The sequence below is a fragment of the Zalophus californianus genome, chromosome 8 (assembly GCF_009762305.2).
Source record: "Zalophus californianus isolate mZalCal1 chromosome 8, mZalCal1.pri.v2, whole genome shotgun sequence".
Taxonomy (NCBI): Eukaryota; Metazoa; Chordata; class Mammalia; order Carnivora; family Otariidae; genus Zalophus; species Zalophus californianus.
Window position 1 is genome coordinate 126,153,050 of NC_045602.1, and position 142,004 is coordinate 126,295,053.

The 142,004-nt window shown below is 49.6% G+C and overlaps 4 protein-coding genes across 8 annotated transcripts; 1 reads left to right on the forward strand and 3 right to left on the reverse strand.

The window, feature by feature from the left end:
* Positions 1 to 1,372: 1,372 nt before the first annotated feature.
* On the reverse strand, positions 1,373 to 11,931 carry LOC113938515 (osteoclast stimulatory transmembrane protein). The gene is given in 7 exon segments (XM_027623898.2): positions 1,373 to 1,773; positions 1,775 to 1,905; positions 1,908 to 2,262; positions 3,555 to 4,557; positions 10,639 to 10,648; positions 11,687 to 11,751; positions 11,870 to 11,931. Coding segments are annotated over 7 exon segments (1,776 nt in total). The 3' UTR covers positions 1,373 to 1,623.
* A 2,094-nt stretch (positions 11,932 to 14,025) lies between these two features.
* SLC13A3 (solute carrier family 13 member 3) lies at positions 14,026 to 94,022 on the reverse strand. 4 transcript variants are annotated; one of them, XM_027621511.2, is made up of 13 exons: positions 93,771 to 94,022; positions 58,053 to 58,318; positions 55,544 to 55,707; positions 49,348 to 49,414; positions 46,365 to 46,547; positions 44,040 to 44,165; positions 39,717 to 39,812; positions 38,643 to 38,747; positions 34,268 to 34,365; positions 29,278 to 29,390; positions 21,347 to 21,508; positions 18,801 to 18,938; positions 14,026 to 15,781 (listed from the first exon to the last, which is right to left on the reverse strand). In XM_027621511.2, the coding sequence occupies exons 2-13, from the start codon at positions 58,286 to 58,288 to the stop codon at positions 15,605 to 15,607; spliced, it is 1,665 nt and encodes a 554-aa protein (XP_027477312.2). In that variant the 5' UTR covers positions 58,289 to 58,318; positions 93,771 to 94,022; the 3' UTR covers positions 14,026 to 15,604. The 4 variants fall into 4 exon arrangements, with proteins under 4 accessions (XP_027477312.2, XP_027477311.2, XP_027477313.2 ...); XM_027621510.2 differs by lacking the exon at positions 93,771 to 94,022 and adding an exon at positions 82,895 to 83,032; XM_027621512.2 differs by lacking the exon at positions 93,771 to 94,022 and adding an exon at positions 82,895 to 83,020 and having other exon boundaries at positions 58,053 to 58,145.
* A 135-nt stretch (positions 94,023 to 94,157) lies between these two features.
* On the reverse strand, positions 94,158 to 96,843 carry TP53RK (TP53 regulating kinase). The gene is made up of 2 exons (XM_027621514.2): positions 96,488 to 96,843; positions 94,158 to 94,756 (listed from the first exon to the last, which is right to left on the reverse strand). Exons 1-2 carry the CDS (start codon positions 96,771 to 96,773, stop codon positions 94,278 to 94,280), a joined length of 765 nt encoding a protein of 254 aa, XP_027477315.2. The 5' UTR covers positions 96,774 to 96,843; the 3' UTR covers positions 94,158 to 94,277.
* A 6,218-nt stretch (positions 96,844 to 103,061) lies between these two features.
* SLC2A10 (solute carrier family 2 member 10) lies at positions 103,062 to 117,959 on the forward strand. 2 transcript variants are annotated; one of them, XR_003524908.2, is made up of 6 exons: positions 103,062 to 103,172; positions 110,845 to 112,122; positions 112,753 to 112,875; positions 114,216 to 114,351; positions 114,522 to 114,629; positions 116,413 to 117,959. XR_003524908.2 is itself a non-coding variant. In XM_027624097.2 (5 exons), the coding sequence occupies exons 1-5, from the start codon at positions 103,169 to 103,171 to the stop codon at positions 116,489 to 116,491; spliced, it is 1,620 nt and encodes a 539-aa protein (XP_027479898.1). In that variant the 5' UTR covers positions 103,062 to 103,168; the 3' UTR covers positions 116,492 to 117,959. The 2 variants fall into 2 exon arrangements, 1 of the variants encoding a protein (XP_027479898.1); XM_027624097.2 differs by lacking the exon at positions 114,522 to 114,629.
* Positions 117,960 to 142,004: the final 24,045 nt, after the last annotated feature.

A 142,004-nucleotide genomic window follows, 5' to 3' on the forward strand; every position in this document is an offset into this window, starting at 1 on the left:
ACTTAGTATGGAGTTTACATTCTTGCGGGGACCATATGAAACACACAGCAAGTAACAAAGAGACAGCTAAATCTATAAATGCATACGTAAGCTGATAAAGGATATTGATAAGTGTATTTACAGAGGCTAGGTAACAACTTGATATGATAGATCAGGGGTCAGCAAACATTTTAGTTAAAGAGCCAGATAGTAAATATTTCAGATTTTTGTGGGCCACGCAGTCCCTTGTCTCAACTACTCAAATCTGCCATCAGAGACAATACTTTAATGGGCGTGACAATGTTCCAGTAAAATTCTGCTCATAAAACCAGGCAGCAGGCCAGACTTGGCTCACAGATTGAAGCTTGTCCACTCCTGAGATGGAGTGAAACTGGCTGGGATGGGACAATATGAGGTAGGGTGGTCAGAGAAGGCTTCTCTGAGGAGGTGACATTTGAGCTAATCCCTAAGGGATGCAAAGAAGCTCTCCATGCCAAGACTTGAAGGAAGTGTGTTCCAGGATGTGGGAACAGCAAGAGCATTGCCCCAAGGGGCAAACCAGCCTGGTGCTTCTGAGCACGTTAAGCCCATGCAGCCTGGGCGTAGTGAGTGAGGGAGAGGTTGGCTTGAGCAGGGCTTTGCGACCCAGGGCACATCATCAGTCAGGGTCCTGGCAGGAAAGAGATGGTAGTCTTAAAGGGGAAACGAGAGTTTAATGAAGGTACAGAGATGGGGACTTGGTAAAGGGAAGGATGGTGAGGCTCTCAGAAACTAGCACCCTTGGAAGCTGTACCGTTCTAGAACCCAGGGACATCTACAGCCACCATCAGGGGACCACCCAGCCAGACAGGTGCTGTGGCTGCTGGTAATGGAATGTGGCCTCTGCCAAGTAGCCCAGAGGGCTGCAGGAACAAATATCCTGACATCTCTCTCCTCTCCCACTTTGGCTCGCCTGCCAGTGCCTCCCACTGGCTGAGCCCGACTAGAAGTCAGAGGCCAGGGGGGCCAGGGTGATACAATTCACGGAGGTACAAATTCCTGGGAAAGAGAAGGGCAGAGAATGATCTGGAGGGGACAACAGGGAATACCAAGCCCACAGGGGAGAGAGCTGGGGTTTTACTAGAACTTCGATGGGGACGCAGTCGCCAGATAAGATATGGATTACTCAGTTCCATTTGACTTTCAGATAAGCAACAAATATAGGTTTAGGGTAAGTATGTTTAGTATAAGAATGTCCCAAGGACGTACTTAGACTAAACCCGTGCTTGTTATCTATCTGAAATTCAAATGGAACCGGGTGTCGTGTATTTTTATTTGCTAAACCCTGGTGACCCTGGATGGGAGATCCCCAGAGGACTTGGAAACAAAAGAGTAACATAATCTAATTCAGGATTTAATACATACTTCGCTTATAAAATCAAGAAAATTTTAGATGGCTAAATGTAAGAGGATTCAGGGCACATATTTTATAAGTTCCGGGAGCATTTAGACACATTCACCACGTGGAGTTTCCATCCACCAGGCAAAGCAGTGGATGCAGATGAGAGCCCGGGCTGACCCCCAACTGGCCAGGAGGAACCTCCAGTTGTCTCTGCACTTGCTTGTCTTCACTGTGCCGAGGCCTTTCCTGCTTCTGGAAGCCTCTTATGCCCAATATCGGCATGCCTTCCTTTCCACACCCCCACGTGGAAAGGAGGTCACATGGGTTGTTATGACGCAGTCATTATGCAGGTGTGGAAACTGAGGCTCAGAGAGGTGAAGCAATCTACCCAAGGTCACACAGCAAGGCAGCAGGAGGACCACGGTGTGTGCGGCTCCCAAGCTCTTCCCCCTCCGCCCTACTGCTCTCTGTTCTTCCCAGTGACCAGCATGCCGGAGGCCTGTCTATCCGCGCTGGGTGGGTGCTGACAGACCCGGGTCTCGGGAGCAGGACGGGGCCTCCAGGGGCAGCCGCCGGCCTCCGTGCCTGCTGTATCTGCGCTGGAGCCGGGCGTGCAGGTGGCGGACCCTCCTAGCCTCCTGGGCGGAGAAGAAGGAGGCGGCGATGGTGTGCCGCAGGCGCCGGGCGTAGGTTTCCAGCAGGATGGTGGCGCCAGCCGCCAGCTGCAGGGCCCCAGCGGCCAGGGGCGCGGCCGTGTGGGGGCGCCGGGCGGGCAGCAGTGGGCAGCCCGGGGAGGTGAAGCGGAGCTCCCACTGGAAGGACTTGTGAGCAGACAGGAAAGGGCTCTCCGGAGGCGGCTGGTTGAAGAGGAAGGGGATGAAGCCCAGGACCGTGTATGTGGCCTTCAAAGGGGGGAAAAAGGCCAAGTGAACAGAGAGACGCTGCCTCCATTCCCCGCCCCCCAGCACTCGCGGCCGCTTGCCCCTTTCTGTAAGATGGGCACAGAAGTAACCCAGCCTCCTGCCTCCTGGGCACCGAGGAGTAGCAAATGACATCAGGAGTCTGAAGCAGGCTTTGTGACAAACAAAAAGCACCGTACTATTACGTTCGGAACAGAACGCTTTAGAGAAAACAAACGGGTGCTACGGGCATTTACTCTTTGCTAAGCCCTTAGTGAATACTTTAGATGTCTTTTTCATCAAATGCACACGATCCTCTGAGGTTGAGCCCAGAATGAGCCTCACTGAAAAGATGGGAAGCCTAAGGTCACACAATGATGTGGCCCGCCCCGGGGGTCAGTCCCAGCCAAGGTGGGTCCCAACATCCTGCTCCTAAGAATTAGGCTCTACAATTCCCTTGGGGTATATAGGAGCAGGTGTAGGGAGGCAGGGAGGTCAGAGGTTAACAATTCAAACTTTGGAGCCAGACTTCTTGGGTTGGATCCTTGGTTCTGCCCAGGGCGCACTTCTCCGCCAGGCTCAGGGCAGGGGGCTCACAGAAGTATTTTATTCTCTTTTAAAATCAGAATAAAAACAAACTTTTAAGTTCACTTCATAGATCACACTGTCCCTCATGCAACTATCAAGAGCAGCCAGGGGCCAATACCTAAACAAATGACACGGCTATGTTCTAATAAAACTTAATTTACAAAACCAGGAAGCCCGAAGGGTTTGGCCCCGGGGAACATAGTTGGTAGACTCCTGATCTAGATCATTCGTAAGCCCTCCGCCAGTCTGATACATACAGCTGTGAGCTGTTCATGATAGCCACCACTGATTGGACGTCGCCTGTGTGGCATGGAGCTCCCTGCATACTTTTACAGAGGACTACATGTTAAGACTCACAATAACCCGGCAGGGTGAGGAGGATGGATCCAGTTTGTACAAGTGACGAAAATGAAGCTAGGACACCTTGCCACTTAGGAAAAGAGTGACCTGGGGGGGGGGGGGTGTCAAATTATTTTCAAGTTGTTGGGTATCTGGATCCTCATCTGCCACAGGGGTGAGAATAGAACCCACTACATTGGGCTGTGCTGGGAATCAATGGAGCGAGTCTGTCTGCAAATGCCCCAGGGTCTCCTAGCTTCTCCAAAGGCAGGGTCTTGAAGCGAATAAAATTCAATTGCAAATCAAGTGGTTAACACACCCCACCCCTTCCTACAAGGAAATGACTCTAGTCCCGTCACCGCACTTACATCATACTTGACCGTGAGCGTGATAGGCACCGCCGGCAGCTTCTGAGCCCAGTCCACAGCCGCCTGAGCCAGCAGAAAGGCCACGTGGTCTGTGGCCACCATCACAGCTGTGGTCATCAGGAACAGGGTGAGCAGCCCCAGCCTCAGGAGGCAACTCAGCAGCTCCCCCTGGGACAGCCTCGGCCGGGCGGCCCAGAGCAGCCAGGCCGGTGGGAAGGCCACCAGATGTGTGGCCTGGGTCTCCGCCAGCTGCCAAGCCAGCTGCCGGGTCACGTAGATATTGTCAAACCGCAGGTCAGTCAGGTAGCGATGGAGGTACCAGCCCGAGTCCACCAGGAGGCCCAGCATAAAGAGCCCTGCGACCACCTGCTGGGTCCCCAGCACGGCCGCCCGGGCCAGGGACTCCAGGCCAGAGAAGTCCTCCAGCACCTGCTGGGTGACCCTGAGCATGTGAAGCTGGAACACAGAGCCATTGCCCTGGGCCTGCAGTGTCAAGCCCTGGCTGCCCGCTGGGCCAGCAGCGCCCAGAGCCCGGGACGCCGCGTGCAGCCAGTGAGTGGTGTTGAGCAGACTCTCCAGGGAGCCCTCTGTGACACATCTCAGCACCTGCCCCGCTGCGCCCATGTTGGCCAAGACGTTGGGCAGCACGGTGACGCCCAGGGTGGCAGTGCTCCAGGAGAGGAGCAGGCAGCGGCCCTGCTCCGTGCCCAGGGTAGGGACGCTGAGTGCAAACAGGCAGCGGGCAGGGGGCACCAAGCCCAGCACCAGGAAGACCAGGAGGCCCCAGACAGTGGCCACCGTGGCCGAGGGTCCCAGAGGATAAAGCAGCGAGGACACGAGCCAGTGGTGTGTCAGACCTGCAGCAGCGACAGCCAAGCAACCGCACAGGAAGAGCTGGGTCAGCAGCTGGCCACAGCTGGTTGGGACCGGCTGAGAGAAAGTGGCCCAGGCGGCCTGCAGGGGGCCGAGGGCCTTGCAGAGCCCTAAGTGCCAGAACCTCCACCTGCACACAAGGAAATGGAGGGGGGGCTCTTTCAGGAGGATGAAGGGTTGGATGTCGGCCCAATACCCCTGATCCACAAACCCTTCAATCGCCAACAGGCTCCACCCCCTGAGCCACAGGAGTTGGCACTCTTCCCCTGTAGGCCCATCCCACTAACTCACCCCAAAGCCACAGGACCCAAGCAGAACTAGTCAGAGGCTGCCCTAGGATTATCCTCCCTGGACTTGTCAGGGAAGAGCCCAGTTCCTGGGGATGTGAGGATGGATGTCTGGGCTGCCTGCGTCCGTAATTCCAGGTTTGGGAGGGTGCCTTTCCCCAGGGAATGAAAGAGTCATGGAGAGAGAAGCACAGATGAGAGAGAGTAAGAAAGAGACAAACTCTGGAAGAGAGAGAGAGAGAGAGAGAGACACTGTTTCCCCTGAATTCAGTCTTGGTTGGCTTCCTGTGTCATTCTGGACATTCCTTCTCTGTGGACCTCAGGGTCTCCTCTATGATTTGGAGGCATGGGGAGTGGATAGGTTGACCACTCGGGAGCTTGTCTACTCTGTTGTCCTTATATTTATTAAGCAACTACTATATGCTCACTATTAGAGAAACAGGAATGAATGAAACGGACAAGAATCCCTGCCCTCCTAGAGCCTGCGTTAAAAAGTGATGGCAGAGGAATTCGTGAGAAGAGGCTGGGTTCTGGATACATTCTGTTGGAGGAGCCAACACAACAGGCAGTCTGAGAGGAAGAGGGAGGTCAAGGATGACCTTGAGGTTTGGTGCCTGAGCAACTGAAAGCACCCAGGTGTCGTCCGAGATGGGAAATAAATGACACGTAAAATCATTGATTTATAGATGACATTTAAAGCCATGGGGCAGGACAGAAGGAGACTCCCCGGGAGGGTGTGCTGGTGGGGAGGAGGACACTCGAGGACAGAGCCCTCGCCCCAGGCTGGGAGGTGAGAGGAGGCTGGGGAAGCCGGCCAGTACAATGTTCCAAGAGGGGGGTCGCCACGTATGTCAAGTGCCGCTGATGGGTCAACGAGGCTGAGGACCAAGCAATGACCGTTGGCCTGGTAACTGTCTAAAGGGAGAGCTTCGTGGCATCTTGGGCCAAAGCCTAACTAGAGGGGGCCTGGGAGGGACTGGAAGGAGTAGAACGTGAGACAGGAGCGTGCTGAATCATGTTTGCAGTAAAAGTGCACAGACAGGGTGCCGCGGCCGCTGGGCGGGGGGGGGGGGGGGGGGGGCAAGATGGGAGAGACTCTAACAGGTTTGCAGATGGGAGAACCAGTCAAGAGGGGGGCTTGGATGAAGGGGAGGCCCCCTGGGGCGATCTTTTCGGTGGTGGTGGCAGCGGGTAAGATGGACAGTACAAAAGGAGGGGCGGGTGATGGGCAAAGCGTGGGCGCCAAATCTCAGTTCCTCTGATGCACAACAGAGAGGTGGTTAAGGGCATGGCCTCCAGACTGCCTGGATTCAAATCCCCGCTTCACCACTCACCGTCTGTGTGACCTTGGTCAAGTTTCTTAATCTCTCTGTGCCTCAGTTTTCTTATTTCTGTAAGACATGTAATTCATGTCTGTGACGTGGGGGAATAGAAGTAGCATCTCGTAGGGTCACTCTGTGTCTGGGACAGAGTAAGGAGCAGGTGACCTGTTATCTGTCACGAGAGCATCAATACCACCAGGGGAGGGGCTTGGTCTCTTGTGCTCACTGATGTAGCCCAAGTGCCTGGAATAGCGTCTGGCATGTAGCTCCCTAAATATTTGAAGGCTGTCCTAGGATTGCTTCTGTTTGCTCAGGGTGGCAGGAAAGTGAGGTCAGCATTGATGGAGAACATGCTGGAGGAGGCAGTGGGAGCTTGAAGGGGAAAGAGAGGGTAGAAAATAGTTGGGCAGGAGGTTGGGAGAGTTAATGAACCAGGGCAATGCTATCCAAGCTGGGCAGCACCAAAGACCCACTTGCGTCAGAGATGATGAATTAGGGCCTTTCTGGCCCCTGAGGGCATTTTCATTTAGGACTAAACCTCCTGCTATTGTAATAATGAGTATTCGGGACATGGTAGCCGTTAAAAGAATAGCGAATAATACAAATGATAGGGGAAGGGAAAACAGCTCTAAGTCATGCTGGAGGCCGAGGCGTGGGGGAGTGTCGGGAATGACGTGGAAAGCGGCTGCCATCTGCTGAGGGCTCACTCCAAGCCGAGCACGATGGCAAGCCCTGCGTGTGCATTTTCTCATTCAATTCTTTTTTTATTTTTTATTTTTTTAAGATTTTATTTATTTGTTAGAGAGAGATAGAGAGCACAAGCAGGGGGAGTGGGAGACGGGGGAGCCCGATGCGGGGCTCGATCCCAGGACCCCGGGATCATGACCTGAGCCGAAGGCAGATGCCTAACGACTGAGCCACCCAGGCGCCCCTCAATTCTTACAGCTATCTTGTAGACATTATTACTACTCTCCTTCACAGATGGGGAAACTGAGGCTCAAAGGGGTGGAGTTTACCCAAGGTCACGCAGCTAGGGAATGGCAGAGCCTGAGGCTAAGCTCATACTCATCATGCCCGACCACCGAGTGTTTTCTTGCCTGTGGTCCCAGTGTCCAGGGTCTCCAGACCTACCGGGTCCTGGCGCGGTGCTCGGCGGTCCCGCATGGAGCCCTCATGCTTCCCGAATAGCCGTGGGTCTGGATCAGGGCAGGCAGGCTGAGGCAGTGCTGGCAGGTGGGCAGGAAATGGGGAGAACTGTATTCTCTAGAACTTGGGAAAAACCCTCTTGCTTCTGCTTTCTGGCTCTTAACTAAGCCCTCCTGCTGGCTTTGTCCCGCCCCCCGCCTGGGCCCACCTCCCAGGGGGTTGGGCAAGCTGCCTCATCCTCCTCCGGCAAGCAGGGGTGGGTGCAAGTGGGTGCAAGGTGTCGGAGGAAAGAGCGTTTTCCAAGCAGTTATCGGTGATCCTGAGAGCAGGAAGGTAGAACTGCTCCCATTTCACAGAGGAAGAAACTGAGGTTCAGAAAAGCCATACCGCTCATTAGTGGTAGTGCCAGGACTAGAACTCTGCTTGGCTTCCCCTTGCCCTCCCCCTCCACAGTTGTGGGCCCCTAGAGGAGCCTGATCCCCAGCTCTGAGCGGTGGGAACCCACAGGAAACAGCTGGACCTCCGCTGAGACTCTCTTTCAAGTGTAGTGGCCCCAGTCCCCTCTCTAGCTGGCTTTCTGTCTTTAGCTCTGTTCCGCCCTACCTGTGTGACCTTGAGCAGGTGACCCCATCAGTTTCCTCCTTTTAAAAGAGAGAAATGATAGGAACAGTTAACATTTAACTGAGCACTTGCTAAGTATCAGACACACTTCTTGTTCTTTTTTTTAAGATTTTATTTATTTATTTATTTATTTATTTGAGAGCGAGACAGCAGGAGTGGGGAGGAGTGGGAGAAGTAGGAGCCCGATGCAGGGCTCGATCCCAGGACCCTGGGATCATGACCTGGGCCAAAGGCAGTGGCTTAACCGACTGAGCCACCCAGGTGCCCCACGCTTCTCAATTGCCTGGATGCTTATTTCCAACAACCCTTTGTGGTAGGTACTATTATTTCCATTCTTCAGTTCAGAAAACTGAGACCCAGAGAATTAAGCCCCTTGACCAAGCCACTCAGCTAGTAAGAGGTAGAGCCATGACTTACAGCCAACGGTCCTGCTCCAGAGTCGACTGGTCAGCCACTGGGCTCTACTGGTGTGGAGGGAAGGGTTCACAAGCCTTGTGTTACCTTCAGATGCATCTGGCACTGCAAACAGTAGGCACTTAATAAGTGTGAGGTCCCTGTGTGCACACCCTGCTGCAGTATTGCAGTATGTGCCTGGCAGGTACACTTCCAGGCTGATTGGAAAGCCATTCCCTATCTGGAAGCAGACACTCCCCCCGCCCCACCTCTCTGTGCTCTATCTCTGCCAGTAGGCTGCCTCCTCCAGGAGCCCTCTGCTGTGCCCGCAGGCCTCCACCCTGCGGGATGGAGGGGCCAGTGAGGAAGGGCACATCTAGGTGGTATTCCAGACTCTCCAACCTTTTCCATTATAAGGACATGTTGCCTGGGTCACTTGCTCAGGCCTGAAGGAGGGTGTTCTGTGGCTCAGATAGGGGAAGTGGCATTCTCATGGTCACACAATCCAATGAGACACTTGTGGCCCTCAGAGGACCTGACACCCTTCCCAGATCTCAGGCCCCTCCAGGAAGCCAGGCCAGGCACAGAGAGTCTGCGCAGAACTGAGCCCAGAGTAGATGCGGAGCAGGAAAGCCGGGCGCCTGCAGAGGCGGGCCAGCTAAGGCGAGGAGCAGAGCGGACCTGGATGGAAACAGCATGAGCTGCGGCATGTAGACCTTCTCGGAAAGGACAGCTTCGGCCCTGCTCCAGTTGAGGGTTGAAGTCCCTTGAAAAGCGGTCCAACATTACCAGATTTTCCAATCTTTCCAAAGATGCCAGTCATTCCCTTTTTTATGTAAAAGTCTCCAAGTTTTTTAAAGCCAGCATTAAAAAAAAAAAAAAAAAAAAAAGACCTCTGGGCCGGCCAATCTTACCAAGTCTGTGGGCCAAAGCCAGCATGAGGGCCGCCGACTTCCAGCCTCTGCAGGAAGCCTCAGTAGGGCTGGTGCGGGAGCTGCCTAGCTGTCCCTCCACACCGCGGGGGCTCTGGGCCGGGGATCGAAGATCCACACGTGAAAGCCAGCTTTGCCACTTACGGACAAGACACTGTCCTTCTCTGAACTTGTGTGGGCTTTGCTATCATGAGACTACTAGTATCTCCTTCTTAGGATTGCTTGAGCATTCAGTGGAATAATGTATGTAGAGCATCCAGTAAATAGATACATGCTCCTGCCCTCTCCCACCTGGGCTGACAACTCTGCCTAAGTGAGCCCCAGGCTGTTTAGACCTGATTATACAGGCTTCTGTGACGCCCACTGGGCCAGATCCCTGGCGAGGGCCCCCCATCACATAGGGAACTTTAGAGCATCGTGCCGGTCAGAGGGGAGCAGGGCCTGGCAGGCACCAACCAGGCTTTGCCTAATTTCTGCACTGGCCCCAAGACTGGCTAAAGGACCATGTTGGTCATTTCCTGAAGACCTCTGGTGAATGTGTAGGATTTGGGAGTTTGGTGGTATAGGGAAGGAAAGGGCAGAAGATATTTTTGGCTTTTCTCAGCACATGTAGGCAGTCACTTCTGCCTACATAAAGCTGGCCTGGCTCCAAATCCCACAACATCCGGAAGGGTCTTCTGAATCATCCAAAATAGAATTAGCTTTTTGAGGGGAATTTCTGGGTGGAGGATTCAGAACCATAAGACAGTACAGGAAGAGGAAGTGGTAAGCCTTCAGATCTAGGATCAGCAACAGAGGTCCAAAGAATTTTGGAGTCATTGAATTTTATAGCCCGTGGGCATAGAATATTGCCACCATCCACTCAGCCTGAGAATATGGAGAGGTGGCTAAAATCTTACCAAATAGACGATGCTACCCAATAGAAACAGAATGCGAGCCATGTATATAATTAAAAATTTTCTAGTAGCCACATAAAAAAGTGAAATTTATTTTAATAAAATTTTTATTCAACTTTTAATAAAAGTTTTATTCAACCTAATATATCCCAAACCTTATCTTCTCAAAATGTAATCAATATAAAATTTACTAGGGGGATATTTTATCTTTATTTTTTGTACTCAGTTTTAAAAATCTGGTGTTTTTAAAATGAAGAGAGTCAGTTTAAGGCATTAAGGAAGGTGGGGACTGTGGCAAACAAGAGAGTTCACCTATCAGTTTGAGTTTTCCCTTCACCACTACTCAACTCCAAACAATTGTTGCCAGGTAACGATAGGGCCCCATGTTGCCAGAACTTCTGGTCTTTTCTTTTCCAAGAGAAGCACAAATCAGGGTTTTAATGTGAAATTTTCTGAGTTTAAGAATATTAGCAATCAATTAATAGTTTAAAACATGAAAGGTGTCCCAAAACACCTGATTGTGAGATGGATGCCGACCTGGGGACCACTAGATTACAAGCTCCGATTTGGTCTAAACCTTCCCTGCTATGTTTTCTCAGTTTGCCCCTCCAGACCCTGTCTCCACTCTTCTCCTCCCTGCCCTGAGCCCTGGGGTTAGACCTGGATGGGCAGCCTCAAAGAACTCTCCTACATTCTGGCTTCTGTGGGTGCGATGGTTAGCTTTCCGTGTCAACATGGCTGGGCCGCAGCCTCCAGCTATTTGGTCAAACATTATTCTGGATGTTTCTGTGAGGGTGTTTTTGGATGAGATTTACATTTAGATTAATGGAGTTTAAATGAATCAGATTGCTGCCTCAGAATGTGGTGGGCCTCATCCAATCAGTTGAAGGTCCGAATAGAGCAAAAGACTGACTTTCCCTGAGCAAGAGGGATGCCGGCAGATTGCCTTTGGACTCTTGCCCGAATATATTCCATCCTGTTGGTTCTGTTTCTCTGGAGAACACTGGCCGATAAGGTTGGGTTTGGTCACGGAGAGTGCCGGCAGGTGAGCTGAGGGAGGATGTAGAGAAAGATCCAGGGCAGCTTTCCCCTTTCAGAGTCATCAGGGGCTGTCTTGTAAGGAATAAAAGTGCCAGCCCCACTTGGGCCTCTGTCCCTCAGAGCCTCGGCTGGGAGGTGCTCCTCCCTCCCTCCACAGAGGACTCGCATTTTCCCTCGTGGTTTCCCTTACCATCTGCCCACACCTTGGAACTAGACCCACTACTAAGCTGTCCTCAAATAACTAGTCTGTGTGCTTACTATTGCCTTCTGAGACCGGGACCCTGACTCTATGCACCCTTATCTCTCCAAAGTCTAAGACATAAAGGACCTGCCTAAGGTGACACAGCATGTTACGGGCAGAGCCAGGGGTCCAAAGAGGCTCACTGAACCCCTCGTTCAGTGGCATTTATTCATCTTGTTTTCATCTGCCATCACTGCCTCCATCCCTCTGCCCCCTTGACTCTGTAAGTTCTTGATCTATGTGCCAGAATATGTATGTGTGTATCCAAATCTTCCGTGTACCTATTGTTCATCACTTCTGTGTGTTGCTGTGTTTTCCATAGTGAGCTTCCCCATGTTTCACTTAAATGCCATCACTCCCCCAACCCCCATGAAGGTCACCTAGCTGGTCTCCAGCTCCTGGGTACCTCCAACAGCAGTGGCCCGAATATCCTCCTACATCGTCTCTGGAGGGACCATGGGACAATTTTGCTGGGATATGAACCCAGAAGTAGGAAAAGTGGGCCACAGGGAAAGCAGGTAATGAATTCCCCTAATTACTGCCACATTGCTTGCCAGGCTGACCGTCGGAAGTAACAGTCACCCCAGCAGCACAAGAGGGTGTCTGTCTTCTCCTGCTCCAACATCACTTCTTGTCCGCTTGTCTAGTTTCCGTCGGTCGGGTTGGTGTGTTGTTGCATCTTGGTTGAACTTGCATTTATCTGATTACGAGTGGATTGGAGCATGTCTTTATCGAGCTCTGGCCATTTTGACAGCCTGCTTCAAAATGGCACAGCCGTATCTTGCCCTCATCCTGCTCGCAGGTGTTACGGTAGGAGCCTTCCAAAGAGAGTGACCAAGGCTCCTCCCGTCTCTGCATGAGGATGTCACTTTTCCCACGAAGGAGTGGAACCTAGTTCCCTCCCTTTGAACCAGGCCAACTTTTGACTTGCTTTAATCAATAGAATGTGGCAGAGTTGAATTCTTAAACTCTCAAGCCCAGACCTTAAGCTTCTGCTTTTGCCTTCTGTGAAGCCCACTGTTGGGTTCAGAGGTTTGGGTTAGACTCCCTGGAGGCTCCACAGTCATCGTGGATGTTCAAGCTCCAGCTAAACTCCCCGCTGAGTGACCCCGGCCACACCATGTAGAGCAGAGACAAAACCATCTCTGCAGAGCTCTATCTAAATGCAGAAACATGGCGTGCCTGGGTGGCTCAGTGGGTAAAGCGTCTGACTCTCGATTTCAGCTCAGGTCATGATCTCAGGGTCGTGAGATCGAGCCTCGAGTCAGGCTCTGTGCTGGGCGTGGAGCCTGCTAAAGATTCTCTCTCCCCATCCTCCCTCTCCCTCTGCACCCCCTCCCCTGCTCAAAGTCTCTCTCTCTCTCTCTCCACAAAAAACTTAAAATGCAGAGACATAAGCCAGTAAGTTGCTGTGTTCTAGGGCCTGAGTTTTGGCTGGTTTGTTATATAACCACAGTAACTAAAACAGGTGTTTTCTTTTGTGTTTGTTCTTTCTGACTTCTGGATGTTCCTCTTGTATTCCAGACATGAGTCTCATATATATTTCCAATGATCCTGTACCACCCATACCGCCCACCTTCCTCCCATGCCACCATGAGCACGTGACTGACTCCTTCTGGTGTCAGTCTAATGCCACCTCCTCAGAGAAGTCCTCCCTGACCATCCTGGTTGAAGTAGCTTCTGAGTCAGTTTGTCACATTGTCCAGTTTCATCTTCTTCTTAGCTCATACCATGACCCGGAGTCATCTCATTTACTTGTTTACCTGCCCACTGCGTATCTCCTCAGCTAGCATGTAAGTTCCATGTGGATGGGGACAGTGAATGAGCACATAGTCAGGTTTTAAATAAATATCGTTGAATGAATAAATGGAAGAAGGAGTGAGCAAAGAAATGAATAGGACAGACCATGGACCAGAGGGCGAGATTGCCTTCTCATAAATTCTGGTATAGATTCATTAATCAAATATTTACTGAGCACTTGTTATGTGTCAGAAACCATTCTAGGTACCAGAGTTATGGCACTCAACAAAATAAAGTTTATATTCTGATAAGTTGGTATTCTAGAGGGAGAGAAAGTTAATACACAAGAAAATACATAATCCAGTGGCCTAGCTAAACACTAAGAAGGAAAATATAGCAGAGTAAGGAGACGGAGAGTAATGAGAGCAAGATTTTACACCAGATGGTCAGGGAAGAGTCTCTGGGGAGGTGACGTTTGAGCAGAGAACTGAATAAAGTGAGGAAATAAGCTCATAATTGGAAGCTAAGTGTTCTTGGCAAAGGGAACAGCATGTGCAAAGGCCCTGAGGCAGGGCAGTATAAGCATGTGGTTGGAGTGGACAGGGGAGAGCAGTAGGGAAGTGAAGTCAGGGAGGTCAATTCCGTGGAACCCCCAGCTCAGGAATTCGGCACCTTAAAGCTCTCTTATGCCAGCGCGCCTGGGGCGCCTGCGTGGCTCAGTCGTTAAGCATCTAGCCGAAGCATCTGCCTTCGGCTCAGGTCATGATCCCCAGGTCCTGGGACTGAGCCCTGCATCGGGCTCCCTGCTCCACGGGAAGCCTGCTTCTCCCTCTCCTACTTCCCGGGCTTGTGTTCCCTCTCTCGCTGTGTCTCTCTCTTGGCAAATAAATAAAATCTTAAAAAAAAAAAAAAAAAAAAAAAAAAAGGAAAGCTCTCTTATGCCCAGAAAGCAAATAATCTGTAGGCCCAGTATTGATGAACACTTTTTATTTTATAGCATTTTCAATCAGAACTATTTGAAATCACGAATCATCTGGTTACAAGTACCATGGGTTTCTCTGCGGATGGACTTCTCCCATCCCTGTTCTCCAGGAGTGCTGCTCCCAACCGCCATGGGCTGCAACTCTGATTGAATTCTAAAGTATTCACGTGGGAAGAGGTGAAGCCCATTCTCCAACTTGGGGGTCCCTCCTCTCTCCTCCCCGCTGCCCCCAGGGAAACATCCATGACTCACTCGTGCCGTACTGAGGACGAGTCCAGTCTCTGGGTGCCGCCGTCCCAGCCCGTACTGCTCAGGGAACTTCATCCCTCAGATGTGTAGGAAGGGCAGACATGAGGCTTCCAGATCCCCCACGGGCACCTTGACTAATGCTGGGTCACTCATTCCACATCCTGAGCTCCTGCTGGGCCTTATACTGTGCTGTTTACTGGGGATGCCCAGATGCTTCTGCTGGAAACAAGGAGGGATCAGATCTTCTAGGACAGCCCCCACCAGCCACTGGCTCAGGGGAAGTCTCCGTTGGCCCCCTCTGCAGAAGAAGGTTACGATATTTTGTCTGCCTGAGAAATTTTACCCTGGCCTTTTATGAGGCCCCAATGTATCTTCTGACTTTTTTTTTCCCCCTCATTCCTGAAAAATGTGGCTTTGCTAATTAAACATGCTTACCCCTCGGGGTACAGGTAGGGAGGTAAAGACCAGCTGCTGGAATAAGGAGTAGCGGGCAACCACAAAGGCCCCTGCGGGCCACATGTAGGAGAGTCCTCGCTGAAAGGACGGTAGGGCTGGGGCTTGGCCTGACCCCAGAATTCTGGTCAAACTGAATCAGATTAAACAGGAAAATCCTAAAAAGCTTAGGTAGAGATGTCAGCTGGGGGTTTCTAGAACTCCCCTGGTGTACTCAGGCCCCCAGAAGCGCAGCAAGGAGGATTTGCACAGCCTCCCTGTCCTCAGGAGGTTATCTGTCCCTCCCCTGTCTCCAGCGATTGAAAGTAACCCCGGCTGCGGTGTACCAGCAGGGGTCATATTCAAACAATGGGCACAGAATGGGCACCGACCGAGCAGGACACACCGTGGTTGCAAATAGCTGGTATACTGCAGCCCCAAAAGCCTCTCCGAGGAAGGTGACATCTAAAGGCAAGATGATCTCTCCAGAGTGTAACCTACAGTAGGTCATGCGGGATGTTAGCGGTGCCCATAGGAATTGATGCCCCCACCCCCATTCCAACGGTTTAAGTCAAATGCCATATTCCAGTGTGCTTCCTGTTGCTGAAATAGGGCTCTCTTGCATCCTAGCCATAGAACAGCTCAGAGATAAAGGAGCTTGTTTCTCTGGCAGCAGATCTGGGAGATATCTGGGCCCTGACCTCCATGAAAGAGAAGGAGAAGGTGTCCTAGATAATGAGCCTGTGGGCCCAAGTGGACCACTGGAGGTCACTCTTGCTTGCTGCATACTGGATCACAGAAAAGAACTGCTCGATTGTCGTATAGAGTCCTAGCAGCAGGTGATGGCAGAAGCCTTCTGGGAGGGCCCAGCCCAGAGAGAGTCCCGGAGGGGGACTCAAAGGGTCAGAAATGTGTCATTGGCCAAGGTGGATGGCAGTGCTGTGATGTTGGCTGAGTGGATGTCGGCCCAGTCCGGGAAGGTGCCCAGCTGGAAGATGGTCTGTGCCCAAGTATTCATGGCCAAGCTGAGCAGCAGGACACCCATCAGGTTCATCAGGAGGCCTGTCCGCACCTGAAATGGAGCCCAGTTGAAGGGAGGAATCAGCTCAGGGCCCATCGTACAGATGGGAAAACCCACGCCCAGAGTCAGGAACTCACTCACTCAAGATCTCCCAGCTGGGAAGTGATGGTTCCAGGACACAAATCCAGGCTGGTGGATGCCCAAGACCCTTCCACCTTTATGCTACCCTAGGCTGCCCCTCGGAGAGCTGCAAATGTCCCCATCCGCCGAGTGGTTTCTAGGGGCCAGGCACTGTGCGGTGTGGGTGTCATAGAGACGTGCCATCCCTATGACACCCTCAAAGGGTGCTTATTATTACTTCCCCTTTACGGAAGAGGAAAACGAGGCTCAGAGAAGTGCGCTTACCCAGGTCGCACAGCTTGAAAATAATCTGGTTTGATCGATAACACATGTACACACACACACACACTCATACACACTCACACCTATCCACACTCACTACATGTCTACTTAAGGCCATGCTTTTTTGTTGTGAGGAATTTGTCTTATGGGAATTCTGACCTTTTTAAGTAGCTAGAACAAGTCTGCCTGTTTGGTTTTTTCCCAGGCTGACCTCTTGCGCCATTAAGTCCAAACTTGGGCTGAACATCTCTGTTTCTCATCCGGGTTTTCTGGTTGTTTGACCTTAGCATTGCTCAGCTGCGAACTGCATGGTGAGAGAGTCACTCTCTTTTCAATGCCCTTAACACTTCTCTCTTCCTTGCCAATTGTCCTCCTGAGCAAGCAGGGCTTCAGAACCTTCTCCAGGTCATCGGTTTCAGGGCAAATGTAGTTATTTTGCTTTTTTGGTCTGTGCCTTTTTTTTTAGACTTACCTTCAATGGCGTACAATACCAGTTTTCCATGCCCAGATGCATCAGAAACTCTTCTCTTTAAATACTCTTGTTTAAAGTGTTTTAAAAAATGTAAGTTGAGGGGCGCCTGGGTGGCTCAGTCGGTTAAGCATCTGCCTTCGGCTCAGGTCATGGTCCCAGGGTCCTGGGATCGAGCCCCGCATCCGGCTCCCTGCTCAGCAAGGAGCCTGCTTCTCCCTCCACCCCTCCCCCTGCTTGTGTTCTCTCTCTGTCATATAAATAAATAAAAATCTTTTTAAAAAAAATATCTGTTGATTTAGGAGAATTGTTACGTCAATATTACCACGGATGGCTCGTGGAAAGGGCGTCAGTCGTGAAGGGAGTACGCCCAGTGACAAGGTCCAACCGCCTTATGCTGACCTGCCTCTGCAGAAGAGCCCTGGCAACTTCGGAGGATCGGAAGGGGACTGGCCAAAGCTTTGGGGTGTCTGGGAGGAGGGCTGGGCTCCTGGGAGCCTGGCTCCAAATGCCTGCTTTGTCCCACATTCGTCATGTCAACGACCTCCACCATCACTCTCCGGAGCAGAGCCTGCAGGTGGGCACGCGGATCCAGACTGGCTCCGACACGTCTGCCCCTCTGTTGCCCCCTTGTTCCCCTCGGCCTCTTCCATCCCTCACAATGTCTCTCCATTTCTCTCGCTGTCCCCTTGTTCTCAGGACAGGCCTTAGGTCGCATCTCTGCCCTCCTGCTGCCCTCCCTAAGTGGCCTCCCTGTTCCACACTCAGCCCCAGTCCCCAAAGATCCACTCCACCCTGCAGCCAGAGTGATCTCGGAAAGGCAGGAGTCAAACCACGTCACTGTGAATTAGGGAAGCTGAAGGGACTCCATTTTAGAAAGGCTCCGCCTCGCCTGTTTTCCTGCCAGGCCCCGTTTACTCCTGTTCCATACTTTGCCTCTGAATAAGCCAAAGAAGCTGTGTTCCCATTTCGAGGGAGAAGCAAGAAAGTGAATTATTCTCTGAGTTCTGTCCTAGCCCCTAAACACCTGATAACATCTAAGAAGAGCCAGACCCCAAACACATTCCAGGACATCAGCTTCCAACCAACCCTGGCTGACGGTGGCATCCGTACACCGACCTCCAGTGATTTCTGGAATAGCCTATGGTTCACCTGACTCTCCCTTTGATGGGACCCTACCGTGGATTCCTGAAGGCACACGGATGTTCCCTAGACCCCTTCCCAGTGTGAACCCCTAACCCCAAGCAAGGATCAGACTCATTCTCTCCTCTCCGAGTCTCCCAGACACTCCCTCTACTACTCTGTCTGTCACTCACGATATTCAATAAACTCTGTTTTCACTTTCTCTGGCTCACGTTTGATTTCTGTCCTGGGCGAAGCCAAGGACCCTCTTGGTGGGTCCTGTGGGACCTTCCCCTGGGTTCTTGGACCCAGCCTACCTGCATGGATGGCCCTGCTCAAATACCTTTTAAGCCCTCCCACTGTGAGCTGCATAAGATCCCAAATCTGTGCCCTGCAGTGCTCTGTACCCTTCCCCTCCCCCAGGCCTCTGGCCTCACCCTCCCAACTCTGCTCCAGGCACACCAGCCTCCTGCTTCTCTCTCTGTTTGCTCTGTGACCTCTTTCTGTCTCTCACTCTTGCCCACCGCCTCCCTCCCTTCCCCTCCCGGTTTATCCTGCCTGAGCCTCTGCCTGGAGAGACTGGACCGGGAAATGGTTTACACCAGCTTAGGATTTGCATTCCCTGAGTGCCCCCAGGCAGCCAGTGGAGGGGAAGTGGCAGGGAAGGCAGGAGGAGGGAGGGAGGAGCGGGTTCAGCAGGGGAGTGAGGGGAGAGGGAGCTCTCCAGGCCCCCCAGGGTGCGACCTGCTGCTCATCTCTCCTACAGATTCCAGGCACGAAGCCGTTGGCTGAACAAGAAAAGAGAACAGTGCCCAGAGAGAGAAGGAAGTTCCTTGTCCCTGAAGCAGACTCTGGAAAATCATCGCTAAGGCAGTGTTTCCCGAAATTGTCTAAGCATAAGAATCATCCCAGAGTGTTTGCTAAAACAAACCTAGATATTCCTGGTCCCACTCCAAATGACTTATTCAGAGACTGCAGGGGTGGGGGGTAGAGGAGTGGGGGCCCCGCCCAGGTGTCTTGCCCAGCACCTGCTGGCCGCCCCCTCTCAGGCCTCTGCTGGGTCGAGCCCCGACTCACCATGTCTTTGACCAGCAAGTGTCCGGAGGCGAAGGCAATGGAGTTGGGTGGTGTTGAGACCGGGAGCATGAAGGCATAGGAGCAGCCGACTGTGCCGGGGATCATCAGGTACAGGGGGTGCACTCTCAGGCGGATGGCCTGGTCCGGGTGCGGGAGAGACCACGACAGGGAAACAGAGAGAAGCCACCGCAACAGATGGAGATGGTTGAAAGCCACAACCACAAGACAGAGACAGAAAGAGACGCAATGATAGAGACGTACGACAGAGATGGGCAGAGCGGCAGAGAAGAATCGCAGCGGCCGAGGAGACAGGTTTAGAGACACAGAGACATGCAGCCAGAAACGCAGATCCACAGGCAAAAGCAGAGACAGACGAGAAAAGAACCCAAACCAAGGGACACACGGAGAAGACATTCCCAAGGTTAGTGACATTCCGGGGCCGCAAGCTTGGGCTGGGGAGATTTTTCTAGAACACACCTTCTCCAGCCTGAGAGTGTATCCTCAGACCTGGACGACTCACTGAAACACAGCTTGCTGGCCCCACTTCCCCCAGAGTTTCTGACTCAGCAGGTCTGGGGTCACCCCAGGAGCCTGCATTCCTCACAAGTTCCCAGCTGAGGCTCTAACATACCGAGTCCCCTGCCTGGTCCTTCCCTCAGCCAAACAGTCCCCATAGCCAGTCCCCGGGCACCGTTAGTTGGGGTGTCACCAGATTTCGGAGACACAGAGAGTTCGAGATTGCATCTGCTGAGAAGCTTTTCCCAATTTCTAAGACTGTGTGAATCAAACGCATCTGTGTGTTGGCCTCATTCAGTGGGCTGGTTTGTCACCTCTCCCAAATGACATATTCATCTACAATTCATTTTGGTCTCCTCTCTACTACTGTATTTAAGATGGGACATTTTTTTGGCCCCTCGAGGGAATTTTGATAACCCAAAGCATACACATTTTCTCAAAAAGTGCTAAATTCACTCCCTGACATGTAAAGCATTTTGGTTTTGATAATAAGCACCATTTAGAACACTGTGTCATTCACTAGTGTCTTCTCCAGCAAAAGTTGCTCCAACAGACCTGGCTGGGTCCACGCTTCTCCTCCCCGACACCCCACAGCGCCCCCATCTCTCTCAATCATCTGCTCCCTCAGATCCCGGGGAAGGGTGTGATTCAATCAAATCACACTTGGCAAGGTTTGGAGACCCCCACCCCACACTACTGGTGGGGGTGTAAAATGGCGTGCCCACTTTAGGACAATTTGCCCACATCTAGCAAAATTATAAATGCACATGCTCTTCAATCCAGGGATCTCATCCAGGCATGTAAGCAAAGGTGCACAGACAAGGAGGGTCCAGGAGGCTTTGCTGGATCACAGCAAAGGTTGGAAGCGACCTACGTGTCCCTCAGTAGAGATCTTAAATAGACCCACCGCTATCCACTCGTAACAGAATATCCCCTAGCCACTGAAAAAGGATAAAGTACATCTCTGTATGCTAACACAGTGTGATCTCCATTACAAATTCATGCAAAAATAAGCCAACTAAAACCAAAAAAAGTGGCTCGGGTAAGTGTGCCTGGTATATCACCTTTGACATACAAAGCGTGTAGTTGCCACACTGATTTAATGTGATGAGTTCTGGATTCTATTAAGATAATCATATGGCTTGGTCTTCTTTAATCTATTTAAATATAGAACTCTGCTGATTGCTTCTAGTGTTAATCGGTTTTGAAATTCTGAACACAAACTCATTTGATCACGATATATTGTTCTTTTTGCATGATTCTAGATTTATTTTGCATTTTATTTATTTGCATCTTTGTTCATGTGCGAGATGGAGTTGTGACTTTTTTTTTCCCCTTTGCTGTCCTTCTTTGGTTTTGGTGTCTGGCTTTTGTTCACCTTATTCCTGGATTGGATGGCTTTCTCCATTATTCTGCGCTCTGAAACAGTGTAAGTAAGGTGGGAGCTAGCTGTTCTTTGCGGGTTTGCTAGGTCTCACCTAGCCGACCCTCCGAGGACTGGCTAGTGATTTTTAGGGTGGTGGCTCTCAACGGGGGATGGTTTTGTCTCCCCAACCAGGGGACATTTGCCAATGTCTGGAGACATTTTTGATTGTCACGATTTAGGGCAGTGCTACTGGTACCTAGTGGATGGAGGTCAGGGATGCTGAGGAACATCCTACAACGTACAGGACAGCCCTCCAGATAATTCTTTGGCCCCAAATGCCAATAGTGCTGAGAAACCCTTCTTTAGAGGGAGCTTAGAACTTCGTCTACCATTAGAATTTCTCCTGTGGTTATTTGTCTACTTAGATTTCCTACTTTGTCTTAATCCACATTTGAAAATTTATATTTTCCTAGAAAAGTCTCCAAAGGAAGAAAATTTGGTACACTTTGAAAGTATTTACCCTGCGTATTTCTTAAAGAAAAACAATCAGGGTCTGACACTTGCATGCATTTTGGAAGAGAGCAAAGGCACCTGTAGCCAGGATGGAGCTCCTCGTGGCAGGGGAGAGATTTCTGAAGCCTCCCACCGCCCCCCCGACTCTCACCAGCTCTGCTAGGACGGGCAGGAAGATGATGATGGTGGCCGTGTTGCTGGCAAACTCGGTGAAGAAGGCGACGACAACAGTGATGAGCAGCACAGCCAGAGCAGGGGGCACGTTCTCCAGGGGGTGCAGCTGCCCACCGATCCACACCGACAGCCCCGACTCCTGCGGGGGGTGGGGGGCATCTGTTCACACCCCCGCCCGGCCCCAGCCACCATCCCCAAGGGCTGGGTCTAGGAGGGAGGCTAGGATGGACCACCATGATGACAACAGTGACAATCATACTCCTTCACAGATGGGGAGACTGAGGCTCAGAGAGGGTCAGTGACAGGTCCAAGGCCACACCTTCAGCCAACGGGCATCAGCTTCTCTGCTTCTTGAACTGCTCTCTACTCCAACTCTGTAGGCCCAGGACCCAAACCCCTTTGTTCCCCAAATAATCCAATTGGCTCTAGCACCCCTAAGCTCCAACGTGAGTGAGAGAGGAAAACTGGACCCTCCGTGGGTGGTGATGAATGACAAAAATATTGACACAATTATGTATACAAAATATTCATTAGTAATCTGATCATTATTATATGATATATACAAGATATACTATATATCATCTATAAAACCTGTATCAGATATAAGTTAAATACAGCACTATCAAAATGATTAACAATAAAGATATTTGTGAGTAATGATAAGGATGATTATTATAATGATAACACAACATTGTATTATTACTTATTTTATCATAAGAATCATCAACCCTGAGGCTTTACAGGTTGCTTGGCACTGCATGCATTACCTCCTACACCCTTCCCAGCCTTTCTGGAAGGCAGACATTTGTCTCTGTGTTACAGAGAAGGAAACTGAGGCTGGCAAAGTTTTTGTGACTTGCCTATGGTCCCCAAAAGTAATAACTTGAGATATATTTCACACTCAGGGCCATGTACTTCTTTTTTTTAGATTGTATTTATTTATTTGAGAGAGAAAAAGCATGGGCGGGGAGAGGCAGAGGGAGAAGCAGATGCCCTGCTGAGTCCAACACGGGGCTCAATCCCAGGACCCCGGGATCATGACCTGAGCCGAAGGCAGACGCTTAACCAACTGAGCCACCCAGGGCGCCCCAGTGCCATGAACTTCTGTAAGCAAACATGGGCCTACAAAGCTCCCTATCACTTGGGCACCATCCTCTGGATGCACCAGTATGTCACTGGGCGATGCCCAGAGCCGACGACAGCCCTCCAGGACAGAGAAAGACAGGTTAGATTGTCCCCTCCCTGGCTCTGGACTCCACCCCACCATCAGTGTTGCAGAATTATCTCCATGCTCTCTCTGCTGACTTCTCCAGGAGTTACTCTATGTAGGAGTATTTAAATACTTAATCAAGTGTGTGCTTACCATAGCCCTTTTAGCAACCCAGTATCCTTTGATCCTGATACACTTGGGTTTTTCAAAGAAACTTTATACATTTCCTTTAAGTTTGATAGAAAAGTTACTGCTTATCTAGAATTTAAAATTTCATAATGGATTCTAGAACACAGCATACTGTTTTTACATAAATAAAATACTATGCCTGTCCCCAGAATTTGACTTAAAAGTTACCTTCAAGGAATGAATAATAAATGCTTAAAGATATTTTTCCCTAGAAGAGTCTTTGTAAAATTTAGATGCTTCTTTGTTTGTCTGATAGCCTAGAAATGATGGCGCATGGCAGAGTCAAGGCCTCAGCCCTTCCCCGGCCAGGGAACCTTTCAAGGGGAAAATGGGGCCACTGTTTTTTCCCAGAGGCCACAGCTCTGGCTAAGAGACTGATGGCAGTTGTGTGCTGTTTAAGGGAGAGGGGCTGGAGAGAGGGAATATTAATGACTTGGATGAATGAGAAGCCAAGAGCTCTCCTGTGGCCAGGCCTCTGGGTGGCGGGCTTCCAACCAACGTCCCAGCACACTCGGGTCCTTGGCTCAGCTTCCGCAACCGCAACCAGAGGGAAGTCTGGCAGCGTCAGGGGAGAGAACCCCCTGCTGCCTGGGGTTCTCTTGGGGACTCCCAAGGCCTTCACCTGCCCTTTCCCATTCCCTTAGGTATTGGAAGCTCCGTTTCCTTGGAAACACACCGCCCCACAGTGTTCAGGGACTCTAGAACCAGCAACAGGCAAGGTTGGACGCTGTGTGGCCAGAGGATGAGGAGAAAGGGCCCCAGAGTCAGCATAAGCTTGTTTCCCACCTTAATCCTTCCTAGCTGTGTCATCCTGGGCAAGTAACTTAACCTCTCTGTGCCTCAGTTGTCTCATTTGTAAACCCGGATATAACAGTGCCTATCCCTGAAGGTTATTACTGGGAGCAAAGGAGCAAATCTACAAAGCAGGTGGAAAATGCCCCGGTACCTGGTGAGCACCCCAACATGCCAGCTGTCATTATTAGCTTCAAGTCACAAGAAGCCAGAGGTGGCAAAACACTCAGAAATTGCCCAGTGCAGTGGTTGTCAAACTGTGTTCCTTACAGCCCCCAAAGACATCAAGAGGTGCCTGAGGCCACATTGCAGGATGGGAGGGGAGAGGCTTGACAATCTTTAAGAGCCTCATAAAACACAGTAGGCTCAGTTGCATGTATACAACTCTGTATAATAATTCCTAGGGAGAGAGAGCCAGTGAATTTGGTTCAAGGAAAGCAAAAAGAGAGGACTTCATGCACATGTGTGAGCGTTCAGACCACCACACTGCTTATAAGCTGTGTGACTTCAGGCAAATTGATGAACATCTCCGTTCCTTGATTTCTTCAAGGAGTTGTGGTAAGGATTAAACAAACGCATGCAAAACACAGTCCCTCTACATAGCACGGAATAGGATTCATTACTATTTATCTGGCAAGCACTTCATGTAGAGTTTACTCTGTGCTGGGCACTCTTCTAAAGACTTGGCTAATATTAACATATTTAATCCTTGTAACAACTCCATGAGGTAAGTTGTATAATTACCTCCATTTTATGGCTGAAGACACTGAGGCACAAAGAGGTGGTGATTTGCCTGAATAAGTGAAATGACTTGCCCTAGGGTTGGAATTTTGAGCTTAGAATCTAGCTCTTACTTCATTAGGCTATCTCTCCAATAAAATAATGCCAATCATCATCATCATCATCGCCATCATCATCATCACCATCATCACCACCACCACCATCACCATCATCACCATCATTACCATCATCACTGCCACCACCATCATCATCATCACCATCGTCACCATCACCACCATCATCATCACCACCATCACCATCATCACCATCACCACCACCACCATCATCACCACCACCACCATCACCATCATCACCGTCATCACCATCATCACCATCATCACCATCACCATCATCACCATCATCACTACCACCATTATCATCATCACCATCATCACCACCACCACCATCACCATCATCACCATCACCACCATCACTACCACCATCATCATCATCACCATCATCACCACCGCCATCATCGCCATCATCACTACCACCATCATCATCATCACCACCACCATCACCATCATCACCATCATCACCACCACCATCATCACTACCACCACCATCACCATCATCACCATCATCACCACCACCATCATCACTACCACCACCATCACCATCATCACCATCACCACCATCATCATCACCATCATCACCACCACCATCATCGCCACCATCACTACCACCATCATCATCGCCATCATCACTACCACCATCATCACCATCACCACCACCATCATCACTACCACCACCATCACCATCATCACCATCATCACCACTACCACCATCATCATCACCATCATCACCACCACCATCACCATCACCATCATCATCACCACCACCACCACCACCACCACCAACCTCATCGAGGTGACTCTCCAGCAGGAAATGAGGAATGGGGAAAATACACAGGTTTCTACTTGCCTACAGGATTTGCTCCCTTCTGACTTACTCTCAAGCTCCTATAACCCCGATATATTTGTAGATAAGTTTACTTTGGTGGAGATTAAATAAAATATACATGAAGGTGCCAGAAGAAGACCAATTTTTCAATCCATGAGATAGTAAAACTATAGTAAAAAAAACAGTAGTGAGGTTGAAGGTGGCTCTGGTTTTAGCGCCTGGTATGATCAGCCCCATGCTGAGCACTTTCCATGCCTCATGACATCAACCCTCAAAACAGCCCGTCTCATGGGTCATGTCCAACAAATGTTTATTGAACATGTTATGTACCAGGACTCTTCTTGATGCCGGAACAGTAGAGAATAAGACAGATACTACCCCTGCCCTCATGGAGCTTATACTCCAGTAAGAGAGACACCAACAAGCAAACAAATGAGCAGGACATTTGGGGGAAGGAAACAGGAAGGAAATAGTGGGGTGTTATAGGGAGAGTGGCTGGAGGGGAGGCTACTTTAGATATGGTACTAGGGAGGGCCCCTGAGTTGGTGACCTTGGAGCTGACCTGAAGGGCCAGGACTCAAGATCTCAGGGAAGAGCCTTAGGCAGAAAGAAAGCAGATAAAAGGTCCAGGGGTGCAAATGAGTCTAGTGTGGCTGACATTAAGGGGCCAGTGGGATTGGAGGGCAGCCAATGAGGGGAGAGAGGTAGGAGCTGACACCAGGGAGGTAGGCAGGGGCCAGGTCACGCCGGGCCCTGTGAGTAGGCCAAGGAAGCCTTCAGGCTAGAGTCTAAATATATGGGGAGTCATGGATAGTTTTACAGCAGGAGAAAAATGCACTGAGGACACTAAGCAGTAAAGTTTAAGTGAGTTGCCAAGCTCCGAGCAAGGCCTGGGATCTGCTTCCAGCTCTCCCAAACCAGCACTAGGGAGTCCACACATCCAGGCTCACCCTGGACCCCATCCGAGGACCTGTAAGCCCCAGGAGGCCTGGTGGTGGCCTGATGAGGGCACTGGGCGGGGGCCATGAAGCAGGATGTGCCATGAGTGTTCTGGTCCCTCCTGGGGCAGGCTGTGCTGGTCTGGGGAGGAGCAGGGGTGGGGGGAAGGGGGCAGCTGCCAGACAAAGCCCTTGTTAAACAGAAACTCCAGCGGCGGCCCAGGGCTGGGCCAGGAGCCAGACCAGCCTCCCAGCATGCCCAGTGGTCCTGCAGCCCAGCCCCCACTGAGAGCTGAGACTTTTCCCAACACATGCTGAACTCCGAGAAGCCTCTAGGGTATGGGGCCATCTCCTCTACCCCCTGCCTCAGGGTCAGGCAAGGTTCGTACCATCTGGATAAGTGGCACCCTTTCCACTGAGTTGCTCAGGCAAGAACCTCCATGTCATCCCTGATTCTGATTTCCCTCTTTCCCCTGCATTCAATTATAATAACCAACCATGTCGGCTGTGTTCCAAGTTCCCCACATGCATCGGCTTCTTTCATAACTGTAATAAGTCTATGACTTGGCACCATTATTATTCCCATTTTACAGATGAGGAAACCAAACCACACAGTGAAGAGGTACAAGACCCACAACTCCAACCCAGACAGTCTGGGTTTGACAGCCCATGCTTTTTACCATTGCGTGGCATGGCCATTTCAGGACCTGGATAACATGTCACTTCCTTTGGGAAGCCTTCCCAGATACATCCCCAATAGGACGCAGTAGTGAGAAAAGTCAGACAGAAGTTCAATTCCCAGCTCTGCTACCTATGAGCTCTGTTACCTAGGATCAGTCAATTAAGCTCTCTGGTCCTTGAGATTCCTAAAATGGAGACAAAAATAGTACTGTTGCTCATGAGCACTCTGGTCCCTCCTGGGGCAGGCTGCCTTTTGCTCATTTTGAAGTCTATAGTATTGTATTTGTATGTGTTATTTGTTGGGGGAAAATGAGCAAAATAAAAATATATGTCAGAAAAAGGAGTCGTTGGGTCGAGACCCTGAATGTGCCACCCAGATCACCTTCAGTGAAGGCCTTGTGAGTAACCTGGTGTAATGGCTTAGCACTCCGGACTCTGAAGGCCTGCATGTCCCAGTGCAGGGAACCAAGGCCTTCACTGTCAGCCCCTGAGGGGCTGTCTCAGACCTGAGAGTCTTCATGCCCGATGTCACACTCACTCTTGGGGTGGCTCACACGTGCAGACTGGTATAGGGAGGCCGAGGTATGGCCTGGCCGTCTCAGACCAGTCGGGACATTTCTGAAGGGCCAGCTCAGCCCCATGCTCCCTGTGGGGTTGGTGGAGGCATCGTGGGGTCTGCTCACGATTGTGCTTCTCCCCCTGCCCTCTCCTGCTTCCTCCCCGCACCCCCCCCCGCCCCCCCCGCCCCCCCCCCCCCCCCCCCCCCCCCCCCCGTCCACAGAGAGGAACCTCAGGGCACAACCTAACACACCTGCTCACTCGCCTGCATCTCAGAGTCTGCTCCCTGGAAGCAGAACCCACAAGACCACAGAATGAGGATTTAGAGAGTAAACAGGGAGTTCCTCATGCTCCCCATTTGCTATGTATTGCACCGGCTATTACGTTCTCTAATTACTTCCAACAACCCTGAAGAGTAGGAACTTTGATCCAATTCATAGATGAGAAAACTGGCACCCAGGGAGGTTTAGAAACTTGCCCAAAGTGCCCCAGCGAGGAGTGGTAGAGCTGGGATTTGAATCCAGATACTCTGATTCTCAAGCCTGGGCTTCTTACTCATATACACTTTAGGGATGTCTTATATCGTATCATTGTTGGAACCTGAAAATTAGAACTGAATTAAAGAAAGAAAGCAATCTGAGAAGCAATTTCAGGTTTCCTTCACCTTAATTTCAGATTAACGCTTAACTGGTTGTGGTTTTAAATGCCTCGGCTTACACGGAGAGATTTAGAGGTGAGGTGGAGCCCAGCATCAAGAACTGGGGGTTCAAATCCTGGCTCCAACAAGCTCCTGGATGCACAAACATAGGCAAGCTATTTAGCCTCGAGTTACCTCCGTTCCCTCATCTTTGAAGTGTGGACAGCAATCGCATCTACTTCAGTGGTGTTGATGAAGACGAACCGAGTCCCTGTTTGCAAAGTGCTCCACATGATGCCGGCACTTGGGAAGTTCTTGCAAGTGAGCCGTTAGGAGGCTGGACTCTGAAAACAGTCTGACCGGAGTTGGAACCCCAGCTCCTGAGCAGAGTGCAACTGTACAACCTTCAGAGAGTTGCTTAACTAACTTCTCTGTGCCTCAGTTTTCCTATCTATAAAATGGGGATACAAATATTACCCAGCCCCTAGGGTCAGCATGAGTGTTTGAAGGGTAACACTGAGGCTGCACCTGTTCTGAGCAGGGCCTGCTGACACTGCACCTGCGGAGTGCTGAGAGCCAGAGCCCCCCGAAATTCTGTGCCCCACTTCCCTCACTCTAGTCCCAGTCTTGCCTCTGAGCTCAAACAGCCCTCTAAAACAATATTCATAATAATACTAACTGATTAATATTAATTCTCTCTAATATTTATATCATGATGGCTGAGAGTATAGGCCGTGGCGTCAAACTACCTGGATTCTAATCCTGAGTACATAGCTGTGTGACCTTGGGCAAATCACTTTACTTCTCTGTGCCTCAGTTTCTTAATCCGGAGAATGGGGATAATAATGGCATCTACCTCATGGGCTTGTTGGGAAGTTTAAATGAGTTAATGTGTGTAAAGCACTCAGAACAGTGCCCGACCTGGGGGTGGGGGCGAGCGTAGGGTTATTCCTCTGTGCCCACGGGACCCCTCGAGCCATGATAGTAGTATTTAGTGGTAGTGTGCTCATCGTGAGCTCCTTGAGAGTCTGGATCAGACCTTACTCCTTTCCTTCACGGCACCGGGTGCTGAGGATGGAGCCATGATGATCCCAATCTGGCAACTAGGGAATCTGGTGGTGGCTGGGGTGCCCATGCTGCCCGTGTGCTCTGACCCTGAGCAGCCAGGACTGGAACCTGCACCCCCCTCCCCAGTCCTGCCGCCCGCTTGCGGCTCTTACCTCACAGCCTTTGGCCATGGCGAAGCCCCCGCCCAGGAGAAGGATGATGTTCCAAGGCACCGTGTCCTGGACCTTCTTCCACGTCAGCAAGGGCTCTGTCTCTGCATTGGAAGCTGGGTGGAGAGAAGACACTTAGCCTGACGAGGGGATACGGGTCCCCCTGGGGCAGAGGGGGACCTGACACACACCCAGGACACTCAGCCTGAGGAAGGGTCATCAGCCCCTGCAGCTCCATCTTTGTGGGGACACTTGAGGGGGGGGTCTCCTGGAAGCCACAATCTGGCTCCAGCATCTGATTTTGGAGCTTCAGAGAAAAACCCTGCAAGCATCATGAGGGGCATCTGCTCTACTCAGAACGAAAATAATTGTCATGGCTCCCAGAGCGTGAGAACCTCCTGGAACTGGGCACCCCACCTCCATGCAGGACATCCTTTCAATTTCCCAAAACCCCTTCTGGGCAGTGCTGCTTTCACCCTCATTTACAAGAGAAAAGGCTCTCTTTGTAATTGAATGTGTACAGAGAGGGAAAAAGTGGAAGGAAATTCAGGAAAAGAGAAGCGAAGAGTATCTTTGGTTCACGGAATTATGGGAGGATTTTTATGTCCTAAAAGGCAGCAGTGTCTGCGCGCAGTGGTTAGAACGGGAACAAGCAAACTTCTGGAAAGGGTTAGGGAGTGGATACTCCAGGCTCTGCAAGCCTCTGGGGAACCAGGCCGCCACTGTAGCGTGTGAGCAGCCAGAGAAAGGACATACGTGAGTGGGCGTGGCTCCCAGGGAACCCTACTGACCAAGGAGGGGTGCATTTGGACCACGGGCTGAAGTTTGCCACCCCCGGGTTGGGAGCATAGGCCTGGAGACAGACCCTCCTGGGTGTTGGCTCACCGCACACCCTTGAACGTGACCTGGCCTGCCTGAGCCCCCATTTCCTCGGCTGGCCTGTGGCACAGAAACAGTCCCTGGAGGGTCCTCGTGAACACTGACGAGGCAATGAGGGAGCTGCTGGTGGAGAGAGACACGGTCCTGTTCAGCTCACAGCCGCATCCCTGCGTCGCTGCCTAGCACCTGGTGTGTACTCCAAAACACTTGTCGGCTAGTGGGATGCGAGATGCATCGCCCGATGCCTGGTGCAGAGTGAACGCTCTTGAAGTGGAACTGTCCCTGCAGGCGGCCACCAGGGAGGTGGGGAGGACAGGTCTGGCTCATGCATGGCGGTGCCCTACTTCCCAGGACAATTCCTGGTCACACAACCACTGACATTTTGTTTCTCCCTCTCAGCTTTTTCCATATTTCGTTATCTGAAATGAAAGCTGGAGATGTTGGGTGGCTCGGCCCTCTGCCTTTAGGCAACGAAGTATTATTTCACTAAAGAGGCAGGCAAGGTCTGAAAAAGGAAAGGGACTTGCCCCACATAGGAGAAGGCCCTGACCATGGGTTTAACATCCCGCAGATTAAATGAGTGACACGGTAAGTGCTAATGAGGCCCATATGCGCCACGATAGGCACACAGCCTGCGCTCAGATTGTCTTCATTATGGTCCCATCCGACCATGCCCTTGCTGCTGTTTCTTCAAAGCACAGCCTCGGGGCCCCTGGGGGGCTCAGTCTTTGAGCGTCTGCCTTCGGCTCAGGTCATGATCCCAGGGTCCTGGGATCGAGCCCCGCATCGGGCTCCCTGCTTGGCGGGAAGCCTGCTTCTCCCTCTCCCACTCCCCCTGCTTGTGTTCCCTCTCTCGCTGTGTCTCTCTCTGTCAAATAAATACAATCTTAAAAAAAAAAAAAAAGCTCAGCCTCTAACCATGGGCCTCTCACAGTCCAGCCCCATGTTATGCCAGCGAGCTGTCTGCAGCAGAGGCTAAGAGTACAGGCTCTGAAGTTGAACTAGATTTGAATCCTAGCTCTGCCCTTCGGCTGTGTGATTTGAGCTAGTGACTCTACTTCTCTGAGCCTCAGCGTGCTCATCTACAAAAGGGAGCAATTGTAGCTCCTCAAAGACCCACTGGGGAGATGACATGGGCCCATGGGGACAAAGGGTTCAGCTCTGGGTGTGGCCCAGAGCAAGTCCTTGGTTATTCAATTTCACAAATATATACTGAGGACCTACCACTCCTCTCGACACTGGGGATTCAGAAGAGGCCAAAACCAGAGAAAATCCCTCCCCTTGGAGAACTTACATTTCCAGCAAGGGAGGCAGGTGAGAACCAATAAATATATAATGTCAGGAAATTTAATGTGTTAGGAAGGAAAGAAAATAGGGTAGAGGGGTGGAGAGTGACAAGGGAGGGATGCTTTTCTGGATAGTGTAGTCAGGGAAGGCTTCTCTGGGGAGGTAACGTTTGGACAGAGTCTGAGTATAGTGATGGGAGTGAGCCACACGATATCTGGAGGGAGAGCTTGGTGGACAGAGAGGAAATGGAAGTCATCATTATCATCCCCATCATCATCCATGGGCACAGTGCCCAACATATAGTGGGCACCGTGTCGATACTTGCTGAGTGACATAAAGGGACAGAAATGCAAGTGTGACTCCCACCCAAGGAAGAATGGAAGGCAGCAGGTACAATAAGAAAATCAAGGTTGGCTTGGACGCCTGGGTTCTACCCCCTGTCTCTGTTTAGCTAGCTGTGTGACCCTGATCAGGTCACTTTCTCTCCGTGGAAACTGGCCACTCTCTCAGGCTTCATGTAAGTCCTGGGTGCTGAGTGCGAGAACACATCCTTTCAGCCCAGTCTGCGCAGGCCCGCTGGTGGCCAAAGGACAGGTGGTGCTCACGGAGGCCCCTGTCTCCCCATCCACCAGGCAACCCCCGAAACCCCAGCCCAAAAAGCCCTCCGCGGAAGTAGCATGCTGTACCCCGTGGGCAGGCCAGACCCAGCCGCCAGACGTGTTCTCACACGGCTGTTGCTGTGGCCCACACGGTGTTTCTCAATTCAGATTAGTGGCTAACGTTTAAAATCTGGGAGATTGCATACAATTTTTTTTGCTTCTCTTGAAAAACCAGCAAATCTGGCAAGACGAGTCCCGGTTTCCTGCATGGTGACACTTGGTGGAAACTGAGTCACGGCTGCCCTTTTATTTAAAGGCTATTGGCTTGCCAGTTTTCCACAGACCCCACAACGCGGCGGGGGGGGGGGTGCCCTGACGCAAGCGGTCTTGCCACTCACGAGCATCCTCGGCAGCTGTTTTCCTCATATAGACATTGTTCTGTTTCAACAATGTAGAAGGAAAGCCGGGCGAGGAGGGCCGTGTGTCACGAAAGACATTTTCCTGCACCCAGTCTGCTGCACCCAACACTGTTCCCTCCCTGTGGGCATTTGAGTTTGCAACCTCTGTTCTATAAAACTACTAAGGCCAGGGGTGAAGAGTATCTAAGGGACATGTTCATTCTCGTTCAGTGGGAAAGCAAGGCCCAGACAACCTAGGAACTTACTCAGGGTCACCCAGCAAATCGGTAACACGGCTGTGATACCGGACTTGGACATCACAGGCCCTCCCCACAGCCCGGGCTGAGAGGAAGCTCTGGGCTTTTGGAGCCCGCCCACAGGTAATGGAACCACAGATGGGGTCCGATCAAGGGCAGCCGATCCCCAGGCTGGCTGGGAATCTACAAGACTACAAGGTGGCCTGGTGGGAGAGCTGCCCAAATATCAAGCCAGACCAAGCAGATTCTTACTCTTGGCAGTACCCATGGGAGGTAGAGGGACAGCAGGTGCACAGACGTGTAGCTGAAGAGGAAAGGACAGAGAGCAAGGGAGGCCGTGTGCTACGGGGGGGGGGGGGGGGGGGGGGGGTGAGCCGGCCTGCTGTGAGAATGTGGGCATTACAACGGAGAAGATACGCTTAGGGAACCTAAGTTCTAAAAAAAAAAGCAGGAACTATACAGCAGCAGAAGTGATAAAGAGGCCAGAGCTTAGAAGCAGTAGAAACTACAGAGAGGCCAGGACATGGTCCCCAGAGTGCGTGATGAAGAAAGCCAGCTGGAAGCCAGCCCGAGGAGCAGAGACAAATCCTGCCCAGATTGCAGAGTCTTTGCCCACAGCTCCTGGGACCCAGTGTTCGCTCAGCAGCAATAACTGTTTCTGGGGCCCTGTGATATCGTCTCCCTGCTGATCCCTCCGTTATGCCCCACGCTCAGACCCCCTCCTCCACAATGGCGCTAACCTGCCTGTGACTCTAGGTGACAACCCCACTTCTGACTCCCAGTGCAGAGCTCATCCCACTGCCCCAGCTGGATTAAGCTTGTCACTGGTGCTAGGCGGCGGCGCCTTGTTCTGACAGACACCAGCTGGGAACCCATCTAAAGGCCACCCTGCAGAGGTTTTGGTTTGGGTGGCTCAGTGATCCTTTAAGATGGACCTGGGACGCTGCTAGGCTGTTGTGCCTCGGTCCCCACCACTTCCTATCCGGTTCAACCTAGCTTGAGATTTGCACGTCTGGCCCCTTAGGCACCGGAGTGAGGGTCCCAACTCCAGCCTTAGACCCAGAGGCGGCAGAGTTTTTCTGTAAAAGGGTCAGCAAGTAAATATTTGGGTTTTGTGAGCCAGGAGGCAAAATTGAGGCTACTGTGCAGGTATTTGTGTAACTAACTAAATAAACGTCCGCAATTTCTTACTGAAGAAATAAACTTGATTTATGGACACTGAAATCTGAATTTCGTGTGATGTTCCTGTGTCATGAGATATTTTTCTTCTGATTCTTTTCAACAATTACAAAAGCGTAAAAGCTATTCTTCGCTCCTGGGCTGTACAAAGCAGACCGCCGGCTGGATCTGGCCAACTCTAGTTGCTAACTCCTGCCCTGGGCCGTCACCTCTGGCAGCCCCGAGTGCCCGGACCAGCTAAGACCTCAGATGGAGAAAAGGGAAGAAGCGGGACCACACAGTTGGTACAGTGGGGTTCAGGTCCCAGGCGTGGGCCCTGCCTCGAGGCCGTGATTACCACGCTCTGAGTCACAGCCTCACTGAGCCCACTGAGACCCCAGCCCTGACACCTTACCTTTAAAGTCAAACCACCACTTGAAAGAGGGCCTTTGGGATGGGAAGAAGAACAAGATGGTGACAATGGCCACTCCGGTGACAGCATCAGAAAGAAACCTACAATGACAAGGCCCCAAAGCATGTGACCCTGGGCATCGCAGCGGGCCCGCCAGTTTGGCGGATTTGCAAATGAGGATTTGTGGGAGGGAATTAGGCGCTTGCTGTGAAGGGGGTTATTGTTGGAGGCCACTGGATACCGTCCTGCCTGCACTCAGCGTGGATGCAACTGCCCGGGATGCTGAAGCCCTCTCTCTGCTCATGGCTCCCTGGGGCCTTTGAGGCCACAGGAGACAAACGCTTATCCTCCTAGGAAGACAGACTTGACCAAAGAGGAGGGAAGAATCTGAGCACCATCAAATATGGGATCTGTGGAACTCCCGCAAATCACCAGAACCAGGGCTTCTCTAAGGGCTTGTATGCATTTGTTCAGCTTCTGCTTGCTTTCCTCCTGGGACGGGCAGCTTACACTCAGAGATGCAGCCCATTCGCACCAGCAGAAAGCAGATGGAAGCAGCCTCACAGCCCCTCACAATCTAATTACTGCCTTTCAAGGATCCACTGTGTGTCTTGTGGAGGCGTTAGGCTCACAGAAATCTGAGAAACAGCCCTCTGGGGCAGGCAGCTTCCATCTCAGATGAGGAATCTGAGGCTCAGCGAGCAGAAGCAACTTGCTCAAGGCCAGGCTATGGTCCATGCAGGAGATGGGCACTGAACCCAGATTTGCCTGGCTCCCAGCTCAATGAAGCATAGAGCCAAATGTCCACAAAAGCCCTTTGATCCCACTCATTTGGGAAGAAGAGTATTCAAATGGCCAAGAACCTGGAAAAGATGGTTAATATCACTGTATTAGAGAAATAGAAACCCCACGCTAATGGAGTGTCATTCATCAGCTAACAGGCAAAACTTGAAAGGGTGATGATAGTACCTAATGGGGACGTTGGAAAACACACGGGCAGTGTGAAAAGAAACTGGTTTAACCTTCTGGAGGGCAGCTGACAACATGTTTTAATCCTTCACATGTGCGTGCCCCTTGATCCAGTTATCGTACTTCTAGGAAGTTATCAGGAAAACTGGGCTCTTGTACACAGATTATGTATAGGGATGTTCAATATGGATAAGAGGGAAAAAAATGGAAGATTTTTAGTACAGACATGTGTAAATAACTTGTGTATATGATATATATGTATATATATAAATATATGTATATTACATATACATGTAATATGTATATTATTATATGTAATAAATATGTATATTATAAATGTATATATAATAGTATATCTATAATGAAATACCCTGCATCTGTTTTTTAAAGATAAAAGATAACATCAATGTTTATGCATTGACATAGAAGTGCGACCAAGATATTTTGTAAATCAAAAGAGAAGTTTTTATTCGCAGTATGAGACACAATCCAAAAGGAATTGATTAAATAGATTAAGGTGCTATCATTCTGTAGAATACTATGGAGGGTGTAAAAAGAATGAAGTAGGTCAGAAATAGTAAGTTGCCCGTGATTATATTATTGTACTTTCTAATTTTTTGTAACATGTATACACATATATATGTCCATGTGTATGTATTATTAGGCATGCCTGTGTATATCAGATCTGTTAGACACCAGACTTTTAATTGGACAATCTCTTCATTTACCAAAGGTAAATTCAGCATTATTTGAAGTTTTTTATAATGAGTATATGTAACTTTTATAATTAAACAAAAAAGGAAAAAGCAGATCACAAATAATATGTCCACTGTGCTCACATTTCTGTTAAAAAATCTTCTGTTTAGATAGGTTTCTTTTTAGCTAGTTTGCATGTATTTTTACAGTTAGATCTATCGAAATATAATTAACATGCAATAAAATGCACCCATTTAAAGGATATAGTTTACATTTTGGCTAATGTATATTCTTGTAACCCCCATGGGATTAAGATAGAACAGTTCCTGGATAGGCATTTTTAAGTCAGGAAAGATGTGTATCAGAATTGGAGACTGAGTTTCTAGGTGATTTTCACTGTCTTTGTATTGTTGGAATGTTTGCAACACCCACTTTTCATCTAAAAAAAATGACAAAGCATCTACATTTTGGAAAAATAAGACAATGGTAGTAAGAGCCACTCTTCTTGGCTCCATGAAATGACATTGCTTCTTCCTCATAATAACCCGCATGAGATCAGAACCTTATATCACCCATTTTACCACGGGGCATTTGAGGCTCGGAGAGTCACTACACTCCGAGAGTATAGAGCTGCTCTATCCAATATGGCAGCCACCAGCCACACGTAGCTAGTGGACACTTGAATTCTGGCAATACCAAACCTAGGTGTGCTGCCTTATAAAATGCACACCAGACTTTGAAGATTGAGTATGAACAAAAGTAAAATATCTCAATAATTTTCATATCGATTACATGTTAAAATAATATACTGGGTTAAATGAAATATATTACTAAAATTAATTTCATTGTTTCTTTTGACTTTTTAAATGTGGCCACTACAACTTGGAAATTACGTGTGTATCTCACGTTGTATTTCTACCGGATGGTGCTGATGGAAATCATCAGATCTCACTGAAGCTAGAGGACATATTTCCTATCTAATCATGTTTTGACACACCAGAATTTGACATGGTTGCCTACTTGCTCTTCTTAAAATGCTCCCCAATCTTGGCCTTTGCTTCTTTGTTGCTCCTGGTTTTCTGCCTACCTCACAGCCTGCTTCTTCCATTTCTCTCCTCTACCCTCTTCCATTTCAGCTCCCACATGTTTGGGGTCCTCAGAGTCTTCTACACTCTCCCTTGCAGGATTTGAAAGACATATTTGACTTGACAAGTCTAACCCAAGTCCAAATTCGAATTGTTGATAAGCCACCCACAACCCAGCCTCCTAAGGAATGTTCTTCTCCAACTAACCACCATCCACGCTGGTGCTCCAACCCTCGTGGCCCCAAATCCTACCAGGTGGCAGGTACTATCATTTCTAACTTTCAAACAGATCTTGACGGCTGCCTATCCAATGTTACCACTTGGACACACGCCAGCGAGGCCTTTCCCCTAGACCAAGCCTCAGTGAGCGTCTTCTGTAAAGGGCCACATAGTAAACACTCTTGACTTTGCTGGCCATATGGTCTCTGTCCCGACTCATCTTTGATGTTGCAGTATGAAAGCAGCTGAGGACGATACATAAGTGAACAGGTGTGGCTGAGTTCCATGAAACTATTTGTAGACACGGACCTTTGAATTTCATATAATTTTCATGTGTCACAAATATTATTTGTCTTTTGATTTTTTAGCCATTTAAAAAGGTAAAAGCCATTCAAAAACAAGTGCCGGGGACAGATTTGGCCCAGGAGCCTTAGTTTGCCGGCCCTGTCCTAGAAGACAGGGGCTCATCTAGATGGTGTTAGAGCTCCTACCTGTTTCCGCCTATCCATCCCCTAATAAGTAGAGCTAATACTTTCCTGAGTTCTTTCCACATGCCCTTCTAATCACTTGACATGAACTAACTCACTGATCCTTGGAACAATCCAGTGAGAACGGTACTATGACAATACCATTTCATAGATGAGAAAACAGAGGCACAGAGCCTCCCACATGGAAAAGACACAAATGTTTTATGTGTCCAACAAGACTCTCCAGGATCTGGCTCTCGCCTACCCTTTCAGCCACGTCGTGCTGACTTTTCTCCCTTCCTGCCGGGCCTCCTTGGTCACACTGGGCTTCTTTCAATTTGCCAAATGTGCTAAAGTAAGGTCCTGCCTGTGGCTCTCAGTAGACCTTCCCAGCAGCTCTCCAGTGCTCATCGCTCCTCTTCCGATCTTTACTTCTTCCCAGAACCACCCAAAGTCAATGCCCCCGCCCGTTCTTTCATAATATAGCCCCCTCGCGCTTTCTTTCTTCGCACTCATTACAATCTGCAGGGTTTTGTTGTCGAGCTACTTGCTTTGGTCTGCGTCCCCAGCAACTAGCACAATGTGGAGCACATAATAGGCGCTCGATAGATGTTGACCGATCGAACGAACAAACTAATGAGTGCATGAATGAATGAATGATGTGCTCAGGGTTGCACCACCATTTACAAGGGGCAGAGCTGACGTTTGAACCTAGTTTTGCCTGATTCCAAAGGCAAAGCTCCTAACACATGAGAACCCAAAATGTTCTATCGTCTGAACCTAAGCTTTTTTGAGTGTAAAGGAAGGAGCTGTTTATAGTCACACGAGACCAAGGGTGTACACCTAGCCCGGCCCCTCCAGGTGCGCTGCCTCTCCAGCTCCAGGTGGCCCATCCCAGAATCTTCCCTGTGGGGTTCCACCCCCGCGTCTCCCGAGTCTCACCCAGGGGTGAAGAGGCTGGCCCAGCCAGGGATGAACTTCGGATCCCGGGAGAAGAGGAGGATGGCGAACATGCAGAAAAGGGTGAACACGGCCTGTTCGGCAAACCTGTGGCACAGATAGGCAGGCGCCATGCTGATGGTGGGCTTTGGGTGGACCGCAGCGTGAGAAGGCCTGGGGCGGGTGCCTGCTGGCTGTCACCCGGCCCAGGGCCCTGCCTATGAGAAGCTGCGAGAAGTAATCCACTCCTCGGAGTGAGGGGAAGGGTATCTTGGGGTGTAAGGGATTCCTGTCCAGGGGCCCCCACACTCCCCCAGGATCCTTCCGGAGCATTCAGGCACCACCTTCCCCCCAAGTTATTTATATCATGCCCACTGGGAATTCCCCAAGGTCCTAAGGAGAATCACCAGAGAGAAAGAAAAAGCAAAGCAGAGGCGGAGTCAGAAAAGCAGAGAAAAAAAGGAAACAGCTAGAAACAGAGGTAGGTAAGAGAGAGAGGGACAGTCATACATGCAGAGGAAGACGGATGCACCAAGGGGGCAGACAGACGGGGAGAGGGGCAGACACACAGAGTCCCCAAATGTTGGAGTAAATATCTACCCAATGTGCCCATTCCACAGACTGGAGCAGAGCCCAGAGAGGGTAAGTGCTTTGCCCTTGGCTACGTAGGAGTTAGTGGCAGAGCCAGCTCCTGGGTGCAGACCTCCTGACTCCTAGGTATTTTCCCCGAATGGGAACTGTGCATTGAAAAAGGTCCCGGAAGCTGCCCGAGGGAGTGTTGGGGATCCCATGCGCCAGGAGGGAAAGAGTGCATTAGCTGGAAGGGCAGGAGGTCCCCACCGCAACTGCACCCTGAGGGGCTTCCTGGTCCTCAGGGTATTTACCCCAGCACCAGGGCAAGAGGCTGACTGTATAAGCCACCCCCCTACCCTCCATCTCCAGGCTTCTAGGCCATCGTCCTGAAATTCCCCCGGAACTCAGCCCGCAGGGGTCCAGAGGTCAGGCTAGGAGGTAGGTTTCCTGAAAGTCTATGCTGGGCTCTCTCCCCACCCCAGGAACCCCCGTAGTACCACGCACTTGATGGGCCCCAGGTTCTGGAATTCCTCCCGAATCACGGCGCGAGCCCTGTCTTCTGCATCAGTTTTGATCTCAGATTTCTTCTTCTTCCAGCCCCTGAAACAGAGTAGGGAGGTGAGGAGTGGCCACTGCAAGTATGACTAACTCCTCAACTCCCCCCGCCCCCCCCCCCCCCCCCCCCCCCCAGCGGGCCAAGCCTCATTATCTCTATTCTGGAGACTGCAACAGTCTGCTGAGTAGCCTGCTTGCCTGTGTTCCCTTCTGAAAATCTGTTCTCCCCCACCTATAGCTTTGGTGGTCTTTTAAAAATGTGAGTCTGATCATAAGACTCCCAGGCTTACAATTCTTTAGGGGTCAAACAGGCACCTGAATAAATTAATGGAACAAAATAGGAAGTCCAGAAATAGACTGGGGATTTAGTCTATGATCAAGCTGGTGTAGAAAAAGAGCTATTCAGTCAGTCGTGTTGAACATGTAGATCAATGGGATGGAGTTGGGAGTTGGGAGTCCAGAAATAACCCATACTTCCATGCTCAACTGGGTTTTGGCAAGGATACCAAGACCATTCAGTGGGGAAAGAATAGCCTTTTAACATATGATGCTAGGACAACTGGATAGCTACATGCAAAAGAATGAACGTGGACCCCTACCTCAAACCATATAAAAAAATTTAACTCAAAAACGGGTCAGACCTAGGTCGCCTGGGTGGCTCAGTTGGTTAAGCAACTGCCTTCGGCTCAGGTCATGATCCTGGAGTCCCGGGATCGAGTCCCACATCGGGCTCCCTGTTCAGCAGGGACTCTGCTTCTCCCTCTGACCCTCCCCCCTCTCATGCTGTCTCTATCTCATCCTCTCTCTCAAATAAATAAATAAAATCTTTAAAAAAAATGGGTCAGACCTAAATATAAGGGCTAGATGTATAAAATTCTTAGAAGAAAACATAGGGGTAAATTTTTCTGGCCTTGCGTTAGGCAACTATTTCTTAAGCTATAACACCAAAAACTCAAGCAACCAAAGAGAGAGAAATCAGACTTTGTCAAAGTTAAAAACTTTTGTGTGTCCATAAATATCACTGGACAGCTGGGTGGCCATCTGGAACAAAAAGTGAAGTTGGATCCAAACCTCACATTGCATCCTAAGGACAAACTCCAAACAGGTAAAAGATTTCAGTGTAAAAACAAACAAACAGATGAGAAAAAAGAAAACCTAGATAAAAACATGAGATTATTTTTTTTACAACTCCCTTAATAGGAAAATCTAACTATAATTGAAAATTCAGAAGCCACATGAGAAGGGTTAAGAGTAAACACTAATCTTTCAATATATAAAGAGTACTAGAAATCAATAAGACCAAGATCAATAATCCATTTGAAAAATGTACAAAGAATAGAAACACAGTTTAACAAGCCACAAGAAAGAAAATACCCGTGGTTTTTATGAAGATAGGAAAGTTTTTCATGTTGCCCTCAATATGAAAAGTTGCTCCAAAAGCTCTTAAAATGAATGCAAATTATTTTTCTCTTATCAGATTGGCAAAAATCCACTGCTGCAGGGAAGCAGACACTCTCATACATTATAAATGGGAGAACAAATTCGTACGAGTCCTATGGAGAATGACTTGATAATCTATTAAAAGGAAAAGGTGTTTAGCCTCTGACTCCAAAATCTCACCTATGGAAATTTACCTTACAAAAATACCCGTGAATATACAAAATCATATCTGTCAGGGAGACGAGTCACCAGAAAATATACTATATCTGCCTGTATTTGTTTAAGGAAACCCTGGAAGATTACTCAGGAAACCTGTTTTGGGGGGAATTATTGGGTGAATGGGTGAATGAAGGCATGGTTGGGAAGAACAATTCTCACTGCATACCTCTTTGCATTGTTTTGATTTTTGAACCATGTGTATGTGTTGTTTATCCAAATTAAAACAACAACAACAAATGACTATATATATATTTTTTTTAAAGATTTTTTTATTTATTTGACAGAGAGAAAGACAGCGAGAGAGGGAACACAAGCAGGGGGAGTGGGAGAGGGAGAAGCAGGCTCCCCGCTGAGCGGGGAGCCCGATGCGGGGCTCGATCCCAGGACCCTGGGATCATGACCTGAGCCGAAGGCAGACGCTTAACGACTGAGCCACCCAGGTGCCCACAAATGAATATATTTTTAAAAAAATCCTCACAATGGCTCTTTTGTATGAAGATCAAACTTCCCCAAGACCCTCAATGATCTAGTCCAGAGTTTCTCAACATTGGAACTATTAACATATTGGGGCAGGATCTTTTTCTGTTGTGGGGTGGGATCAATTCCCTGCTGCAGGAGGAGGCTGACTTGTGTATTGCAGAATGTTTAGAAGCATCCCTGGCCTCTACTCACTAGGTTCCGGTAGTAATTCCTCAGTTGTGACAAACAAAATGTCTAAAGATATTGCTAAACGTCCCCTGGGACAAAATCATTCCCAGGTGAAAACTCCTGCCTCATTCCCTGGCCTCATCTCCCACAAATTTCCCTTATCCCCTGAACTCAGTCACTTTAACCTTTCAGTTCCAGAACATCCCTTGCTACCTCCAGCCTCAGGACCTTTGCACTTACTGTTCTAGCTGCTTAGAATGCTCTTCATCGTGCCCATTCCTCCCCTCCCTTTACTGAGTGAGGTCTATGCATTCTTCAGATCCCAGTTCAAAAGTCCCTTCCCCAAGGAAGCTTTCCCGACCTCCCATTTAGGTGGGAGCCCTCCAGGGCACAGCATTGTATCTCACAGTCTTTTCCTTCACAGCACTTACGACTGGCATTCCTGCTGCACTTGGCTGCTCCCTGTCTGTCTTCCCCACCTTGAGTGTAAGCTCCGCAAGGGCAGGGAGGGTCTCCGCCTTGCCCTCTGCTATGTGCTCAGTACCTGTAACAGTGGCAGGCACACAGTGGGTGCTCAGAGGACATTTGCTGAGTGAAGATGGTGCCATGGCATTGGCCTGAAACTTCTCTGTTACCCAGAAACACGTCTGTCACTGAAATTCCCTCTACCTGCATTTCCTCCATCCTCTCGTGGCCGAGTTCTCCAGATACCTATTAGATTGAAACAGGTCGACTGGAAAAATAGGCTCTATCTCCAGCATGGTCCTGGGCAGTTTACACACCCTGCCTTGTTCAGCCTTTACTTTAGCTGTAGCTAATTTTTAGCCCCAATCTACATGTGAAGACATTAAACCTCAGGGAGGTTACCAAATTGCTCAAGATCACATGGGAGCGTGATTAGAATTCTGGTCCATCTGAGTCCAAGGTCAGGACTTGCCTCTTTGGGCTAACGCGGGCTTTGAACCCTGAGTTTCTCCTCTGAGGAGGTCTGGAAGGCACGTGAGTCAAGGAACATCATGATCGGAGCCTTTCTAGTCTCAAACATTTTCACATCTCTTTAATCCAGAGTAACTTTTACTGGTGTCATTTTACAGATGAGCAAATTAAGGCCCAGAGAGGTGAGGGGATGGAGTCAGAGAACAACTCTATGACATGCCTGCTACCCCCAGCCCTGAGCTGTCCCTCCTATGTTAGGATGTCCCCAACTCCAGGCGTTTGTAACCTACCTTCAAAATGTTCCCATATCCACATACCACCTGGCTCATATTTGCTTAATATTTTCCTCCAAATAGACTCATCAATTCAATTAAAGAAATGTATGTAAATAGAAAACTTTATCGCTCCCGCAAATGGAAAACAAGAATCACTTGCCATAAAGAAAAAATCATAAAAATGAAAACACAAAAGCAAAGCAATTATTACACTCTGGCTAGACACCGTTGCTGGCTTAGGTCTCTGGAACTGACGCTTGCTCTTTGTTTAAAAAGCTGATTTGGGAATGTTGGAGAAGTATTACGGTTTCTCCTCCACCCAAGGGAGACTTGCTCCATTCTATGAGAGTTGATAAAAGGATTCTTTTTCTCACCCTATGAGTCGATGTTATTTAATACCTTGTCTTCATGCCACCCCAAGTTATCTCCTGTACCAGCGCCCCATGAAATGGGAGAGAGTGCACGTCCCTCTCCTCTGGTAGGAGTGTTTGTCTTACTTAGAAGGCAGTGCTATCCGTGATTACCGATGATGGGTGACATTAACTGAGGGCCTGGGCGTCACACCACATAACCCTCACATCCCTGGGAGGTGAGGTCTACTATAGTCACCGCATGAGACGGTAACATGAGATTATAGGGATGATCCTCGGTTTCCGTAGGAGGAAACTCAACTTGAGAAGACCACTCTCTACCCAACGAGAAGGAAGTCGGAACTCCAGTTGGGCTCAAAGCTCGAAGTAAGCATGAGGGGTACCTCAGGGTCATTCCACCGTACAGGAAGGAGATCCACAGCCAGCCCACCAACAGGAACAGCACCATGAGAGGGAAGGCGAAAATGAACCAGGAGCCGAAATTCACCACATCGCACTGTGGGAAGAAACTGGAAGAAGTGGGGGGAGAGGGATGAGATCCAGCCAAGGTCAGCCACGCCGATGTATACTGCATACATAGAGGCAGCTCTTTCTTAGCTAGAACACCGAGGTTTATATATAGACACTAGAGTATGCTTAATATTAGCAGTGGGATCGAAGGTATTTCAAGTTTTTTCCCTACATTTTCTGAATGTTCTATAATGTACCTACATAATCGGAGTAAAGTAATAAAATGTATTTGGGGAGCAAAGGCCAAGGGGGACACTCAGGGCAGGCATTTCCCCACCTCCCCACGCTCCTGGCTAGAGAATCAGAACCCCATATTACTTGGCATTCATTTCAAATCCCCTCCTCCCAGACCAGGAGGTCCAAGCTCATGCAATTAAATGTTGTGTGTGATTTGCATGTAATTGACTCAAATTCCTTCACATTTGATATTTTTACTTATACCTCCAGTATTTTTTCCTTAATTTCTTTTCAAGTTGGAACAAAGTCCTGCTTGCATCAGGGTGGGCAGGCAGCCCGAAAACCCGCTGCCAGCACCTGCCCCCTTCTCTGCCCCGTTCCTCCCTAACCCCTAACCCGGTACCTGCCCCAGAAGGCCCCAGAGCCCACATCTTTCCTGTCCAACCCCAGGGATGTGCTCCACCTTCGTCCTCCTGGCCGACTGGCTCTTTGCTGGCACTTCCTTCTAACTGAGGACACTAAGGGGCCAAACCCAGATTGTCCTCACGTCTCAAGCAGGACCATCTTGGCTTCTGGTTTTTCAGTCCTTAAGCAAAAAACACAAGGCACAGCCAGGCCTTGCTCAAAGATGAAAAGACACCAAATGCGTGAGGTGGGCTTCAGTCAATTGGGGGGGAATACTGATGCCTGGCCCCCATCCACATCTCCTGAATCAGAATCTCTGCAACGGAGACCCAGGCATATTTTTCTCACCCTGCCGGCTGACTCTAATATGCACCCGTGGCTGAGGATCATTGGCTTCTATCATCAACTTGGAAAACCCAAAGATTTTAGAACCTGAGAATATAGTGGAGGATTAAGGTTTTAAAATCGGCTCAAGAGGTGAAACACGAGTGTACTTAGAATTTCTTATGAAGATCACTTTGATTAAAAGTGAGAGCAAACCTGCTCTCAGGAAGACCAGCTTTCCCCCATCCTCCTAGGAAGTCCTTGTTTCTTTGGTTGACTATCAGGTAGAGAAGTTGGCCAGCACCTGGGGCCATGTTGCATAGTAAATGCCTCTGTTGTGTTTGTTTGCCAAATGCTTAACACTAGCGTTCCTGTGGATTAAGTGAACATGGGATGCATCTGCACTGCAGAAGAATCTTAGATTCCCCACCTCTCAGAAAATCTTAGGAACAGAATCTCGAAATACTGGAATCGTTTACATCTTCAAACTAAGAGGGCTTGGGATAAGGGAGTTGACAAGTCATGCCATCTGACTTTCTTCAAAAGAACCTTTCTCTTTTATTCTCCCACCCTGATGGACGCATTCCCAGACACTGTTTGAGCAGCTTCAACAATGGGGAGACTTCAGCTCCCGGCAGAGCCCATTCCACGGCTGGCCTGTGTGCCTGGTTGCAAAGCTTCTCCCGGGACCTCACAGCCACAGACCAAAGCTTCCAGCTGGGGTTCATTTTTAGAGCAGATGTCACATCATGTCATTCCTTTGCTCCCAGCTTTCCACTGATGCCCCATCTCACTGGCAGGAAAAGCTGGGGTCCTAACAACTTACCTTAGCTCCTCCCACACTTCCCTTTGCCCCCCACACCCCAGCCTCTCTGTGTTTGTGCTGCTCGCCTTTGGACAGACTATTCCCTATCTGGAATGTTCTTCCCTGCTGTGCTCACATAGCTTCTAGGTCTCAGATGTCACTCTGTTAGAGGTCCCATATCCCTGGCCAATCTATATAAAATGGCACCCACTCCTGTCCCTTCCATAGCTTTCCGCTGTTTTATTTTATTTCGTAACTTATCACACCGACATATTATATATCCATTTCCCTTTTCCTTTATTGCTTGTCTCCCCCACCAAAATGGAACTTCCTCAGGGCAGGGACTTTGCTGAGTTTGTACCCTGCTAGGTCCCCAGAGGCTGGCCAAGAGAAGACATCCAGCACAGATTTCCCCAAGTGGAATGGAGAAGGAGAGGGGTGGGAGGAGAAGAAACTCCAGGGCTGGGTGGGGCGCACCTGCATTTACCTTTTGAGCTGGCCAAGCAGGATGAGGTTGGGGGCCGTGCCCGTGAGGGTGGCAGTGCCCCCAATGCTGGCCGAGTAGGGGATGGAGATGAGAAAGCCCTTCCAGATGTTTCTGCGATATTCCTCCTCCTTCTTGCAGTCTGCCAGAAGGTCCAATGGAGCGTTGGCCTCAGGGCAGTCTTTGCTTTAAACAAACGCAAAGAGAAGCCATTCAGAACACACTCAGAATTTCTGGCCTCGTGGGGGAAACACACCAGGTGGGTTGGGAAAACTAAGTGGTCTTCCTGGAAGGCAGCTCAGCACCAGCATCAAACACCTCTAAAGATGTGCAACCTTTCAGCTCAAGTGTTCTGGGCAGGTGCCCCAGGTGTGGGTATAAGAGTTTGCTGTGGCACTAACTATGGTTTGTATTGAAGACAACCTAAATCTCCATCAAAAAGGGGTTGGCTAGATAAAAATGATCCTCTTTCTGGATTGAACACCAACACGGCTATTAAAAATGATGATCCAGATGGATGTTTATTAAGATGAAAGATATCCATTATGTAAAGGGAAACAGGGTCGGTAACCGCACTACTCAATTTTTTTAATTTTTAAAATATTCACATAACTTATGAATATATGAGTAGTTAGAAAAACTTAGAATGGTATACACAAAGTTGTTTTGGTGCCTTTCTTGGGGGTGGAAATATGGATTTTTTTTTCCCTTCTTTTTTCTTTCTTTGTATTTTCTGGGTCTTTCTGGTGCAGTTAAAAGAATACTGGGAAAGAATGAAATTAAGAATTGTTAATTACATAATTAAAAGATAATTACATTGCTGTAAATTTATTAAGGTGAAAAGATGTTCCCTACATTCCATTAAGAGAGACAGCAGGTTACAGAAGAGCATATACAGCATTATCAATGTTTTTATTTTACAAATGCATTTATATACATAGAGAGGTATCCAGAAATAATCTAGAATAGTATTCACTTAACCGTTTTGGGAGTGAGATGCTGGGTACATTTTTCTTTTTGTTTAAGAGTATTCTTTTAAATTGTGCAATTATAAAATTTTTGTAAGTGAATGAAATTAAGAATTGTCCCTGTATAACAAATTAACTTTTTTAAGAGAATCAGAGATACTTCAAATATCTTCTGGCCTTACTTACTACATGAGAGGCCCCTTATCTGGAAGGCAATTGGGATATGACTTGGGTTCTAGAAGGAAGACAAGGACTGAAAGCATCTGGAGACCGATGTCACGGCCTGACTTCTCAGGGGGAAAGTTCTGGCAGGAACTGTGGGCACCCCCCCCTCAGACCTGGGAACCCAATCAGACTGAGCCTCGCAATGAGAATGAGAGAACGGAAGGGGCCTGAGGGCTCATCCAGTGCAAGCCCTTTTGTTCAGTTGGGGAAACTGAGGCCCAGAGAGGGGACTCTCGTTCCAATGGACGTAGAGTCTCCATCCAATGAATGGGGTTTGCATTCAGTTGACATGGAGTTCTAGAGAATGAGGGCTGGGTCTTTTCCACTAGATTCAGCACAAGCTCTGCGTGGGCAGGTGGTCCAAATAGATTCCTAGGTTGTGCGATAGTGAGTGGCTGGGCCCATCACAGACACCGTATCTCAAAGCTGGACTAAAAGCCCCCAGATACAGTGCCAGGAAAGAGCAGAGACAATGGAATAAGACAATCAGACATAAGATCATGTCCCTCCTCTGCTAAAAGCGTCCACTGGATCCCATGTCATTAATAGTCAAGGCTACATCATTGGCCTATAAGGTTCCTCATGCTCTGTCCCTCCACCACCACCCCTCACCACACAAGCAATTTCACTGACCCCAATTCCTACCATACACTCACCCAACTCCAGCCCTACTGGCTTCCTGGCTGCTCTGGACTCTCAGGACCTCTGCACGGGCTGGCTCCTCTGCTGGGAACACTCTTCCCAAAGATCCCCCCTGACCCTTACCTCCTATAGGTGCTTGCTTAAGCCTGACCTTCTTAGAGAGGCCTTTCCTGACCACTCATTTTAAAACTGCCTTTTCACACCCTACAGGCCCCTTCCTTAGCCTTCTTTCCTGCATTGTTCTCCCACATGGCTCTCACCAACCATCTGACATACTGTGAATTTTACTCGTGTGTTTGTTTCTTGTCACTGAGACGTAAACTCCACAAGGGCTGGACTTTTGTCCGTTGCTGCATCCCTGGCAGTACCTGGCTCATTGTAAGCTATCTATAAATATTTGTTGAATGAGTAAAACAGACCTGACTGGTGCCCAGCAATGCCTTGAGCAGGTGACTTTACTTCTGCTGTTTTATCACCCAAGGTAACAAAGCCATGAATAACAAGCACCTCATCTGTGCATGTAGGGCCCAGCAATGATCCAAGCTTGCTCAACATTATCTCATTTAATCTCAAAATAACCCTCTACGGTGGGTTCCAATATCTGAGCAGAGGCTCAGAGAGATTAAGTGACTTGTCCAAATTACACAGCCGGTAAGTGGCAGAGCCAGGTTCAAAGTCAGGTCTGCAGGGCTCCAAACCCCAAGATCTTAACCACGCTGCCAAATACAAAGGACATCAGCCACTAAATGTGCCGCCAATGTGAAAGTTTCTTCCTAAGTCACACAAGTGTGAAGGATTGTGATTGTCTCTTAGGATGCTTTTGTCTTTAGAGGCTCTGGATGCCTGTCTGCATGTCTCTCCTCCTTGACTGTCACCTAGTTTGAGCATTCCTGCTCCTCTGGGGCCTCCTCTCAGGTCCTCCACCTCACCAGAGGGACTTAATGTGCTCCTTTGCCCTTGCTATCCACATGTGTGTTTTTTTAAGGAGGCTGGGTACGTCCATGCCCAAGCCAAAGGGATGGATGGTAGACACCTGGGCGTTAGGTCATTTGGAGAAAAATCTGGGGGTGGGGGAGGATTGCTTGCAGCACTGAATTCTGGCTTGTCATCTCCTTGGGTCAAGCACTGGCTCCTCGGTACCAGGAACTCACTCTTCCGGGCTGGCCAGAAATTGCATCTCCGTGGGCGTGGGGCGCGGGCCGTTCCTCCACACAGCAGCTAGGAGGAAAGAGCATGGTGTCTTTAGTGTAACGTACCAAGTGGATAGGAGTGTTCCTATTCTCAGGTTTAGATAACTCCCTTAATCTCACTGTACCTCAGTTCTTTAATTCATAAAATGGAAGTAAGAATTCTCCTAGGGTTGTCAAGAGGATTAAGGAGTTGACCCATTTGCTATTGGCGGAATGCTTGGGTCCCCCCAAAATTCATATGTGGAAACCTAATCCCCAATGTGATGGTATTAGGAGGTGGGGACTTCGGGAGGTGTGCCTTTATAAAAGATGCCTCACAAAGCTCCTTTACCCTTCCTCCCACCACGTGTGCACACAGCAAGAAGATGGCCATCTATGAACCGAGAAACAGTCCCTCACCAGATGGCAAATTTGCCGGCACCTTGATCTTGGACTTCCCAGCCTCCAGAACTATGAAAAATAAATGCTCGATCTATGCTGTTTTTGTTAGAGCAGACTGAATGGATTAAGACACCATTTAAAGCAGGGACTGGCAAATTTCTTCTGTAAGAGACCAGATAGTAAATATCTTAGTCCTTGGGGCCCTATGGCCTCTGTCGTACTCAACTCTGCCATGAAACCAGCCATAGACAATACAGAAATGAATACGTGTGGCTAAACCTTTATTTTTGCACACCGAAATTTGAATATCATGTACTTTTCACATGTCACAACATATCCTTCTTTTGACTTATTCAGCCATTTAAAAATATAAAAACTATGCTTAGCTCACAGGTTGCACAAAAAGCAGGCAGCAGGCTAGATTTGGTGGGCCAACATTTGCCAGACTCGCCATTGAAAGAATTTAACAGGCATATGAACACTGGCAAGGATTTAGTCAATGTGGGTTCCTCTTGAGAAAGAAGAAAGCGGCCCCCTACGTCTGGAACTGGCCGGACCCAGATATGCCGTGTTGTTCTCTTGCTGGACCTAAATGATCTTACACGTCACCGACATCAGACAGAGTTGCTCTACGAGCGACTGACAAAATGAGACACAGCAAGGGCACTTCATAATCTTGTCTTAGCCCAAAGCCACTTGCCACCCACAAAATGCCAAATGTCCTCCTCTCTTGCCAATTGAATGGCTGCTACTTCTTTACTCGTAGAATTGCCCCCGATTTCTGGCATCATTCAATCTAGAGCAAGGTTCCTTAGACCCCCACAAATGCCTCAGCCACAGCCCAAAGCCCGTGAGAGGTCCTTTCTAACACCTGACTGAGGTCATCATGGCCACCGGTGGCGCGCGCGCTTTCTGCGCAGCAATAATACACCCCACCTCTGTAACCGCAGGTGTGTGTTTGGGAGGAAGGGTCGGGACTCCAGCCACAGCTCTTTCCCTGTCTCAGCAGGTGGCCTGGGGAGGAAGTCCTGTCTCCTCTCCACTCTGGGCTGCTCCTTCCCTCTTGGTACCTAGAGGGAGTGGGAGCCATGGTAGCCTACTGTCACTTTACCATGGCTGGTCCTGCTGACCACCTGCAGAGGTCAGAAGGCTAAATGCAGATCAGTTCACCCTGGTGATAAGACCCTACACGTTGGTGTAGCTTAAGTTTCCTTCAAGCCCTAGTTGAGAGGGATTTATTTGTTGATTACCTGTCTCCCCCATGGACTCCCAGCTCCACGCGGGTTTGTATCAGTCATTCCCGTTGCCTTGAACAACCTCCACTGGTGGGAGTCTTGTTCACCCAGAACACTGTTTGGCACATAGTAGGGGTTCAATAAATGTGTGGAATCAATGAATCAATGGATGAATGGATCAGTTATGCCACTGTTCTAAACCTCAGCTTCCTCACACATAAAATGGGGGGGGGGCGCCTGCGCAGCTCAGTTTCCTCATCTGTAAAATGGGCACGATGACAAAGCCACCCCTGCAGAGTTGTAGTAGGAGGATCTAATGAGAACACACGTGGGGCGCTGGAGAAGACACCACCCATGTGGCCCCTCAGTCCCTCAGGCAGTGCAGGGAGGCGAGCTGGGTGAAGAAACTGAAGGGAAACATCAGGGCTGCTTTCCAAGATTGAGGACCCTCCCCTCCAGGTCTTGTCCAGTGAGCCCTGCCCTGCCCCAGGCTCCGTCCTGCTCTGGCATGGTGCTTACAAGCACAGATTCTAGATTCAGACAGAGCTCAGCAACTAACTAACCACGTTGCTTTGGGCAAATCCTTTTGCCTCCCTGAGCTTCAGTGTCCTCATCTGTAAAATGGGGAGCACCTACTTCCTAGCTCCATTATGAAGATTAAATGAGCTGACGGGTATGAAAAATAAGAGCACCGTGTCTGGCATACGGTGGGCTCTCAGGACTGAGAGCTCACATTGTCATCACTGTTGCTGCAATGGGTGTCCCTCACGGACCTAGAGCCCCCAGGAGCCTCCCCACCCCTGTCCTGGCCCACTAACAGTTCCCACTCCCCCGACGCCTGTCTTCACATCCTGCCACCAGGACGGAGCACAGAGACTGCGTGAAAGGGAACATCTCTCTTTTGCACTGGAACTAGCCTTGTTTTAGGTCTTAGGGCGGATCATTAATCAACCCTTGCTCTCTGATCCCACCACTTGTGAAAGCAGGTGTCTGCCCCAGCTTCCTAGGCGCTCCTTCCTCCTGACATCCTGCAGCATTCAGGAGAAGACTCTGGATTTCACCTTGCACCCAACACTGAGTGTGACCGTAAGCAAGTCCCTTCCCCTTCCCGGGTCTCAGATTTTTCATTTTTATAATGAGGGAAATGGCTTCGAACTTTTTTTTTTTTTTTTTTTTTGTGGCCACTAGACTCTTTGAAAAAAACTCTTGCATATGAGGCAGAATACCAGAGGTTAAGAGTTCAGGCTCTGAAGTCAGCCAGCCTAGATTCAAAATACCAGAGCCGCTGTTTTGAAACTGTGACCTTGGAAGCTACTTTATCTTCTTTTTTTTTTTTTTTTAAACTTCTTCCTCAGTTTCCAATCTTCTAAATGAGGTCAATGCCCGCTCCACCTTCTGCGGATGTAAGGCCCTACAAAGAGCCCCAGCACGATGTACGTGCTCAGTAAACATCTGTGATTGCCACGTGGAAGCCCAGTGGATAAAATAGGTAAAGTGGGGAAGCTGAGGTAGACATGGGAGAAGGCGCAGAACCTTCACTGCTTCTTACCACTCCAGGGGGATGGTGACACGGTTCTCTGGAAGCCCCAAGAGTCCCGGGAAACTGTCTGAAAACGAACGAAGCCAACTCTGGCCTGTGGGCTGAATCTGGCCCACAGCCTACTGACTGAGAATGGTTTTTACATTTTTAAACGGCTGGAGAAAATCAGTAGAGGCACAATATTTCATGGTGTAAAAATTACGTGCAATTTTAATTTCAGCACCTGCAAATTACATTTCACTGGCACCCAGCCACGCCCACTTACTTACGTCTCACCTGTGGATGCTTTCTCTCCACAAGGGCACAGTTTGAGCAGTGGTGATGGTGTGGCCAGCAAAGCCTAAAATATTTCCTGTCTGGTCACTTACAGAAACAGTTTTCTGACCCCTGCTATAGAACATCTCTTCCTTCCCACGTGGACGACTTTGACCTTTCGTAGGTCCTGGCTCTGCTACTTTACCAACAATGCAATTGATTCTCGTCATATCAATTTATGTACTCATCATCATTTCTAGCTTGCAGGGCTGATGTGAAAATAAAGTAAGCAAAACAGCTGACTGCATGGTAGGCAAATACCCATACCACAGTAAACGAGATTAACTTGGACGGTATGTGGATCAATATTTAGATTTTAACATATATATTAATTTTAACACATATTCAAAAAAGGATAACTAGCACTCAAAGCCTGTGGTTTCATGAATCATGTTTGTTCTGTTATTTGGGATAAATGATCCAGAGCTCCCGGAGCAGATCTGCCATCTATCCCTCAACATGTGGCTTCCCAGGTAGCATCTCTGGTCCCCCCATCATGTTCACGTTCCAGCCAGCAGGAGTAGAGGGTGGGTAGGGCAGGACCCGGAAGTTGCGCGCTCCATTCCCACTCATATACCACTGGCCACACTTAGTCACAGGACCACATCTAATTGCAAGGGAAGCAGGGAAAGTCAGCTTTTTCTCTCCAAAGCCATGTGCCCACGTGGGGCTTCTGTTACTAGAAGAACAAAGAAAGACTCAATATTGGGGATAAACTAGAGATTTCTGCCCACATAGGAACCAATCGAAAGCTTCCTTTTATTTTTACTTTTTTAAAAGATTTTATTTGTTTATTTGACAGAGAGAAACACAGCAAGAGAGGGAACACAAGCAGGGGGAGTGGGAGAGGGAGAAGCAGGCTTCCCACTTAGCAGGGAGCCCTGCGTGGGGCTCGATCCTAGGACCCTGGGATCATGACCTGAGCCAAAGGCAGACGCTTACTGAGCCACCCAGGTGCCCCGAAAGCTTCCTTTTAAAATACATTTATGTAAGTAGGGGCACCTGGGTGGCTCAGTCGGTTAAGCGTCGGACTCTTGGTTTCAGCTCAGGTGGTGATCCTCAGGGTCATGAGACTGAGCCCCGCTTGGGCTCCGTGTTGAACATAGAGCCTGCTTGAGATTCTCTCTCCCTCTCTCTCTCTGCCCCTTTCCCTGTTCGCATTTGTGCACGTTCTTTCTCTCTCAAACATAAATAAATACATACATACATAAAATACGTTTATGTAAATAAAAAGATGTTTTAAAGCAGACAGGATGTGGCAGACCTCTGCCACCATGAGGGAAAGACTTGGGGAATCACAGAGATGCCAGTGATAAGTCCTGATATCTTCGTGCTGCTGAATCAATCCTGGAACTGCCTTTCTCTGCCTTCTTGATGTTTGAGGAAAACAAACCCTTATTTTTCAAGCCACCTGCAGACAGACCTTCCTTCTTTGCCTACATTCCCACGGACGCAGCTGGTTCCATGGGTAAGAGAGCACGCTGCAAAGTTGGGCTCAGCCATTCGTCTGCTGTGTGACCTGGGGAAGTCCCTTCCCCTCTCTGAGCCCTTGCTTCGTCATGTAAGAACGCAGCGGCTACTTGTATTTTGGTTTGTTTAGAACATAGTTTCTGAGGTTCGAGAGAATCAACTCCTTCCATTGGTGGCACATTCTCACTATCCTTGTACAACGAAGGCCCCTGTTTTGTTTTCTTTCTTTCTTTCTTTAGTCCCTTCGATTCCCATTTCCCACTCCCATCCTTTGCAGAGCAACCATGCTGGTGCCTCTAATCTGTAGGTTTTTGTTTGCTTACGTTCTTGCAAAATGGTCACTTGCGTGAATTTTTAATTTACATCATGGTATTGTCTTCTAGATCTCATTCTGGTTTTTTTTTCCAGTCATGACTGTGTTTTGTGAGATCCATTTCTAGAACTGTGGTCCTCTAATTCTTTGCTTCTAAAAGCAGCAAGATGCTCAACAGTACACACTTGACCTTCCCCTTTACTGGTGGTGCCGCTCACATGGCTACTTACTCACCACACCACAGAGAAGGCTGCAGTGAACAGTGTCACACCCGTCCCCTCGTGGACCTCTGTCAGAATTCTTTGGCGTTTGTATCCAGGAGTCAAACTGTCAGGTTACAGGGTATGTGCACATTTTTTTTTTTTTTTAGGGGATGTGCACATTTAATTTGATTAAATATTTGCAGAATTCCCTTAAGAAAGCCTGACCCAGTGCATACGCTCTCTGGCAGAACACAAGGGTTCCCATGGCCCCACGCTTGCCGACACAGGGCAGTGTCCAGCTTTCTTATCTTTGCCAATCTCACTGAAGTAAATCTCGTTGTTTCGGTTGGCATTTCTCTGGCATTAGTGATTTTGAGCATCTCTTCAAGTGCTCTAAAACCCAGGGGAAGTATAGTATCTACTTCATAAGGCTGTTTTTGAGAGGTGAAAGAGATGATACAAAGTGTTGAACTCTTCACTCTTCAGTATGCAGTCAGCACTCAATGAGTGCAAATCTTTTAAAAAACCAAGGTATCAAGGTTTGACTTAGCTAATTCTCCGTTATTATTATTATTATTTAAACACTTGGCACATAGGAGATGCTCAACAAGTATATTCCCTTCACCCTCCTCTGCAGGACGTCCCCGCTCCCCCTCCTCCACGTTGGTGGGGCTGCCCCAGTCCCTTTCCACAGCCTCACCTGTGTTCTCGTCACTCGGCCAGTTGAGGTCCTTCTGAGCCTCCTTCTGGCTGAAGAGACTTTTCAGGATGGCGCTGGCAATGGGCAGCATCATGGCGGTGGAGGCCGTATTGCTCAGCCACATGGACAGGAAGGAGGTGGTCACCATCATCCCCAGGATGAGCCTGGGAACAGAGGCAGTTAGAGGCACACCCAGAACGGGGGCCCAGGAGGCCCTCTGGTCCCACTTTGCCACCCCTGGGGAACCCAGCCCACTGGTTTTACAGACGGGAAGGCAAGGCCCAGAGAGAACAAGCCAGGGACCAAGTGGGGACCAGATTCACTCACCAGCCTTATTTCAGGTCTAAGGAAACTGACTCCACACGTTTAAGTGAACTGGCCACAGGTACCCAAGGTAAAATAGCCCAAAGATAGCCCAACCCTGACGTTTTCTCTCCCTTGCTCCCCAGTCCTCGATGGTTTCCATTACAGAATAAAGGTCACCTTGGGTTGGCACCAACGCTGTCCACCGTACGCCCCCAAACCATCTTCCCAGCCTCTTCTCCCACTTGCCTTCGCACTTCTACCAGCCACCTGCTCAGACTCCCCTGAACTCAACCACACACCCCAACAGGCCCCGATCTCCCGCCTGCCCGCCATGGCTTGGCCCCTCCCACCAGTAGGAATCCAAACTCCATGATCTTTTTTCTTTACATTAAATTCTTAGCCCACCTGGATTTACCTAGATGGATAGTATGAAGATCTAAGTGGATTTTTTTTTTTTTTAAAGAATAAGCCAATTATTCCAACCCTCGCCATTTACTGAATAATCCTTTCCTTTCCTACTGATTTAGATTTCTTCTAGAATATGTATCCAGCATTGAAAATTCTATTTCTGGACTAGTGTCATGCTGTTTTCATTGTTCTAACTTTATCGTATGTTTGAATAGCAGCCCACCCAGGCTTCAAGGTCAAATGTAACCTGCTCCATGAAGAAGTCTACCTCTTACCTCTCCTTTGGGCTCCCACACCACAGGTGCCCCTTGGGTTGGAATTCCACTTTGCACTGGAATCAGTGCTATAGATACAATCTCTCCCACAGGACTGACAGTCCCTCCAGAGCCTAGCAGAGTGCTCGACACAGAGCCAATCCTAGAACTCTAGGAGTTCTCTAGAACCTTCTTCTCCCCAACCACTACTCCCACTGATTTTATCAACCAAAGAGCTCTCAGAGCTATCCATTCTGTTCCTCTCCACTGCCACTACCCCAGGCCAAGCTGTCACCACAGCTGCTTCTGCACACCCAGAACAGTCTCCTAACTGGGCTGCGTCCAGAGTCTCACTCCGCATCTGCTCTCCACCTGGCAGCCTAGAGGAATTTTTAAAAAAAAATGCAAATTTGGTCATGTTGTTTCCCAGCTTAGAACTCTTTAAAGCAGAGATTCATAAGCAGTGGGGCTGTGGATATAATTTAGGATGGAAACGAGAGGGTAAAAAAATGCATCTTTATTTGACTAACCTCTAATGGAAATTAAGTATTTCCTTTGGTGATAAACAAAGGCAACAAAGTTCAGTAGTATTAGAAGTGCCCAGGACTCTGTCACCAATTAAGCTCACGGATATTTTCAGATCGTGTTATAATAGATGCAAACATCTTGGAATCCCACTGACACTCAAAATGTCCTCAAAATGTAGTTGTTATTAGGCCAGTCGAGGGATCTTACCATTTACCGTAAAGGAGTACATACGGTACTATGTCACAAGTTTGTTTTTAAAAAATTTATTTGGATCCCTGCATTTTCTTGTGGTGGTTGTTGTTTTAAATCCTATGTGCTGTGTGATTTATACATTTAAAGATACTATTCTAGCAAGGGATCCTTAAGATGCAACAAATTGCAAACAAACAAACAAAAAGACTAAAAGAACAGTGAAACCCTATTTTAAAGGCCATTTAATCCTCTTGGAATGAAAGTTCAAATCCTAGCTAGGGAGCCCAAGGCCCTGCAGGAATGGCCTCTGTCTCCCTATCTCTCCGGGGCCATCTTGCCACCCATTCCCCACCCGCCTGGGCTATGAAATAGCAAACTAGGATGATAATGACCAGGATTTATCACACTTTATAGGTCTAAGCTATTATAGTTTCATTCTACAGGCAAAGAGAGAGAAGTTAAGTCATTTCCCAGAGCAGGAAAGGTGGGGTTCAGCCCCAGCCGTCTGAGTCACCTTGCTAAGATGGCCCTCTCTAGAACTACGGGACAGGAATCCCTGGGGGTGAGGCCTGGGATAAGCATTTCGACTGGCTCCCCAGGGGATTCTTCTGCACTTTTGAGAACTGCCCAAGAGCCTGGCACTGCATCTGGCACACAGATGGGGCTCACAACGTATCCAGGGAATGAATGAGTAAAGGGAAGGTGGGACGTGATGAGCTTGTGGGCCTGGATGACCAGACCAGGAAGAGTGAGTCTGGGCTCCAAGAGATGCGGTCCTCCTGCCTCCCCACCTTTGGGCTAGACCCATTATCTGGCCTTACCTGGCTGGCTGGACCCCGACGAGCATGAGGACCTTGAGGGCGATCCTTCGGTGCAGATTCCACTCCTCAATGGCGCTGGCCATGATCAGCCCACTGAGGAAGAGGAAGTTGGTGTCCAGGAAGTACTGGGGGCAGACCTTGCTGGAGGGCAGGATGCCCAAGAAGGGGAAGAGGATGATGGGCAGCAGGGCTGTCACCGAGAGGGGCAGGGCCTCTGTGCACCAGTACACCGCCATGAGCAGGATGACAAACAGGCAGCGGCCTTCCTGCAGGGGGTAGCAGGGGAGATGCAGCTCAGAAGGGTCAGTGGAGCCCTGGGTGGCAGGGGGAGAAGAGATCCTGGGGCAGCACCCATCAAGGCACATTCCGCAGGGAAGCTGTGGAGAGGGTGAGTGCCCAAAGCTTTGACCTTGAGCAGATGACATCACTTGTCTGAGCCTCATTTTGCTCAACTATACAATGGGGAAGAAACATGTGTCCATTTTATAGGACTGTTTGAGGATTACATGAAATGCCCCATTGCCTTAGAAGTGGACCCTGAGATGAGCATGAGAGTGCAAATGGTTTGACAGAGGATCCCAGAAAGTTCTGGAAGGGCAATAGGGAAGCGAAATGGAAGTCAATACAGACAGTGTATTCATGAGAAGATTATCCCTGTGGGCAGCTGGGGCTCACCCCTAATGGGGGACCCTGGGAGAGGGTGTAGAGCATGCTTCAGGGTTGTCCTCCTGGGAGACAAGGAAGCTGGCTTTTTACCTGCCAACTCCTGGCCATCACTGGTTGAAGGCTGGTCCTTGGAGCATTAACTCCCCACTCTTCCGGCCTGCCCGGCATACAGTGAGAGAACACACTGGTGCAGAGCATCTCAGTTTCAGTAGGAAGCTACTGGCAGATGCAGGATGGTGAGTGCCAATGGAGATGTGGAGAGAGCACCAGCAGCGGCCGCCACCTCCATACACAGCCCTCAACACAATGTCTAACACAGAGTGCACGCTCTGTAAGTAGTAATAATAATAAGCAATATGTATGGGGCTATTAAGTACCAGGAACTGTGTAATCCTCACAAAATCCCAGAGGAGTGAGTATCCCCATTTTATGGAGTAGGAAGCTGAGATGTAAGGTCACTAGCAAGACAATGATTGTGCAGAACAAGTCAATCTCCCTCCAGAGCCATCGCTCTTGATCAAATACCCCCCAGCTGTTACCAGCAGAATACTAGAACCTATGACAAGTTGACAATCCAATGTTAAAGATTCAGAACAAAACAGCTCAGTGGTTGCCCAGGCTTAGGCAGGAGGTGTGTATGCTGTGGAAGAGGAGCTGCAAAGGAGTTCAAAGGAACGTTTTGGGGTGATGGAATGTTCTAGAAGCAAGAGTGCAGTAATGACAATGCCTTCACTTCTGATACATCAGTGTCTCATAGGATCCATCATCAATAGTGTCCTATTATTATTCACATGGTCACTGAATAAAATTACTCATAGTCCTGACTTTCTTTCTTATGTTCTCTCAAGGCAATGTCCTTGCATGTTCCAGGAAACACAGACTATTTCTTGAATTTGATGCTGTCTGGTGCCATTTTATGCTTCTTACTTCTTACTCACAGTAGGTTTGGTTGACTTCATTCAGTGTCCACAGGACATTGGACTGAATTCCATCCTAACAAGCACCATCCTAATAGAACATACCCTCAGCTACACAGTCAGGCATCAGCTACATGCAGACACTAGGACTAGTTAATCCATCTGACAGAGGGGCAAGGGCAGGATCCAAGGGACCAATGGCTTTGGCAATAATCCAAGCAAAGATTACCAGCGACTAGGGTCTGGGGGAGTGGTGGAGGTAGTGAGAAGTGGTCAAATTCGGGGTCTAGTTCCAAGGGAGAGCCTGACAGCTTTGCCGAGGATCTGTTAGGATGTGTAAGGCAAAAAGAGCAACCAGGAGGAATTCCAGTTGTTGGCCTCAGCAGGGGGAAGAATGAGGTTGCCATTTACTGAGCCAGGGAAGACTGGGATATACCCGCACCCATTTGTATACCTTGAAAACACATCCTGTTTTCTCAACAACCTGGCTGGGAGTTGAGACCAGGAAAATGAGTGAGACACAGTCACTGCCCTTTAGCCAGCAAATCTGACCATGCCGATAATAGAAGAGTCCTCTGTGACTAGCTCTTCTCAAACTCGAGTGACCCTCGCAGACTCTGCCTACTAAGTATCCCTCAAGCAGAGGTATATTGGTAAATGTTTAACAACTGGAAAGCTTGTGTCTGTGTGTGTGTGTGTGTGTGTGTGTGTGTGTGTGTGTAGAAATTCTTTTTTTTTTTAAGATTTTATTTATTTGTCAGAGAGAGAGAGAGAGAGCACAAGCAGGGGGAGGGGCAGAGGGAGAAACAGACTCCCCGCTGAGCAGGGAGCCCAATGCGGGGCTCAATCCCAGGACCCCAGGATCATGACCTGAGCCGAAGGCAGATGCTTAATCGACTGAGCCACCCAGGCGCCCCTGTGAGTAGAAATTCTTGATTACTATTTCGTTTAACCAAGTCACTCATGTCATTGACGAGTGAATTTAGTTTTACTATGAATGTCAGCTTATATTTTTATTTACATTAATGACTAAGACAAGAGGGAAACAAAGAAGTATGTCAGAAACTCACTTGTTCACCAATGATGTGAGCCACTTCTTTACTGAATTAAATGATAGTTTTCAAATACTGGAAGAATAAGTCCTCATTTTGGGGGGCTATTCACAATGTAACTGCTGTAGACACAACGCATTTTACGTTTCATCTGTACTATTAACATTTTCCATTCCTTTCTTAAATTTAGTCAAGCAGGGGCTCCGGGGTGGCTTAGTCGCTTAAGTGTCCGACTCTTGATTTTGGCTCAGGTCATGATCTCAGGGTCGATCCCAGGAGCCCCACGTTGGGATCGCATTGGGCATGGAGCCTGCTTAAAATTGTCCCCCTCCCTCTGCTCCTCCCTCACCCCTCTCTCTCTCTCAAAAAAAAAAAAACAACAAAAACAAAACTAGACAAGCAACACAACAATAACTTAAGCCCTGATTTGCAGTGTTTGCCAATTTCTAGGTGTAAATGCCCGCACATGGTTGATTTCAAGCTATCAAGTGACATCACTGAACACAGGGTTGGCACGAGAGGGGCAGTTTCGCTCCCCTACACGGCATTTCCTCCATACATATTGGTGTCAATAGAGAGACACAGATAATCTTCAAGAGCTTAGATAATCGTAAACCAATCAACAAGCGGTGAACTTTGAGTAACTATTACTTTTGTTTTAATATATTGAATCACAAGTTTGTATAATTTCATTTTAAATATCTCTGTGTACAGCTGGCTAGCAAAATTTCAAAAACTCGGCAATCGGGTCTCAAGAGCTGGGGTAGACACTCCAGGACACTGTTGCAAGCTTCCAGACAGAACATCCATGTAAAACCACCCCCCCAAAAAAAGAATCTGGGTCACCTTCTGTTGCAAACTTGACATTTTCAACCCATGCTTGGTATCATGTTCCATAATGCAGCTATCTTTTAAAAATATACAATTATTTTCTACCGGATCTTGCTGCTGGCTCAGGAAGACATGCCACATCTATCTTGTTTTTTATATACCACCTGCCAGACCAACAGTTATCCTGGTTTAGAAGATAGAGGTCTGTCTTAGCTCAGGTTGCTATCACCGAATACCAGGGGCTTAGAGGCTGGAAAGACAGACATTTACTTCCCACCAATCCCGGAAGCTGGAAAATCTAAGATCAAGGTACTAGCAGATTTGGGTTCTGGGATCTGTCTTCTCATCATGTCCTCCTCACCTGGTCCTTACCCGGTGTGTGCATGTGGAAAGCTCGCTTTCTCCAAAGGCTATGATCCCATGCTGGGGTCCCACCCTCATAAACTGACCTAATCTTACAGTGTCAAAAGGACAATAAAGGGGTTAGTATGAACAACTTGATACCAGTAAATTTGATGACCTAGAGGAAATAGAAATACTCCTCGAAAAACATAACTTACTCAACTATCAGAGAAAGGAAGAGAAAAGCTGAATATTTCAGTATCTGTTAAAAAAAAAAAAAACAGAATCAATCATCAAAAACCTTCCTGCAACAAAACCTCCAAGGCCTGCTAACTTCAATGGCAATTCTACCAAACATTTAAGGAATAAATAATACACATCATACACAAGCTCTTCCAGAGAACGGGGAAAGAAGGAACCCTTCCCAATTCATTCATGAGGCCAGGGTAACCCTGTGACTGGCTTATCCTGACCAGGGCATTAAAAGGACTAATAATGTTTGAGCATCGCTGGGACATGCAAAGTCATCTGGAAAACCAGTTTCCTTGTCTCTCCCGCCTCTCATCCTTATGCAAAAGAAATACAGGAACAATGAAAACCAAAATCACCAACATTTTCATGTATTAACTCCTCCAATGACAGGTATTATCAGTACCCTCTACTTCATCCAAGTTATAGGGGAAGGACATCCCCCATTAAATACATTTTAGAACACAGCAGGAGAAAAAAATAAACATGACCTTTCAAAAATTAGCTTTATGAGCTATAATTTACATACAATCAACTGCATCCATGGTTAAGTACATAGTTTGAGGTTTAACAAATGTACACACCTACATCACATCCCGATCAAGAAAATGTTTCTGTCACCCCAGAAAGTTCCCTTTTGCCCCTTCCAGATCAATCCTCGGGCCCCTTCTAAAACACTGCTGTGATTTCCATCACTAGAGACTGGTTTTGCCTGCCCTCCGACTTAAATGGATTCATACAGAATGTACTTTTGTACTTTTTGTTCAGTACAGGGCCTGAGAGATTCACGCACATGGTTGTGTATATCAGCGTTTCGTTCTTTGTTAGTGCTGAATAGTATTCCATCCTGTGAATATACCACCGTTTGTGCCTGTCCTGCTGATGGACACTGGATTGTTTCCAGTTTGGAGCAATTATGAGTAAAGCTGCTGTGAACATTCAAATGCATCTGCTTTGGGGGTGACATCCTGTAAGTCCTTTTGTGCCTCGTATGACACATTATATAATGGGGGCGGGGGAGGGGCATTACTGATAAATTCTGGCTGTAAGGGGCTACCTTTCAAAGGCTCCGAGTCCCAGGCCTGTTTTCTCCCTCTCCCTCTTCCTTTCCTTCCCTTCCCTGTTCTCTCTCTGTTTCACTCTCCCTCTACTCGCTCCCACTCTCTCTCTCCTCCCTCCCTTGGTGCTCTTGCCAAGATGTCAACATCAGTCCTTTGCGGAGGAACAACTCCAGATACAGCGCATGTCAGCTCGGGAGGTGACCCTCGGGTCACCCTCCCACATTCCTGCAAATGGCAGGAATTGGGAAGTTGATCCTTGGCCGGCATGGGTGCTTTACCAGTAAGTGGGTCAAGCGTGTGTTTCATTACCTTGCTGGTTAGTTAGGGATTGGAGCAGGGCCAAGGTGACCCCAAATAGCTTCCCTGCCCCAGCTGGGCTTCCTGTGGGCAAATGGATCCAGAATTGTCAGCTGGATGCCAGACATCTGGTGGGGAATTAATAAGTACTACTGCCCCTCCCTCCCCCACCCCTGTGAGGCCTTGAGGACAGAAGTGACCCCCAGAGAGCCAAAATCTCCCAGGAGGCTTGGAGGCAAGGCCTGGTGAGCTGGGGCCTATGTGCACTGAGTGGGGAGCTCTCAGAGATCGAGAAGGCTGAGCCAGTTCCTACCTCCAGGCCTTTGCACCTGCTGTCCTTTCAGCCTGGCCCCCTTGACCCTGATCTCGGTCTAGCTGGCTCCTGCTTGCTGTTTGGCCCTCATCTCAAAGGTCACCTTTTCAGGGAGTGACCTGACCATGTGATCTGACCATACGTTCGATTGTGGTGTGATTTCCATTGTCTGGCCTTGTTTTTGTCGAGCACTTCTCAACAGCCCAGGTATTTCTTGTTTGTTGCCTTATTATTTCCTCCCCCCCACCAGACCATAAGCTCCATACAAACATGACCCTTGTCTTTATTTGTTCACCTCTGTCTCCAGGGCCTCAGTGGATATTTACTGAATGAATAAATACATGGTCTAAATCAGGTGGCACAGACTCAAGTGCAGGGCACCCTTTCATGAGAGAATCAGGTTGGTGGAAGAAAAAAGTCATATCGCTTTCTCAAGTCTGATTTGCATTTCTGGCAGTTCCATTATTTCAGTAGCAGGGGAGGATGCCCACGCTTGACGATAAATCACAGCTGCCACTGGGCCTCAGAACAAGGAAAGCAATAAGGAGGAGTGGGGACTGTGGTGAATGGGGGGGTATTGGCCCCTCTAAGAACATCAACTGCTGCTCAGCTTCTGGTTGTTGTCATGCGAACACGAGCCCCACGATGCTGGATCTCCTGATTTTTCAAAAGAAGCTTGAAACTGTGCTCTTAGTGGGACATCTCACAATTTTAAAAGATTTGCTTATTAAGAAGAAAGTGTAGGCAAAAAAACCCCACATCTGCAAGCACCATCAAATCCATGGTCACCCAGTTATGATCTTTAGTCTAAATGGTTTTAATTGGCGTAAAATTCCAGAAAAGCGCTCACACATAGACAATTCTGAATCTAAGTCAAGTTGTTCACAGATTACTAGGGATCATGGGATGCTATATTTAAAATCTCTGCTCCATTTTTAAAATTCCTAATTTCCAGGTGTAGAAACTGAGATCTGCTGAGGAGCAGTGATCTCTTGAGGACCATGCAGAACACAAAAGCAGATCTCACCACATGCAGGACTGGTTACCATTCAAACGTGGGCCAGGGAGTGGGGTCCAGGTGGATCCACGATTTTACCCCAGCCCACAGCACATCCATCCCACCTCTGCCTCTGGGCCCCCCTGTTTCATGAACCCAGCCCCCTGGCCGTGTGGAGGTTTGGTCTGCATGTCTGCAAATGGAAACTTCCCTTGATCCCTCAAGGGCAGATTCAGGTAGAAGCATAGAGTCACATGATCCCAGGGTCCCTGTTCCTTTGAATTTTAACTTCTGGAGTTTAGAGGTTGGGGCAGGTGTCTGATCCTGCAGAGACTCATTTTCTAGGTCATATCAGAGTCAGCAATTTGCCTCTTTGTCACTTTGTTCTGTCTCGAGGCTCTGCTTCAGGAGACGGAATCTTGCTGAGGTGGCCCGGGGTAGATGGACTCATGGCTTCCGGTGACATATTTCTCAGCTACCCAGCCCCTCCCCTCTGCCAGTAGAGGCTGGGACCATTTGGCTGAAACCTCCAGGGGTGGATGAGCCTAAAGGAAGGGGCTGCCCGAGGAGACAGGTGTCAGAAGCTCTTGCTGGTCCTGATTATCAAGGTTGACGCAGAGGCCAGATTTTGGATGAACTTGATATGGAGGGAGATGCTGAAATGGAAAGGAAAAAAGCTAAGGAAGTCTCTAGGGCTGGACTGTCCGCATACAGACCTCCTGGTCACACGCAGCTGTATACGTGTGAAGTTATTAAAATTGAATGAAATTTGGAATTCCAGGTTCTTGGTCACGGGGGCCACATTTCAAGTGCTCAGTAGCTACTTGAGTAGTGTCTACCCCTCTGGATAGAGCAGATAGAACATTTCCATCATCACAGAACGTTCTGGTGGACGGAGCTGCTCATTTGGCTTGAGGGCCAAGAAGTCTGGGTGTGGTGGCTCTGCTACAGAATCTGAAGGCAAACCACTGAACGCTCTGAGTGTGAATTCTTTCACTTGCAAACTGAGAAGAAGAATGACCCTAGCATGTTACCTCACCGAGGACCCCCATTAGAATGAATGTGTGCAAGAACACTTGGAATATGCACTTGACAGGCAGGCTGTTTCAGGAGTGAGATTATGAATACATTTCTATTTCTTCGGTATATGCCCTACTTTCCCAAATTTCAACCCCAAGTATTTTTTTTTTTCTTAAAGAAGACGTTCTCTGAATATATAAGCAATCTATCTGTAAAACTCCAGGGTTGCACTTTCTTTCTCTGAGGATTACTAGATATTTCATTGTCATAGTGCAGAAATTTGAGTCCAGCCTGCTTTCTTCCTCCTTATGGTTCACCTGAAGTTTTTGCCTCCATATCCATAAGATTTTTTGTTTAACCCTCCAGTACATTAGTGTCACCATGGAATATATTATCTCAGTGTTGACAAGTCTCTGTAAGTTTTTTTCTGGGAGACAAAATCTGCATATGTTTTACTTGAGTTTCAGAAAAGTTTTCTGCTATTAAAGATTTGAATAGAGATGGTCCCCAACTTTCGATGGTTTGACTTAATGATTTTTCTACGAGAGGATGGCACAAAAGCAACACACATTTGGTAGAAACCATGCTTTGAAGTTTGAATTTTGATCTTTTCCTGGGTTAGCGATATTCGGCGTGATGCCCTCTCACGCTCTCTCTGGATGCTGGGCAGTGGCTGCAGACACAACTCCCGGTCAGCCCCGCGATCCCGAGGGGCAACCGCCCATGCACCTGCAACCATCGTACACCCATGCAACCCCTCTGCTTTCCACCTCAGCACTTTGCATTAGATGGCTCTGCCCAACTGTAGGCTAATGGAAATGTTCTGAGCACCGTTTAAGGCAGGCAATGCTGAGCTGTGACGTCCAATAGGTTAGGTGTAGTAAATGCATTGGTGACTCAGGATGTTTCCAACTTACGATGGGTTTGTCGGGATGTAACCCTGTCGGAAGTGGAAGAAGAGCTGTACCGTTTTCTGTTCTATTTGTTTTGTTTCTTTAGTTCGTCTTGAGCAACACCAATTACGCAGAAGTTGGATTTCCTTTGTAGTCCATATCAATCATTTCCCCCTCATCCTTTCTTACTTTCTTGTCCATCTCATTTTGTTCTATCTCCTTCAGCCTGTAGAACATGTCTCTGATCATATGTTTTTATTTTATATTTTATGTATTTTTTTTTCTGATGATGTTTTTGATCTTTCTCCATCTTGCTGTTTCTAATATGGCTTTTATAATAGAGCGGCTTTATTTGTCTCTTCCATCTGCTTCCAGAATGCTGTTTTTTTCCACATCCTTCTGCTTTTCACTGTCTCTTCTTTGACCCTTTTATTTCATATCTTGAGATTTATTTTAGGAAGGCCATGATTTCTTGAGATTTTTTTCCCCATATTTCACAGAGAAATGTCTGTTCAGTAGTTTCTCCTACTTGATAACACAGATCTTCCAGTATTTATTCTTTACTTTGTATTTGATGTTCTCTGTCTTCTCATTTCTCATACTGCCTTTTCGCAGGTCCCATGCAGGCTCCTCATCACAGAACGGGGGCCATTCCTCTCAGGCGAGTCCTTTGTGAAAGGCCAGTGTCGGGATAGGGATGGGCGGGGAAGCTGAGGCAGCAGGGGCCTAGGCATCAGCACCGCTGATTTTCCCAGAACCCTGTCTCACCAGCACTGCCCTGAAACGTGGCTCCACTCTAAGCAGTGGGCTCAGTGTGGAGACTAAGTGTGAAGTGTGAAGTGTGAAGACCCAAGAATGTCATGGTGCTTTGGTGTCTCTTTGAGTTTTGCGTCTCTTTGACTGAGAAAACGAGAACCATTACAACCATACAGCGGGTCACTATGCATCCTTTCCCTTCCGCCTGCCACCTAAACATCCCGCTTTGTGCCAAGGATCTTTGAGCTTCCTCATCCAGTTCATCCTAACTCTGTATTCTCCCATGTGTCTCGGGGACTCCTCCTTCCCCACTGTGCATGCTTCAGGCACGGCCAGCATTCGGAAGGGCTCAGAGAGTTGAAAAATCCTTTGGGAGAGTCTGTGCCCCGCCCAGGAACTGCAGAGGTTCGCGTCACTCCGGTCTCCTGCCATGTGGTCCCAACCCCACCACCAGCGTCAGCCCCCTCGGCGCACCCCAGGGGCAGCGTTGTGGTCTGGCATCTTTCCTCAGGATGGCACGTTCCTCTCCCTTTGTGGCTCTCCGTTGCTGTTTTCAGACTGCTTCAGAAAGGTGAACGGAATAGAAAAGGCTGGATCCCATCAACTTAAACCACCACCTAGGTGCCTTCCACCTAGCGATTTCGTCATCAGAAGGGACTATCTTGCCTTTTGTCTGTCTTTGCACGCACAGCAGAAGTAGCATGGGTGCTGGAATCAGGCAAGCCTGAATTAGAAATGCAGTCCTTCCACGAGGGGCTGTGTGATCCGGGTATTCAGCTGGCCTCAGCCTCAGTTTCCTTATCTGCTGGAGGCACCTACCTCGCAGAGTGCTGTATTTTGTATGGGATAACCACTGTCTCAGTGATAGTTACGTGAGAATACGCCATTAAATATGAGCTGTTGTTATGTTTTATACAAGTTCAATTTCTTGAAGTTAGGCTTCAAAAAGATTGTTCTTAATGCTTAAAAGAAAAATCCTAAATACGAGAGCTAGAATGAACCTGAGATCATTTAATCCAGTGGTTCTCAACAGGGGGTGATTTTGTCCCCCGGAGGACATGTGTCTGGGGATACTTGGGGTTGTTGTGATGGGGAGGTTACTACTAGTTTCTAGTGAGTAGATGCCAGGATGCTGCTAAACGGCTCACAATGCACAGGGCGGCCCTACAACAAAGGATTATTTGTTCCCAGTAGTGTCAACGTCAATAGAAACCCTGGTCTACACTAAGCCCTAGTACAATGGTTGTCCAGAGAAGGAAAGCAGCTTGCTGAGGTCACACAGCGAGTAAGAGGGAAGGACTTGTCTTGCCTTGTTTCACTGAATGACTGTTGTGCCTTGAACTTTAGCGGTGGAGGAGTTGGGAGCAGGGCTAGACAGGGGTGAGGCAAGTGCCCCATGCTGACAGTGAGCCCAGCTTAAACTCTGCTCCCCGGGTGCCTCTCCAGGCTTCCACTAGTCCTGGCCCTGGATGGGAGCAAGGATGGGGGGGCGGGGGGGGGGAGGGCATTTCTTACAGGAATCCTTATAATCCCTCCCACCAAAGAAATTCCAGCTTCTTGGGTTAACCAGTCCATTACTACAGGGATTAAAGTTTGTGGAGAAAACATGCAGAGGTGAGGGGGGAGAAAGAAGAAAATGCCATGTCAGGTGGTTAATTTTTGAGCTGGGGGCTGATTTCCAGGCAGACACAAGGCTACTGTTTTCCATTGCCCCCACGCTTGCCCTCCTCACTCAGCAAATGTCCTCTGAGGCCAGGGGCAGGAGTTGTGCAGAAACCATACCCCCCCACCACCATCCTCCTGCGCCCCCTCTCCCCGCTGAACTGCAGCAGGCATTTTGGTCAGCACACTGAGGCACGGCCAGGCTCTCAGCGGGCCCCGTGGCGGCTCCACGCCAGGCAGAGAGCAGATTGGCCAGCCCTTCAGGGAGCAGGCCTGGGGCCAGGTGCCCACAGCGGTGCCCTCCAGCTGCCCACGAAAGGCCCATTCCCCAGGGGTGTGCAGGGCTGACCGTGGGAAGCCCCAGACTCTAGCAAGGCAGAAGCCAGGCCTTAAACCTCTCAGTATTCTCTCACGACCCCCCAGCTCAGCGCCCGGGCAGCGAACAGAACCCTGGAGCCGCAGAGGGTCAGAAGCTTCATAGCTCAGGCGCTTGCTCCTGGTGTGAGTGACCGTAAGCAGGCCACCTCCCCTCTCAGAGCCTCGCTTTTCTCACAGATAACAGCCAGGGTGGGACAGCACGCGGAGGACGGCCAGCCCCCCGGGAGGCGGGAGCCGTGAGGATCAGCAGAACAAGCAGTGGGCAGGGAGCTGGGACTCCGGGGCTGAACTCTGGGCCTGACCCCAAAAAGCAGAGGACCCTATGAGTTATGCTGTTGGCATCGTGAGCCAGAGTGCCTGGGTTCAAATCCTGCATCCATTGCCTCCTGGAGGAAGTGACTTAACTCTCTGCCTCGGTCTCCTCATCTATAAAAATGGGGCTGGTGATGATGATAAGAATGTCAAGCCCTGGAGTTTCTGTTACAAGGATTAAGTAGGTTAATGTAGATAAAGTGCTGGGAGCATGCATGGCGCAGTCAGCAATTCACAAAACGCTACCCACTGCTGACAGGCTCTGTTTCTTTGAGACATTTTTCTTCCCTCTTTGCCTTTCTTGCCCTTTGAAATTTCATCCCAAGGATCTGTGAGGTACTTCCGGTCTGCCACGTATGAAGGCAGGGCTTCTAGGGGGCACACAGGTATGGACCCCAAAGGGAAGGGAGTGTGGCGCACACACAGAACAGGCCCCGCGAAAGGACCTGGCCTAACAAGATGAGAGAGAACCTGAGACGCCGAGAAGCATGAGGCCTCCACTTGTAAAGGGGGGGGTTCCATAAAGCCAGCCGAGGCTCAGGGGCGCAGGGTCGCCAGGAATCCCACAGTCGTGGGAGTACATTCCGGGCCACCACTCAACAAGCTGTGAGCTCTAGACTGACAGGTGTCCCTTCGGAGCCGCTGGGTCCTCAGTACATCAGGAGGCATATTATGCCATCCTCAGAGAACTGGGAGGGAGATCAAAGGGAACATGGCCATGGCCCTTCTGTGGAAGCCGGGAGGCTCGGGGCATGTCCCCCCTCTCCCCTCCCGCCCCCAGTCTCCCCAGCAACTTTCCCCCATTGCCACAGAGTGACACCACAGCTACTCGACGTGGCTGCACGCATTGAGCCCTGTTACAGGTCAGGTCGCTTCCCGTGGGTTCCCTGGTTCAACCCTACCCACAGCTCCATGAGGCCACTACAGGGGCTGTGCCCCATCCACGTGGCTCAGACAGCTCGAGTGACGTGCCCCAGGTCACACCGCCTCAGTGTGAGCGGCAGATGGGAAAGCTAAAGCGACCATTTCCTGAGGGCTTCCCCTGGCCAGCCACCTGGGGATGGCTCGGACATGCAGTAACCCACCTGCTCCCCGTCTAGAACTGAGCAAACAGACGCAGAGAGGTACCGCGACTCTTTCATCATCCATGTGTGCGCTTCTAGCCAGGGATGAAATTCCCACCATGTGGTCTGAGCCCAGGGCCCTGGACGAGGCTCAGTGAGGAGGATAACAGTGATGGTAACAGCCAGCCCGTACTGAGCACTCACTCTGTGTGGGTGCTGGGCTGAACTCCCTACACAGACTGTGGGTTTTGTTCCACACACACTCTGGTAGGTTCTATTAAAGAAAATGAAAGGACATTCAATAGAAAAGTACTTTACAAGCCCTCTCACATCCTCTCTGGGTTGGGTCAGTCTTGAGGATAAGCAGAGCTGAGTTTAGTGTGCCCATTTTCTGGAGGAAGAGACTGAGGCATAGAAAGTTAAGCTGGAAACTAGCCCAGGGTGGCCCAGAGGGAAACAATGGAGGCAGCCCAGAAGTCTGGTCTCTGAGTTCCCACCGGGGCTACTCCCAACCCTCTCCTGTGCCTGAAAACACCTGAGGAAGCAGTTAAGAAACACCTGGGCCCACGACTCAAAGGGGGAAAGAGGAAAAAGTGGAGGGGGTGACTCGCCTCGGGAGACCTCTGAGGCCAGCCACCTCATCCTCCTACCCCTTCCTCTGGACTGGATCGGTTAGACCCCTGGACTCATTAGCATTGTTCTAACAAGTTCAAGTTCTTGGAGCCTTTCATTAAAAGTGTTCCTGGGGCAGCCTCACACATCACGGCTGTCCAAGCTTCACTAATCATTCATGCGCCAGACAGGCAGGTGGGGTGGGTGGGAGCCCCACTGGACCCGTGAGGCCCCAGCGGCCTGACTCAGCCCAAGGAGGATAGTACACATTATTCTGAATAAAAGAGAGCCACCCACTGTGTGACCTTGGGCAGTTTCTTTCCCTCTCTGGGCCTCAGTCTCTCCATCTGTCCAAAGGGCCCTTCAGTTCCCAACATGGGATAGGTACACCTAAAGCCCCCCTCAGGGCTTCTCTACCTCCTCCTGCTGCTCAGAGCTCCTCCCAGGTCTTTGGGGGCCTGCATCAACAGGAGCCCTTTCTCTGGCTGAAAGTGAAACCAGGCCTGAGGGCATTGTGGGGGTGGTGACTCTAAATCCTAGGTAAGCCCTTGAACTTAGTTTCTCCACGATCAGGGGTCAGGGGTCTATCTCCCGGGAAGGGTTGTCTAAAGGCCCCGGGAAGATCATCTGATGAACACCTGCCATTCTTCTACCTCAGTGCCTTTGCACCTGCTATTCCCTTGCTCTTCCTTTAGATGTGCTCAACTTTGCTCAAATATCTTCTCCTTCAGGTATTCGTTCAAGTGTTCCCTCCTCAATGAAACCTTCCTGACTCTACAATTGCACTACCTCCTTTGTCAACTCCCCACTCCCCTTCCCTGCTTTTAGTCTCATCATCATCTGCCATACCATAGACCTTACTTATTTATCTGTGTTGTTTTTTTTTCCCAATGTGTCCCTCTCTAGAATGTCAGTTCCATAAGTGTAAAGACTTGTGACTATTTGGTTCACTGCCATGTACCTTTGGAATAGTAGTTGGCATTGAGTAGGTGCTCAATTAATAGTTTTTGACTGAATGTATTAATTACTTGTGGACAGTGCCTGGCACAAAGGAAACAGCCATTTTTATTCCACATTCATTCTGGACACGTTTATTAAGCACCTACTGTGTGCCAGGTGTTGGAAGGTACATTGGTGAATGAACAAGATAGACAGGATCCCTACTTGTACTTTGCTATTTGCAGGGCGCTTGACTGTTTACAAAGCTCTTGGCTTCCCTGGCTCCTCACCATGGCCCCCTGAGGTAGGCAGGCCCAGGGACAGATGAGGAAACTGAGTCTGGCATGCGCTTTGCTCCCACTCACGGAGCAAGTTCTTGGCCATGCCGGCATTCACCCTGGGTCAGCGGAGGCCGTATCCTGTGCGCCCACTACTCTGCTTAACCCCCCGCAGGCACTAGGGGGTCTGCCCTGCCCCCGACATGTTCAGTTCTCGACCGTTTCCCGTCATGCCTCCTGCACTCCGGTCAGGCCGGCCCTGCTCCGGGCACCCTGGGAGGCCCCGTGGCGCACATCGGGGGAAGCTGGCCCCTGCTGCTGAAGCCTGACCTGGGCAGTTTCCAAGCCCCTTTCAACAATGACCCTCCACTGCCCATAATCCCTCCCTTTTCAGGACCTGGGGTTCCAGGCTTCAGGCCAAGAATTAGAAAAAGAGGTCTTTCTCTGATAAGCACTATCTCATTTAATCTTCTCAGCAGCCCCTAGGAAAAGAGCTTATTCTATTTTATAAGGGAGGAAACAGAGGCTTAGAAGACCCAAGAACCCACACAGTGAGTAGGGAGGAGGCCAAGAGCACTCAGGAGCAAGCCTCATCCTCCATAGAGCACTTCCAGGCCCCTGGATCCACAGGCTCGTTTGTAATGCAAATAGTACTACTACTGATAAAATAACTTTAATAGCAACCATTTCCCTAGCGACTCTTATGTTCCAGGCGCAGCCCAAAATATTTAAGGTATATGAGCCAATCTTCACAACACCCTTATGAGGGAGGTCCTATCAGTGCCCTCATTTTGCAGAGGAGGAACTGAGGCACAGAGAGGCTAAGTCACTTGCCCAAGATCACACAGCCAGGAAGCGGGAGAGCAAGGTGAGTCCAGGAAGTCTAGTGTCCGCGTTCCTACTCTCACGATGCTGCCCCCCCCCCTCCCTTTCAGAAAGTGATTCTGGAAAGGGCACACCAGCCCGGGGATTCTGGGCAGACCCCTCTTCCAATGGTGGAAAGCTGAGGTCTGGAGGAGGTGCAGGTCCCCCAGAGAAGGGAGCAGGAAATGGAGCCAGGCCTCACAGGTTGATGTCGGTTTAGCAGGGGTGAGACGGCACTCTCAGAACAGGTCTCAAGCCCCCAGCTCCCCACCAAGAGGTGGGAGATGGCCCACGAGCCGGGTGCCGCACCAGGCCTCTGCCAGGCTCCCCGGGCCTGGACACCCCATGTTCTTGTCCCAGAAGCCAGCACCCCTCGGACTTACTTCCCAGCAAACCCGCCTACACTTCTAGGTTTGGGCTCTGCTGTCAAATCGCTGCTCACGTACCACCACGTTTTGCTGAGTTCCAGCCCTTCACAGGGAAGGGGCCGCAGAAAGGAGCAGGAGGAATGTTCCTTCCCTCTCCCCTGCCTCCAGACCTCTGGAGCCAGCCGGGAGAGCAGCTCGTCAGGAGAGAAAGGTGCAAGCAGCTTGTGAACGCCTGGGAACACAGGGACAATCGGGGCTGTGGGTGGCAGTGAACAAGGGCTTCTCTTGTTTCTCCCAGTCAAGGGAAAGGTGTCGCCTGCTGTGAGCCCCAAGGCCGAGGGGACAAAGGGTGAGCTCCACCCAGCACAGCCAGGAGCTTCTGTGGGAGCCGGGCTGGGCGGCCAGGGTATTCTGCCTTGTCTGCCAGGCCCTCCATTTCCCAATCCTCTCCACCCTGGGAGGGCTCCTGCAGCCAGGCTGCGTGCTCACAGGAAAACACTTCCCCTGACGGCCTGTTTCCTTGACAGAAAATGGGATTTGACTGTGCCTGCCTCACAGGCTGGCCACACATCGATCACATTTAAGGCAGGTTTCTCAAGCTCCACACCACCGACGTTTGGGGCCTGCGCTCTTTGTCGTGGGGCGGACCGTGCACGGTAGGGTGCTTAGCAGCATCCTTGGCCTCTACCCAACAGATGCCAGTTGCACCTCCATCACATTGTGACAACCTATAATGTCTCCAGACTTTGCCAATTGTCTCCTGGGGAGCAAAATGCTTAAGAATCACTGGTCTAAAGCATTTCCCAGAGCCTAGAACATAGTAGGTGATTTGTCCACGAAGTGAGGCAACATTTGTCAAGACCTTTACAAACATCATCGGTTACTATCATATCTGTTTATAGATGAGGAAAACGGAGGCACAGAGAGGTTAAGTAACTGGCCTAAGATGACACAGCATATTAAAAAGCCAGGGTTTGAACCCAAACAGCCAAACCCCAGCTCCCATCCATCATGCTTGATCACGCATTTTAGTTCCTGTCTTCAGAGAGCTCCCCGAGATTTCCAAACTCCTACTCAGGTCAGGATGACATTATCTCTCTTCTGGAAAGCTTTTCCTGATGTCTCTGACAATACCCGACACAATCACTTCCTTCCCCCTTCACCTTCACTGAACCATGAAGGAATGTGGGCCTTCGACAAGGTAGACCAATGGTCAAATGCCAGCTCCACTACTCATTCAATGACCGTGAGGTGCTGGGCATGTGGCTTCCCTTCTCAGCCTTGACCTTTCCATCTGTAAAATGGGTCCATCACCCCTGCGTCACACATTGTGGCTAAGAGCACAGACTCCAGAGCTAGAATGCCAGGGTCTGAATCCCAGCTCTGCCACTTCCAAGCCTTGGGCATTTGGGCGAGTGACTAAACCATTCTGTGCCTCAGTGTTCCCATCTGTGAACGCGGACAATCACAGCACCTGCGCCACAGAGCCGTGGCGAGCGTAATGAGCTAGCAAGCCTATCCTGAGTGCTTTGAACTGTGCCTCGCACTTAATAAGCACTGGGGAGGTGTTGCCTATGACTCTTAGGAGCCTCTTGGGGGGCAGAGAAGGGGGCATGAATAAGGCATGTAGCCCAGGACATCAACAATCTTGAATTCACTTCCTGCAGCCTCCCAGGGACTCCAGCACATTCCTGTAAGAGAGCTTAATATGCTTGAAATCAAATCCCCGTCTTGACCCCGACTGCTGGTAAGGACCCACGCAGGAGAGTGGAGCCAAAGGGACAGAGGGGCAAGAGAGCCGCTGGGCCTGGGCCCCTCAGCCCTTTTCCTACTTCTTTATCAGCTGGGGATCACTGTTCTGTGTGTCCGTGCTTCCCTCCACCCAACAACACAGGCTCATCCCCATTGGTTGCCCCTCGCCTGTAAATTTCAGGGACAAGTAGCAGAGCCAAGAGCCTGGTGCCCCCATTTTGCAGATAATAGCAACAGCCAGGTTCCTCTACTGAGCACCTCCTATGCGACAGACCCTTTCAGGTCTTCACAGCAGGTAGGTTTCAGGATGCCCACTTTGCAGATGAGAAAATCCAGACTCAGCGGAGAGAAGTTACTTGCCAGGAGGTGCTTTGAACTGTGCCCTGTGTCTCTTCCCTGATGCGTCTCAGCTGAACAGAGTGGTTTGGGAGCACATGTGTGACTCATTCTAGGCCCCAGCCAGCTCCGGCTTTGGTAAGGTGCTGACTTTGTGTCTTCAAGGTCTGGGGGCGGAGAGAGGGGTGTCAGAAAATCCTGCTCATCAGTCCAGAGGGCCAGAGGGCACTGTCCTGTTGAGTCTGATCAGGAAACGATCTCGCTCCCTGCTGCATCACCAGGAATCACATCAGCCTGTTTACACACCTGGCAGGAGCTCCAGGAAAGTGGAAAGTTGGCTGGGCCTCAGAAGAGCGGTGCCGAGGCCAAGAGGTCTGTGTGGGCAATGGGTCAGACCTGGCCAGAGAGCGTGTAGGGGCACAGATGAAGGTTCTGGGACTGTCTGGCTGGGAGGGGCTGGGAAAGTCCCTCCAGGCTCTCTCTGGGCCTCAGTCTTCCCAACTGAAAATGGGAGAGCTGGAAGTATGATTTCAGCTCAAATCTTCCACAAAGGGGCAGCAGTCTGGGGTTTCTGAAAGTGCATGTCGGGCACCTAGGTGGCTCAGTCGGTTAAGCGACTGCCTTTAGCTCGGGTCATGATCCCAGGGTCCTGGGATCGAGTCCCGCATCAGGGTCCCCCTGCTCTGCGGGGAGCCTGCTTCTCCCTCTGCCTCTGCCTGCCACTCCCCCTGCTTGTGCTCTCTCTCTCTCAAATAAATACTTAGGAAAAAAAAAAAAAAAGAAAGTGCATGTCTTCTGAAATCAGAGCTACCTGGGTTCAAATCCAAACTCATTCATTCACTTGTTTACTGAGTACCTACTATGTGTCAGATGCTGTCCTAGGCACAGCGGGGTGCTGTGGAGAACGAGCCATGCCCTTACACTGCCCACTGCCTACTTGGGAAGGCAGACAGTGAACAAATAATGACCATTTCAGATTGGGATGGATTCCATGAAGGAAATAACACAGGAGGCTGGTTTAGAGAGTGTTTGGTGGGGTAAGGAGGACAAGTATTCTTGAGAAGGGGTAATCAGAGAGGCCTCCTCAGAAGAGGTGCTATTAGGGCTAAGATTTGAATGACCAGAAGGATCCAGCTGTGAAAGATCAGCGGCAAGAGCACTCCAGGCAGTGAAAACAGCAAGTGCAAAGGCCCTGAGGCAGGAAGAAGCTTGGTAGCCTTGAAGAACCAAAAGAAGGCCTGTTAGGCTAGATCACAGTGAGAGAAGAGTATGGAAGACTGAATCAAACGTGTGTTCCAGGTTCTGAATTTGATGCTCTGACATCCTGGGACCTTGATAACTCTGGAAGGTCAGCCCCTACCAGGGCTAGCTAATTCCTACAGATAGCAAACAACTCAGGTGTTTTTCCAATGTAAACCAACCAATCCAGAGCCCACACCCCCAACCACCTCTTTTGTTGGGCTCTCTCACTCCAGGCCACGATCCATTCACCTGCCTCAATCACTGAGAGCCAGGTACCAGACAACTAGGGACAGCCTATGTCCCAGAGCCCACAGAAATTAGTTGTACCAGCCAGTCCTATGCCTGCTTACCCTGACCTGCCCATTCCTTAAATACATAATATACTGCCAGAGAGTGATAAACCCATGACAAAAGGCAGGGAAGAGAATGGAGTGTAAAGAATTTTTTTATTTCTTTGTTAGATAGGGTGGTCAGGGAAGGCCTTTGAGGAGGGTCATCTTTAAGCAGAGATGAATGAAGTGAGAAAGCAAGCCTTGCAGGTATCTGGGGAAACAGCAGTTCAGACAGAGGGGACAGCAAGTGCAAAGGCCCTGGCCTGAGAGCAATTTTGAGGTATTTAAGAAAGAGGCAAGGTCAATGTGGGAGCAGAGGGAGCAAGGGGGCCAGAGCTCCTAGTAGTGATCAATAAATATTAGCTGTTTTTATTCTTTGTTGAGGGCCAACTGTGATCTGAACAGAAGCAAGGGAGCTTGACCTCTGATTTCCCTCACCCCTTATCTAGAAGTTAGGCTCAGAGATTAAATATCCCTAGATAAAACATGGTGGCCGGAAGCCTGAGATGGGGGATCAGTGGACAAAGACAGGGGGGTGAAGGTGCTCACCCCCCACCCTGCCACTCCTCACTGTGAGGCCTCAGGCAACTCACTTCCTTCTCTGGGCCTCAGTTCCCTCTTTGTGGAAGTTGAACCAGAATGAGTCCCAAGTTCTGAAACGCTGTGACAGGGGCTGTAATGGTAGCAGTTGACATTTGTCGAATGCTTACTACGAGCCAGTACTTGGTGAAGTGCCTCAAGCATATGAATGCACTTCAGTAGGATTAGACCCAATCTCCGGAGGAGTAAACTGAGGCTTAGGACTGACCATTTCAATGTAGCTCATTCCACCAAACACCACAAGCATCTCCCTTTTCCCCCTCAGTTAGCTTCAAAGATCCCTCCAGGAAAAAAAAAAATGCGTAAAGGATAGACTGCAAAAGGAACAAAATGTATGTGCATCTGAGATGTAGTTTCTGCAAAGAGACCTATCCTTGATCACAAAATCCTGCAAGGAAAGGTCTATGAATAAATCCATTTTATCAGATGGGGGACCATTTCAGAGAGCTTCGTGAAGACACTGCAGATTCTTTCCTTCCTCTCATTCCTTTCAAAGCAAAATCTCAGTTTGATACTAACTTGTCTTTAACACCTCTCGTGAGCTTTTGCCTCCCTATGCAACACAGAAAGGGCAGGTCTTGGGCCCTCGGCTTCAAGCGGGCAGCAGAGTGTAGCCAGAATCAACCAACATTGGAAATTTGTTTATTGCTACTTTTCTTCTCTTAGTCACTCATGATCCTGGTTTCCATACATGGTCTTGGTATTAAATTTTCTTTTTAAGTCATTCTATTGAAGTGTTTTGAAAAGGAGGGGAGGGTAGCAAGGCAGGAATGATGTAAAAAAGGGAGGGCATGATAGGAATATAATTAAGTAAGTAATACTGAGCAGAGTAAGGGAATCTGGTAAAAATGTTGTGGACAGTATTTGGATGATGGAAACTAAGTCAGACTCTAGTCCATTTTGGGGGTTCCCTGTCTGAGATCTTTGGGTTCAATGAGATGATACATGTTTAAAGCACTAGGAAGGTACTCAATCCACAGGGCTGGATCTGTGGGGTTTTCTGGGAAGCCCTGTTAAGGGAAGATTCAGGGTCTCCAAGAACCCTGGCCACCCTGTCTTCCAAAACCCAGGACCAAGAGAAGTGACTGACGTAATGTTTGGTAGCTGTGTGGCCCCACTTTACAGACAAGGAAAGTGAGATCCAAAGAAGAAAAGAGGTTGGCCCAGCAAATTAGGAAAGGGGGCCCTTCCCCAGGCAGATCCAGCACTGCACAGGTGGGCAGGTGGAGTGCAGGTTGGTTCAATCTCCCTTTGCCAACTCAAGGCCCCTGTGCAGTGCACAGCCTGTGCAACACCCTGTAGCAGTCCTGCCTAGAATATCCCCCCAATTCCTCTCCTTCTAAGCATCCTTAGAAAGAGACACCTGTGAGTACCCATTGCGAGAACTCATCTTGGCCACATGGTCAATCTGGTTACGTTTGCTTTCAGTGGGTGTGGGTGCAAGGCAAGAAAGGGGGCAAGACTTGCCTGCAAACACATGGAGCTAGCGCTCACTTGCAAGTGCTTTAACAGTCTCCTCTATCCCTGCCAGCTGTCCAAGGCCAGTCCCCCAACTTCCATCTCCCAGGATGGCCATTCTTGGAAAACTTTGAGGTGATCCCTCCAGCAGCATCCTGATTTCCTGTGTCTCCAGCACCCTTGTAGCAAGAGCTGACATCTCCAGTGGCACTGGAGAATTCTCTGGAGAACTCCAGAGAATTGCCATCACTGCATTCCAGAATTACGTCCCGCTCCTTTCCATCTCTGCTGATAGTATTCTGTTCCAAGCCAGGAGGACATAATGTAAGAATTGTTCCCCCCGCTTCTATCTGCTCTTTGGATTAACCCCGACCTCCCCCACAAACCAGCACACCAGTCGCCAGGGGACAGGTGCACGAGGGCCAACCCTGTCGACCACATAGACTCCTAGAACATCAGAGCAGGGGTGGCCTAGAGACAGCATCAAGCTGGAAAGCCAGGACCCAGTGAGGGGCAAATGGCAAATGCCTAGGCAGCTCCATTGTTTTTCCTGATCTGACACACCTCCAAAGTTTTGGGGAACCCATACGTACAATATAACTTCCATTGGTGGTTCCAGAATTTCTGTATGAGAGAGGCTTAGAGGTGGCAATCTGATATTGGGGGTGGGAGTGGACACGAAGGCTACTTGCCTTGAAGCTACATTTGCACAGCAAACATGAAGTTTTTGTTAGCCCACCGGCCTTTGTTTGGGGAGCTTATCACAGGGTTGATACTGGTTAAGATTACCACAGAAATTGTCTGGAAGCTTTGTTAGCATAGCACACCCACTCTTTGCTTTAAATGTATGTCCCAGATCAATAAAAACAGCAATGTTCTCTGTTCAATGTTCTCTAAGGATGCTGTGATTCACATTGTACGTGAGATTGAGAAACATGTCCATTATTAATATCCAAGAACAAAATAATAATAAGTATGTGTGTGTGTGTGTGTGTGTATATATATATATATATATAGAATATGGGGTGAGGCTTTGAGTATGCTGATAGAGATTTTTGAGGGAGGCTAAGATTCCCCAAGAAGCCAGACCTGCCTCCTGGGAGGAGGCCCACACTTATCAGCCCCTTAAATGAGGCAGCAACATGCAGGGCCACACAAAGGGTCCCCACCATGATCTATAGGGAACCATGAGAAGTTCTTATCTAATTATAACTGAGGAAAGAGTATCAAGTGCGATGATTCGAAGTACAACCCCTGCATTCTGGCTCTGTACTGGCTATGTGACCCTGGGCAAGTCACCTAACCTCACTGATGTCCATTTCCTCACCTGGTTGGTAGGGAGGCTCATAGCAGCCGTCTCCCTGGTTCTGTGCACATTACACAGCATGATGCCTGAGAGGCTCTTCACATGGTGCTTGGCACATAGTAAGAGTTAAGCATTCAACACAACCCCTCACTCATCAGGCTTTTACCACCATCGCAGAAAGCTAGAGGCACGTTACTGGGGCACCTTGGGGTTTGCATGCAAGTGGATTCACAGTAAAGCTAATGAAACTTAAGCTTCAGAGCCCCTCCCAAGCCCTGAACTGAATTTTCTACTTGTAAACCTGTGTACTTTTTCTTAAAAAGCACCCCTCAAATACTATATGCTTCAGGCCCCATAACACTTGGATCTGGCCCTGGGTTCACAGCTCTTGCTAGAGGGCTGAGCAGAGAGAAGCTTGCAGAAGACCCTGCTGAGGGGAGAGACAGTGTGTGTTCTGTCTTTTCTTCCCTGGGGCTCCACCGGTGACCTCACAGACCCATCCATCCTTCCACCGGTGATGCTCCACAAAGTGAGGCAACTTCCTTGCTCAGCCCTTCGCCTCAATTCTCAGACGCCAGCACCATGATAGCCCCACTTTACAGGCAAGGAAAGTGAGACCCAAAGAAGAAAGGAGGTTGGTCCAAGGTCTTGAGGTCAGCACTCGGCCAGGAATGTGATAGTTTTGAAAAGTGACCTAATCCTTATTCTGGCATCTGTTGTTTCTCTCTTCAGTGTCAAAAAAGTCTAAGAGCTTGGATCATTCCACACCAGAAAACTTGTTTGTACATTAGTCCTGGGTCTCTTTGGCACTAGCTGGTATCACCTTCTTATTTTGCCCAAGGAGGGCCCCTTCCTTCAGGCAGCCCTCTCTGAATACCTCTCCCAGCTGCCCTGGTCTCTGCTGGTGGGTGCTGGGTAATGTACCACTAAATTACACCGTACTCTCTCTGCTTTTCTTTTTTTATGAACATTGAATATCGCATTGAGAGGTAGGAAAGCAACTTCCTGGAGGTAGAAGGCTTGTCCTATGCCCTCCCGTGATGCCCCAGATAGGCTGGGCACCCGTGAGGGACCCAACAGGGACCCGTGACACCATCTTTTCCCAGCCCCCATTGGTGTTGACTTTCATCATGACATTCCTGACCTCAATCTGCAGCCTTTGGTCCAGGGATTTACTTTCTTTGAGAGTGTAGAATCTCAGTTCTGGATTCTGACAAGCCAGGGGCTGGACCCCCACTCAGCTACTTGCTGTGTGAGTCTGGACAAGGCAATTCATCTCTCTGAGCCTCACTTTTCTTCTCTGGAAAATGAGATAAATACCACCCCTCCCCGCCCCAACCCCCGGGCACGGAAAGGATTCAATGAAATGATGCCAACAGGGCAGAGCTTCACTTCCTGGCTCCTGGTGAGGGTTCCTCAAACCTTGGCTGTTCCCATCAGGGAAGGGACCTGGAATAAAACCGGCCAGGGCGTCCGAGGCGCTTCTGTGTACCGGGCTCAGTTCTAAACCATTTACAGCTACTGCCTCATTTAACATTTACAACAGCCCTATGGGTTGACAGTCTCGGTTCCTCCCTTTACACATTTGAGTGAAATGAAGTTCAGAGAAGTTCTGTGACTTGCCCCCGGTCCTACAGCTTGGCATGCATTGCGTGTTCATTGCGACGGTCAAGTGAAAGGTTGCACGCAGAGCCCAGCGCATAGCTCGAGCTCCTGCAAGAGGATAAGATCACTCCTGGAGAAGTGAGAACATCCCCGGCTCCGAGGCGCCGCTGGGGAAGGGTTAGAGGGGGGCAGGGTACAGAGGAGAGGGTCGAGGGTCAAGGGGGGGGGGTCCGGGACCGCCGCGGCCTCCCGCCTCGGAGGCGGGGGAACCAGGGGGGCCTGCGGGCGGCGCGGCCCCCGGGTGGGCGGAGCGGGGGCGCCGGGGAGGAGGAGGCGTTACCTTGGGCGGGAGGGCGAAGACCACCGGCAGCAGCGCGAGCGGCGCCAACAGCAGCACCAGCAGCCGCCGCGCGCTCCACACCTTCTTGGCCACTGTCGCCAGCGCTGCCATCTGCACGATCGCGCGGCGGAGCGGGCCGGCCCGGGACTGCCGGTGCCTGGCCCCCCGCGCCGGCTTAAAGCCTGGGGGAGGGTCCGGGGAGGGGACTGCGCTCGGGGACCCGCCCTCGCCCCGCTCGTCCCGGAGGAGAAGGGTGGTGCCTGCGCCCCCGGGACTGGGGGGGCGGGAGAGGGCCGGGAACGTTAGGGAACATTAGGCGCAAGAACAAGGAACGGTCTCCAGCCCTCAAGGCAGCGTGGCCTCGGGTTTCACTGGCGGCCACCGGCTGCACCTTTCCTCGCCGCTCTGGACTGCCCGTGGAAGGGGCGGCAATGACAATGTGAGGATTAAAGCGCTTGTTAGTATCGCCTGGGTTCGAGTCCTGGCTTTTGCACGTTCCAGCTGCGCCGTCGTGAGCGAAGGCCTTGGAGCCTCAGTTTACTCATCCACAAAGTGGAGGTGACGCTAATGGTCTCTACCAGACAAGAGGTCGGTTGGGCAGTTTAAATGGGATGATGCACTTATGCTCAGCACAGCGCCTGGCACCGAGCAAACGCTCACTGGGAGTCGCCATTGCTGTTGATTTTGTTCTTACTTCCTTCCAGGGTGGGTGAGTCACCTGCAGGTAGGAGCCTGGAGGCATCTTTTCCTTACTCCTGGGTAAATGCACAGGAGTACAGTTGCTGAGTAATAGGGTCGTTGCGTCCTTAGTTTTTAAAGAAACTGCCAAACTGTGCTCCAGAGTGTTTGTACCGTTTTACATTTCCATTAGCAACGAATAAGTGATCCAGTTTTTCCACATCTTTGCCAGCATTTGGTGTTGTCCCTATTTTTGATTTTAGCCATTCTGATAGACGTGTGGCAATATCTCACTGTGGCTTTAATATTTTCCTAGTGACTGACGCTGTGCAACGTTTTTCATGTGCTCACTTGCCATCTGCATATCCTCTTTGGGGAATCATCTTTCCCTGCTGTTTGCTCGCTTTCTAATTGGACTGTTTGTTTTATGCTGTTGAGTTTTGAGAGGGACTTATATATTCTAGATACGATATGTGGATTGCAAATATTTTCCCCCAGGCTATAGCTTGTCTTTTCATCCTTTCAACAAAGCCTTTCACAGAGCAAACATGGTAAGGGGTAGCGGGAGACAAGGATCCTTACTAGCTTGGGAGGACAGAAGTCCCAGCCCCCTCCTCTACTTCTGCTGATACCACCCTGGGAAGGAAGCTGGGACAAACTGTGATAGCCTGGTGAGGATGGAAGTCAAGCCTCCTCACTCAGCCTATGCTGGTGGGGGCGAGGTCATAGTTTTTTCGGTGGTGTTCAGCTGGAGTAGAGAAGGCCTGTCTGAAAATGGTCTCGCTAGGCTGATCTTTCCTCGTGCTTTGGCTATAGCATACAGGCTTTTGTTGGGGCTTTCTGGAAGCTCCTGTTGGCATTTCCGGGTTGCCTGCTTCTTCCAAGTCTAAGGTAAAGTAGGCAAAAAGAAAACCCAATAGACTTATCACCGGATTGTTCCTTGGGTCCCAAGTCACTGCCTTCATCTCTCCACTTTCTAGAGTCTTCTTGTTTTATGTGTATTGTACAGGATTTTCAGTTGTACTCAGCAAGAAGTATAGAGAAAATTATGTCTACTCCATCTTCCCAGAGGTGGAAGCCCCTCTGTTCTTATTTTATTATTTCCCATGTGGGTCAGGCCACCATAATTCCCGTAAACCCCTAGGGCAAGTTATTTCCCAATGGGCCCTTTGCAAGCTGTGATGAAACTTTCTCCAGCGTCCTTTCAAATTGGGCACCTGACCTTGAGCCAGCCCAATAACCGGCTTCATCAAAGGTTCCAGCCAGGTTAGTGGCAGACGACCTCAGATGAAGGGTGAGGCCCTGCAGGGAGCACTTTGGACATTCGAAGCCTGGGTGTGGGAGGATAGTTTTCCAAACCAGAGAATCTATTCCCAGGGATTTGGGCCAGCTGACATCATAGAAACTGTGGCCCATTCCCCAAAGCCTGAGCAGAGGCAGTTGGGACCAGGGCATATTGTACCCAGGGCCCCTGGGCTGGCTTCCTTGTTCTGGAAGTAGCTAAGAGATTAAGAGGACAGTATTTAGTATTAGAGCAGAAGTTTCAATCTGGTGGCTCGAATGGAATAATAATAATAACAAGTAGCAAGCACATATACTGCACTCACAATGTGGGAGGCACTGTTTTCAGCACTTTGCATGTTTTAACTCATTTAATCCTTATAATAATCTGTTTGCATTACCTTTCTGAGTCTGTCACCCTGCATTAGACAAAGCTACATTCCAATTCCAGCTTGAATTCTTGTGCAACCCTAGACAAGAGCTTGAACTCCAATGGGCCTGTTTCCTTATCTGAAATGGACACAAGAAGAGTATATAGCTCACAGGGATGTTGGGAGAATTAATGAGCAAGGCTGGAGCACAGTACTTGCCCATAGTAAGTGTTCAACAATTGACAACAACTATGATCATTCCGCTTGTGGCCGATTTTATTTTCCCAGGATGGCACCAATGTCTATCTTCCATCCTCTGTGGGCTTCCCATAAGCCCCTCTTAAACGTGATTGACACTGTTCCCACTGAGAGTTAGGGGTCGCTGTTCCTGCCTCTTGAAAGGGGGTGGGAGCTTGTGCCATGCCAACCAATAAACATGGCAGGACTGATGCTCTGGGATCTCCAGGGCTCAGCCATAAAGAGGGTACAGCTTCTGCTTGGGTCCCTCACTCCTGGGACTCCCATCCTTGAAACCCAGCCACCATATTTGAATTTCAGACTAAACCAGAGACAAAAACCACAGAGAGAAAGCAAGGCTTCTAATGAGCTGCCAGCAACAACTAACCAGCCTATGAGCAAATGAGCCTTCAGATGATTCCAGCCCCTAGCCTTTGAGTCTTTCAGCTGATGTCCTAGACATGGTAGAACAGAAACCAGACACCCCCATGCTGCCCTGTCCAAATGTCTGACCCACATGATCATGAGCATAACAAATCGTTGTTTTATGTCATTAAGCTTTGGAGCAATTTGTTACATAACAATAGATAACTATTACTACCGCTATTACTTTTCTCACCCAGAAGTGAGCACGGGGGGGGGGGGGGGGGGGGGGGGGGGGGGGGGGGGGGGCAGAATAACAGAAGAAGGAGGCAAACTCACAGAGGAAGTTGGTGGCAGAGAACAGCCAGGATCTGCATGGGCTGAATCCTCTAAGAAGAGCTCCTTATAGGAAGGAGAGTCCACACAACATCCCTAGTTGGATGACTTGGACCTTTGCACCCTACAAGAGGAGTGACGGCTCCCAGGCTGGACCCACTAACTCCCTTTCTTTGTTTCTTCCCCCTTTACACTGAGAAAGAAGTAGGATGTGGGAGGGAATTCTTTTTTTTTTTTTTTTTAAGATTTTATTTATTTGACAGAGAGAAAGACAGCGAGAGAGAGAACGCAAGCAGGGGGAGTGGGAGAGGGAGAAGCAGGCTTCCCGCGGAGCAGGGAGCCCGATGTGGGGCTCGACCCCAGGACCCTGGGATCACGACCTGAGCCGAAGGCAGACGCTCAACGACTGAGCCACCCAGGCGCCCCATGGGAGGGAATTCTTAAAGAACTTCCACAGTTGATGGATGGTTTGACTCCCATTTATTTTCATTCCCTACTAGGCTTGTCCATTAGACAGGTGATGAAACTGCAGCTCAGAGAGGTTAAGACATTTGCCTAAGGTCACACAGCTAGTGCATGATAGAGCTGAAGTTCCAGTGATACACACCACCCTTCCCCCTCCCCATTTTTAGAATTATTTTTTTAATATTTATTTATTTTTAGAGAGAGAGAGAGAGAGCAAGAGCAGGGTGAGGGGCAGAGTGGGAGGGAGAGAGACCCTCAAGCAGGCTCCGTGCTGAGTGTGGAGCCCGACACAGGGCTCAATCTCATGACCCTGAGATCATGATCTGAGCCAAAACCAAGAGTTGGGCGCTTAACTGACTGCACCACCCAGGCACCCCTCCCCATTTTTAATAGCAAAATATTTGTAAAATTTATGTAAAGTGCATACATATTGATTATAGTCACCAGCCCAGGTTTTTTTTTCCCTAAAGATTTTATTTATTTATTTGAGACAGAATGAGAGAAAGAGAGCACAAGTGGGCAGAGGGACAGAGGGAGAGGGAGAAGCAGACTCCCCGCGGAGCAGGGAGCCCCATGTGGGGCTCGATCCTGGGACCCTGGGATCATGACCTGAGCCAAAGGCAGATGCTTAACTGACTGAGCCACCCAGGCGCCCCTACCAGCCCAGGTTTTAAGGGCTTTCTATGTGCCAAGCACTGTGCTGAGCGCTTACACGCATGACTAAGCCATGCCGAGTTCTTTGACCCTGTCCTACCTGCCTTCCCCTCAATCGCTGCATCCCTCCCTCTTTGTGACCTTCCTTCTGCTCGTTGCATGCTGAGTTCTTGGCATGGACTGCTCCCTCTGCCTGGATGTCCCCACCCACCCTCCCATCTCAATGGCCGCTTTTTCTCTCACTCAAGTCTTGACTGAAACATCACCTTTTTTTTTTTTAAGATTTTTTATTTATTTATTCATGAGAGACAGAGGGAGAAAGAGAGAGAGAGAGAAGCAGAGGGAGAAGCAGGCTCCCAAGGAGCAGGGAGCCCGATGCGGGACTCGATCCCAGGGCCCTGGGATCATGACCCGAGTCGAAGGCAGACGCTTAACCATCTGAGCCACCCAGGCGCCCAAACATCACCTCTTTTAAGGCGCCCTCCCAACTACCTAATCTCCTGGAACATAACCTTCCTCAACTCTGCATCACGCACTCTGTATAAAATCCCCCAAGTGCTTTCCCTCACAGCAAGAGTCATCATTTGAAGTGATTCCCCACTAGATTAACCATTAAACTCCATGAGAACAAGGAGTCCAAATTATTCCCTGCCAAACTCCCAGTGCCTGGAACAGTACTTGGAACATAGCAGAGGTCCAGTAAGTCCTGAAAAATTGAACATGCCTTAAATCATTGTACTTTATTATTATATTTTTATTATTATATTATATAATATATATTACTATATTATTATTTTTCTCATTATGAACATCAATCAAAATCATATCATTCATTCACAAGTATTAATTGAGCACCTACTATAGACCTGGTATCATTCTGGGTGCTGGGGCTTTGGCAGTGACCAAACAAGACAAAGGCCTCTGGTCTCATAGGGCTTTCATTTTGTTAGCTCTATAATAAGATAAATGAGTGGAATACATCATGTATCCCATAGTGCTTAGTGCTATGGAGAAAAATAAAGCCGGGGGAGGGGAGAGTGCACAGGGAGTATTGGCACCAGCTTTCCATCCCCCTGCACAGAAGGGGGGACTCAGTGCCTCCCCTCCCGCCCCCGCCGGCTGAGCCCTGTACCACTGTCAGCATCTTTCAGTGTGACATTTGGTCAGGCCTCTACAGCTCCAAGAGCAATATTGGCTTTGAAGCCAGTCCCGGCAGGTGGGCCTCAGGCTGGGGTTGGGATTAGTTACCCCTTTCGGTCTGGCTGGGTTTGAGCTGCTCAGCCTTGCAGGGCCTTTCCTCTCTATGGGGGAGGGGGAGGCCCAGAGTCCCGTGTCATCCCCCCCTCTTCCCCCCACTCCCCTGTACCTGGGGTTGCATCTAACTCTGGGTTCTGGGCCATCCCCTAACCTTCTGTATCCCAGGCGAGAGAGTGAAGGTTTACAAACATGAGGAGGCCTTTGATCGGCACCAAACCCCCAGGGTTCTGAATGTTTTTTGTTCCAAGCTGCAGGCCAGGACCATACTCCACTTTGCCTCCAGCAGGGAAGACTGTGGCGCGCCTGTGTGCGTGCGTGCGTGCGTGTGCGTGTGTGTGTGTGTGTTTGGGGGTAGTGGGGGGAAGGCTCATGTGGCTCCATGATTTTCTTTCCCACAGCAGGCTGTTGCTTGCATGAGGGAATTCAATTCAGCAAATGTTTACAGAGCACCTGCTACCTTCCAGGCACCATTCTAGACAGGGACCAGTCCGACCTTCCCTGAGATGAAGCCATTCTCACCTAAGAAATACCTGGACAAATGGAGGCTCTGTCCAAAAGAGGGTGGCTTTGGGTAGGCAACAAACAGTGCCTGGCACAATCTCTATCATTTATAAGCTGATGACTGGGGATCGCTTAGCATCTCTGAGACTCAGCCTCCTCATCCATAAAATGGGTACAGTAAGTAACTGCTGTTTCTGCCCTCTTAGCATCTATCCCCTGTCCTTCTCAGGAACACCTTGGTTTTCCTTAGGGCGGTGCTTCTCAGAACAGCATCACTGGGAACTTGTTAGAAATGCAAATGCTCAGCTCAGCTCAGGCCCAGACCTTTGGATTCAGAAACACTGGGGTTGGGGCGGGCAATGTGGGGAAGTGCACCTGGGTATCTTTGGCTTCTAAGTCGAGCAAATGACGCTTTATTATAATTGCTTGTTTGTTGGTTCTAAAAATCGTATTAATAGGTTCTATAATAGTAATAACAATTGCTAGTTGTTACAATGCGCCAGGCACTGCGGTGGCACTCTACATGCATTGTTTCGCTGATGCTCCTGCTGGGCATTGATGTGCAGCCCAGGGCCCCTTCAAGGCAAGCCTGATGGCCCCAAATGCAGGAAGTGTGGTCAGCAGGCGGCCACCTGCTGTCAGCCCTTCAGGGATGGTGTCCCCGCAGAGAAGGGCCTCACCCACGCTCCTGTCCTTCCAGGGGTAGCCCGCCAATGACTGTGACAGGAGATTATGAGGGCCTGTTCATCTCAGCCCAACCTGGGACATCTCTGCAGGCCCACTGTAGGCAAAGAGCTCCCCATGGGGTTGGCTGAGGCTGTTGCTGGGTCTGCTTCCCGATCCCACTTCTCCCTCTACGCTCCCCTGCCTTCTGCCCTCCTGTGGAGGGTGGCCCCCAAGGGCAATGCCTTAGTAAACATCCTACAGGCTCCACCGCATCTCAGTCAGCTTCCTGGGGATTCCGACCCATGACAACACTCACAGCAGCTCCACGGGGTAGAATCATCGTAGGTCCTCCTTACAGATGAGGACACTGAGGCGCAGAGAGGTGCGGCGCGGGGGTCCCTCATCACGCAGCTGGTAAGCAAGGAGACATGGGGTGGGGAGCCATGATTGGGAGTTTCTGATTAGAGAAGTGGCATAAACCGGCTTCACAAGGGTGCCTCTGGCTGCTGAGTGAGGAAGAATATGAGGGGCAGGGCAGAAGCAGGGGGAGCAGTGGGGAGATCACTGATTCTAGCAGTGCCGGGGGAGGGGAAGGCGCTGGGGGGGAGGGGAGCCGGGCTTCCTCATCACTGCAGCTTCTTCGGGATCCAGCACAGAGCCCGACGCAGCCAAGGTGCTCAGTAAATAGTCAGTGAATGAATGAGTGAAGAAGTGAGAGAATGGATGACAAAATTAAGGCAGGAGGGAACCAGACACCCCCACGCAGCCTGAGTGATCAGCACGGGGCCTGCTGCATAGGGATGCCCAGCTAAGGCGCTGAGTGGATAAATGAGCCAAGTTCTGGGTAGGGAGAGAAGAGGAAAGGAGTGAAGGAGAGGAAGGAGGAGGGAGAAGGAGGGAAGGCAGAGAGGGGAGAGAAAGGAGGGACAGAGGAGGGGACAAGCAGGAGGGAGGGAGGAGGGTGGAAGGGGAGGGAAGCGTCTTCCCACCCACAGTGGTGGTAACTGGCGACCTCTGCTGGCAAAGAGAGCCACTCCTCTGGGCTCGAGAAATGGCAATTCGGGCCTTTGCAGGGGCAGCACCCTGAATTCAGGACACAGGCGGAAATTCCCTGTGCCCTTGTCAGCTGGTCTCACAGCCAGGGGTTCTGGCGGCCAGGGGCAGCCGGGTTAGGACCAGGAGGAGGTGAGCGAGGCTCTCACTAGGGCACACATTTAAGAGGGCACCTAAAGACTCAGGCATAAAGGCAAATATTTTAATGTAATATTAAAAAAAAAAAAAAACCCTTGGCTAACTATGGCCCACAAGCTGGCTACCTGGTTTTGTAAATAAACTGTATTGGAGTCAGGATCAGGATCAGGGCTGACTTTCTCGGTCACAGCAGAGATGATACACACATCCCTTCACTGGTGGTGTTCCCAGGTCCTCGTGACCAGCGAGAACACGCCTGCCTGTGCAGGGCACTCGCTATGCCCAACTTGGGTAACTCCATTCCGTGGCTCATGGGCCAGCCACAGGAGCTCTTTTAAATGTTCTAGAAGATGTGGGCATTGTGTCCTTTGCAGTGTTGGACATATCTCAGTGTCACACCACATTTCCCTGGCTCTGCCACTCACTAGCTGTGTGACCTGGGGCAAGGCTCCTCTGTAAAATAGGTTAATGCATGCAAAGAACTCAGTAACTGCTCAATAGTGAACTGCTAGGGTTAAAAATGTGGGTTTGAACCCCAGCTATGTCACTTATGTGACCCTAGGACATGATATTTTGCATTGCTGAGCACCTTTCCTCATCTGTAAAATGAGCTTTATAACCCATCTGGGAAGGTCCCAGTCAGAATTCACACAGAGCTGCTAGTGCCATTGGCTCACGGCTGCAAAGTGCCGGCTGTCCCCACGAGGACTTCGAGGAATCTGGAATTGCAGAGGGTTGCTTAGCCCTTTGTGGGATGCTGAACCAGGGACGGAATCCACTGCTCACCTGCGAATATTTGATAATTCCTTATTTCCCATCGCAGGCCCCAGGCTGAGTACACAGACAGACCGTTCTCCAGTAGCCCCCTCTCCCTCAATGCTTGCAAAGATCACTTTAACTCGTCTACTGCTCCTGCCTCCACGGCAATTGGCCACCATGTCACACGCTCCAGGGGGCCAGCGGTTGGCAGCACACGCGCCAGGGCCTCCACCCCAGGCTACCGCCATCACCGACCTGGCCAGCGGCAAAGCCTCCTCCCTGGTTTCTCGCTTCCCCTCTGGCCCCCTTTAGCCCTTTTCCTACAGATATAATCCTTTCAAAACATAAGTGAGATGTCTCCCTGTTGAAAACCCTCTGGGTCGCGTTGACAACAAAACCCAGGCCGGTTACTAGGTTCTGCGTGATCTGGTCCTTACCCACCTCTCTGATCTCACTTCCTGCTCCTCCGCCACCCTGCTCGCTGCACACCGGCCACCTTGCGGCCCAAGGATGCCCCTCCTTCACCAACCTTGTCCCTGATGGCGGTTCTGCCTGGAACACACCCCCCACCCCCGGTTCCCCGTCACACAGCAGTCCCAACATCAGTTTGTTTCCTAGGAGAGTAAGGCCAGCCTCATGTCCCCTCTGTAGCTCCGGTGCCCAGCACACAGTGAGCACTAGGTAAGTGCTGACCCACTGGCCGCACATGTGTGCCAACCAGTCACTCCCCGCTGCCCCCGACCCCCCGGCAGAGATGAGCCTTACAGTACTAGTGAGGAAATGGGAATGAGCCCTCTCACTGATTTAAATAATTGAAAAACTTATTGCCAGCCCCTAGGGCCCCTGAAGTTTGTTGAAAATGTTATATAATGCCAATACATATTATAATATACAGATAAAAATATAAGGAATATAATTATAACATAAATATATAAAATAATATAAAAATATCATATCCAGCATCTCATTTCTTAAAGTATCACTGAAGAGCACTTGGGCTTGGGAGACAAGTACAAGTACCCTGTGCTACCTGAGACATCTTGGACAAGTTCCCCCCTTTCTAAGCCCATTTCTCCATCCACAAACTGGGGATAATACCCAACTTAGAGTTGTTTTAGATCCAGTAGGAACACTTCCGGCACAGTATCTGACAAGTAGTAAAACAGGCAATGGTATTAACTCTCCTCTCTACTAGTCACCACTACCCAGGAAGGGAAGTTTTCATTCAGCCCTGGGCATCTGCCACAGGTACAGGGCTGACTATGGGGAAGGAAACAGTCCTGGACCCACGGGAATGCTTACTCCCCACGCACCCCAGTATCCCATAAGATACCGGCCACACATAATGCACTCAAAATATTTATTTGCTAGCTGGAGCTGGCAAGGAGGAAAGGTACTTTATTATACTTCCTCACAGCCACACACCTCTGGGGAAGAAACTGAGGCTGGGCAGGGTTTTTAAGTGTAAGCTAGTTAGGGGCGCCTGGGTGGCTCAGTTGGTTAAGTGACTGCCTTCGGCTCAGGTCATGATCCTGGAGTCCCAGGATCGAGTCCCACATCAGGCTCCCTGCTCGGCAGGGAGTCTGCTTCTCCCTCTGACCCTCCCCCCTCTCATGTGCTCTCTCTCTCTCTCTCATTCCCGCTCTCTCAAATCAATAAATAAAATCTTTTAAAAAAAAAAGGTGTAAGCTAGTTAGTGGCATTTTGCATCTTCGCTCAGTTTTCCTGCCGCTCCCCTTAAACCAGGCTTTATCAAACTTCAGTCCTTCCCAAGCCACGTCACCTCTTTTGTTCTATGCAGTTATTACCTGTGATATAAATCAAATCATTTTTACCTATATAAACTAAAAGGAATTTTATATCGATCACGTCTTAATTAGAAGGTAACCATAAAAATACAGAATGAAAATAAAAACAATGCTGTATAAAATTATATAAATTTCAGCTGCCTGAAAGCTATGAGCCTGCTTTTTTTAACAAGACTAATTGGAGTAAAGCAGTATTTTTCCTCTTTTTGTACTATGACCCTCAAAAAAGAAATATATTTTACATCAAAACTCAGTATATACCCTTGTCTATATATACCTTGGAAACAGATTTTTTAAAACAGTACTTACATGTCATGCACTCTGATATTCCCTAGTCTATGAATCTACCTCATTTTTAAAACGCTGGCTGCATCCCACCACATTGGTTTCCGGAGGACTATGCCATGTACACAACAAAAAAAAAAATGCGGGATTGGCTGGTTGATCGAGATATCTGTCACCAACTGCGACTCTGTCCTCTTCTCACCCGAAGGACTGAAAAGCAAACGTTGTCACTACGTGGTTCAATGTTCTGCAATGCCATGCCCACGTACCCAACATACACATGGCACAGCCAGAGAAAGCCCGTCCTAGATTTCTTTCAGATACCCAGTTCTGCCTAGAGCATGTCTTCTGTACACAGTAAGCTGTCGAGAACAGTCAACTGCAGATGATAATGAAACTTAACAAGCATGATCACAGTGCTTAAAAACATCTCAACACCTTTATTTAGGTCTAATCTCATACTTGGAGCATTCCTTCAAATTCACTTTCACATAAATGGCCTAAATGTCTGTACTTGTCCAACAGACTCTTCTACCCTACCATGGACCTCTTTCTTCCTCTCAGGCGCACTTCATCTAATTTTTTGAGCACTGGCCCGGACTTTTTGGAGAAGGTGGAGTAGCTCTTCAGTATGGCTTCAAACACAGTCTCAGTATTGGGATGGGTACTGAGGAAGGCTTTCTCTAGCACATAGAGATCGACTCCCTTATCTTCCGGAAGTGCTGAAATGAAACTGAGTCCAAAGTCGATGAGCACGATGTTCAGCTGTTCCACGGGGGGTTTCAGGAGCATGTTTGAAGTGGTGAGATCACCATGAATGAGGTCTTCATCGTGCATTTGAGCCAAAACCTGCCCAACTGTCCTGGCTAAGCCAAGGAGACTTTGGGGAGTTTCTTCAGTCTCCATGGTGGACTGGATATAATCTCGAACAGTCACTGAGCCTTCAATTTCTTCCATGTATAAACAGTTGGAAACATAGTCTACGAAAAAGACAACGGGGGCAGATATCCCTGCAATCAAGATAGAAATGGTTATTGGATTAGATTCTTTCTTAATGTTAAGTTTAATTTTCAAAGATTGAGCCAGACTTTTACAGTGCATATCTGCTCATTTCAGGAAAAAAGATTTAGGAATGTTGCAGAATAGTACAACTTAACTCATCTGGAAGTGTCCCCTGCTCATGCCCTGCAGGACTGTGCCTTAAGCCACCCCATAGCTAAGTTTAGTAGTGCCAAAGCACGCTCCTCCTTTCCACTCTTTATGACTGGATTTCATTTGTCATACTTATTCCCTAAAACAAAACAAAACAAAGAGCCAGAAGGGTAAGCATAGTCAAAGTATGTTCTACCTCAAAAGGACACAAACAGGGCACCTGGGTAGCGCAGTCGTTAAGTCTGCCTTCGGCTCAGGTCATGATCCCAGGGTCCTGGGATCGAGCCCCGCATCAGGCTCCCTGCTCCGCGGGAAGCCTGCTTCTCCCTCTCCCACTCCCCCTGCTTGTGTTCCCTCTCTCGCTGTGTCTCTCTCTGTCAAATAAATAAATAAAATCTTTAAAAAAAAAAGGACACAAACAGGCCAAACAGAGTGTTGGCTGAGAGCTTCACCTTTGCCATCAGAAAGGATGGGTTCAAATCCTGGCTTCCTTCCTTATTAGTTGTATAACCTAAAAAATCACATCAATTCTCTAAGCCTGTTTCTGATTCTAGAACATGAGAATGATCCCTCCAAGAATTCAGAGAATTCACTGCATTCAAAGATTCACTGAATGACAATCAGGCCCAGCACACTTTTCTAGCAGTGACTTATCAGTGAGGATACAGCAGGAAACAAAGCAACTATGATCCCTCCTTAATGGAACTCATATCCTAGAGAGGGTGAAAATAGAAAACAAGAACACACAAATAACCATTAAATCCACGTAAGGGCAGAGATACGTCTGTTCGCTACTGAAATTTCTTTCAGCCCTCCCACTACCTAACAATGTTCTGGCGTAAAGCAGGTGCCTAAAGAATATTAATAAAAGAAAGGATGTGTAAAAGTCAAAAGCCAGCGTTTCTGAGTCAGAGGTTATGGGCTGAGAACCTGGCTGGGTCACTCACGAAGCTGTGTAACCTTGGGCAGTTGCTTCCCCTCTCTGAGCCTCAGTTTCTCATCTGAGGCCAAGGCATACCGTGGTAGCGTACAATGGTGTTTTAATGAAAAAGTAATAAACGATTTAATGAAATCTAAAATGTACTGAGTGCTATGCACCAGCCATACATCCAAACATACTGTGACTTCCCTTTACCGGTGAGGAAACTGAGGGCGAGGTTAAATAATTTGTTGAAAGCCTGCATATGAAGCAGTGGTGTCGGTAATTGAACGCAGAGAGCCTGGCTCCACGCCAAGTATCTGTAATTACATCTGCTTCTTAAAAGTAATGAAGAGATAATGATCGAACACTGAGACGGTACAAATGGGAAAACCGAGGCTCGGGGCAGTTAAATAGCATGCCCCCCCCCGTCGAGCAATAGTGGAAGAGCCAGGAACTGAATGAACCAGCAATGGCTCCAGGACAATGCTCGTCGCTGCTAGGAAACGCAGCTCCTTAAGAAGGAAAGATGAAAGGATGACATCTCTCAGCAGAAGTTCACGCAGAGGGTACAAAGGGAGAGACTGAGGCAAAACGGGGCGCGGCGCTCAGGGGAGACCCTCGCTCGCCTCGCCCGGGTCCCCTAGGCCCCCGGGCCGGGCCGCCTCACCTGCGCGGCGGCAGCGGAGCAGCGCCCGGGCCTCTTGCACCGTCCGCCGCCGGCCGAGCCGCGCCTCCAGCGCCGGGTGCCGGTAGCCCTTGGGGAAGCGGTGCTTCACCACGGCCGCGCGGCCCTGGAAGCGGCCGCGGAACACGCGCGCCTCGGCGCCCTGCTTCACCAGCTCCAGGCCGCTCAAGAAGCGGCTGCTCCGCTCCCGGGCCGCGACCAGCGCCTCGGCCTCCGGCGCCAGCTCCTCGTTCTTGTCGGCCGCAGGAGCAGCACTAGCAGCCGCCATGACAGAGCCTCGGCGCGGGCGCTGGGAGCCCGTCGGCTCTCTCCGGAAACTGCCGGCGATGCTCGGCTCGCTCCGTAAGTCTTCGGACCTCTTCCACCGCTCCAAGGCCGACACTTCCGCCTGGGGAAGTGGCCCCGCCTCCCACATCTTCGGCTATTTCCGTAAGCCCTCGGCAACTCTCGGTCAGAAACGCATCGCCCTCCTGGGCTCTCTCCTGAAGCTCTCGGAGTCTCTTGGTCCGCCTTGGGGGCCCCGCCTCCCTTCTTTGGCTCCTTCCGGAAATAGTTTAACTAATGGTATCCCCTTTTTACTCTTAAAAGCGTTCTAGTTTGGATGGTAAATTATATGGTCACCCTGTGGGTGATAAGAGTGGCGGCGGGGTATAGGTAGTGGTCCAATGTTAAATAAGGTGGTTAAAAAGGCTTCTGTGAAAAGAAAAGTCTTCTATGAACAGGTGACGTTTGAGCCTTGTGAATGGATGCCTGGAAGATGAGCATTCCAGGCAGAAGGAATAGCAAGTGCAAAGGCCCTGGGGGGGGGGGGGGGGAGTGTGCTTGGCATGTTTGGGGAAGAGCAAGGGAAAGCTTTCCTTTCTCATCTACAAAATAAGATTGTAAATAATATCCATCCCGGAGGTTTTGTGAGGATTAAAGGAGTAACTAGGGGTAAAACACATAGAACTATGCCAGGCACATGACAAGCATTCCGTAGATGAAAGCTATTATTATTTATGGAGGGCTTAATACAATATCTACTATAAGTAGACTCCCAGCATCCAACCACTCCCCATAGTGCGGTGCCCCAGGGCTACACCAGAGCCACATTGCACTGTAGAAGACCCTCCGTTACCCCATGTCTTGGCTACCAGTGCTCAGACACAGGCGCAAGGTGGTTTGTGTGGCTTACAGCAAGAACCCTGACTTGTACCACCACTGAATGGCTGGGTGTTTGGTGATTGTGTTAGTTAGGGTACAGGATAAGCTGCTATAACAAAGTGACCTAAAAATAGTCCTAAAAATAGACCTAAAAATAGCTTAATTATGAGAGATCTTTCTTTCTTATGTAAAAGTATAGATCTAGCATCCTCAACTGGTTGCTACCTTCTCTGAGTCTATTCCTGTTGCTCCCCTGCTCCAATTGGCAAGAAGAGGGATCAGGGTGGGGACAGGCAACTAAGAACTTGATCCAAAGTACCACACATCACTTCCACTCACAACCTATTGGTCAGAACTCAGTAACATGGCACATGAAGCTAAAAAGGAAGCTGGAAAACCTATTCTCTAGCAGGGCAGCCGTGAACTCAGCTACAAATTTGGGAAAATATTACTAAAAGGAAGTAGGGAAGGAATTATAATAGGACAATTGTAGACTGCCAAAAGTTTTGATATTTTAAGCTGCAAGTAGCAGATTTGTCAACTAAATGGCTTATTTAGGATAAACAATAAGTTCATTTATTATCCAACAGAACAAAATTTTAAGAGGTAAGGGGTCCCAGGTGTCCTTCAGTCACTTTATGATTTTAAGGACCCAGGGTCTTTCCATCTTTCTACCTTCATGTCTGTATTCATGCCCTTCACCAGCCTCAGCTTTGGTCCCTACGCTTGTCATCTTATGGTCACAAGACGGCCACCAAAGTTCCACACATGATATGGGGACACAAAAACATCTGGCCAAAGAAGAGAGGGGCTACATCCTATACACCTCTCCTTATTTGGGAAAAAACCCCTTGCTGGAAGTCCCTCCTCTCCCACCAGGCCTCCTCCTGGCCCACGTGTCTTTGCGTTAGCTGCCGAGGAAGCTGGAAAAGTGAGGATCTGGCATTTTTGACCTGTACAGACAGAGACCTGCTCGAGAAGCAAGGAGGAAGGGAGCTAGGCATAGCCACTGGGGAGGCATCCACAAGTACCTGATGCACTGTGTGATGCAGCAACAAGCATCATTTCTTTAAGGTTCAGATTCATCATCCTCAAAATGAGGATGATTAGTTTTACTGTGATAATTGCTTATTAAGACTAAATATTAAGATGTTGCTCATGAGGGTGTCTGGGGGATGGCAGACACTCTTCGTATGCTTGTTTTCCTTCCCTCATCGGGGACCCTGTTTGAAACACTGAAGAAAGGCCCTTTCGTCCAAGGGTTGCTATGACACCAACCCTCAGCCCCTGCATTCCATTCACACACAGGGCAAGCCACCTTTTCAGGAATCAGACCCTTTGTGTGGACACAATGTGGTTTCCAGCACCTTTCATCAGCCCAGACCACTCAGAGCTCACCCAGAACCAATTCTATTTACAATGCCCAGCTTCCCAAGTTTGTGGCTTCATTATCATAATTGTTAGTGGCCACATAGCCATCTCCATGGTTACCAAATCTGTCTGAACCCCTCCTTTGGAAAATCCACTGTGCAAACATATTTACAAGTCCCAGGCTCGCTGTGGTCAGACTGGTTCTGGCTTCTACTGTAGGAAAACCTAGTTTAAAACTTTTCAGTGGCTCCCCATTGTGCTTAGGATTAAAGACCCACGAGGTCCTGCGTGGGACCCTTCTGTCCCTCTTCTAGGCTCATCTCCTGTCAAGTTCCCATTTGCTCTCTGATCTTCAAACACATTTGCCTTCTCACAGTCTCTCATTCTTACCAGGCTCTCTCTTGTGATAGGGCCTTTGCACCTGCTGTTTCCCATAACAGAAGTGCTCTTCCCTCCCTTTGTTGCCTAAACCCATCCAGGCATCTTTGTGTGCTCAGCTCAAATGTCACTTCCTCAGGGAGGCCCTCCCTGACTTCTCAGAGGAGAGAAAACCCAACTTTGATGAGTTCTGATGTCCCTTTTTGGCATTATCACAGACTTCCCTTTTTTGTTGGTTTGTATGACCATTTAAGTAGTGGCAGGATTTAGTTCCTCACTGGCTGTTCCTGGAGGCCACCCTCAGTTCTTGCCATTTGGACCTCTCCATTGGGCAGCTCACAATGTGGCAGGTGGCTTCATCAGAGAGGGTGAGTGACAGATCAGAAGAGGGTGAGCAAGATGGAAATCACCATCTTTTACAACCTAATCTCTGAGATGACATCCATCACTTTTGCTGTATTAGAAATGGAGCTAATCGGCCCTGCCCACCTTCACGGGAAGCCATTTTTGAAGATGCTTACTGAAAGGACCCATTAGATCATTTCCTTTCTCACTTGCGCCAACAAATGAAGAGGGATTCTCCATTCTCTAGGAGAGACAGAGCCCGGCAGCAAGCCTACACACATCCTCATGACTTTAATGTGAGCCACAGAGATCAAAGAACATCTAGGGACTTTGTGCCCTTTCTATCATATAAATTCTATAGGTTATCTCACTGGAATGGAACAGTCCAGGCCTTGCTGTACTAGGCCCCTATGTCACCAATCTATCATAGCCACTAACTCAGGAGACCAAGGGGTGAGCATTGCCCCGGTCCGCTGTTCCAACCCGAGGATCCTGTAGGGGCTGGACAGATGGGAAGCATAGCTCCTGCCTGCGTCTGCCAACACTATTGTCAAACAAATGCAGATTAACTCATCGCAAGAGAAGCCAATAACTCAAGAGGTGAGGGTTTGGGAAAGAGAAAGGGAGAAATTTATTTGGGGTGCAGGCAGCCGGGGGAGGTGGTAGGCTCAAACCTTAACAACTGACCTTTCCTCCCACAAGGTAGACACCTAGGGTTTTATAAGGAGAGGTTCAGGGGGCTACCGCAAGACACCTGGCAGGGAGCATGTGATCCTGAGTGGGGGTCGGTATGTGTTCAGCACATGGTCACAGGCAGAGAAGGGGATGTGGTCTTCTAGGCATTCCTTGGCTATCAGGGCTTTTCTGACCTGGCGAATGGAATGTTCCGATCATTGCAAAACATCTTCATCAACGCAGGAAAGTGCAATAAGAAATAAGAACAATGGGTTTCAGTTACAGCATGAGTGAAGGGGTCTTGTCTATTTCTGGCTTTAAGTGTTGGGGTCTATAGTTGAGCAAGAGGGCTCACTGACAGCCAGGTGACAATTCTAGGTACTCACAGATGAAGGAGGAATTGTCATGTGACAACGGCCACGAGGCCTCCTTGGGCTCTTCTCCATCCTGGAAAGGCAATAGAGTGTGATGGAGAAGAGCCTGGTTTCCTCATAAGTGGGCTTGACTCCCTGCTCAGCTACATACTGGTGTGTGCCTTTGAGCACTACAGATCTTACTTACTATGCAAGCAACTTTCCCTTTGTCTCAGTTTCCTCATTCATAAAATGGGAGCAAATGGCCATAGTTACTGTTTCATTAAGCAGTTGTGAGGGTTAACAGTGAGATAATACATGCAAAGTACTTAAAGTGTATAATTATCATTTAATAGTTTAGTCTATCGTTCCTATTATTATTGGTGCCTAACAATTCACTCCAGAACTTTGCACCTGAAAAGCATCCGTTTACTATACTCTTGGAATTTGTGGGTCAGGAATCCAGACTGGAAACAGAAGGGAAGACTTGTCTCTGCTCCCGTGTCCGGAGCCTCAGCTGGAAAGATTTGACGGCTAGGAGCTGCAGTCATCTGAAGGCGTGTTCTGGAAACAGTGCTGGACGACTTCAAGGCGAGGACCACCCACTGGCGTGTCCACACGTGGCCTCTCTGTACCTTGGGCCTCTTCACAGCATGGCAGCATCCGGGTAGTTGGACTTCTTAGTGGCTCAGTGCTTCCGGTGCCAGTGTCCCAGTGCCCCAGCTTCCGAAGTCACGCAGTGCCAACTCTGTGCCCCCTACGGGTCGAAGCCGTCACAAGCCCACTTAGATTTCAAAGTAGGGAACAAAGAATTTTGGAGCCCCGTTTTCAAACTGCCCAACTGGGGATCTGGGTGTGTTGTTGTCAGAACTGTACAAGGGTCGCCTGGCTCAGAAGTTCTTGTCAGTGCTTCTTCTTTGCCGAGAGGGCTGTGTGTGTCTGTGGCACACGATCCCCGCTGGGTGAGAGCACGGCTGACAATGCCCCTGAACCAGTGCGTCCGTGCGAACATGCCGTGAGAGGCTGGACAAGCCTGTGGCCATGTGAGTGCTGAGCTTATACGTGCATTTGTGCCCAAGAAGGAGAATTAGTGGGGTGTCCCCAGCCTGGTTCCTTTCTAGAACTCATATATGGAATTGCCCACCTATGTCCACACAGATGCCTAATGAGAACTTAACTGTCACACAGCCAGAACGGAGCTCTGCCCCAAGCCGCTCCTCTCCCAGTGGGTAAGTCTTTCTTGAGTCTATCTGCCATCGGACCTACTTTCCTCCACCCCCACTGTTATCCCCTTCGTCAACCTCTCTCTCACCTCCACACAGCCTCCTCCCCTTGGGTCCCCCTATTTCTGCCCTTGCTCCCTATAACCTACTAGAACTCTCCAATTATTTCTTGTGTCCGTGGGAATAAGATCCACATTCCCTACCCTGGCCTCCCAAAGCCTTGCCAACCCCTTCCTCCACTCTCCCTGCCAAACCCTGTGCTCCAGACACTGTGGCTTTGCTTCCATTGTTCCTTACACTCCGTAAGCTCCTTTCACCACTGTGCCACATGGCCTTTGCCTTTGCTCTTCCCTTTGCCTGGAACCTCAGGCCTGAGCTCAGTTATCCCTCCGGAGAGCAAACAGCCTTTCCAGACACACAGCTGCAGCAACCACCTGTGCCTGCACACCCCAGCACCCTGGTTTTCTTCTCTGCCCAGCCTTCACCCCTGCCGGTGTGTCTCTGGCTCCTTCAGTCATATGTTTCTCTGCTTCCCCCACTAGGATGCAAACTCCACAAGAACAACAAAGAATCTGTCTTGTTCTTCCAGCCCATCACCTAAGCCTAGCCCAGTGCCCGTGGGTACTTGGGAGGTGTCCCAACCCAGGTTGTCCAATGAATGGACAGTAATCCACGGGCGAGGGTCTGGGTGGCTGAACCGGGTATATGAGTGTCCCGGTAGGTCAGTGTAGATGCATGAGTGTGTGTGTGTGTGTGTGTGTGTGTGTGTGTGTGTGTGTGTGTGTGTACACACAGGCTGGAGAGGCCAGTCTAGTAGTGTGGACTGCAGTGATTGAGGGTGCTCCTTCCCGTGGGGAGCACAGGAGAGGGCAGCGTGTGGGGGTCCCCCACAACAGGGATGACAGTGGGCGGGGGGTGGGGGCCAACAGGAGGAGAGTGGGTGGGGACCCGCATCCAGGCCCCGGGCGGTCCCTGGAGCCCCTCGGTCCCGCCTCCAGGCACAGGGGGGCCGGGGCTGGCCGACGTGGCTGCCGGCGCTGCGGGCAGGCGGGCTGGGAGGAGGGACGGAGGCGGGAGGCGGGCCGGAAAGTTTGTCGGGCGGCCGAGCCTGGGGCTCCGGCGGGGGATGCGCGCCGGCCCGAGCGCCCCCAGCCCGCACGGGAGTCGTGCTCGCCATGGGTGAGTGGAGATCGGGCGCTGCCCGCGGGGGCGCCCCTGAGACCCCAGCCGCGCGCGCCCCGCGCCCCCATACGACCCAGTCGGGTGGGGACAGCAGGCTCTGCTGGGAGCTGGGAGGGGACGCGAGCGCACTTCCTTCCCTGCTTCTTTCTGCCCAGAAAAAAGTGAGCCGCTAGTGCTTTTTACTTGATAGCGCGAACTCCGGGCAGGCCCTGTCCTGACCGCTTCAAGCCTTACACCTCCCCGCGCAGGGGAAACTCCTCCTAGTCGGCAGATAAAGAAATGGAGGCTCCGAAAGGAGCAACTTGGTGAATCCCTTTGCTGAACACTTCTGTTCAGGAGGCCTCAGGAGGCTGCCATGAACAACAGAGACAAAACCTTCGCTTTGGAGGTATTCCATGAGAGGAGGCCGGAGATCAGAATCCAGAACTGGGAGAGGTGGGGGTGGGAGGAGAATAGGGAATTGCTTTGTTGCTACAGGGAACTGGGATTTCCATTTCTCTCTCTGGATCCAGAGCCTCACTCAGTCATTCAGTCATTCATCCCTCTACTGTGTGGCAGGGGCTGGGGACTCAGCCGTGAGCAAAGCAGACAACAATCCTCTCTTCCATGGAGCTGACATTCCAGTAGAGAAGCTGGAACGGAGTAAATGAATAAAATAATCTCCGAGGGCGATAAGATGCTATGGAACACAAAAAAATGAGGTGGTGTGAACTGCTGAGGGAAGTGGCTTCTTTAGGTAGGTAGGTACTGAAGGCCTCCCAGGGTAGGAGGCACTGGAGCCGAGATATCACTCAGAAGGAGTGGGTGCGCTAAGACCTGGAAAAAGAGCTACAAGCAGGCGGGCAGGGATACCATGTGCAAAGGCCATGAGGCACCAGTGGGTTGGTGTCAGGCCAGTGTGGCTGGAGCACAGTGGGCAAGGGGAGAAGATGGGGAGGGAGGTCAGAGAGTTAGGCAGGGGCTAGACTGTGTAGAACTTTGTAGGCCATGGCGAGAAGTTTAGGTTTTATTCCCAATAAAGCTGGAGAAGAGGTTTAAGCTGGGGTGGGACGTGACCTGAATTGTGTTTTAAAACTCCCTCTGGATTATGCTGTGGAGAATCATAATAGCTAACAGTGGCTATAAGGTAGGCAGGCATAGAGGTAGATATTACTATTATCCGCATTTGTAGATGGGGAAGCTCAGAGAGGTTAATGAGCTGCCTAAGGACACACAGCTATGGAGTAGAAAAGCTGGGCTAGAACCCCAGCACTCTGGCTTCAGCCTGCATTCCCAACGACTGTACCACCCTGCCTCTCATGCACAGTTATGGCACAACTGGTCGCCAACTCCAGGTCTGACTCCAGAGTCCATGCTCTTAACCCTCAAGGCACACTGCCCCGGAGCCTGAGGGAAACACAGACCCAGAGAGGTCCTCCCAAGGACACTCACCTTGACCCTGGTCCCTTGCACCTGCCTTTCCGATCCCTTTGCTGCCTCCTAAGTTAATTCAACAGCTCTTGACTGAGCATCTCAGGAGGACAGATGTGGGGCTGGGTGGAAGCAGGGGAAGGAGGGCTCTGTCCTCCCCACCATCCCAGGCTGCTTTCCTGGGCTTGGGCCCTGGGTATAGACCTGGATTCCAGCCACCATCCTCCCACTTCCAGGTGCATCGTCTAGTCTACTTCTTCGACCCTCCGCTTCCTCATCTATGAAATGACCCCCATCAAAGGCGCTTATCACAAGGCGGCTGTGAGAATGCCGTGAGAAAATGAACGAAAAGGGCTCAGCTCACCACCTGCCCGTGGTAAATGGTCCCTTCATGTGAGCTTTTCTTTTTTACCACACCCAGTGTTGGGACTCTGGAGTCAGTCCAGTCTCTGCTCTGTCACGTACAAACTCTCACCTTGGGCAATGTCTTCACCTCTCTGTGCCTCAGTTACGTCATCTGTAAAATGGGAATGACAGCCATGCCTGGGTCATAGGTTTGCTGTAGGGATTGAGTCAGCTGGAGCAGCTAGGGCTTCCAGGAGAGGAGGTACGCCTGGCTGTGGTGAGTGCTCCATATTAGCCGTGTTGGGGCGTTGGGAAACCAGCCCTCTGGGTGAGGATAGTTGCATAGTTCAGTGTCGCTCAGGCTTCTCCCTGGAACTTGAGGGAGAGCTGCGGCAGATCCCTGGCGGGGGAGGGTCCCAATGCATTGTGACCTCTGGTGGAGATGCTGTTCTGGTGTCACTAACAAGAGGCTCCCTGGGACTTGCAGCTGGTGATACATCCACCCGAAACCTGACTTTTTCCCCCTTCCCCTGCTCCCCAATTCTCTCCCTGGGAAGCTCTGTTCTCCACAGTGAGGGGCTTAGAGGACTAAGGGATTTTCTCCAGTGTGAGACAGCTTCACATATAACCTATCATTTTGTTTTGTTTCATTTAGAGAGGGAGGGAAGAAGGGGGAGAGAGAGTGTGTGTGCCTGGTGTGCGGGGAAGGCCGAGGGATGGAGGGAGAGGGAGAGAGAATCTTAAGCAGGCTTCGCACTCAGCACAGAGTCTGTTGTGGGGCTCGATCTCACAACCCTGAGATCATGACTTGAGCCGAAACCCGGGAGTCAGACGTTTAACTGACTGAGCCCCCCAGGCGCCCCTAGACAGATACTTAATAGAAAGGGGGAGCAGTTCCCAAACCTAGGCTGGGCCCTACTCTGGGGGCCAGGATTTACTCTACTTCCTGTGGAGTTTGGCCCCTTCCAGGCCCTAGACCTCTCCAAGGAGACCTCTGCCTCAAGAGCCAAGACCCTTCCTGTCTGGATTCCCTCAGCCCCCAAAGTCCCTTCATTCAATCTTCTGTTTATTCAACAAGTATTTACTGAGCGCCAGGAATTGTCCTCAGCATCAGGGAGACAGCTAAGGACAAACAAACAATTCCTGTCCTTTTGGGGTCAACATTCTGGTTGGAGAGAACAATAAATATGTAAAACATACAGTTCTTTCAGATGGTGAGAGGTACCTTGGAGGAAAACAAGGGCATTAGAAGTGCTGGGTGTGATGGGGGAGGTTGCACTTTTAAGAAGAGGGCCGGGGAAGGCCTCAGGAGAAGGTGATGTTTGAGCCAAGACCAGAGGGAAAGAGGGAAGGAATGGAGGGGGAGGGCTCTTCTGGCAGAGGTGACAGCTGGTAAAAGGCCTTGAGTTGAGTCACACAGGAATGAGGAAGAACAGCAAGGAAGCTGGCATGGCAGAGCAGAGAGAGAGAGAGAACGCAGGCAGATCCTGCAGAGCCTTGAAGGCCACTGTAAGGACTTTGGCTCTTTTCAGACTGAAGTGGGAACCCCGAGGGCTCTGAGCAGAATGACTCAGGCTTTCACAGGACCCCGGGGGCTGTCATGCAGCATTCTGCTAGGTTCAAATGTATCTGACGCGGCCCCTGCAATGCCACTTGCTGACACCTCCCTAGTCCGTCCCCAACGCAGTCCTGGGTTCATTCGGCAGAAACCTCACTGAGCCCCTCTGGGGTGTCAGGACAGGGCTGGGGCTCAGGAGGTGCAGACAGGAAGTCCCCAGTGCTGCCCTGCCCCGTTTAATAAGGAAGACACAGCGACAAACTTGGGATGGTGTCAGCAAGTGAAGGGGGAATGCAGAGTTGGTGGGAAGTGAAAAGTGTGGCTTGGAAAGTGGAGGAAGATGTACAGGAATTAGCCAGGGCCTCCCATGAATTACCTTAAGCAAAAAAAAAGAGAAGAGGAGGGGAGAGGAGGGAAGGGGTGGGTGGGGGAGGAGAGGGGAGGGAAGAGAAAAGAAAAACAAGTAGAAAGAAAAGAAAAAAAGATATTCCTTAGTCACTGGGAAGTCCATGGATTCAGGAGCTGGGGCTCAGATAGTGTTGTCAGGGACCCCCCCCCCAAGGGGGATGATGGCCCCCAGCGGCTCCAGGCAGGTAAACTACCAGCTTAGGGCCTTCAGTGAGCCAACACGCTGGCCCAGGGTCAGCCACGTGGCTTTCATTGCTGCCCAGGGCCTGGGAACCTGCTGATTGGTCAGATCTGGGTCATGGACACGGCCCTGGAGCTAGGCAGTGGGGGTGGAGGTGGCGGCGGTCATTTTTATCCAAACCAGGAGACCGAGAGGCAACACAGGGAAGGGCAGCGCCCCAACAGAGGGCGGGGGATGCCAAAGAACAGAGACCTACGACACAAGGCCCTTCGGGGAGGTGCCCATGAGCTGGAACTGAGGAGGATGAGCGGGCCTGTGGGGACACAGGCGGCGCAGCGGGGGGCGGGGGGCATGGAAATGGAGGGTGTGTGCAGAGAACAAGTGTTTGCAGGGCTTGGGGGAGGCAGGAGGGGAGGTGAGGACAGAGTCGGGGAGGGGAAGTGACTGAGGAGTTGGGCCAGGGTCACCGGCTCAGGTAGGGCCTGGGATGGCATGTGAAGGGGTTAGGACTTACAGAGCAGAGGCCACAGGAGCCAGGAAAGCTTAAGGAAGGGAATGTGCTTCCCTCGTGTTTCTAATGACCCTGACTCCTTGGGGGCTGCCCTTCATCCTTCCTTGGGGCACTGTTGGTTCACTCTGCTTTGTGACTGGGTTTTCCTGAGAGCTAAGGTGTCTGTATCTCCCCTCCAGCCCTGGCCCCGCACCCCTCTCTCTCTCACACCCCACCTATCTTTGATTGTCCTTCTTGCTTGAAGTCCGTTCCACAAAGCTCCTAAGTATATGGGTTTGGGAGTCAGATGGATCAGTGAGTCCTGATCTGGTTGCTTCCCAGCTGTGAGAACACTCTGAAACTTAATCTCTAAAATGGGGATAATTGCAGCTATACCGACTAGGGGTTATTATGAAGATGAGTTGAGAGACTAAAGTCTTTACATAGGGGAGCTGCTCCATAAATGACACCTGTTATTATTACTATTTTATTTCACCATTATTTTTGCTCTTCTGCTCTTAACCACTGTGACCCGAATCTGCCCCGATGCATTTTCCAGCGGGACCTGTGGACAGTCAACTTGGCCTCTGAGCCCCTTGGTTCCCTTTCAGCTCCAGAGGAACTGAGGAAATGGCAAACAAATTCTGTTTTCACTTGATTGCCTCACATGGCCTGGAGGAAACTTCCTTTCTGGCAGCAAGCTCCAGGAACTGAGGGAGATGGGGCAAAGGGAGGTGAAGACAGGATAGGACCCGGGTACCATCATCTTCCTAGGGTGCTCATTGATGGTCATGAACAAGAAGCACAGGGCCAGCCAGGGAACTGGAGGGGGTGATTTCCCAGGGGGCAGAGTGGGAGGGATAAGGGTGAGCAGAAATGGGTGCCGAGCCTTCCACCAATGAAACTCTTCCCTCTGCACAAAAATTGCCTAACAGAGATGGGGAGAGGTAGAGGTAGGAGAGAACAGTGCAAAATCATAATATGCCAAGGTTTGGTAATGGGGTGGTTAAGGGTGCGGATTGTGGTGCCAGACGGCCCAGCTTTGAATCTAGGCTCAGCTAGATTCAAACTACTTTTGACCTTAGATAAGTCACTTCACCTCTGATGGTCAGTTTGTTCATTCATAAATAATTCAAAAGCCCACCACATGAACTTATATTAAATTAAATGTGTTATTGCACTTAAAGTGCTCAAAGCAGTGCCTGGTTGAGATACACTCAGTGAGTCTGACTGTAGTATTATGAATGTTCTTGTCAGGTCCAGGGTGGGTGTGGGTGAGATAGGTACTATTAGATTAATCTAGATGCTTCTAGAAATATCTAAGTGTGAGTATGTGAATTAAGAATTAAGAGTAACCTGTAACTGTGCTGCCAGTATGGGGGCTGTTAGCCCCATGTGGCTAGTTTTACATTTTAATTAATTAAAATTAAAATACAATTTTAAAATTCAGTCCCTTAATCACATTAGCCCCATTTTAAGTGCTCAGGAGCCACATGTGCTGGTGACTACGCTCTGCCCAGCTCAAGCCTTCCAAGTCTTGCCTCCATCCCCTGAGAATGAAATTCATTATTCTCTTCATGACCTAAAAAGTTCCATGTGACCTGGCCCCTGCCTACTTCAGCCTCATTATCTCCTCAGGTGGAGGTGGCTCCAGCCATCCTGGCCTCCTTGCTGAAAACACAATGATTAACAGCCTGAACGCTCTTGCTGCATCAGTCACCCACTTGCTGTGTGACCATGAGAAAGTTTCTTAACTTCTCTGAGTCTCGGAGGATGATGCTAAAAATACTATGTTATAGGGTTGTTGTAAGAATGAAATGAGTAGGGACTCCTGGGTGGCTCAGTCGTTAAGCGTCTGCCTTTGGCTCAGGTCATGATCCCAGGGTCCTGGGATCAAGTCCCGCATCAGGCTCCCCGCTCCTGCTTCTCCCTCTGCCTGCCACTCCCCCTACTTGCGCGCTCTCTGACAGATAAATAAAATCTTAAAAAAAAAAGAATTAAATGAGTAAGTGTGTGTTAAGTTCTTAAAACCGGGCCTGGCACTTAATAAGTGTCATATAAGCACTAGCTATTAATATTAATGGTTGTTGTTCAAACATACCAAAAACTGTCTTGCCTCAGGGCCTCTGTTTTTGCTCTTCCCTCCATCTAGAATGTTCTTCTCCCAGATTTTACATGGCTTTCACCCTCACTTAATTCAGATCTCTGCTCAAATCTTCCCTCTTTGAGAGGCCTTAACCGACTACCCTATTTAACACAGAACTCCTCCATTATTTTCAATCCACTTTCCTGGCTTTTTAAGGAAAGATGGTGACATCTTTCACCACCTGAAGTTATAAATATATATTTATTTATTGTCTGCCTTTTTCTACTAGAATATCAGGTCCTTGACAACACCACTGTATTGCCAGCTCCAAGAACACTGTTTGGCATGTTGTAGATGCCGAATAAATAAGTTTTTGAATGATTGGAGGGGTGGATGCATGGATGGTTGGGTAAGTGTGTGAATGGGTACGTAAGGGATGGAATCAGAGACTGGTGGATGAATGGATGTATTTGTGGGTAGATGCATCAATAAACGGATGGTGAATTAAAGAGTATATAATGGACAAGTGGATGGATGAATATGTGGTAGATGGAGCAAATGGTTGGACGGAGGAGGGGATGATGAAGGAATGGATGGATAGATTGATTAACAAATAGATGGGTGAATAGATGGAGTAAATGGATGGATAGATGGATGACAAATGATGGTTGGATGCATGAATGCATGCATGGGTAGATGGATGGCTGCACCAGTGGATGGAGTGGATGGATGGATGGAGGGAGGGATGAAGGAGAGATGGAAGAAGAATGAAGTGGATGGCTGGATGGTGGATGAATGGATAGATGCATGAAAGCATGCATGAGTAGATGGGTGAGTGAATGAATGGTTGGAGTGGGTGGGTGAATGAATGAAGTGGATGGATGGAGGGATGAAGGAAGAAGTGGATGGGTGGATGAATGGATTGATGGATGGATGGATCAGTAAATGGATAGATAGATGAATGATAGTAGATGGATAGAGGGGTGGGTGGATGAAGGAAGGAGTGTATGGATGGATGGATGAAAGATGGTTAGATCAATAAGTGAGAGGATGGGTGGATGAATGGACAGGTGAATAGATGGAGTAGCTGGATGGATAGATGAGGGGTTGACAGATGGAGGGGAAGTTCATGGATGGATGCTCTGGCGAGGAACCATCCTGAACTCTGCTCTTGTCACTTTTGTTTTCCAGGCCGTCCGCAACTGCTCCTGCCCCTGTGTGCCTCTGTGTCTTTGCTGGGTGGCCTGACCTTCGGTTATGAACTGGCAGTCGTATCAGGTGCCCTGCTGCCCCTGCAGCTTGACTTCGGGCTTTCCTGCTTGGAGCAGGAGCTCCTGGTGGGCAGCCTGCTCCTGGGGGCTCTCCTTGCCTCCCTGGTGGGGGGCGTCCTCATCGACCAGTATGGCAGAAAACAAGCCATCCTCGGCAGCAATGTGGTGCTTCTGGCAGGCAGCCTGAGCCTTAGCCTGGCTGGCTCCCTGGCCTGGCTTGTCCTGGGCCGCTTGGTGGCTGGCTTTGCCATCTCCCTCTCCTCCATGGCCTGCTGTATTTATGTGTCAGAGCTGGTGGGGCCCCGGCAGCGGGGAGTGCTGGTGTCCCTCTATGAGGCCGGCATCACCCTGGGCATCCTGCTCTCCTATGCACTCAACTACGCATTAGCTGGTGCCCCCGGGGGATGGCGGCATATGTTCGGCTGGGCCGCGGTACCTGCTCTTCTGCAGTCCCTCAGCCTCTTCTGTCTCCCTGCTGGGACCACTGAGGCGGCAGCCCGCAGGGACCTCATTCCTCTCCAGGGAGGTGAGGCCACCAAGCTGGGGAGGCCAAGATACTCCCTTCTGGACCTCTTTAGGGCCCGGGATAACATGCGAGGCCGGACCATGGTGGGGCTAGGGCTGGTGATTTTCCAGCAACTAACGGGGCAGCCCAACGTGCTGTGCTATGCTTCTACCATATTCCACTCAGTCGGCTTCCGTGGGGGCTCCTCAGCTGTGCTGGCCTCTGTGGGACTCGGCGCCGTGAAGGTGGTGTCCACCCTGACGGCCCTGGGGCTGGTGGACCGAGCAGGCCGCAGGGCCCTGTTACTGGCTGGCTGTGCCCTCATGGCCCTGTCGGTCAGCGGCATCGGGCTCGTCAGCTTCGCCGCGCCCATGGACTCCAGCCCAAGTTGCCTGGCCGTGCCCAACGCCAGCAGGCCGGCAGGCCTCCCTGGAGACTCGAGCCTGCCAGGGGCCGTCGTAAGTCCACCTCCACTGCCAGTGACCAGTGAGAACCAAGGGAAGCCAGTCCCCCCAACCTCTATGAAAATCAAGCCCCATCCCAAAGCTGGGAACCGCACAGCTCCTCCCCTGCCGGCCTTAGGCACCGCCGCCCCTGCGCCCCCTTCTGCCCCCGAGCACGCCCTGCAGCACTGGACCGCGCTGGTCTGCATGATGGTCTTTGTGAGCGCCTTCTCCTTTGGATTTGGACCAGGTAGGTGGGAGGTCTCTGGCAGGAAACTCAGCAGCCTCTACCCCACCCAGCGGAAGGGGTGGGGACCCTGCCAGTCAGGGTCTCAGAGGGACACTAGAGGGGGCCTGACCGCAAAGCCAATGAAGCTTACGCTTTTAGGGCTCCTTGCCTACTTGCAGGCACTCCTTCCAAGGGCCTAATTTTCTGTTTGTAGTTTTTTTCTTATAGAGGGCCCCAAATTATTTAAGCTTCTGGCCTCATAAAACCTGAATTTGCCCCTGGATAGATCACTCAAAGGGTTTACTCGAAAGGGGTTCTTGGGGCACCTGGGTGGCTCAGTCGGTTAGGCGCCTGCCTTCGACTCAGGTTCGAGCCCCACATTGGGCTCCCTGCTCGGCGGGGAGCCTGCTTCTCCCTCTGCCTCTGCCTGCCGCTCCCCCTGCTTGTGCTCTCTCTCTCTGTCAAATAAATAAATAAAACCTTAAAGAGAAAGGGTTCTTGCAGCAGTGTGGGGGAGGCAGTGGGAGGACTGGGTGTCAGGGGCCTGAGATTCTGCTTGAGTCACGTCGTTGGGGGGCTGTCCGCTGGACCATGGGTGCCAGGCCCCAGTCCCCGCCCCAGCCCGGGACTTCTCCCTGCTTTCTGTCCTAGTGACCTGGCTTGTCCTCAGCGAGATCTATCCCGTGGCGATCCGAGGCAGAGCCTTCGCCTTCTGCAACAGCTTCAACTGGGCTAGCAACCTCCTTGTCAGCCTCTCCTTCCTCCACCTCATCGGTGAGTTCTCTGACCTAATGCCATGGTCCAGTTCCTTCTAGATCCAGGAACAGCTGCCTGGGGTGAGCTCTTATTGGCTCAGCAAGATTGCCTGCCCATGCCCGGCTGGAAGGCTGTAAGATTCTGATGCCCAGGCCTGGGGCATATACCAGCCCCTGAAGTCAGGGCGGGTGGGGGACTGCTTCACCCAACCATGTGTACAGAGGTGGGGGGGATGGTTCCTTGAAGGAAAAGTGGGGTGCTAGTATCAGCAAAGGGGAGCGGAGAGGCCAGCAGACAAAGACAAGAGAAGACATGACCTTCGAGGCTTTTACCCTTGGTAATTCCAGGCTCCATCAATGAGTGGGCCCGGGAGGTGAGGCTGAAGGAGGGGAAGAGCCTCCATCTGGAAGCTGGCTCTGATTGGTGTGGTAGGGGAGCGGACAAACTACCGGTGGGGGGATGGGGGAGTCTGGAGGCCTGAGTGTGGGGCCATTTTCTTCATTGCAGCCCGAAGGCCCTTGCATTAAAGCAGGGGAGTTTTTGAAAATTTCCTTCTTGTAGCCGAAGAACTATTCTGTAAATAAAACTCTGTGCAGAATGTTAAATTCTCCAGGCCTGATAGCAGGTCTACACCCACACTAGTGAGAATGTATCTGAGACCAGTCGGTACCTGAGTGGCCACCTTTTTTATTCTAAACCGGCTCCAATAGGCTCGTGCCCACCTGCCGGCAGGAAGGTTTTCTCATGTCTAGTTTGGTGACACTCTCTCTTCCTACCTGGCATTCGAACCCCATCTGAGCCATGGTGGGGTGCAGTGGGAGTTATCTGGGCCCAGAACACCGGAAAGGGTCTCTGAGTTGCTGAGATGCTCCTGGTCCAAGGAGCCAAGGTGGGAGGGGCTCCTTCCTTGTGAGCCCCAAGGCACAGTTCTTAGGGCTCAGTTATTTTCCTATTTTCTGCAGCCAAGTGTTTCGTCCTCAAAGGCACAGCCCCTGGGAAAGGCTGGTAGAAGAACATGTCCCCTGTGCCTGTCTCCAGCCCCACCCCCACCCCACCCCTCCCAGCCCCCCACCCCCCCACCCCCCCTTGTGTGAGGATTAAGTGGAGGCCCAGCTGGTCCGGGGAGGATGCTCAGAGGTCATGATCTCTAGAGGTGAGAATGGCTGGGGAGTGGTCTGGAAGTCAGACACAGGCTGCATGGGCTGAAACTCCATTCCCTGGATGCTCAGTTCATTCACCCAATAACCAGTTTGTAGAATTTCAGAGGATGTTTTTTGTTTTGGGGCTGGGCTTGGCCAAGGCTGTGTCCTGCAACTACTTTGGCGCCCCTGCCCACGCTCCCGCCTTCCTGTTCCCAGGCACCATCGGCTTGTCCTGGACCTTCCTGCTCTACGGGCTGACGGCTGTCCTCGGCCTGGGCTTCATCTATGCATTTGTCCCTGAAACAAAAGGCCAGTCTTTGGCAGAGATAGACCAGCAGTTCCAGAAGAGACGGTAAGAGGACACAGGGCTAGGCTGGGCCTCAGGAAGGACTCACGTCAAATCCTGAGCACATGAGTTCAGGATTTACCTGCGTACTTTCTCTTTGCAAGAGAGTGTTTTTCTCCTTGTCCTGATTCCCTTAGTGCCTGGACACCATCGGTTTTGTTCTTGTCTTTGTACAGGAGCTGTTTTCCTGGAGTTGTTTGTGTCTTCCTACAGCAGAGTTTCATTTAACTTTAAGGCCCAGCTCATGGGAATTTTAAAACCATGCAGTTATGGAATCACATGAGGTCAGAGCAGCAGAATCTTAGAGTCATGGAAGCTTAGAGAAAATGGTATAACTCTGGCCTTTTAAAGTCACACACAGAACTGTGGGCTTAATCTACTCATTCAGCAGGTGTTTATTAAGTCCCTACTACATGCCAGGCCATGTCTGGACCTTAGGAAACGTGGCCGAGTAAGATGGGCAAGGTCCTTGTCCTCACGGAGCTTCCATTCTGGAGGAGAAGGGGGACAGAAAATAAACAAGCCAACAAATGCAGCAACAAGAGCATTTTGGCTAGTGATACGTATCGGAAGAAAAGGAAACAGAGTGAAGTGTGTTGAGAAGGCCTGACTGGCAGAGTGGGGGACAGAGGGGCAGGGAGTTGTGGGTGGTTAGAGAGAGGAGGCCCCTCTAAGGAGGTGCAATTTAAGTTCGTGAGAAGGAGACAGCCATGTAAAGATGAGGGAGAGGAGCATTCCAGGTAAAGAGAACAACAGGTGCAAAAGCCCTGAGGTTGGGAGTGTATCCGGCATATGCAAGGAAGCACAAGGAAGCCAGTGTGGCTGGAATCGAGGGAGGGAGGGTGGCAGGAGGGGTAGACGATCAGATCAGCCAAGCTGGTAGGAGCTCGATCATGTAAGGTCTTTAGATCATAGAGAGGAGTGGAGAATCTTAGCATCATGGGGACTTGCGCCATTCAAATAAGAGAAGAGAGGAATAGGAGCAGCAGAAAGGCCCTAAAAACACTACCATCCTCCATATCCTTGGCAAATGCCCCTGGTTACTTCTTGTAGTAAAGGGAATCATCAGCACCTGACCGTCCGTTCTATTCCTGGGAGGCCCTAAAGGACTAAAAAAAAAATAAATCATCTACGAGGGAGTCGGAACTTGCCTCCTGCAGCTGCCTGCCAAGTCCCAGCCCAACACAGCCCCTGAAGGGACACAGAACTGGTCCAGTGTAAAAGCCTTCAACCTGCTCCACTCGACCCCAGAGGGTGGCTCTGCCAGTGGAGCACCCCCAGTGTGTTGGCTGTCCCCTCTGCAGGCCCCTCAGTGGCCCAACCCTGTTGGTTAGGAAATAGATCTGGCTGCTCAGAATAGTCCAGATGTAGAGCACCAGGGCTGGGGTGGCAGCTGTGCTTCGAGAGGTCATCCAGGGTCCCACACTCCTTCTCTCCAGTTGCTCTGCCGTCTCTTCGATAATTATTTTTCCCACATGGCCTATGCGGGTGAGCCACCAGGGGCCTGCGAGAGGGGAGGGAGAGAGGGTAGACACAGCCTGAAAGATGCACAAGTCATTCCCACCCGCATCCTTTGGACAGAACCTGGCTATACCTACATGGGGGGTGGCGGAGGCTGAGAAACGGGCTTTCACCTGGGGAGCCATGTGCCCAGCTAAAAATCAAGGGTACTGTAACTAGGCTTAAGAGGGGGATACAGATACTAGGAGCCACCTGGAATCTCTGCCATCCTGGCTTTCTTGGGAGAATATTCCAGAACCCCTCCTCTGGGAGAGGCGCTAAGGAGGCAGAAAGGCAGTTAGAAGCCAGCTTTGGGGTAAAGCAGGATGTAATTGCAGCCAAGGGGAGTGTCAAGCTGGACCTGGGGACTTGGGGTCGCATGGTGGGGCCTGGGCCAGGCTGTGGGGCAAGGAAGCTGAGTGTGCCATGACTTTAGGAGGAGACAGAAAGTTAGGGGGCTTTGCCAGGGTCTGGCAGTCATCACTTCAGTCCCTATAGTTCAGATATGAGTCCCTGACATCAGAGGCCACAGAGACCCGCCTCCCCCGCTCACTCTCTGCTTGACAGGTTCGCCCTGAGTTTTGGCCACAGGCAGAGCTCCACCAGCATCCCGTACACCCGCATCGAGGTCTCTGCCACCTCCTGAGGAGTCCATCTGCCTGGAAGATGCTGGAACCATGGCTTTAGCAGACAGTCTCCAGCTTCCTGCTTGCCTGGCCCCTGCAGCACAAGGTCTCGGAGGTCCTGTAAGTCATCCCTGCTCCAGGAGAGGTCTTTCGGGCCCGGGTGAAAGAGGAGAAAGTTTGAGAACCCAAAAGTCTTCATTTTGAATCTCAGGCTCTGAGGTGCCCTGAGGATCTGCCTTCTTGCCTCAGTTTCCCCATTGTCTCTGCACGGCCCTGCAGTACTTACAATGACAACATCTCATGGAGTCTGTTGCTTCCTCAGAGAACATCTCGGGTACCAGCCCTGGAAGGAAGTCTTCTCTGGCATCACTCCCAAACCCAGATGAGGATACTATATTCTCTGCTCTCTTTTCCCATCTGGCTGGGACTTTCTGGTGAGGGGAAGCCTGCTTTTGTCATTCACCAGCAACTCAGACTGGTGGAGAAGATGCTTGAGTTCCAGGCCTGCTCCTCTGGTGTCGTGGCGGTATGGCCATAGGCCTCAGTTTTCCCCATATGTACAATGGGCGACCTGGACCAAGGAGTTCTTAAGATCACTTCCGATATCAATGAGCTAGAATTCTAAGTGCTGCTAATACAGTGCATATTCAGCATGGGCCCTGCTCTCAAGTAGCTGGCCATCTCTTTGGGGAATGCCAGTTTTAATTAGGGGAACAGTAAATAGAATTCCAGAATCGTGGGGAATAAAATCCAAGAGCTGCCACGGTGCATGAAGCCAGCTCCAGGCGCTGTTTCCAGGGTGGTGCAGGAGAGCTTTGCAGAACGGAGGTGGGTTTGGAGGCCGACAAGCCCAGCTGTTGGTGTTGCCTGTCTCCTGGCCGCTGTTGACCTTGTCAACAACCTGTGACTAACAGCTTTCCCTAGCCTCAGTTCCCACACCTGCAGAATGGGAATGATTAGGCACCTGGGGGTGTGCTTAACCCCTGTCTTCCTGCAGGAGGGTCTTCAGCTGGTCCCATTCAGCTAGTCAGGGCCTGAGGGGGCGGTTTCTGCTCACCCTCAGTTACCCAGGTCCCCATCTTTGGGACATTGTTAAGGGTCAGCCCCCGACGGGTGAGTCAGATGGAGACTGAGCAAGGAGCTCAGGCCAGAAGTCACCAGAGGAAGGGCCTGGCAAGAGTGAGTTGCTGGATGCTGAGGAAAATGAAGGGCTAAAGCAGACCCAGGGAGCTGGTGTGGGACAACACGTCGTCATCTGTGCCTGCTGCATGCCCACAGGACTCTGGCCTCTCATCTTCTCTCCTCCCGTTCTAGATGCTTCCCTTGTACCCAGTGGTGTGCGGGAGGTCCCTCCTACTACCTTGTGAGAGCCCATTGTTAAGTTTTCGGGACTTTTGCCAACTGGTTGTTAAACACAGCCTTTTAAAGATATTAAATTATTGAATATTTCAATAAATTATATTAAAAGCAAAAGTAATAAATACTAAAACCTCATCACTTCCTTATTTTGCTACATTTCACTATCATGGGTGCTCTTGAGGCTACTTGCCTATAGTGTGTCTTATGAGAGACACGGGAGATCCTGATTCTGCGTACAGGGCATCATGCGCATGGGGGGTGACTTGGCAGCACAGGGATGGGGGAGCGCTACAAGGCAGGGCTGGACTTATTGTTTCCTTGATGTTCCAGCCTTAAGAATGTGGTGGATCAAATGTTAACAATGCAAATTAACCTTGTGAGTGTGTCTGTGGTGTCTGTAGCTGAGACATGGCGAGTGGCACTAAAACTTGAGGGAATATTCTTTCACTTTTGAACGCTATTACCCAATGCAGCAAACAAGTTGCCCCCATCATCGATGAAGGCATTCTGACCTACATCTTCCTTGTTTTACTTTCGTCTGACTCATTAATGTCAACAAAAAATTTCCACCCACGTTCATGTCGAAACTTCACTCGCTCTGCAGAGACTGGATGGGATCTTTTGCCGAGTCGTATTGCTGTCCAGCATTTATTCCTAGTCTGATTTGGTCAAGTCGTGGCGAAATTGCAGTGATAATTGGTTTTGGATACAAGAATTTGGCAAAAAAACAGCAACAACAACAACAACAAAAAACCAACAAAGTCCATCTGTGAGAATGAATTGGCTTATATAGAATTTATAAAGAATATTTACAACAGTGTGTTATCATTTATAAATTTGTACATTTGTGTAATAAACATAAAATCTATACACACACACGCGCACACACACACACACGCACACACACTTGTTCTCCTGGAGAACAGTGGTTCAACACTTCCCAGCACACCACTCCTTTTATTTGTCCTTATGGTGCCTTCAGATCCAAATCTGTCTACACAGAGCCCCAGGCCTCTCTCAGTTCCCCTCCTACCAGCCTAGAGAACGCTTAGACTAGTCTGAGATCGGTCAGGATCATAAACTCAGCGGTCAGACAGGGAATGGAAATGATGGGAACCCTGTGCTAAGACGGCAGGGAGGAGTGAAGTCTGTGGACACAGGCAAACACAGGCCCTCCCTAGAAGGGGAAGCTCACCAGTTCCAGCCGGTGCCTGCCATGTAGGAGTACGGGCTCATCCGTGGCCTGACCATCTGTATTTTCAAGAAAATCCAGAAATTCAGACCTTGGTGCAAAATTTCCTGATTTTTTAACCAACTTTTTTTTTTTAATATTTTATTTATTTATTTGAGAGAGAGAGAATGAGAGACAGAGAGCACGAGAGGGAAGAGGGTCAGAGAGGAAGCAGACTCCCCGCGGAGCAGGGAGCCTGACGTGGGACTCGATCCCGGGACTCCAGGATCATGACCTGAGCCGAAGGCAGTCGCTTAACCAACTGAGCCACCCAGGCGCCCCCTGATTTTTTAATAGTGGCAATTGGTTCTTAAGTGAAAAATAGCTTTTAAGCTCAACAGAACACGCCTGTGGCTAAATCATGGCCTTCTGTTTGTGGCTCAGCTCTTGAAAGCTTTCCCTCTGAGACACTCCTCTTCTCTGGATTCTTGAGGCTCTCAGCTTAATCACTGTAAAGAGTCATGGCTTTGGAAATCAATGCCAAGAATATTGAGTAGCCAAGCATCGTGAATGGAATAAGTCGGGGGGGGGTGTTATTGAACATGGAGGAAGGCATCATGGAGGGAAGAAATGGTTCATATGGCAAACGTATAGAACTGGCACAATTAGGTGTGGGACTTGGGTAACGGCTCATCTGTGTATCAGGGATGATACTATGAACTATTTAGAGATGACATGTATCAATCACTAGTTCCAAGCTGGGCCCGTTGGTGCTCACCAGTGGTTCAGTCCCAGCAGCCTCCAGGAGCATCTGGCTCTGGGTGAGGAGGATGAAGAAGGCAAGAACCAGGTAGCCATTCATAATGGGGGGGGGGCATCAAAGAAATCCAAAAATGTGCAGTACCTACTAGGTGCTCAGCAGTCTTTAGCACTACCCAGAAAAGACACATGATCTGTTCCATGATCTGCAGGGCGGGTGGTGGGAAGCTCCTCTCTTCCAGATAATCTCAGAATCACTTCAGGAAAGCGTTTCCGAAACCCCAGCATTACGTGTAGCCTTCTCATATGTGTGTCCATCACAGAGTACCTTCCTGTCATCTGCCAAATGGCACTACGCAGACTACTTCCTGAATACTTTTCTTTAAAGTGATTTGCTTTTCAGGACACCTGGGTGGCTCAGTTAAGCGTCTGCCTTCGGCTCGGGGCATAATCCCAGCGTCCTGCGATCAAGTCCCGTGTTGGGCTCCCGGCTCCGCGGGGAGCCTGCTTCTCTCTCTGCCTGCTATTCCCCCCGCGTGTACGCGCGTGCTCTCTGGCATATAAGTGAATCAAATCTTTAAAAAAAAAAATAAAGTGATTTGCTTTTCAACTTAAATGCGTTTTAAGAGGAAATTTTATTAATTTATTTTTCCAGTCAAATGTAAACTTACTGAGTTCTACTGTGTGTGAGGCACTGTTCCAGACCCTGGGGCCACAGCGGTGAACAAGACAAGGAGCTGTCCTCACAGAGCCCACATTCCGGTGGGGGGAGTTACATGAGAGATAAGAAATGAGAGAGAGAAGGAAGAAGGAAGGGAGGAGGGAGGAAGGAAAAGTAGATGGATGGATGGATGGTTGCATGTCAGGTAGTGAGGAGCACTAAGAAGAGGTAAGGGGTGGATGGTGATGCTTGCATACTGTTTTAGCTAGGAGAGTCAGAGACCGCCTCTTTGAAGTGGTGGCATCTGAACAGGGACCTGCATGAAGGACTAGAGTGAGCCATGGAAAGATCTGGGGCGGGGGGGGGCGGGGGCGCTGGATGGCTCAGTCCGTTAAGCAACCGACTCTTGGAGGGTTTCAGCTCAGGTCATGATCTCTCTAAAATAAATAAATCTTTAAAAAGAAAGAAAGAAAGATCTGGGGGATGAGCATCCCAGGCAGCTGGCCCAGCATGTGCAAAGGCCCTGAGGTAAGACTGAGCTTTCCATATTGGTGGGACCTCAGGGAGTAAGTGAAGGGTAGAGCAATGGTAGGGGAGGAGGAAGAGGTCAGCAGGGGTTGGATCATGAAGACCTTCCCGACCATAGAAAGCATTTCGGACCCTTCCTTCCTTCCTCTTTCTTTCTCTTTCTTTCTTTCTTTCTTTTTCTTTCTTTCTTTCTTTCTTTCTTTCTTTCTTTCTTTCTTTCTTTCTTTCTTTCTTTCTTTCTTTCTTTCTTTCTTTCTTTCTTTCTTTCTTTCTTTCTTTCTTCTTTCTTTTTCTTTCCTTTTTTTCTTTTCTTTCTTTCTTCTTTTGATTTTATTTTTAAGTAATCTCTCCACCTAATGTGGGGCTCAAATTCACAACGCCAAGATCAAGAGTCTCATGCTCTGCTGACTGAGCCAGCCAGGCGCCCCCATTTTTTCTAAATGCACTGGGAAGCCACGGGAGGATTTTGAACAGTGGATTGACATGATCTGACTTAATGCTATAAAATACTTCTTGTTGGTGAAGTTGGTGACTACAGAAAATGAGTATCAATTACAGAAATAAGAAGAAATCATAAAAATACTATGAAGGCAACATGATTTCACTCAACTCTGACTAAATACTCTTATCTACTGAGGGCACTGACCTTAAGGCCTCCTCCTCTGTGATGTAAAACGGAGCTTAGCAAGTGTGAGAGAGGCATTCACGACAAAATAGCACCAACCTAAGACCTTTTCTTTGTCTGGCTTGGAAGAACAATGATGTGATGCAACATACTTGATGTGGGAAACAAAGGTAAAAGAAAAATTATTAAATTTCCTTACTACTTACAGCCCACTGACAAGTCCTTGAAACAGAGTGGTATTCCTCTAGAAACTCAGCTGCCTCAATGTTAATACTTTGCTAAGGGCAAGAGGCAATCTTAGCTCAACCCCCCAGGATCCTGTAAATCTACTTTAACATATAAAAATTCCTTTGGAAACTTCCTTTATCTCTACCCCCCAAGATGCATGTTGGCAATCATCCCCCAAGCACGTGACCTGTCGATATACATCTGAAGGGTCTCATGACTCAGGTTTTATTAGACGGTAATAAATGACTTTTTCTCAACAATAGCTAGCACCCTCAAGGTCCTGGAAACCTTGCTTCCAAAATACCTCAGAGACTTACACCATCCCTAACCCCCTCCCAACTTGAAAGTATATAACGGGCCCCTCCTCATGACCCCGGTGCAGCTCCTTCTGCCCACAGGTCCGGTCCCCGGGCTTTAATAAAACCAGCTTTTTGCACCAAAGATGTCTCAAGAATTCTTTCTTGGCCGTGGGCTTCGAACCCTAATAATGTCTTTCCTACATCATATTTATATGATATTTGTGAACCTGAAATCGTTACAAATGCCATGGGTCATAAGCTTCCCATTCTTTGGTAGATACCAAAGGTTAGGAAGCCGGAAGCACCAAGAGACAAGTGGCTTTTGTTGCTCCCATATCAGCCCCTCCTGGAGAGCCACGTTCACTGTGTCACTGTGGACCCAGTTTAGAGCGAGGTCCCTGCAGCAGGTGTCCTCCGAGGGAGCTGTGCCTCTCCGAGGGAGCTGTGCCTCCCCGAGGGAGAAGGCTGTGTAGGTGCCTTCGTTATTGGCCTGCAGCTTCGGAAGGGCTGGCCATCCAGAGGGAGAGGCAGAAGGGGACGAGTAGAGACAAGATGGGAAACCAAACCCTTCCCACACCCAAGATCATCACACCGGGGAGGGCAGTTTCCATGTCTGTCTTGTAGATCAGGGAACGGAGGCTTATGGGGCAGACGGCTGACCCTCTCCAGGCTCCTGCCAGCCTCCTCGGTGACCCGACATCTGTGTGGATGAGCCCTCACCAGCCTGGCCTCTCCTGGTGAGCAATCTCTGTGGCCCATGTTCCACTTGACCTCTTCCACCTTAAACACATGCAACGGGCAACATACTTTAAATGTTTCATTTCAAATATCCCACTTCCTGATCACCATATCCTAACATTTCTGCTAATATTCTAATGCCCCCCCAAAGTAACAGTTCTCTGACCTCACTGAGAACTTTGACCTTGACCTGCCAGTGCCTGACCCTACTGCTTTTCCAGCATCCAGGGAGAGGTTCACAGGCTTCACTCTCTGGCTTGTCCAACCTAGATCCCAATTCCCAACCTTATAATCATTCCTGCAGACGCCCTTCTGCAGACTTAAGTCACGCTAACCCTATCTTCCCTCTGTGGGCAGAGAAAGCTGCAGGAAAAAAGGCATTTAACCTGACAAACAGGTTTCACTTGAAACCTGCAAACAAACAGACTCACCCTCCAGATGCTCCCTCTGCACAGCAAACAGTCAATACATCTAAAAGGCAATTTACAGAATGGGAGGAAATATTTACAAACCATAAATCTGAAAAAGGGTTAATCTCCAACATACATAAAGAACTCATATGAAATCAATAAGCAAATAATCCAATTTAAAAATAGGCAAAGGACTTGAACACGCATTTTTCCAAAGACATACGAATACCAATAAGTGTATGAAAAGGTGCACAACATCATCAGGGAAATGCTAATCAAAACCACAATGAGATAACACCTCACACCTGTTAGGATGGCTGTGATAAAAAAGACATGACAAGTGTGAGTGAGGATGTGGAGAAAGGGGGACCTCTGTGCACTGCTGGTGGGAAGGTAAATTGGTGCAGCCACTGTGGAAAACAATTTGGCAGTTCCTCAAGATATTAAAAATAGGGCTACCATGGGATCCCACAATCCTACTCTTGGGTACATACACAAAGGAAATGAAATCACTGTCTTAAAGAGTCAAGGTAGTATCATTCACAATAGCTGAGATATGGAAGCAACCTAAACATCCTTCAGCGGCTGAGTGGATAAAGAAAATGTGGTATATGTATATATACATAATGGAATAGTATTCAGCCATGAAAAAAGAAGGAAATCCTGCCATTTGCTCCAACGTGGATGAAACTGGAGGGCGTTATGCTAAGTGAAATAAACCAGACAGAAAACGACAAATACTGTATGGTTTCACTTATATGTGGAATCTTAAAAAAAAAAAAAAAAAAAAGCCTATTGCATGGAAACAGAAAGCAGAATGGTGGTTGCCAGGGGCTGGAGGTCAAAGGTTACAAACTTGCAGGTATAAGAAGAGTAAGTTCTGAGGCTTTATTTACATCCGGGTGACTAGAACTAATAATGCGGTGTCATACACTTGAAAGTTGCTGGGGGCAGACCTTATGCATTCTTGCCACACACACGCAAAAGAGCTAACTCTGAGCGATCCCCTTGATCCTGGCAATCATTCCACAATGTGTATATATATCAAGCTGTCACACTGTATGCTTCAAATATATACAACGATTTGTCAGTTATTCTTCAACAAAGTAAAAAAAAAAGGCCCCTCAAAACCAAAAACACAACACAAAACACAAAAAACTCAAATGCTCTCAGGCACACTCCCCTGCTCCCTGACTCAACGGCTTCTAACAGTCCCCCTGGTGGAAACCTCTCCTATCCCTTCCATCTCCTCCACTCTCAGCTGCTGACTTGGCCTCATACTTCACTGGATGAGCCGTTCTCAGAAGTGGGACAGGTGCTGTCCCCCAATATCTGTTATCTCTTTTACACATTGCACTAGAATCCCAAGGTCTAGCTGGAAACACGTCTGCCAGGACCCAACACTGCAGCCCTCAGATCCCGTGGCAGGTGGATGTGGCCAAGTGACCAAGCGCAGGTCAATGTGAGTGAGCAGAAGGGGTGAGTACAATATCCAGGCAAGCCCTGTGCCAGAGAGGACTAATTCTCTCCCCAAATCCACCCTCTCCTTTTTCCTTTTAGCAACAGAAATCCCTTTGTTGTAGCTGGATGCATGGCCATTTAGCTAACGATGCAATTACCTAGCTTCCCTTACAAGAGAAGGGGTCATGTGACTAGGTTCTGGCCAATGGCCCCCTCTGTCAAGGTCTTCGCGGCCACTCCACCCGTGCCCTGTCCCCCAGACCAGGCCAGGAGGGAACCAGGGCTGGAGGGAACCGGGTGGCCCTGGAGGAGAGAGAGAGACGGCATCACCCATGGAGGTCAACAGCCTGCAGCTCCCCAGCACCTGCCCCAGGCTGGGAGCCACCCCCACCCCCAGCCCAGGGGAGGAGGCCATGGATGTGAGTTGTGAATCTGAAAGAAATTTTTCTATAACATCAATAATAAAAAACAGGCTTCAAGCCACCATGCTCAAGAAAAAGATTTTATCTTTTTATTGTCTCTAGAGAAAAGGAACTTACGAAATTGTCCTAAGAAAAGAGTACAAAATGTAGTAAAAGAAGAAGAATAGAGAAGGATCGGACAGATAATAGGAACAGTATTGATAATGCATTGTTTTTCCTAATTTTGGGGTGTTTGTGGTATTTGCTAGCTTTTTTAACATGCCAGATTTATGGTGATTTCTTTTCTTTAAATAAATATTCACTTCCAAACTTGGTTTTGTGACCATAGTTTACAAAACTACTATATATTTGTTTGTTTCTTTGTTTGCTTAAATGAGAGTCCCTGAAATTGGATCAGCCTGGGTCTGGGGAGGAGCTGTGAGCTCAGCATCCTTGGGTCCTTGGAGCCACAGCCTGAGAGCTGCCCCTTACCCTTCTTCCTCCTGCCCCTGGCTGCCCCCAGGACCCCCTAGAAATGGCCAAACCCTGGAGCTCAGCAGCGGCAGTCATGGAGAAGCTCTGGTGACAATCTTTTTGGCTTACAAGGCTGGGTGGGAGCTTTCCTCCAAAATATCATCACAGGGATATGTCAGGGTATCTGAATCTTCGTTTCTCCGCAGAGGAGAGCCCCTTAACATTTCCCTCCAGCAAATCCATCCTCCATTTCCATCGCCCAGCCCTTGCTCCTGGGGCCAGGGTGAGCTAGGATTAACTGGTAAGTCTTGAATATATGGTTGTGACATTGCCTTCTCAATTATTTGCCCTCTTTAGGAGTAGGGTTGGGGAATGTCCAGAAGAATCCAGAATTTATTTCCAGGCTCATTAAAAGAGATTGTCAAAAAAAAGAAAAAAAACAACCTAGATCGTTGGGGCTGTTTGGGCCACATTCCTGTAGTAGTTGGGAAGCTGTTACACAGAAACTGAAACTGGAGGGGCATCTGGGTGGCTCAGCCGGTTAAGCGTCTGCCTTCAGCTCAGGTCATGATCCTGGGGTCCTGGGATCCAGTCCCGCATCGGGCTCCCTGCTCAGTGGGAGTCGGCTTCTCCCTCTCCCTCTGCCCCTCCCTTGCTGGTGCTCTCTCACTTTCTCATAAATAACTAAATAACTAAATGAAACAAACTGAACAGGCTTAAGTTACAAGGGAATTTCTGCTGGGAAATTTACAGTTAAGTCTAGCGTGACCCCTCCTAGCATTTTATCAGTTCTGATTGGGTTAAACATCCATTTCGGAACCAGTTCTGGTTGGCAAGGAGATAGGGACGCAAATTAACTTAAATCAGGCAGGAGCCGTCCTTGGGGTCATGGTACTATATCCTAGGGCAGCCCTTACAATGTACCACGAGCCAGGTGGCTTAAAACAACAGAAATTTCTGGAGGCTGGAAGTCTGGAATCAAGTGTCAGGAGGGCCACATTCTCCCCGAAGCTTCTCAGGAAAAGTCCCTCCCTGCCTCTCCCAGCTTCTGGGGGTGGCCCACAGTCCTCAGCGTTCCTGGGCTCGCAGCTGCTTCCCTCCCGAGCCTGCCTCCCTCTTCACGGGGCTTCCTTCTTGCTGTGTCTCTATTAAATTTCCCTCTTCTTAGAAGGACCTCGTCACTGGACTGAGAGACCACCCAGATGCGGTATGATCTCGTCTTAACTTGATTACATCAGCAAAGACCTTATTTCCAAATAAAGTCACATTCACAGGTTCTGGGTGGATGTGAATTTTGAGGGGATACTGTTCAACCCAGTTGAGGAGCTCATCACCCCAAACCCTATGGCTGAAAGGGGAGGAGGTGAACACCTCAAAGGAAAATCAGGGTACCCCTGGCCCGAGAAGAGGACTCAATGCTGGTTATCACTCAGCACACTTGTCCCTACAACATGTCAGCCATGTGTGTGCCCCGCTCTGCTTGCATACCCCCGCAGTTGGGGGGATCACTACTGAATCAGGCAGTTTGTTGCACAGGTGGGTGATCTTCAGGGGGTGACCCTGCGCTGATGTGCACACGAGGTTTTATTTACTGTCTTGGTTGTTATTTGATCAAGGATCATGGGCTTCCCTGGCACAAAGCAGTTGCAGGGGGGAGGGGGGAGGTGCAAATGAGGTACATAAAGAGGTGACCTGGTCAAGACGGAGGGACCAGAAAGTGCACAACGTATGAGGCAGGAGACCCAGGTTTGAGGTCTGCCTCCGTTACTTGCTAGTTTTGTGACCTTGGGCAAGTGATTTTGCCCTGTGAGCCTGCTTCCCCATCTGTAAGATTGAGGTGGCAGAAGGCCCTACCTCAAAGGTTTGCTGGACAAATAGAAATACCAGATGGGAAATTACTTTCTCACCTGTGGGGGTCTGTGCGCCCAGTGGGGGTCCTCCAAAACGTTCCCCTCAGAAGTGGGCAGGGCTTCCTGCCCCACCCCAGGCCTGCCCCCAGGTCCTGCTCTGACCCAGGGCCAGACTCGGTTTCCATATTTGTTCATTTTGCTCTCCAGCACAAGTACTTTCTCATCAGTGGCATAGGAGGAGGATTGAATTTCAACAGGAGACACACAATTTTCACAGAGCCACGCTTCAAAAGTGTTTCCAGACCCTCACATGCTGGGTCCCGTCCAGGATACAGAAGAACTGTCATGGATGGTTTGGTACATGGTTTTGGAGTTTTTCCACCTCATGAAATTCTGAAGTGGAAAAGCTGACATTTTGCTTTTTAATTGATCCTCCCAAGATGTGAAGAGTTCCCAAGTAGGTTATTATGTTGAAAGCTTCATATTCCAAATAAAATTAAATAATTTTAATCAAATTTAGTTCTTTTTTATTTTTTAAGATTTTATTGATTTATTTGAGAGAGAGAGAGACACAGCGAGAGAGGGAACACAAGCAGGGGGAGTGAGAGAGGGAGAAGCAGGCTTCCTGCTGAGCAGGGAGCCCGATGTGGGACTCAATCCCAGGACCCTGGGACCGTGACCTGAGCCGAAGGCAGATGCTTAACGACTGAACCCCCCAGGCACCCCTCAAATTTAGTTCTTAAGAATTATTTTATTTAATGTTATGAAGGGTGGCATACCAAAATATTACGCAAAAAGTCATATTCATATGAATCTTTTTTATTATGATATCAAGATTTTATTATGATATCAAGAATCTTTAACAATTTTGCACATAACAATATTGCATATAAAGTCAATACCTTCCACAATCTGTTTGTGTGTGTTTCCCACTGGATTTGGCACTACAAAGTGGCTAAGTCCTTCCAGATTTGGGGCGTGATGCTGTCCCAACTCTCTTGACTTGACAGACTGGATTGGTGGTTACCGAGATAGGATCTCAAAAGCTCTCTCTGCCACATTGCTATTCTTGCAATAATAGCTATTGCATTTACATTTAAGCTAATCAATACAATTTCAACATCTAAAGTGATAAAGAGATTTTTTTTTAAGCCTCCAATTTACGTAGAAGGTAAATAACATGCACTGTGTGCTTCATTGATTAGATGGATAGATCCCCACCCAATTACAGAACCACCAGTGTCATAGAGTGTTAGGGATGCCAGAAATAACTGGAAAGTGGGCATTTGCACCTTCAACTTTCCAAAAGCCAAAAGCTACACCTAACGCCAAATGCCCATTATTGTCTGAATGCCTCAGCCACTGCTGTGCACACAAATTTTCTACTCTGCATGGTGATTCATCACAATATGAACAGCGTTTATCTCTCTAGGTAGTAGAATAAGAGGGAATTTTAATTTGGTTAATTATGCTTTTCTGTATTGTCAAAAATTTCAAAAATAACCATATCAAAATTTGTAGTAAAAGTTAAAAAAAAACTCAATAAAATGTACTACAAACAATGAGATCAAAGTGAAGCTGTGGTAGATTCAATTATTGTTCAGCAAATATTCATTCCCTGCCCACTCTCACTGTGATACCCTTTTCAGCCTCACTGAGGGTGAGCCTGGTCATGTGACTTGCTCTGGCCAATAGGATGTAGGTTGAAGTCACAAGGAGCCAGTTCCCAGCCTAGACATTAAGAGCCTTTGGGTGTGTCCTCTCTCTCCTCTGGGAACTCCCACAACCCACTTGCTTGAGCCCATCTAGCCTGGATTGCAGAATGAGAAACCTGTTACACACCTGAACCTGACCTGCAGCATGAAGCAAGGCCATACCAGCCAAGTCAAGCATCTGAAAGCAAAAAAGAAACATTAATTTAAGATTCTGGAATTGTTTGTTATGCAGCAAGTGTTGACTAATACAGAGTCCAATCAGGTAGGAAGTGTTTTTACCTCACTTACTGAGTTTACCCTTGCCATGCCCAAAAGCCCTAAAATAAAATAACAATAGAGTCGTGGCTTTCAAAAATCGAAAATCCTGAGAAAGATAGAGAAAAATACAAACCACCCACATCCTACCACTCAAAGACAGCCACTCACAGCATCTTGCTGTCCATCCATCTAGCCTCCTATCTCTGATGGCAGATGAAGCCAGTTAGATTAGGAAGATGGATAAAATGCAACGTCATCCTTCAAATTGCTCCGATCGAAACCTTGGAGGCATCCCTGAGTGCTCTTTTTCTCTCCCACATCCAGTCTGTCAGCAAACCCCGCAGGCTCCGCAAACTCAGCCTTTCTCATTATCCGTCCATCACCAGTGGTGGTGATAGAGGATACTCACCACCACCACCACCACCATCTCTCACCTACAGGATCGTACTAGCCTTATAACTGGCTCCCTACTTCCATCCTTGCCTTTTCATCTAGGCTGAGATCCTCAGCCTGAGGATCCTTCCAGAGCCTAAAATACAGTTCATGTCATTCTCTGACCTGATGTCCCCATGGCTCTCCCTCTTACTCAGAGGAGCACATACCATGACCTCGTCAGCCCTCCATAGATTGCCCACCCTTTCCTCTCTGGCCTTAGTTTCTCTCAATCTCCCCTTTGCTCAGTCAGCTCCAGCCTTCACTGTTCCCCCAACACATCTGACGCACAGGGCCGCCCGTCCTTGACTCTTCTTGTACCTTTTGGCGGGAATGTACACAGAGCAGGTCCTTGTATGGCCCACCCCCTTGCTTCCCTATGTCTGGGAGTCAGAAGCCATCTTCTCAGGACTGCCTTCCCTGGCTATGCTAGGTAACATGTCACACTCACATGTACACACACACATCGCACATGCACACACACTGAGACTTCACATTCTTGCGTCCCTGCTTTATTGCCCCTCCTTGGCCCTGGCCCCTCTCCGAGATACTGTGTGTCTGAATTCCCACTTACTTGTTAATTTATTAACCATATCCCCTGCTAGAATACAAGTTCCACGAGGACAGGCCGCTTTGTTTTGTTGACCACTATTTGCTCTGTGTCTAGAACAGTGCCTGGCACATAGGTAGACACTCAGTGTATATTTTTGTTGAATGAATGAATAAATGAGTGAATGTAAAGTGTGCAGAATATTTCAGATACATAATAAAGGGGAATAGCACCACAGATGTTTTAAAAAAAGATATTTTCTTCCTCTTACGTTGTAGATGCTGTAAAAAGTTGATACAATTTAAAAAATGGAATGCAAATGTATAAAGTCATAAAGGACACTGGTAGAATAAGCAATAATATAACAATAAAAACAAAGAGGTTAAAGGAAAAGGAGCAGTGGAGGGAATGTATGTGAACAAAATTCCTCATCTCTTATCACTGGACGTTGTTTAGGGTGGATAATTTAAGAAACATACTTTAGATTTATTTCTTTTTTTAAAAAAGATTTTATTTATTTATTTGAGAGAGAGAACAAGCAGGGAGAGGGACAGAGGAAGAAGGTGAAGCAGGCTCCCTGTGGGGCTCGATCCTAGGACCCCAGGATCATGGCCTGAGCTGAAGGCTGACACTTAACCGAGCCACAGAGGTACCCCGACATTTATTTCTTGAAGCAGAGGCCTCAATGCTGTAAAAACTGGCCCTCAATTATATTCCGTATGGCCCAGACATTGCTTTTAAAGTTTTCGAGTTAGTTGTCAAGTTTTGAAATTTCGGACATTTTATATATAACCGTTTCTCTTGAAAAAGATCTGGCCACACTGGGCCTGCATTCTGAAATCGAACCACCAGGTGGCGCAGAGTAGCGGCCCCTCCTGTTAGATGTGGCTTGACTATTTGGTTTGCTCTATAGACTCTCCCTGCTTTTCATTCCTGGTATAAATATTTAATGGTAAGAATCTAAAAAAAATAGAAACAAAAAATTCTAACAGTAGTTATCTCAAATCAGTGAGGCCTAGGAGTGTTGCAAAGATAGGAAAGGAGAGTAGCTCATTTAGAACCTTCTACCCTCTGAGAGCATTTATATGAGTTCAGGTACACATGCCTTGTTTATATAATGAAGGCACCAATTAGGTTAAAAAATTCACTTAAAATACATTTTTCACCTTAGAAAAATTGCAAAACACTGAAAAATATAAAGATCAAGGATAAAAACCATCCATGCCCTACCAGGTACTAACAACACTTTGGTGTATATTCATCTAATCTTCTGTTGTTTATAAATCAAGCTAGTTAGAAATGAAGGCAGACATCTGGATAGGTGGATATTTTCACATCACTGAGATCATACTGTGTGTAAAACATTGTGACATTTACCATTCTAGATTGTTGAGTATTTCACATGAGGCTGAATTCATATCCATATTGCCTTTGCCAATGTTAAAAACTGTATCAGCAATTTCTCCCAGCATCTGGCTTTTTCTTTCTTCTGGATGTGTAGAAAATTGAATTATGTGCGTACCAAGTCAACATTCCAGTTTTCCTGGCAAAGACTGATTCTGCCAGTGGAAACAGAGTGTTTTCATTTTCCTTCTCTCTCCCCGTTGTTCCATGCTTTTCTGGTTTCTCTGTGTGCATATTTTCCCTCTGGATTTGGCATTGTGAGGCTGCTAAGTTCTTCCAGATTTGGGGTCCAATGCCATCCTAAATCTCTGGGTTTGACAGGCTGAGTTGGTGGTTTCTGAGATATGAAGCAAAAAGCTTTCTCTGCGGCCGTCTCTCAATCAGATGACAACTCATGAGGTGGGAGAAATTGGCAGATACATTGCATTTGGATGCTGGAGGCCGTTGCCTTCTCCCGGAAGTGTATCTGCATAGTGCTGGGCACAAATTAAGTCCCCACTAGATTCCTGATGGTTGAGACCAGATCAGGTAGCTTCTGGCAGGAGATACAACAGTCTTACTCCAAATACACTGCTCTCTTTACCAACATCCTCCGATCTGAACAGCATTTAAGGCTTTCTGACAGCCTAGCACCAGTGGCCATACTGACTTCTCTGACTCCATCGTGGGTTAATTTTTGAAGATAATCACAATGTGACCCCCATGTCAGCACCTGAGATTTCCAGCCTTCCAGGGCCACCCCTTCTGTAGCCTGACCTGAAGCCTCATTCTAGACAATATGGGAAGGCAGGAGCTCCCACCACCTGCCGTCACTGCATCTTTGAGTTTGCGTGTGGGCCTTGCACATCGGAGGCCCTGAAAGAGTGGAGGTCAGAAGGTGCCTCCGGCAGCCCTCCTTTCCCTCCCCCTGCCCACCCACCCACACTCCTGGTCCTGGTCGGTATGATCTATTGGGCAGTTCCCGTAGCTTTTCTGCTCACTTCTAGATAATGATAGATAGCAATATGATGGTGAGAACAGCCACGTCTCCCAGTCACTTCCGAGCATAACAGTGACCTAAACTCAGCTACTAACATGTCACCTCACGTCAAAGTTCCTAATTTTATTCACGTTACACCTCTCCCCTACCTACTCTCCCTTCTTATCCTCCCTACCCCCCATCGGACTCAGGAGGTGAGAGGGACATGAAGGCCTCACTTGGCCGGCTCTGTTAGGATGTGGCATCGTGCTTTCTGGGCTCACGGGGTGTTTGTAGCTGATTCCTTCTGTTATTAGGGTGTGTGTGAGAGAGAGAGTGTGGTTCTTGGCAACTCCACCCACTGGGAACCTCTGAATGAGCTTCCTCAGATCCGGGGATGTGTCTTCTCTGGCTGCCACTTTCCCTTTGGCCCATAGAACCTTGGCCTCCTGGGGTCCAGAACCTTCACTTGGATCCTTCCCATTTCCAGGTAGGCCTCTCACTGGGGATCCCAAGTGACCCCAGTCCAGCTGCTTCCATGGGATTCAGAACCAGTTCCTGGAAGACCCTCACACCTTCGACCCACTCGAGAGCTACTTCCTACTGCGGCTGCACCACTCTGCAGAGGCTGAGCAGCCACAGTCTCGGACGGCGAGACTTTTCTAGGCCCGGACCTGGCACCAGTTTGTTCAGGAGACTGGGGGCGCACAGCGGGGTCCAAAGCAGCGTCTCCCCAAATCAGCCCTCTCTTTCAGCTTCTCCGATCTCCTCACAGTAGGCACTGAGCTAAGGGTCTCAAAGCCAATTCTGACCATCCCCTTCGCAAGTCCTGCAGATGGAGAGACGGGCAACTTGCTACCCCTCGGGTTACTCCTGGCCTCTGGGGTTTCCGCCCAACTGAAGGCAGAAGGGGTCCCATTCTCACATCCCATTGCCTTCATCTCTCCTTTCAACACTTGTCTGGACATTCGGGCTCCACCTTCCCCTCTCCGCTCTGCCTCGCAGCTTCGACAGCTGTCATCTGCAGCCGGCTTCAACTCCAGTATGGAAAACGGCTCCATTTCCTTTTCATTCTCTTGCCCTTTGGGGACAGTAGCACAGACCCCCTTGTCAGGCGGAGTCCACAGACTATCTTCGAAGGATGCAGTAGCAGAACTGAGGACCTGCTGTGGGGACGCCGCTCACTTCTATTCACCCTCTCTTCTCCTAGGGGATCCACCCCCATCTCCTGCCTAGCCAATGAGGGCATTTCATCCCCCCCCCGCCTTCCTGGCTACCGTGATTGGCTCAAGCCTGGGGGCGTGGCCAAAGCCAAGCCAATCGGAGCCAACAATACTGCAGCCCGGGGAATGATTGTTAAGTCTGCGCAGACTCTCCTTTTTTCATTGGATTGCTGGGGGACTAGGATGTAGCCTAGAGCGGTGTCTGCCTTCGTGCTTCCGGCAAGGGGAGCCTGGTTGAGAATGAGGCCGAGACCGCAGGCCGAGTGAAGATAAAGAGCGTTTTAGATACAAGTCAATAAATTTCTTTTTGTTCGTTTAAGCCAGTTCGTGTTATTTTTCCTTTCACTTGCAATCAAGAGAACTGGCTGGAAAAAAAAAAAAAAGAACTGGCTGAAACAGAGAGAGAAAGAATCGTATCCCAGGAGGAAAAAATAATGGAACATTTCATCTGAAACATTTCCTAGTCTTTTTTTTTTATAAATGATTTTCAAAGAGTTTTACTTATTTGAGAGAGAGAGCGAGCAGAGGGAGAGGGACAAGCAGCTCCACGTTGAGCATGGAGCCCCCACAGGGCTCGATCCCACGACCCTGAGATCATGACCCCAACAGAAACCCAGAGTTGGCCGCTTAACCCACTGAGCCACCTAGGCACCCCTGAAACGTGCCTCCTCTTAAAAATCTCCTTAGCTTAACTCCCATCAAGAATTTTATGAATTTATCCAGTCAGCAAATACTTCTGAAGCACCCCAGTTTCCCTGACACCCCCAAGTAACTGTTATTATTCAGATTTTATAGGTAAAGAGATTCAGGTTTCGGCAAGGACACGAAACCCATGCAATGTCATCCACTGGAGTGTAGGCCTTGCCACCAGCCGTGTCTGACTCCAAAGTCCTTGTTTTCCCATCAGGCTGCACCAACTGCTCTGAGAGGTGCTGCCATTAGCAACCCATGCCTGGTTGCTTATTGGATCGCATCCCAGGAATGAGCTCCTGGATCAGCAGGGCACAGGTTGCGCCACCCCCAAGGGGTTGGCAAGGCCCGTGAAGGCAGGGGTGGGCAGCAGCCTCTCTGCCTCCTAGAGAGCCTTGAAGTCATGCCTTTGTGGACCAGTGAGTCTGGTTTTTCCTGGAGCCTTTCATGCGTCTTATGCCTTGCAGCCAGGAGGTGCGCAATCATAGCTTAGAGTGAAGGAAATAGTGGGGAAAATGTGTACTTGCGACTAGCGCCAGTGTTATGACTTACGTGGTGCAGATTGTCCCCTGGAAAGGACTGCATGCACATGCTATTCTGTGTCTAAGAATTTATCCCACAGATACATTTGCACATAGACCTCTATCAGGGCCACATCACAAGGTTGGGCAGGTTATGCACTGCCCAACATTGAGAGGCACCTTTCACATGATGGTAGACAGAGAAAGAGGGAGATAACTTTTCACTGTCTACTTTTGTGTGCTGTGTGATTTTTTTTCTTTTTAGCATAGTCATATATAACTTAGTCCAAAGAAAAACTTCATATTAAAACTGAGATGGTGTTTAAATTTTAATACATTGCTTGGCAAATCAGCTACTCTTATTATTATCATTGTTACTTATTATTATCATTGTTACTATAATAAATAAGATTTATTTATTGGAGAGAGAGAGAGCATGTGTCAGCGAGCGGAGGGGCAGAGAGAGAGGAAGAGAAACAGATTCCCCGCTGAGTGGGGAACCTCACACAGGGCTCCATCCCAGGACCCTGAGATCATGACCTGAGCTGAAACCAAGAGTCAGAGGCTTAACCAACTGAGCCACCCAGGTGCCTGGGCAGTGTTACTATTTTTAAAGAAAATCTCAAGTGTTATTACACCACAGAGACACATGAGGGCGCGCCAGGCGTCTTTTGAAGGGTTTCCCAGCAGCGGGCTTTGGAGGCTGTAATTCTCAGAGTGCAGGGGTCGGGGAGAAAATCCTGGGAGTCTCCTATGACAAGGGCGATTCTTAGCTCCATCTTGGTCCAGTGGTCCAGCGTTGTCAGTGTAATGCCAGCGCCCGTTTCCTGAGTGCCTCCCTAGTGGAAATCAGGGGGAGAGTCCATTGTCCACAGGGGGTGGGGCCGAGAGCTGGAGCAGCCCCGGGGAGCGACTCCTACACCCGGACATTCATTCGGACGTTCGGACATTCGCGGTCTCATCTGTGCAGCAGGGCTGAGGAAACCCACCCCGCTGGGCTACTGTGAGGATGGAGCAGGGACTTTCAGAGACCAAGAGAAGCCTGAACCGGTACTCTCTGTAGCGAGAAACGGGAAAGAAAAAAAGAGAGAAATACACAAAGAAAGGGGGAAAAGCCCGAAACAGAGTTACCAAAAGTGAAATCACTTTTACAAGGTCAGATTTTAAGATTCATGCCTTTCTCTCTCTCTCTCTTTCTCTCTCTCTCTCTCTCTCTCTCTCACACACACACACACACACCCCACAACCCAACAGTGCTAGGTAGAGACAGACAGAGATGGTGGGATTCATTTAAAAATAGTCATTGATGTGGTCTGAGTGGGCTCAAGTTTAATGATTTTCTATGATCTCTTCTGCTATCAATTCTGGAGGCACTTCTCTGTGACTTGGGTATAACCTTATTTAAAGATAACACATAAAATCTTTCTCTGGGGCCTGTGACAGACAGATTGTTTCTCTGCTTGACAGCTGTCCTCGCTTTCTTCCTGGCTAAGAGAACTCCCACTTTGTTCCAGCATAGAGCAGATGGCAATCTGCTCAGTGGAGAGATGATTTACCCCCAGTCCCAGGAGGTGAGTTGAAATTGGTCTAAATCATTCCCTTTTGCCAGCAATTGGTTTATTATTGGGCATATGCCCTGGTTCTGGCCAATGAGAAGTAAGTGGATATTTCCTGGAGGCTTCTGGGGGAGACTTTCCTGCGTGATAAGACAGAGACACTTGAGAAAATTCTCTTCTATCTGTTCTATCTTTGGACATTGTCAGAATATCTGGAGCTACAGCAGCCATCTTGCAACCATGAGGAAAAGACCAAGAGAACTGTGGAGGCCTGCATCCTCGTCTCATGTCTGACATAATGGAGATGCTGAATTCACCAACCCTGGGACCATCTGATTCAGGACTTGTTATATGATATGCTTTCTAGGAAACTTAATAGTTTAAACCTCCTGTGGATGATATGACAGGCAGCCAAAAGCACATTTGATGACACAAAACTCCTTGTGAACAGAATGAGGCAATGCAAACGGCTCTTGGGCAGAATGCAAGCATTTGCGTTTCTAACAAGCTCAGAGAACCCCATTTTGCGCAACCTCTGTCTCAGCTGTTTCTTAGTCTGGAACAGGAGCCTGTGGGTTAAGTAAAGCTCAGGAGTCGGGCAGATGTGTTTCAAATCTCATCTTAACCCCATGCTGGCTGTGTGACCCTGGGCCAGTGAGTCAGTCTCTTTGGACTCCAGCTTCCTCAACTGTAAATTAGGGATGATATAAGAACTCCTGGCTTTCCCCCTCATGCCTGTTTCTCCACCAGACCCCCCCATCTCTGTATGTGACAGGTCCGTTCTTCCAGAAGCTCAGCCCTGAGTACTTGAGTCACCTTTGTGGGCTCTCGTTCACTCACACCTAACACTCAATCTGTCAGAAAAACCTGTTGGTTCTCCTCTCAGGGTGCACTCAGAATCAGACCACTGCTCATCACCTCCGTTGCGGTCACCCTGGTCCAGGCTAGCATCATTTCCCTCCTGGACCGTGGTGGTCACCTCCTCACTGGTCCCTGCCTCCATCCTCACCCCTGACACTCCATGCTTCACACACAGCCAGAGGGATCTTGGTAAAACAAAGAAGCACCCTGTCCTTCCTCTGCTCAGGAACCCCCATGGCTCCCACTTCACTCAGAGTAAGAGCTGAAATCCTACAAGGATCCCTCAAGGCTCCTGGAGATCTGGATGCCTGGTGTATTCTGATCTCAGCTCACCCTACACTCCGCATATTCTGCTCCAGCTACACTGGCCTCCTTGCTCCGCCTCAAGTACACCAAACAGGCTCCCTCCCACTTTCTACCTGGAACAGTCTTTTCCAGGTAGTCACCTAGCTCCCTCCCTTACCTCCTTTTGGCTTCTGCTCAAATGTCACCTCCTCGGTGAGGCCCACCCTGACTGCTCACCTAATAATCCACCCCCCCAACTTCTGTCCCCCTGACATCGCCTCATGCTGCTCCATGTCCTGCCCCACTGAGTGTATATTTGTGTGCCTATTTGTTTAATTTCTCTCTCGCTATTAAGATGTGATCTTTATGACAGCAGGGTCCATACCTGTTTTTTTTTTTAATTTTTACATATAGTAAAATTCATTCTTTTTGTGGTACAGTTCTATAAGTCTGGGTAAATACATAGAGTCATGTAACCACCACCACAATCAAGATAGAGAACAGCTGCATCACCTCCCAAAATATCTGCCCCTTTGCCAACTCCTTCTCCCCCATCTGTTGGCAATCACTGATCTGTTCTCCGCCCCTGAAGTTTTGCCTTTTCTAGAATGTCATAGAAATGAATGGTGCAGTAGATAGCCCCTGATACTGGCTGCTTTCCCTCAGCATGATGCTTCCGAGATTCATCCGTGCCGTTGCTTCCCTCAGTGGCTTATGCCTTTTGTATCGTTGAATTTTGGTCTCCGGTGTGCCGCTGTCTATCCCTTCTCCAGGTGAGGGCATGTGGGTTGTTTCCAGTTTGGGGTGATTATGAATAAGCTGCTCTAAAAGTTCATGTATAGGTTTTTGCGTGAACAGAGGCTTTCCTTTCTCTAGGTTCAACACCCAGGAGTGGGATGTCTGAGTCGTCTGCTGAGTGTGTGTTTAACCTTGGAAGAGCCCGCCGGAAGGTTCTCCGGAGTGGCTGGTCCTCTCTGCCCTCCCACCCGCGCTGTAGGAGGCTGGCAGCTGTTCTGCATCCCCACACCTGGTACCTTCTCACCACTGCCTCTCTCCTCCCAAGCACAGAACCCGGCACACAGTTGGTGCTCAACAAGTACACACACAGTAGGTGCTCAGTGAGTATTTGCTAAATGAGTAAGTGGATGACTAGAAACGATCGCACTGGATGGTTATCAGGGCTTAGTGGGATACAGTTTGTAAAGCGCTTGGCCCAATGCCTGGCCCTGAAATGCACTCAGGACCTGAGGGGTCACTGTAAACATCAGGGGCCCCCTCTCCAGGGGCAGAGTCCCCAGCTCCAGAGGACAAGGTCCCCCGGCTCCCCCATCTCCTCTGTTTTGATCTCTGGCGTCCTGAGCTCCAGGCTTTAGAGATAGAAAGATCTTCTCTCCCAAGGAACTGAGGAGGTAAGGCTCCCCCTACCCCTAGCAGAACCCCCGAGTCTGCAAGCACCTCCTGAGCCAATGTGGTGGCTCCCTCTGCTCCAGCCCAGGAAGAACCCAGGGAGACTTGGATCCTACTGTATTTTCCTCGCCTCCGCGCCGGAGGACGGAAGGTCCACAGGCTGAGGAATGGAGCACATCTGTTCCCTTGCTGGCCCTGTCCCCTTGAGGGGCACACCGATGCCCCCACTCTGCTGAAGTTCTTCCCAGCTCGGCCAAGCTGCTCGGCCAAGCTGCTCGGCCTCCTTCACCCACCCCCACAGGGACCTGTGTGCAGAATCTTTTCACCACCTTTGCTTTTTCACAATGACCCTGACCCTTTCTGCTATTGTTTTTCTAGGTCAATGGAATAAGTTTTCCTCTCCTAGCTGTGGAGGCCTGTGGACAGCGCCAAGCACAACAGGCCCAGCGCGAAGGGGGCCTGGGAGGCCCGCCCCACCTCTGCAGCCTGGGGCCTGTTCAGGCAGAGCCGGGGGGACATGCGTGGGGGACCAGGAATGTGAGCTAATCTTGCTTGCGGGCCTCAGCCAGCTGGGGTGGGGATGCAGGCAGGGAGGAGGGAGTCGTGGGCTCCCTTTCCACCTCTCTCTGCTCTTCTTCCTCCCCCCACCCTGCCCCATTTTCTTATCAGAGCAAATAATCCCTAAATGATTCTTCAATCATTCACATGGGTATTTTCTGAGCACCTGACAGCAGACTGTATCGAGGTTTGGGGGTCCAATAATACAAACCGGGAGTGCAGTGGTTCTCAACCAGGGACGAACTGTGCCCTCTGAGCGGGGGGTGGGGGGGGGACTGGAGACCCTTTGTTGTCATGGGTTACCATGACCAGGGGGCAGGGTGCTGCCAGCATCTAGGGTGGAGGCCCAGGGAGGCTGCTAAACTTCCTACAGTGCACAGGGCAGCCCCCCACAACAAGAAGTATCTGGCCCAGAATTGTCAGTAGTGCTGAGGGTGATGGACGCTGATTTATCACCATCGCATTGTGCGATGGGAAGATACTGAGGTCCAGAACAGTTAAGTAGTATGTCCAGGGACCACAGGCATGAAGGGTCAGGGCTATTTCAACCCAGAAAGCCTGACCCTGCTGCCCTGTGGGTGCAGGAGCTGGGAGGGAGGGGCTCATTCAGAAGGGGGGAGGAGCAGGAGGTGGGTGGTGGCGTTCTGGGGGCATTCCAGAGAGGATGGGGATGGGGGAATTTGGGAAGATTCCCAGGGGGCTGGGGAAGTCTGTCATGATCCCTCCTCTCTGTCACGTCGAATACGTGGGGGGGAAAGCCGCTTCCATACTTTGGCGGGGGGGAAAAGCCGCTTCCATACTTTGGCGGGGCCCCTCCCCCTGCTACCCCCAAAGGCTCCACTTGGGGCCTATCCTGGGAGCTGCCCTGCAGTACCAGATAATGAGCAGCAGAGGGCGCGAGAGTTCCTTCGCTGCCGTTTCCATCGCGCGCTCGTTCATTGTAAATAGGTGTGCCTCAAAGAAAATGCGGAAAATACAAAAAAAAGCAGAACAAAGAAATCGACATTGCCCATGTTCCCACCTCCAGGGGCAGCTAAAATTTTTAAATAGTGAGCGTTTTCTTCCTGTATTTTTCCCAGGCAAAGCTGTTTATGCTTTCTGTTTTGTTTTGTTAGTTTTCCGACACAGGTGTACTCATCCCAGGCACATGATTTTGTAGCCTGCCTTTTCACAGAATGTTCTATCAGAAGACTTTTGCATTGCCTGACAAGCTCTTCAAATCCTCCGCAGGCGCTGAGTGATGGCTGTGGAGCGGGTGCTTTAAGCCACCGCGTGCCAGGCTGTGTTGTGCGCCTTGGGGGGGGGCGGCGGAGGAAAGAAGCAAGGAGACCAAGGTCTGGGGGGACAGACAATACCCAGGGTCATTTCAGATCTGGAGCTTGCCACGGGGGGAAACACCAGGGTGATGTGTTGGGGAGCTCCTGGGTGGTGGCCCTGGGGAACAGTCTTTCAGAGGAAGGGACATCGGACTGGGACCTGGATGATGACGAGGAGTCAGCTTGGCAAAGAAGGAGCTGCTGGTGGGCGCTTCCCCTGGGAACATGCCTGCATGTTTGAAGAACAGGCTGGAAGGGGGCCCGGGCTGGAGACCGGTGAAGGGAGGAGAGTGAGCAACAGCCGGGGGAGGCCAGCTTGTGGGCAGCAGCCATGAGGACGTTGGTCTTCATTTGAAGAGCAGTGAGGACTTTAAAGACAGCAGTGATGTGCTCTCTACATTTTCTCTTAGGGCAAAGGAACTCTAGAAGGAGAAAACGGGGGGGATTGGTGCAGTCCTCCAACAAGAGGTGACCTTGGCTGGGGCCAGGTGGGGGCAGTAGACAGAGATGTGATCAGATTTAGGATGTGTTTTGGAGAAAGATCCTTGGGGCTTGGTGAGGGTCGGGAAATGAGGGACAGTAAGGGGTTCCTCTGGATTTCTTCTCTGTACCTGTGTGCCCCTGCTCACCCCGCCCCTCCCTGCAGCGGGGAGCTCACCAGCCTGTGCCCAAGGAGGCCATTTGGCTTTTCTCTTTGCCTAGTAAGAGAATAAAGGGTAATGTGCTAAAAGAGGAAGATAAAGACTCAGTGCAAGGAATCCCTTGCATTTCACTTCTAAAAATTATTGTCTGTGTACCTTTTCGGATTGCAAAAATAATGACCAGTCATTGCAGC

Bases quoted from the DNA above. Each gene is read 5' to 3' on its own strand.
- SLC13A3 (XM_027621510.2), bottom strand. From the start codon at position 83,005: ATGGCAGCGCTGGCGACAGTGGCCAAGAAGGTGTGGAGCGCGCGGCGG. The intron at 58,319-82,894 runs GTAACGCCTCCT...TACCCCCTGCAG, and splicing joins TCTTCGCCCTCCCGCCCAAG to GAAGGCCGCTGCCTGTTTGT. The intron at 21,509-29,277 runs GTAAGAGCCGCA...CACCCCCCGCAG, and splicing joins CCATGGCCAAAGGCTGTGAG to GAGTCGGGGCTGTCGGTGTG.
- TP53RK (XM_027621514.2), bottom strand. From the start codon at position 96,773: ATGGCGGCTGCTAGTGCTGCTCCTGCGGCCGACAAGAACGAGGAGCTG. The intron at 94,757-96,487 runs GTGAGGCGGCCC...TCTTGATTGCAG, and splicing joins GCTCCGCTGCCGCCGCGCAG to GGATATCTGCCCCCGTTGTC.
- SLC2A10 (XM_027624097.2), top strand. The intron at 112,123-112,752 runs GTAGGTGGGAGG...TTTCTGTCCTAG, and splicing joins CTCCTTTGGATTTGGACCAG to TGACCTGGCTTGTCCTCAGC. The intron at 114,352-116,412 runs GTAAGAGGACAC...TCTGCTTGACAG, and splicing joins CAGCAGTTCCAGAAGAGACG to GTTCGCCCTGAGTTTTGGCC.